The following is a 144,179-nucleotide window of genomic DNA, read 5'->3' as shown; positions in this document are numbered from 1 at the left end:
GCCTCTCATGCCCAATTCTGGCATGCATTTACCCCACAGGCTCAATACTGGTATGCATAGCCCCCTCTGACCCAATCCTTGTATTCACGGCCTACTCAGACAAAATCATGGCATGCATGGCCCCCGTAGATCATATCCTGGAATGTATGGCCTCCTCAGACCCAATCCTGGCACTCATGGCCCCCTCAGATCAAATCCTGGCATGCATGGCCCCCTCAGACCTAATCCTTGCATGCATGACTCCTGCAGAACCAATACTGGAATGCACTTCCCCCTCAGACCCAATTCTGGCATGCATTGCCCCCTCAGACCCAATTCAGGCATGCATGGCCCCCTCAGATCCAATCTTGGTATGCATGGCTCCCTCAGACCCAATCCTGGCATGCATGGCCCCTTCAGTATCAATCCTGGTATGCATCACCGTCTCACACCCATTTCTGGCATGCATGGCCCCCTCAGATAAAATCTGGTAAGCACGCACCTCCTAGGCACAATCCTGGTATGCTTGGCCTCCTCAGATCCAATCCTGGTATGCATGGGCCTCTCAGGCCCAATTCTGGCATGCATGGCCCACACAGACTCAATACTGCTATGCATGGACCCCTCAGACCCAATCCTGGTATTCACGGCCTTCTCATACAAAATCCTGGCATACATGGCCCCCTCCGATCAATTACTGGCATGCATGGCCCCCTCAGACCTAATCCTTGCATGCAAGACTCCTGCAGATCCAATCCTGGAATGCACTTCCCCCTCAGACCCAATTCTGGTATGCATTGCCCCCTCAGACCAAATTCAGGCATGCATGGCCCCCTCAGATCCAATCTTGGTATGCATGGCTCCCTCAGACCCAATCCTGGCATGCATGGCCCCTTCAGTACCAATCCTGGTATGCATCATCGTCTCACACCCAATTCTGGCATGCATGGCCCGCTCAGATAAAATCTGGTAAGCACGCACCTCCTAGGCACAATCCTGGTATGCTTGGACTCCTCAGATCCAATCCTGGTATGCATGGACCTCTCAGGCCCAATTCTGGCATGCATGGCCCCCACAGACTCAATACTGCTATGCATAGATCCCTCAGACCCAATCCTGGTATTCACGGCCTTCTCATACAAAATCCTGGCATGCATGGCCCCCTCCGATCAAATAGACCCCCACAGAACCAATCCTGGTATGCATTGCCCCTGTAGACCCAATCCTGGAATATACTTCCCCCTCAGACCCAATTCAGGCATGCATGGCCTCTTTAGACCCAATCTTGGCAATCATGGCCCTCTCAGACCCAATCATGGTATGCATGGACCCCTCAGAACCAATCCTGGTAAGCATGCACCATCTAGGCCCAATCCTGGTATGCATGGCCCCTTCAGACCAAATCCTGGTATGCATGGCCCCCTCAGACCCAATCCTGGTATTTACGGCCTCCTCAGACAACATTCTGGCACACATGGCCTCCTCAGATAAAATCCTGGCATGCATGGCCCCCTCAAACCCAATCTTGGCATGCAAGACCCCCGCAGAACCAATCTTGGCATGCATTGCCCCTGTAGTCCCTATCCTGGAATGCACTTCCCCCTCAGACCCAATTATGGCATGTATTGCACCCTCAGACCCAATTCAGGCATGCATGGTCCACTCAGATCCAATCTTGGCATGCATGGCTCCCTCAGGCCCAATCCTGGCATGCATGCCCCCTTCAGTACCAATCCTGGTATGCATCACCGTCTCAGACCCAATTCTGGCTTACATTGCCCCCTCAGACAAAATCTGGGAAGCATGCAACTCCTAGGCCCAATCATGGTATGATTGGCCTCCTCAGATCCAATTCTGTTATGCATGGCCTCCTCAGACTAAATCCTGGTATGCATGGACCCCTCAGAACCAATCCTGGTAAGCATGCATGTCCTAGGCCCAATCCTGGTATGCATGGCCCCTTCAGACCCAATCCTGGCATACATGCCCTCCTCAGACCCAATCCTGGCATTCATGGCCCTCTCAGACCCAATCCTCGTATGCATTGACCTGTCAGAACCAATCCTGGTAAGCATGCACCTCCTAGGACAAATCCTGGTATGCATGGCCCCTTCAGACCCAATCCTGGCATACATGGCCTCCTTTGATCCAAGCCTGATATGCATGGGCCCCTCATGCCCAATTCTGGCATGCATGGACCCCACAGGCTCAATACTGGTATGCATGGCCCCCTCTGACCCAATCCTGGTATTCATGGCCTACTCAGACAAAATCATGGCATGCATGGCCCCAGTAGATCATATCCTGGAATGTATGGCCTCCTCAGACCCAATACTGGCAATCATGGCCCTCTCAGACCCAATCCTGGTATGCATGGACGCCTCAATGCCAATCCTGGTAAGCATGCACTTCCAAGGCCCAATCCTGTTATGCATGGCCCCTTCAGACCCAATCCTGGCATACATGGCCTCCTCAGACCCATTAACTGGTATGCATGGGGCTCTCAGGTGCAATTCTAGCATGCATGGCCCCCACAGACTCAATGCTGGTATGCATGGCCCCTCAGACCCAATCCTGGTATTCACGGCCTTCTCATACAAAATTCTGGCATACATGGCCCCCTCCGATCAAATCTTGGCATGCATGGCTTCCTCAGACCCAATTCAGGTATGCATGGCCCCCTCAGATCCTATCCTGGTATGCATGGCTCCCTCAGTTCCAATCATGGCATGCATGGCCCCTTCAGTACCAATCCTGGTATGCATGACCGCCTCAGACCCATTTCTGGCATGCATAACCCCCTCAGACAAAATCATGGCATGCATGGCTGCCTTCGACCCAATTCTGGCATGTATGGCCTCCTCAGACCCAATCCTGGCAATCATGGCCCTCTCAGACCCAATCCTGGTATGCATGGACCCCTCAGAACCAATCCTGGTAAGCATGCACCTCCTAGGCCCAATCCTTGTATGCATGGCCCCTTCAAACCCAGTCCTGGCATACATGGCCTCCTAAGATCCGTTACTGTTATGTATGGGGCTCTCAAGCCCAATTTGGCATGCATGACCCCCACAAACTCAATACTGTCATGCATGGCCTCCTCAGACCCAATCCTGGTATTCACGGCCTTCTCCGACAAAATCCTGGCATACATGGCCCCCTCCGATCAAATCCTGGCATGCATGGACCCCTCAGAACCAATCCTGGTAAGCATACACCTCTTAGGCCCAATCCTGGTTTGCATGGCCCCTTCAGACCCAATCCTGGCATACATGGCCTCCTCAGATCCAATCCTGGTATGCATGGGGCTCTCAGGCCCAATTCTGCAATGCATGGCACCCACAGACTCAATACTGGTATGCATGGCCCCCTCTGACCCAATCCTGGTATTCACGGCCTTCTCAGACAAAATCGTGCCATACATGGCCCACTCCAATCAAATCCTGGCATGCATGGTCCCCTCAGACCCAATTCAGGTATGAATGCCCCCCTCAAATCAAATCCTGGCATGCATGGCCCCCTCAGACCTAATCCTTGCATGCAAGACCCCCACAGAACCAATACTGGCATGCATTGCCCCTGTATACCCAATCCAGGAAAGCACTTCCCCCTCAGACCCAATTCAGGCATGCATTGCCCCCTTAGACCCAATTCAGGCATGTATGGCCTCTTCACACCCAATCCTGGCAATTATGGCCCTCTCTGACCCAATTCTGGTATGCATGGACCCCTCAGAACCAATTCTACTAAGTATGCACCTCCTAGGCCCAAAAAAATTTTTTTTTCAACTTTTTTTTCAATTTCCCCCCTGTGGGATATATATTTTACCCACACTTTTGGAACCCTCCTGGGATGCCCTCTTACATAGTATTCCCTCATTTAGCGGATGTTTTCACAAAAGGTGAAATTTTCAAAAGGTCAGAAATTTGGCAAAAAACTACTAAGTGTCAAGGACTCATCGGACGAATCGCTCTGGAACTGAAATCGGATGCGCTCACTGACATTTCCCCCTCTCTGGAAGTCTGACACACGCAGAAAATTTTCTAAGTCCAAAAAATTTTTTTTTTCAACTTTTTTTCAATTCCCCCCCCCCTTATACCCACACATTTGGAACCCTCCTGGGATGCCCTCTAACATAGTATTTCCTCATTTAGAGGATATTTTCACAAAAAGGTGAAATTTTCAAAAAGTCAGAAATTTGGCAAAAAACGACTAAGTGTCAAGGACTCATGGGGCAAATTGCTCTGGAACTGAAATCGGATGCGCGCGCTGACATGTTCCCCTGCATGGAAGTCTGACACAAGTCAAATATTTTCCCCAAAAAAATTTTTTCAACTTTTTTTTAATTTCCCCCCTGTGGGATGTATATTTTACCCACACATTTGGAACCTTCCTGGGATGCCCTCTAACATAACCGGATTTACCCAAAGTTTATTGATCCCATTCCAGACAAATATCAGAAAATTGACAAAAACGACTAAGTATGAAGGACTCATCGGGCAAATCGCTCTGGAACTGAAATCGGATGCGCGCACTGACATGCTCCCCTCTCTGGAAGTCTGACACAAGTTGGAAAATTTTCTAAGTCCACAAAAAAAATTTTTTCCAACTTTTTTTCAATTTTCCCCTCGTGGGATATATATTTTATCCACACTTTTGGAGCCCTCCTGGGATGCCCTCTAACATATTAGAACCTCATTTAGCGGAGGTTTTCACAACAAACTTAAATTTTCAAAAAAGTGAAAAATTTGGCAAAAACGACTAAGTATCAAGGACTCATCGGAGGAATCGCTCTGGAACTGAAATCGGAGGCGCGCACTGACATGCTTCCCTCTCTGGAAGTCTGACACAAGTTGAAAAATTTTCTAAGTCCCAAAAAATTTTTTTTTTCAACTTTTTTTCAATTTTCCCCCTGTGGGATATATATTTTACCCACACTTTTGGAGCCCTCCTGGGATGCCCTCTAACATAGTATAACCTCATTTTGTGGAAGTTTTCACAAAATTTTGAAATTTTCAAAAAAGTCAGAAATTCTGCAAAAATGACTAAGTATCAAGGACTCATCGCGCGAATCGCTCTGGAACTGAAATCGGATGCGCGCACTGACATGCTCCCCTCTCTGGAAGTCTGACACAAGTTGAAAAATTTTCTAAGTCCCCAAAAAATTTTTTTTTTCAACTTTTTTTCAATTTTCCCCCTGTGGGATATATATTTTACCCACACTTTTGGAGCCCTCCTGGGATGCCCTCTAACATATTAGAACCTCATTTAGCGGAGGTTTTCACAACAAACTTAAATTTTCAAAAAAGTGAAAAATTTGGCAAAAACGACTAAGTATCAAGGACTCATCGGAGGAATCGCTCTGGAACTGAAATCGGAGGCGCACACTGACATGCTCCCCTCTCTGGAAGTCTGACACAAGTTGAAAAATTTTCTAAGTCCCAAAAAATTTTTTTTTTCAACTTTTTTTCAATTTTCCCCATGTGGGATATATATTTTACCCACACATTTGGAGCCCTCCTGGGATGCCCTCTAACATATTACAACCTCATTTAGCGGAGGTTTCCACAACAAACTTAAATTTCCAAAAAAGTGAAAAATTTGGCAAAAACGACTAAGTATCAAGGACTCATCGGAGGAATCGCTCTGGAACTGAAATCGGAGGCGCGCGCTGACATGCTCCCCTCTCTGGAAGTCTGACACAAGTTGAAAAATTTTCTAAGTCCCAAAAAATTTTTTTTTTCAACTTTTTTTCAATTTTCCCCATGTGGGATATATATTTTACCCACACATTTGGAGCCCTCCTGGGATGCCCTCTAACATATTAGAACCTCATTTAGCGGAGGTTTTCACAACAAACTTAAATTTTCAAAAAAGTGAAAAATTTGGCAAAAACGACTAAGTATCAAGGACTCATCGGAGGAATCGCTCTGGAACTGAAATCGGAGGCGCGCACTGACATGCTCCCCTCTCTGGAAGTCTGACACAAGTTGAAAAATTTTCTAAGTCCCAAAAAATTTTTTTTTTCAACTTTTTTTCAATTTTCCCCCTGTGGGATATATATTTTACCCACACTTTTTGAGCCCTCCTGGGATGCCCACTAACATACTAGAACCTCATTTTGTGGAAGTTTTCACAAAATTGTGAAATTTTCAAAAAGTCAGAAATTTTGGCAAAAACGACTAAGTATCAAGGACTCATCAGTCAAATCGCTCTGGAACTGAAATCGGATGCGCGCACTGACAAGCTCCCCTCTCTGGAAGTCTGACATAAGTTGGAAAATTTTCTAAGTCCCAAAAATTTTTTTTTTCAACTTTTTTTCAATTTTCCCCTCGTGGGATATATATTTTACCCACACATTTGGAACCCTCCTGGGATGCCCTCTAACATATTATTCCCTCATTTAGCGGAGGTTTTCACAACAAACTTAAATTTTCAAAAAAGTCAGAAAATTACACTAATCAATCTGAGGCTAATGAAATATAATGTCCAGCACTGTCAGGGGGGGGGGGGGGGTAATGGGCCATAACCCCTGGAGGTCATTTCGGGCATAAGACACCTTAATGCCCGCACCTCTGATAGTGGAAGTGACCCAGGGTCTAAAAAACGGCAAAGTCCCTTGATTTTGAGTAAATCCGGTTAATTAGCAGAACATGGTACAAATGTTAACCGGATGTACCCAAAGTTTATTCACCCTAATCCCGTTAATTAGCAGAACATGGTACAGATGATAACCGGATTTACCCAAAGTTTATTGACCCCATTCCAGACAAATATCAGAAAATTGGCAAAAACGACTAAGTATGAAGGACTCATCGGGCAAATCGCTCTGGAACTGAAATCGGATGCGCGCACTGACATGCTCCCCTCTCTGGAAGTCTGACACAAGTTGGAAAATTTTCTAAGTCCACAAAAAAAATTTTTTCCAACTTTTTTTCAATTTTCCCCTCGTGGGATATATATTTTACCCACACATTTGGAACCCTCCTGGGATGCCCTCTAACATATTATTCCCTCATTTAGCGGAGATTTTCACAAAAAATTACATTTTCAAAAAAGTCAGAAAATTACACTAATCAATCTGAGGCTAATGAAATATAATGTCCAGCACTGTCAGGGGAGGGGGGTAATGGGCCATAACCCCTGGAGGTCATTTCGGGCATAAGACACCTTAATGCCCGCACCTCTGATAGTGGAAGTGACCCAGGGTCTAAAAAACGGCAAAGTCCCTTGATTTTGAGTAAATCCGGTTAATTAGCAGAACATGGTACAGATGTTAACCGGATGTACCCAAAGTTTATTCACCCTAATCCCGTTAATTAGCAGAACATGGTACAGATGATAACCGGATTTACCCAAAGTTTATTGACCCCATTCCAGACAAATATCAGAAAATTGGCAAAAACGACTAAGTATGAAGGACTCATCGGGCAAATCGCTCTGGAACTGAAATCGGATGCGCGCACTGACATGCTCCCCTCTCTGGAAGTCTGACACAAGTTGGAAAATTTTCTAAGTCCACAAAAAAAATTTTTTCCAACTTTTTTTCAATTTTCCCCTCGTGGGATATATATTTTACCCACACATTTGGAACCCTCCTGGGATGCCCTCTAACATATTATTCCCTCATTTAGCGGAGATTTTCACAAAAAATTACATTTTCAAAAAAGTCAGAAAATTACACTAATCAATCTGAGGCTAATGAAATATAATGTCCAGCACTGTCAGGGGGGTGGGGTAATGGGCCATAACCCCTGGAGGTCATTTCGGGCATAAGACACCTTAATGCCCGCACCTCTGATAGTGGAAGTGACCCAGGGTCTAAAAAACGGCAAAGTCCCTTCATTTTGAGTAAATCCGGTTAATTAGCAGAACATGGTACAGATGTTAACCGGATGTACCCAAAGTTTATTCACCCTAATCCCGTTAATTAGCAGAACATGGTACAGATGATAACCGGATTTACCAAAAATTTATTGACCCCATTCCAGACAAATATCAGAAAATTGGCAAAAACGACTAAGTATGAAGGACTCATCGGGCAAATCGCTCTGGAACTGAAATCGGATGCGCGCACTGACATGCTCCCCTCTCTGGAAGTCTGACACAAGTTGGCAAATTTTCTAAGTCCACAAAAAATTTTTTTTCCAACTTTTTTTCAATTTTCCCCTCGTGGGATATATATTTTACCCACACATTTGGAACCCTCCTGGGATGCCCTCTAACATATTATTCCCTCATTTAGCGGAGATTTTCACAAAAAATTACATTTTCAAAAAAGTCAGAAAATTACACTAGTCAATCTGAGGCTAATGAAATATAATGTCCAGCACTGTCAGGGGAGGGGGGTAATGGGCCATAACCCCTGGAGGTCATTTCGGGCATAAGACACCTTAATGCCCGCACCTCTGATAGTGGAAGTGACCCAGGGTCTAAAAAACGGCAAAGTACCTTGATTTTGAGTAAATCCGGTTAATTAGCAGAACATGGTACAGATGTTAACCGGATGTACCCAAAGTTTATTCACCCTAATCCCGTTAATTAGCAGAACATGGTACAGATGATAACCGGATTTACCCAAAGTTTATTGACCCCATTCCAGACAAATATCAGAAAATTGGCAAAAACGACTAAGTATGAAGGACTCATCGGGCAAATCGCTCTGGAACTGAAATCGGATGCGCGCACTGACATGCTCCCCTCTCTGGAAGTCTGACACAAGTTGGAAAATTTTCTAAGTCAACAAAAAAAATTTTTTCCAACTTTTTTTCAATTTTCCCCTCGTGGGATATATATTTTACCCACACATTTGGAACCCTCCTGGGATGCCCTCTAACATATTATTCCCTCATTTAGCGGAGATTTTCACAAAAAATTACATTTTCAAAAAAGTCAGAAAATTACACTAATCAATCTGAGGCTAATGAAATATAATGTCCAGCACTGTCAGGGGGGGGGGGGTAATGGGCCATAACCCCTGGAGGTCATTTCGGGCATAAGACACCTTAATGCCCGCACCTCTGATAGTGGAAGTGACCCAGGGTCTAAAAAACGGCAAAGTCCCTTGATTTTGAGTAAATCCGGTTAATTAGCAGAACATGGTACAGATGTTAACCGGATGTACCCAAAGTTTATTCACCCTAATCCCGTTAATTAGCAGAACATGGTACAGATGATAACCGGATTTACCCAAAGTTTATTGACCCCATTCCAGACAAATATCAGAAAATTGGCAAAAACGACTAAGTATGAAGGACTCATCGGGCAAATCGCTCTGGAACTGAAATCAGATGAGCGCACTGACATGCTCCCCTCTCTGGAAGTCTGACACAAGTTGGAAAATTTTCTAAGTCCACAAAAAAAATTTTTTCCAACTTTTTTTCAATTTTCCCCTCGTGGGATATATATTTTACCCACACATTTGGAACCCTCCTGGGATGCCCTCTAACATATTATTCCCTCATTTAGCGGAGATTTTCACAAAAAATTACATTTTCAAAAAAGTCAGAAAATTACACTAATCAATCTGAGGCTAATGAAATATAATGTCCAGCACTGTCAGGGGGGTGGGGTAATGGGCCATAACCCCTGGAGGTCATTTCGGGCATAAGACACCTTAATGCCCGCACCTCTGATAGTGGAAGTGACCCAGGGTCTAAAAAACGGCAAAGTCCCTTCATTTTGAGTAAATCCGGTTAATTAGCAGAACATGGTACAGATGTTAACCGGATGTACCCAAAGTTTATTCACCCTAATCCCGTTAATTAGCAGAACATGGTACAGATGATAACCGGATTTACCAAAAATTTATTGACCCCATTCCAGACAAATATCAGAAAATTGGCAAAAACGACTAAGTATGAAGGACTCATCGGGCAAATCGCTCTGGAACTGAAATCGGATGCGCGCACTGACATGCTCCCCTCTCTGGAAGTCTGACACAAGTTGGCAAATTTTCTAAGTCCACAAAAAATTTTTTTTCCAACTTTTTTTCAATTTTCCCCTCGTGGGATATATATTTTACCCACACATTTGGAACCCTCCTGGGATGCCCTCTAACATATTATTCCCTCATTTAGCGGAGATTTTCACAAAAAATTACATTTTCAAAAAAGTCAGAAAATTACACTAGTCAATCTGAGGCTAATGAAATATAATGTCCAGCACTGTCAGGGGAGGGGGGTAATGGGCCATAACCCCTGGAGGTCATTTCGGGCATAAGACACCTTAATGCCCGCACCTCTGATAGTGGAAGTGACCCAGGGTCTAAAAAACGGCAAAGTACCTTGATTTTGAGTAAATCCGGTTAATTAGCAGAACATGGTACAGATGTTAACCGGATGTACCCAAAGTTTATTCACCCTAATCCCGTTAATTAGCAGAACATGGTACAGATGATAACCGGATTTACCCAAAGTTTATTGACCCCATTCCAGACAAATATCAGAAAATTGGCAAAAACGACTAAGTATGAAGGACTCATCGGGCAAATCGCTCTGGAACTGAAATCGGATGCGCGCACTGACATGCTCCCCTCTCTGGAAGTCTGACACAAGTTGGAAAATTTTCTAAGTCCACAAAAAAAATTTTTTCCAACTTTTTTTCAATTTTCCCCTCGTGGGATATATATTTTACCCACACATTTGGAACCCTCCTGGGATGCCCTCTAACATATTATTCCCTCATTTAGCGGAGATTTTCACAAAAAATTACATTTTCAAAAAAGTCAGAAAATTACACTAATCAATCTGAGGCTAATGAAATATAATGTCCAGCACTGTCAGGGGGGTGGGGTAATGGGCCATAACCCCTGGAGGTCATTTCGGGCATAAGAAACCTTAATGCCCGCACCTCTGATAGTGGAAGTGACCCAGGGTCTAAAAAACGGCAAAGTCCCTTGATTTTGAGTAAATCCGGTTAATTAGCAGAACATGGTACAGATGTTAACCGGATGTACCCAAAGTTTATTCACCCTAATCCCGTTAATTAGCAGAACATGGTACAGATGATAACCGGATTTACCCAAAGTTTATTGACCCCATTCCAGACAAATATCAGAAAATTGGCAAAAACGACTAAGTATGAAGGACTCATCGGGCAAATCGCTCTGGAACTGAAATCGGATGCGCGCACTGACATGCTCCCCTCTCTGGAAGTCTGACACAAGTTGGAAAATTTTCTAAGTCCACAAAAAAAATTTTTTCCAACTTTTTTTCAATTTTCCCCTCGTGGGATATATATTTTACCCACACATTTGGAACCCTCCTGGGATGCCCTCTAACATATTATTCCCTCATTTAGCGGAGATTTTCACAAAAAATTACATTTTCAAAAAAGTCAGAAAATTACACTAATCAATCTGAGGCTAATGAAATATAATGTCCAGCACTGTCGGGGGGGGGGGGGGGGTAATGGGCCATAACCCCTGGAGGTAATTTTGGGCATAAGACACCTTAATGCCCGCACCTCTGATAGTGGAAGTGACCCAGGGTCTAAAAAACGGCAAAGTCCCTTAATTTTGAGTAAATCTGGTTAATTAGCAGAACATGGTACAGATGGTAACCGGATGTACCCAAAGTTTATTCACCCTAATCCCGTTAATTAGCAGAACATGGTACAGATGATAACCGGATTTACCCAAAGTTTATTGACCCCATTCCAGACAAATATCAGAAAATTGGCAAAAACAACTAAGTATGAAGGACTCATCGGGCAAATCGCTCTGGAACTGAAATCGGATGCGCGCACTGACATGCTCCCCTCTCTGGAAGTCTGACACAAGTTGGAAAATTTTCTAAGTCCACAAAAAAAAATTTTTCCAACTTTTTTTCAATTTTCCCCTCGTGGGATATATATTTTACCCACACATTTGGAACCCTCCTGGGATGCCCTCTAACATATTATTCCCTCATTTAGCGGAGATTTTCACAAAAAATTACATTTTCAAAAAAGTCAGAAAATTACACTAATCAATCTGAGGCTAATGAAATATAATGTCCAGCACTGTCAGGGGGGGGGGGGTAATGGGCCATATCCCCTGGAGGTCATTTCGGGCATAAGACACCTTAATCCCCGCACCTCTGATAGTGGAAGTGACCCAGGGTCTAAAAAACGGCAAAGTCCCTTGATTTTGAGTAAATCCGGTTAATTAGCAGAACATGGTACAGATGTTAACCGGATGTACCCAAAGTTTATTCACCCTAATCCCGTTAATTAGCAGAACATGGTACAGATGATAACCGGATTTACCCAAAGTTTATTGACCCCATTCCAGACAAATATCAGAAAATTGGCAAAAACGACAAAGTATGAAGGACTCATCGGGCAAATCGCTCTGGAACTGAAATCAGATGCGCGCACTGACATGCTCCCCTCTCTGGAAGTCTGACACAAGTTGGAAAATTTTGTAAGTCCACAAAAAAATTTTTTTCCAACTTTTTTTCAATTTTCCCCTCGTGGGATATATATTTTACCCACACATTTGGAACCCTCCTGGGATGCCCTCTAACATATTATTCCCTCATTTAGCGGAGATTTTCACAAAAAAATAAATTTTCAAAAAAGTCAGAAAATTACACTAATCAATCTGAGGTTAATGAAATATAATGTCCAGCACTGTCAGGGGGGGGGGTAATGGGCCATAACCCCTGGAGGTCATTTCGGGCATCAGACACCTGACTGCCCGAACCTCTGATAGTGGAAGTGACCCAAGCTCTAAAATCAGCAAAGTCCCTTCATTTTGAGTAAATCCGGTTATTTAGCAGCACATGGTGCACATGTTAACTGGATATACCCTCATTATAAATTTCCATTGACCGTGCTCCACCTGGTGACGGAAATTTGTTAGTGCATGCACAACCCTAATCCAGTAAAGTAGTAGCATATAGTGCAGTCTTAACCGGATTTAACCTCATTACAAATTTCCATTGACCGTGCTCCACCTGGTGACGGAAATTTGTTAGTGCATGCCATTGGTTAAAATATAGCATATAGTTTACTCTTTAACCGGATTTACCCCCTGTTACAAATTGACAGTGTTAGAGCTCCTCACGGGGTGCTGCTCCTCGGTACAAGATGCCTCTCACTCAGGATATGAATCCCTGGAAAGCTGATGGTCCAGTCTACAGAACATATATCTCGGATTGTTCATCGGACCCACGGTTCCGGAAAAATCCAGGTGAAAGTGAGATAGGGAAATGCCATTGATTCCTACCATTGACTTAACATGGTGGTGGGGGTGCCCTCTTCCCCGATCCACCAGAAACCGCAGGAGGGATCAATGATAAAGCTGCTTCGTGAATATTGAAGCCAAGAGGATTATCTAAATACATCTCTGTCCGTTTGCAGTCTGCTCCCTTAGCTGCTGAGATCTGCCCCCCAAAGTCGGAGGAGCATTTTTAGATGCAGATCTTTAGTGTGAGACTTTGATAGAATGTGCCAAATACGGCACTCACTTTCACAGACTCACACTTAGCATTAACCAGGTAGGGTGGTCGCTTCTTGGGGCGCTGCTCCTCAGGGAAATGGCATACATACACATGTGAGGAGTCCCTTAAAAGGGGAGAGCGTATGCTACAAAGTGTTTATCTCTGATTTTCTATTGGACCTTCAGAACAGGAGCAAACAGTACCAATTTTAGACATGCCTTGTACTGGAACCACTCTTGCTATGAACAAGTGCCACCACTCATTGTGTAGTTCTACTTTAGCTCTGTAAACACTGCAAGTTTGGGCCATCTTGGACCTTCACAAGTCGAGATGTCAGCACTGGAAAGTGGGTAACCTCATTTAGCAGACATGGGCCGCCTGGTCAGAGGGGGATCACGGCTCTCGGGGTGCTGCTCCTTGGTACAAGATGCCTCTCACTCAGAATATGAATCCCTGGAAAGCTGACGGTCCAGTCTACAAAACGTATATCTCGGATTGTTTATCGGACCCACGGTTCCGGAAAAATCCAGGTGAAAGTGAGATAGGGAAATGCCATTGATTCCTACCATTGACTTAACATGGTGCTGGGGGTGCCCTCTTCCCCGATCCACCAGAAACCGCAGGAGGGATCAAAGAAAAAGCTGCTTAGTGAATATTGAAGCCAAGAGGATTATCTAAATACATCTCTGTCCGTTTGCAGTCTGCTCCCTTAGCTGCTGAGATCTGCCCCCCAAAGTCGGAGGAGCATTTTCAGATGCAGATCTTTAGTGTGAGACTTTGATAGAATGTGCCAAATACGGCACTCACTATCACAGACTCACACTTAGCATTTACCAGGTAGGGGTGGCTCGCTTCTTGGGGCGCTGCTCCTCAGGGAAATGGCATACATACACATGTGAGGAGTCCCTTGAAAGGGGAGAGCGAGTGCTACAAAGTGTTTATCTCTGATTTTCTATTGGACCTTCAGAACCGGAGCAAACAGTACCAATTTTAGACATGTCTTGTACTGGAACCACTCTTGCTATGAACAAGTGCCACCACTCATTGTGTAGTTCTACTTTAGCTCTGTAAACACTTCAAGTTTGGGCCATCGTGGACCTTCACAATTCGAGATGTCAGCACTGGAAAATGGGTAACCTCATTTAGCAGACATGGGCCGCCTGGTCAGAGGGGGATCACGGCTCTTGGGGTGCTGCTTCTTGGTACAAGATGCCTCTCACTCAGGATATAAATCACTGGAAAGCTGACGGTCCAGTCTACAGAACGTATATCTTGGATTGTTCATCGGACCCACGGTTCCGGAAAAATCCAGGTGAAAGTGAGATAGGGAAATGCCATTGATTCTTACCATTGACTTAACATGGTGCTAGGGGTGCCCTCTTCCCCGAGCCCCCAGAAACCGTAGGAGGGATCAAAGAAAAAGCTGCTTAGTGAATATTGAAGTCAAGAGGATTATCTAAATACATCTCTGTCCGTTTGCAGCCTGCTCCCTTTGCTGCTGAGATCTGCCCCCCAAAGTCGGAGGAGCATTTTCAGATGCAGATCTTTAGTGTGAGACTTTGATAGAATGTGCCAAATACGGCACTCACTATCACAGACTCACACTTAGCATTTACCAGGTAGGGGTGGCTCGCTTCTTGGGGTGCTGCTCCTCAGGGAAATGGCATACATACACATGTGAGGAGTCCCTTGAAAGGGGAGAGCGAGTGCTACAAAGTGTTTATCTCTGATTTTCTATTGGACCTTCAGAACCGAAGCAAACAGTACCAATTTTAGACATGTCTTGTACTGGAACCACTTTTGATATGAACAAGTGCCACCACTCATTGTGTAGTTCTACTTTAGCTCTGTAAACACTGCAAGTTGGGGCCATCTTGGACCTTCACAAGTCGAGATGTCAGCACTGGAAATTGGGTAACCTCATTTAGTAGACATGGGCAGCCTGATCAGAGGAGGATCACGGCTCTCGGGGTGCTGCTCCTCAATACAAGATGCCTCTCACTTAGCATATGAATCCCTGGAAAGCTGATGGTCCAGTCTACAGAACGTATATCTCGGATTGTTTATCGGACCCACGGTACAGGAAAAATCCAGGTGAAAGTGAGATAGGGAAATGCCATTGATTCCTACCATTGACTTAACATGGTGCTGGGGGTGCCCTCTTCCCCGATCCACCAGAAACCGCAGGAGGGATCAATGAAAAAGCTGCTTAGTGAATATTGAAGCCAAGAGGATTATCTAAATACATCTCTGTCCGTTTGCAGTCTGCTCCCTTTGCTGCTGAGATCTGCCCCCCAAAGTCGGAGGAGCATTTTCAGATGCAGATCTTTAGTGTGAGACTTTGATAGAATGTGCCAATACGGCACTCACTATCACAGACTCACACTTAGCATTTACCAGGTAGGAGTGGCTCGCTTCTTGGGGCGCTGCTCCTCAGGGAAATGGCATACATACACATGTGAGGAGTCCCTTAAAAGGGGAGAGCGTATGCTACAAAGTGTTTATCTCTGATTTTCTATTGGACCTTCAGAACCGGAGCAAACAGTACCAATTTTAGACATGCATTTTACTGGAACCACTCTTGCTATGAACAAGTGCCATCACTCATTGTGTAGTTCTACTTGAGCTCTGTAAGCACTGCAAGTTTGGGCCATCTTGGACATTCACAAGTCGAGATGTCAGCACTGGAAAGTGGGTAACCTCATTTAGCAGACATGGGCCGCCTGGTCAGAGGGGGATCACGGCTCTCGGGGTGCTGCTCCTCGGTACAAGATGCCTCTCATATAGGATGTGAATCCCTGGAAAGCTGACGGTCCAGTCTACAAAACGTATATCTCGGATTGTTTAACGGACCCACGGTTCCGGAAAAATCCAGGTGAAAGTGAGATAGGGAAATGCCATTGATTCCTACCATTGACTTAACATGGTGCTGGGGGTGCCCTCTTCCAATTTTTTCCAACTTTTTTTCAATTTTCCCCTCGTGGGATATATATTTTACCCACACATTTGGAACCCTCCTGGGATGCCCTCTAACATATTATTCCCTCATTTAGCGGAGATTTTCACAAAAAATTACATTTTCAAAAAAGTCAGAAAATTACACTAATCAATCTGAGGCTAATGAAATATAATGTCCAGCACTGTCAGGGGGGGGGGTAATGGGCCATAACCCCTGGAGGTCATTTCGGGCATAAGACACCTTAATGCCCGCACCTCTGATAGTGGAAGTGACCCAGGGTCTAAAAAACGGCAAAGTCCCTTGATTTTGAGTAAATCCGGTTAATTAGCAGAACATGGTACAGATGTTAACCGGATGTACCCAAAGTTTATTCACCCTAATCCCGTTAATTAGCAGAACATGGTACAGATGATAACCGGATTTACCCAAAGTTTATTGACCCCATTCCAGACAAATATCAGAAAATTGGCAAAAACGACTAAGTATGAAGGACTCATCGGGCAAATCGCTCTGGAACTGAAATCGGATGCGCGCACTGACATGCTCCCCTCTCTGGAAGTCTGACACAAGTTGGAAAATTTTCTAAGTCCACAAAAAAAATTTTTTCCAACTTTTTTTCAATTTTCCCTCGTGGGATATATATTTTACCCACACATTTGGAACCCTCCTGGGATGCCCTCTAACATATTATTCCCTCATTTAGCGGAGATTTTCACAAAAAATTACATTTTCAAAAAAGTCAGAAAATTACACTAATCAATCTGAGGCTAATGAAATATAATGTCCAGCACTGTCAGGGGGGTGGGGTAATGGGCCATAACCCCTGGAGGTCATTTCGGGCATAAGACACCTTAATGCCCGCACCTCTGATAGTGGAAGTGACCCAGGGTCTAAAAAACGGCAAAGTCCCTTCATTTTGAGTAAATCCGGTTAATTAGCAGAACATGGTACAGATGTTAACCGGATGTACCCAAAGTTTATTCACCCTAATCCCGTTAATTAGCAGAACATGGTACAGATGATAACCGGATTTACCAAAAATTTATTGACCCCATTCCAGACAAATATCAGAAAATTGGCAAAAACGACTAAGTATGAAGGACTCATCGGGCAAATCGCTCTGGAACTGAAATCGGATGCGCGCACTGACATGCGCCCCTCTCTGGAAGTCTGACACAAGTTGGAAAATTTTCTAAGTCCACAAAAAATTCCTTTCACTGCTTAGGCCAACAGTGCACGGGAGACCCAGTTGCTATAAATGGAAAAAAAGGTTTAGTTAACGCCCTCTGACCTCCATGTCATTTCCAAGGGGCATTGGAGTGGCTCGAAATTTTTGGTAGGCATTGCACTCACTGTATGCCCTATAACTGTGTAGCCGAACTGCTCCTTTTGTTACAGAAACATATCCTACAAGACATATTTGGTTGACTGGCCTGATATTGATGTCCCTGTTCCTCCTGCTCTTTCTCCTTTGCCACTATCTCATCCATCATTTATCACCTGAAGCTTTGTTTTAACGGGAGTCATAGAATTTGGATAGTAGCAGGAAAACATCCAGCAATCCTCGGAGGAGGTAGGATATGCGCCAAAACGCTGACCACCTCAGGCCTAGCCGCTACTACATACATGCGCTTGCATTACAACAAAACAAAGCAGATGCTAACTTCTATCATCCTCATCATGCTCCTCACCTTGGCACTCTCAACTCCCCTGATGGAGAAGCCAGGGCCCACCGGAGGAGTCTGATAGTCCGGTGGGCTCGGCCAATGCTGCCCTAAAGCAGGCCAGGCTAAGAAAAGTGTGGGAAAGGTTACCGGGACAAATAGGGGTGGCTGGGGACCGAGTATGGACACCCGGCCACCCCCTGGAGGCTGGGGAGCAAGCGGGGACACCCGGCCACCAGGCGGCTGGGGACTGAGTATGGATACCAGGCCGCCGACACAGCCATGGCGTGGTGGCCAGATTCCGCCTCCACATGCCTAAAAGGCCCAATTTAAAGTGTAATCAAGCAAGCAGTATGGTATTGCAGCCTGGGGGTGGGTGGGTGGCAGGCTGCATACTTGCGCTTGCATTGCAAGGAATTGGAGAGGTACAATTGAACACTGCCCTGGGACAAGGACTTGAATGGGGATAGTTGCAAGTCTGCAACGACAGGTGCAAGGTGGGAGGCATCTTCGCATGTACCATGAACAGGGGTTTGGCATGCACACACTACAGTGGAATAGGCTCTCCTTCCCACTATATGCACTGGGGAGGGCACAGGTAATGTTTTGGTATACGCGCTTAATCTTATGTATAAGGCACACCAGGACAATATGGGCGGCTGGGGACTGAGTATGGATAACTCGCTGCCGAAGCAGCCATGAGGTAGTGGCCAGCTTCGGCCTCCTCCAAACTAAAAGGCCCCATTTCAAGTGCAAGCTAGCAGTATGGAATTGCAGTCTGGGGGTGTGTGGGTGGCAGGCTGCAAACTTACACTTGCATTAAAAGAAAACATAGCAGATGCTAACTTCTGTCATCATCATCATGCTCCTCACCTTGGCACTCTCAACTCCACCGATGGAGAAGTCAGGGCCCACCGGAGGAGTCTGGTTCTCTGGTGGGCTCGTCCAATGCTACCTAAAGCATGCCGAGCTAAGAAAAGTGTGTGGGGGGATGTTCCAAGGAGAAATAGCGGTGGCTGGGGACTGTTTATGGACACCCGGCTGCCCCCAGGCCGCTGGGGACCGTGTGTGGACACCCGGCCGCGGGGCGGCTGGGGACCGAGTATGGACACCCGGCCGCCGGGCGGCTGGGGACTGAGTATGGATTCCAGGCCGCCAACACAGCCATGACATGGTGGCCAGATTCCGCCTCCACATGCCTAAAAGGCCCAATTTCATGTTCAAGCAAGCAAGCAGTATGGTATTACATCCTGGGGGTGGGTGGTTGGCAGGCTGCATACTTGAGCTTGTATTGCAAGGAATGGGGGAGGTACAATTAAACACTGCCGTGGGACTAGAACTTGCATGGGGATAGTTGCAAGTCTGCATCTTCTGATGCGGTAAGGATCACTTATGATGGGCACACTTTTAGACAGTGACCTGGGAGTCAGAGATGCTTCCAGGGGTCTTCCCCATGCTGTTCCCTTGTCTTTGCAGCACTTTATGCATGTGTCACACAGCACATGGCCAGATAAGGTTGTAAAATGTTAAAATGACATTTCACGGTGAATGCATTTGTCATAGTTGAAAGCAATACAAAAGTGCAAAAACACATAAAAAATGCTACTTGTGAACATAGCCGAAGGTGTGGAGGAGTATTTTTGTTTTTGGTCATTTATTTTAAATTACACACAAGTCTTTTCCCTGGAAATGATGTTCCTTAACATATTTCACAGGAAAAAAGTTTCACTTTAGTTTTTGAGCGTTTTATTGTGAGCCTGTAAAAGTGGCTTAATACCTCTGACCACGTTGTTGACAGCAGTGACCTGGGGGTCAGAAATGCTTCCTGGGGCGATCCCCATGCTGTCCCCATGTCATTTGAGCACTGTCATTATCGTTTTGGGCACTTGTTAGGCTTTTAAAAGACTGCCGGGGGTGGAACCGCAAAAATGCTCGAGTCTCCCATAGACTAACATTGGGATCGTTGCTCGGGTCGAGCAACCGAGTATCACGGCGAGCTCGGCCAGAGCTTTGAGCACCCGAGCATTTTAGTGCTCTCTCAACACTATTAAGGGCTCATCGGACGAAACGCTCTGGAACTGAAATCGGACGCGCTCATTGACATTTCTCCCTCTTTGGAAGTCTGACACAAGCTGGAAAATTTTCTAAGTTCAAAACATATTTTTTTTCAACTTTTTTTCAATTTCCCCCCGTGGGATATATAATTTACCCACACATTTGGAACCCTCCTGGGATGCCCTCTAACATAGTATTCCCTCATTTAGCGGATATTTTCAAAAAAGTCAGAATAATGGCAAAAAAACGACTAAGCATCAAGGACTCATTGGACGAATCACTCTGGAACTGCAATCGGATGCGCTCACTGACATTTCCCCCTCTCTGGAAGGCTGACACAAGCTGGAAAATTTTCTAAGTTCAAAAAAAAAATTTTTTTTCAACTTTTTTTCATTTTCCCCCTGTGGGATATATAAATTACCCAGACATTTCGAACCCACATGGGATGCCCTCAGACATAGTATTCTCTCATTTAGCGGATATTTTCGGAAAAAAGTGAAATTTTCAAGAAAGTTAGAAAATTGCCTAAAAACAACTAAATATCAAGGACTCATCGGACGAATCGCTCTGGAACTGAAATCGGACGCGCTCACTGACATTTCCCCATCTCTGGAAGTGTGACACAAGCTGGAAAATTTTCTAAGTTCAAAAAAAAATTTTTTTCAACTTTTTTTCAATTTCCCCCCCGTGGGATATATATTTTACCCACACATTTGGAATACTCCTGGGATGCCCTCTAACATAGTATTCCCTCATTAAGCAGATATTTCCACAAAAAAGTGAAATTTTCAAAAAAATCAGATAATTTACAAAAAACGACTAGGTATTAAGGATTCATCGGACGAAACGCTCTGAAACTGAAATCGGACGCGCTCACTTACATTTCCCCCTCTCTGGAAGTCTGACACAAGCTGGAAAATTTGCTAAGTTCAAAAAATATTTTTTTTTCAACTTTTTTTCAATTTCCCCCCGAGAGATTTATATTTTACCCACACATTTAGAACGCTCCTTGGATGCCATCTAACATAGTATTCCCTCATTTAGCGGATATTTAAAAAAAAAAGTGAAATTTTCATAAAAGTCAGAAAATTGGCAAAAAACGACTAAGTTTCAAGGACTCATCGGACTAATCACTCTGGAACTGAAATCGGATGCGCTCACTGACATTTCCCCCTTTCTGGAAGTCTGACACAAGCTGTAAAATTTTCTAAGTTGAAAAAATAAAATTTTTCAACTTTTTTTCAATTTACCCCGCGTGGGATATATATTTTACCCACACATTTCGAACCCTCCTGGGATGACCACAAACATAGTATTCCCTCATTTAGTGGATATTTTCTCAAAAAAGTGAAATTTTCAAAAAAGTCAGAAAATTGGAAAAAAACAACTAAGTGTCAAGGACTCATCGGACGAATCACTCTGGAACTGAAATCGGACACGCTCACTGACATTTCCCCCTCTTTGGAAGTCTGACACAAGCTGGAAAATTTTCTAAGTTCGAAAAAAAAAAAATTTTCAACTTTTTTTCAATTTCTCCCCTTGGGATATATATTTTACCCACACATTTGGAACTCTCCTGGGATTCCCTCTAACATAGCATTCCCTCATTTAGTGGATCTTTTCACAAAAAAGTGAAATTTTCAAAAAAGTCAGATAATTGGCAAAAAAACGACTAAGTATCAAGGACTCATCGGACGAAACGCTCTGGAACTGAAATCGGACGCGCTCACTGACAATTCCCCCTCTCTGGAAGTCTGACACAAGCTGGAAAATTTGCTAAGTTCAAAAAATAATTTTTTTACAACTTTTTTTCAATTCCCCCCCATGGGATATATATTTTCCCCATACATTTAGAACCCTCCTGGGATACAATCTAACATAGTATTCCCTCATGTAGTGGACATTAGCACAAAAAAGTGGACTCTCTCTGGAGGTGGCCGAGCTCCGTCAGTACGTGAGTAACTGTCCTGGAGCACATTTCTTGGAGCCTAAGGTATGTTTGCCGGATTTATTTTTTGGTGAACACCGAGAATTTTTTTCATTTAAAAATGCTTGCTTATTGTATTTTCGTTTGAGACCCAAGTCCTCTGGGGATGAATCCCAGCGCATAGGGTTCATAATGTCACTTTTGCGCAAAGAGCCTCAGGAGTGGGCCTTTTCTTTGCAACCTAGTGATACATGCTTCAGATCAGTGGATAGTTTTTTTTCTGCTTTGGGACTGTTGTATGATGATCCTGACCGTGTCGCATCAGCTGAGACTGAGTTGAGGCGTTTGAGACAGGGATCAGGTAATGTGGAAAAATATTGTACTCATTTCCGTCGTTGGTCTACTCAAACAGGGTGGAACGATTCTGCTCTGAAAAGTCTATTTCTTGCTGGGCTCAATGAAAGGGTTAAAGACCTGCTAATTGCTTATCCTACACCTGAAGATTTGCAACAGGCTATGTAATTAGCTATACGGGTGGATAGGAGACTGCGTGCAAGGGTTAATGAGAGCAAATCCTCTGCTATGTCAGTTTCTGGTTATGAGAATGTGTGTACTAACAGTGGTGAACCGATGGAGATTGGATCGGTGGCACCTCGCTCTCAAGAAAAAGACCGTAGATTTTCTGAAGGCTTGTGTTTCTATTGCGGAAAATCTGGTCATTTGATTAAAGGCTGTGAACTTCGTATGAAGAAAGAAAAAAAAATGGTCAGTCACGCCCGTATTGCCTGTTTAAATTCCAAGGGTGTATTTTTAGCTGCTTCCACGATTGCTCAGGAAAAATTAATGGAATTTCGGGTGTTTGTTGATTGTGGGTCTACTCTGAATGTAATTGATGGGGGATTCTTGGAAAGACTCAATTTAAAACCCGAACCTTTATTATCCCCCATTGCTGTGGTTTCTGTGGATGGTTCCCCTTTGAAGAATATTACTCTCAAGGTCTGTGAATTTCCTCTCACTATTAATGGTGTTCACCATGAGAAATTGGATTTGGTAGTTTTAAATAACTTGCCTTCTCCAGTAATATTGGGATTGCCTTGGTTAAAATTTCACAATCCTGTACTGGATTGGTCTACCAGTGAAATTAAATCCTGGAGCCATAAATGTTATGACAAGTGTTGTAACGGGCGCATTGCAGCTGTGGATAGGGGGGAATTGCCTGTTCCTATTCAGGATTTTTGGAGAGTTTTTTCTGAGAAGGAATCGCAGGTTTTGCCTCCCCATAGAGACTATGATTGTTCTATTGAATTTGTCCCTGGAGCGACTCTTCCTAAAAGTCGTTTATTTAACCTTACTATTCCTGAGAGGAAGGCTTTGGAGGAATACATACAGACAAGTTTGGCCGCCGGTAACATTAGGCCCTCTAAGTCTCCTGTGGCGGTTGGATTTTTTTTTGTAAAAAAAAAGGACGGCGGTTTACGTCCCTGTCTGGATTTTCGTGAGATTAACAAAATTACTGTACGCAATCCTTACCCACTGCCATTGATTCCTGATCTGTTTAACCAGTTAATGGGGGCCAAGTGGTTCTCTAAAATTGACCTTAAGGGGGCATACAATCTGTTGCGCATGAAGGAGGGTGACGAATGGAAGACTGCTTTTAACACTCCTGTGGGTCATTTTGAGAATCTGGTTATGCCCTTTGGTCTTACTAATGCTCCTGCATTTTTTCAGAATCTTATTAATGACATCCTTAGACCTTTGATCGGCAAAAATGTGGTTGTGTATTTGGATGACATTTTGATTTATTCGCCGGATCTGGAGTCTCATTGGCGGAGCGTACGTGAGGTATTACAGTTATTAATGGACAATTCGCTTTTTGCTAAGCTGGAGAAATGTGAGTTCGCTGTACAGAGAATTAGTTTTTTGGGCTACATTATCTCCAGCGAAGGTTTTGAGATGGACCCGGTTAAAGTTCAAGCTGTACAGGAATGGCCTAGGCCTATTGGTTTGAAATCGATACAGAGGTTTTTAGGTTTCGTCAATTATTACAGAAAATTCATAAAAAATTTTTCTAGTATTGTCAAACCTCTGACCGATCTCACCAGGAAAGGTGCTGATGCGGTTCAGTGGTCTTCTGAGGCCATTGAAGCTTTTGTGTATCTCAAGGAGAGGTTCACCTCTGCTCCCATCCTTATGCAGCCTGATGTGACTAAGCCGTTTTTGGCTGAGGTTGATGCTTCCTCTGTGGGGGTTGGCGCAGTATTGTCTCAGGATAACGGGGATGGATTACATCCCTGTGCCTTTTTTTCAAAAAATTTTTTCGGAGACTGAACTGAATTACGATATTGGTAATCGGGAATTATTGGCTATTAAACTCGCATTTGAACACTGGCGCCACTTCTTGGAAGGTGCGGAATTTCCCGTTCAGGTTCTTACGGATCATAAAAATCTGATATATCTTGATGCTGCCAAGCGCCTGAATGCCCGTCAGGCTAGGTGGGCACTGTTTTTTTCGCGGTTTAATTTCTCCGTTACTTACATCCCTGGTACTAAGAATGTTAAGGCGGATGCCTTGTCTCGCAGTTTTTCTCCCATAGTCGGTGTTGAGAAAGAGGAGAACATTTTACAAGAAGGTGTTGTGATAGCTGCTTTGGACTCCGTTTTGGAAGATGAGATTCTTAAAGCACAGGAGAATGCCCCATCTAACACTCCTCATGGGAGGTTGTTTGTGCCTGGGACCTTTAGGAGAGATTTGTTTGTTAAGTGTCACGAATCTCGGTTGGCAGGTCATCCCGGAATCTCTGAGACCAAGAGACTGGTGGGTCGCAGTTTTTGGTGGCCTGGATGGCAGAAGGAAGTCATTAAGTGGGTGCGTCAATGTACTATATGTGCTAGATCTAAGTCCTCACATACTCCTGCTGGGGGGTTGCTTTGTCCTTTGGAGGTTCCCAGTGCTCCTTGGACACATTTGGCTATGGACTTTATAACTGACCTTCCCCCCTCTGAGGGTTTTACTGTCATCTGGGTGGTCGTGGACCGTTTTAGCAAGATGTGTCACTTGGTTCCCTTCGTCAAACTGCCCTGCGCTAAAACTCTCGCTAAGGCCTTTGTCAAGGAAATTGTCAGACTTCATGGCGTTCCTACTGACATTGTTTCTGATAGGGGACCTCAGTTCGTGGCTCGTTTTTGGCGTGCCTTTTGTGACAGGTTGGGAGTTCATTTGTCGTTCTCGTCCGGATATCATCCTGAATCTAATGGCCAGACAGAAAGGAAAAACCAGGATGTTGAGCAGTTCTTGCGTTGTTTTGTGGCAGACAATCAAGAGGGGTGGTCTGAGTTTCTGCCACTTGCTGAATTTGCTCTGAACAATCATACATCTTCTTCTGCTGGTTGTTCGCCTTTTTTTTGTTGTTCTGGGAGACATCCGTCGTTTGGGTCGTTCTCCAAGTTAGGATCTGCCGTGCCTGAGGAGGAGAATTTTTCCGGTGATTTGGAGAGAGTTTGGACGGATGTGCGTGGTAATCTTCAGGAGGCCAACAGAAAATCTAAAGACTACTTTGATAGGAAATGACAGGAGGTTTTGTTCGCTGTTGGAGACATGGTTTGGTTGTCCTCTAGGAATCTGCGGTTGAGGATTCCTTCTAAGAAATTGGGTCCCAAGTTTGTAGGGCCCTTTAAGGTGCTTCAGGTTGTCAACCAATCTGCTGTTAGGTTGGAGGTTCCTACCTCCTGGAGAATTAATCCGGTATTTCATGTCTCTCTGTTGAAAAAAGCTGTTGTATCGGATTGTGACGCCTCTGCCTCTGTTCCTCCGGTGGTGGAGGACGGGGAATATGAAATTTCTCACATCCTTAACTCTAGACGGTATAGAGGTAGTTTGCAGTATCTTCTGGCCTGGAAAGGTTTCGGACCCGAGGATAACTCTTGGGTGAGGTCGGATGATGTTTCCGCGTCCAGACTTATCAGAGCGTTTCACAGGAGATTTCCTGATAAGCCTGGTCCTAGGGGATCCGGAGGATCCTCTTAGAAGGGGGGGTACTGTTAGAACCTTGCTCTTAGGTTTTTTCCTTTGCTGGTCACATGACCTTGTTGGCCTATTTAATCCTGCTCCGCCCTTCTGGCTTTGCTGGACTTCATTGTATAACTACTTTCTAGCTAGCCTGTGCTCTGTATCTAACTCTGTTAGTTTGCTTGGTCTACGGACCTCTATGTTCTATATATTTTGTTTGTTCGTCTGTCTGCTACTATTTCTGTTAGGAGGTGTCCCATTTTCCTCCTAGTCCTTAGTACTTGTACGGATTCCTTCCCCACATCTATAGGTCTCCGTACAGACTATCTAAGGACTTTAGCAGGTCTGATCGCAGGATCAGGTCCCCTGTTACATCGTAGGGATTAAGCTGAGTTCTATCGTAGGGACAGATCTCCTCTCTTTCCTTAGCTCTGGTAGCAGAACATAACATCTGGAAGTCTGACACAAGCGGGAAAATTTGCTAAGTTCAAAAAATATTTTTTTTTCAACTTTTTTCAATTTAGCCCGCGTGGGATATATATTTTACCCACACATTTCGAACCCTCCTGGGATGACAACAAACATAGTATTCCCTCATTTAGTGGATATTTTCTCAAAAAAGTTAAATTTTCAAAAAAGTCAGAAAATTGGCAAAAAAACGACTAAGTGTCAAGGACTCATCGGACGAATCACTCTGGAACTGAAATCGGACATGCTCACTGACATTTCCCTCTTTCTGGAAGTCTGACACAAGCTGTAAAATTTTCTAAGTTGAAAAAATAAAATTTTTCAACTTTTTTTCAATTTACCCCGCGTGGGATATATATTTTACCCACACATTTCGAACCCTACTGGGATGACCACAAACATAGTATTCCCTCATTTAGTGGATATTTTCTCAAAAAAGTGAAATTTTCAAAAAAGTCAGAAAATTGGCAAAAAACAACTAAGTGTCAAGGACTCATCGGACGAATCACTCTGGAACTGAAATCGGACACGCTCACTGACATTTCCCCCTCTTTGGAAGTCTGACACAAGCTGGAAAATTTTCTAAGTTCGAAAAAAAAATATTTTTCAACTTTTTTTCAATTTCTCCCCTTGGGATATATATTTTACCCACACATTTGGAACCCTCCTGGGATTCCCTCTAACATAGCATTCCCTCATTTAGTGGATCTTTTCACAAAAAAGTGAAATTTTCAAAAAAGTCAGATAATTGGCAAAAAAACGACTAAGTATCAAGGACTCATTGGATTAAACGCTCTGGAACTGAAATCGGACGCGCTCACTGACAATTCCCCCTCTCTGGAAGTCTGACACAAGCTGGAAAATTTGCTAAGTTCAAAAAATAATTTTTTTACAACTTTTTTTCAATTCCCCTCCATGGGATATATATTTTCCCCACACATTTAGAACCCTCCTGGGAGACCATCTAACATAGTATTCCCTCATTTAGTGGACATTAGCACAAAAAAGTGAAATTTTCAAAAAAGTCAGAAAATTGGCAAAAAAAACGACTAAGTATCAAGGACTAATCGGACGAATCGCTCTGGAACTGCAATCGGATGCGCTCACTGACAATTCCCCCTCTTTGGAAGTCTGACACAAGCTGGAAAATTTTCTAAGTTCGAATAAAAAATTTTTTCAACTTTTTTTCAATTTCCCCCCCGTGGGATATATATTTTAACCACACATTTGGAACCCTCCAGGGATGCCATCCAACATAGTATTCCCTCATTTAGTGGACATTTTCACAAAAAAGTGAAATTTTCAAAAAAGTCAGAAAATTGGAAAAAAAACGACTAAGTATCAATGACTCACCGGACGAATCACTCTGGAACTGCAATCGGATGCGCTCACTGACATTTCCCCCTCTCTGGAAGTCTGACACAAGCTGGAAAAATTTATAAGTTCGAAAAAAAAAAAATTTTCAACTTTTTTTAATTTCCCCCCCGTTGGATATATATTTTACCCACACATTTGGAACCCTCCTGGGATGCCCACTAACATAGTATTCCCTCATTTAGCGGATATTTTCACCAAAAAGTGAAATTTTCAAAAAAGTCAGATAATTGGCAAAAAACGACTAAGTATTAAGGGCTCATCGGACGAAACGTTCTGGAACTGAAATCGGACACGATCACTGACATTTCCTCCTCTCTGGAAGTCTGACACAAGCCGGAAAATTTTCTAAGTTAGTATAATTTTTTATTCTACTTTTTTTCCAATTTCCCCCCATGGGATATATATTTTACCCAAACATTTGGAACCCTCCTGGGATTCGCTCTAACATAGTATTCCCTCATTTAGTTGATATTTTCACAAAAAAGTGAAACTTTCAAAAAAGTCAGATAATTGGCAAAAAAACGACTAAGTATCAAGGACTCATCGGACGAAACGCTCTGGAACTGAAATCGGACGCGCTCACTGACATTTCTCCCTCTCTGGAAGTCTGACACAAGCGGGAAAATTTGCTAAGTTCAAAAAATATTTTTTTTTCAACTTTTTTCAATTTACCCCGCGTGGTATATATATTTTACCCACACATTTCGAAACCTCCTGGGATGACAACAAACATAGTATTCCCTCATTTAGTGGATATTTTCTCAAAAAAGTTAAATTTTCAAAAAAGTCAGAAAATTGGCAAAAAAACTAAAATAAGTGTCAAGGACTCATCGGACGAATCACTCTGGAACTGCAATCGGACACGCTCACTGACATTTCCCCCTCTCTGGAAGTCTGACACAAGCTGGAAAATTTTCTAAGTTCGAAAAAGAAAACTTTTTCAACTTTTTTTCAATTTCTCCCCTTGGGATATATATTTTGCCCACACATTTGGAACCCTCCTGGGATTCCCTCTAACATAGTTTTCCCTCATTTAGTGGATCTTTTCACAAAAAAGTGAAATTTTCAAAAAAGTCAGAAAATTGGCAAAAAATGACTTAGTATCAAGCACTCATCAGACAAATCGCTCTGGAACTGAAATCGGACGCGCTCACTGACATTTCCCTCTTTCTGGAAGTCTGACACAAGCTGTAAAATTTTCTAAGTTGAAAAAATAAAATTTTTCAACTTTTTTTTCAATTTACCCCACGTGGGATATATATTTTACCCACACATTTCGAACCCTCCTGAGATGACCACAAACATAGTATTCTCTCATTTAGCGGATATTTTCACAAAAAATTGAAATTTTCAAAAAAGTCAGAAAATTGGCAAAAAACAACTAAGTGTCAAGGACTCATCGGACGAATCACTCTGGAACTGAAATCAGATGCGCTCACTGACATTTAACCCTCTCTGGAAGTCTGACCCAAGCTGGAAAATTTTCTAAGTTCAAATAATTTTTTTTTCAACTTTTTTCAATTTCCCCCCTGTGGGATATATATTTTACCCACACATTTGGAATACTCTTGGGATGCCCTCTAAGATAGTATTCCCTCATTAAGCGGATATTTTCACAAAAAAGTGAAATTTTCAAAAAAGTCTGAAAATTGGCAAAAAAACAACTAAGTATCAAGGACTCATCGGACAAATCGCTCTGGAACTGCAATCGGACGCGCTCACTGACATTTCCCGCTCTCTGGAAGTCTGACACAAGCTGGAAAATTTTCTAAGTTCAAAAAAAATTTGTTTTCAACTTTTTTTCAATTTCCCCCCGTGGGATATATATTTTACCCACACATTTGGAACCCTCCTGGGATTCCCTCTAACATAGTATTCCCTCATTTAGCGGATATTTTCACAAAAAAGTGAACTTTTCAAAAAAGTCTGAAAATTGCCCATAAACAACTAAGTATCAAGGACTTATCAGACGAATCGCTCTGGAACTGAAATCGGAGGCGCTCACTGACATTTACCCCTTTCTGGAAGTCTGACACAAGCTGCAAAATTTTCTAAGTTGAAAAAAAAATTTTTTTCAGCTTTTTTTCAATTTACCCCCCGTGGGATATATATTTTAACCACACATTTGGAACCATACTGGGATGCCCACAAACATAGTATTCCCTCATTTAGCGGATATTTTCACAAAAAAGTCAAATTTTCAAAAAAGTCAGAAAATTGGCAAACAAAACGACTAAGTATCAAGGACTCATCGGACAAATCGCTCTGGAACTGCAATCGGACACGCTCACTGACATTTCCCGCTCTCTGGAAGCCTGACACAAGCTGGAAAATTTTATAAGTTCAAATAATTTTTTTTTTCAACTTTTTTTCAATTTCCCCCCGTGGGATATATATTTTACCCACACATTTGGAAGCCTCCTGGGATACCCTCTAATATAGTATTCCCTCATTTAGCGGTTTATTCACAAAAAAGTGAAATTTTCAAAAAAGTCAGAAAATTGTCAAAAAACAACTAAGTGTCAAGGACTCATCGGACGAATCACTCTGGAACTGAAATCGGACGCGCTCTCTGACATTTCTCCCTTTCTGGAAGTCTGACAAAAGCTGTAAAATTTTCTAAGTTGAAAAAAAAATTTTTTTCAACTTTTTTTCAATTTACCCCCGTGGGATATATATTTTACCCACACATTTGGAACCCTCCTGGGATTCCCTCTAACATAGTATTCCCTCATTAAGCGGATATTTTCACAAAAAAGTGAAATTTTCAAAAAAGTCAGAAAATTGGCAAAAAACAACTAAGTGTCAAGGACTCATCGGACGAATCACTCTGGAACTGAAATCGGACACGCTCACTGACATTTACCCCTCTCTGGAAGTCTGACACAAGCTGGAAAATTTTCTAAGTTCAAATAATTTTTTTTTTCAACTTTTTTTCAATTTCCCCCCTGTGGGATATATATTTTACCCACACATTTGGAATACTCTTGGGATGCCCTCTAACATAGTATTCCCTCATTAAGCGGATATTTTCACAAAAAAGTGAAATGTTCAAAAAAGTCAGAAAATTGGCAAAAAACGCGTAAGTATCAAGGACTCATTGGACGAATCGCTCTGGAACTGAAATCAGATGCGCTCATTGACATTTCCCACTCTCTGGAAGTCTGACACAAGCTGGAAAATTTTCTAAGTTCAAATAATTTTTTTTTTCAACTTTTTTTCAATTTCCCCTCGTGGGATATATATTTTACCAAACATTTGGAATACTCCTGGGATGTCCTGTAACATAGTATTCCCTCATTAAGTGGCTATTTTCACAAAAAAGTGAAATTTTCAAAAAAGTCAGATAATTGGCAAAAAACCGACTAAGTATTAAGGACTCATCGGACGAAACGCTCTCGAACCGAAATCGGACGCGCTCACTGACTTCTCCCCGTCTATGGAACTCTGACAGAAGCTGGAAAATTTTCTAAGTTCAAAAAAAAATTTTTTTTTAACTTTTTATCCAATTTCCCCCCCGTGGGATATATATTTTACCGACACATTTGGAAGCCTCCTGCGATACCCTCTAATATAGTATTCCCTCATTTAGCGGATATTTTCACAAAAAAGTGAAATTTTCAAAAAAGTCAGAAAATTGGCAAAAAACAACTAAGTGTCAAGGACTCATCGGACGAATCACTCTGGAACTGAAATCGGATACGCTCACTGACATTTCCCCCTCTCTGGAAGTCTGAGACATGCAGGAAAATTGTCTAAGTTCAAATATTTTTTTTTTCTACTTTTTTTCAATTTACCCCGTGGGATATATATTTTACCAAACATTTGGAATACTCCTGGGATGCCATCTAACATAGTATTCCCTCATTTAGCGGATATTTTCACAAAAAAGTGAAATTTTCAAAAAAGTCTGAAAATTGGCTAAAAACAACTAAGTGTCAAGGACTCATTGGACGAATCGCTCTGGAACTGAAATCGGACGCGCTCACTGACATTTCCCCCTTTCTGGAAGTCTGACACAAGCTGTAAAATTTTCTAAGTTCAAAAAAATTTTTTTTTAAACTTTTTTTCAATTTCCCCCTGTGGGATATATATTTTACCCACACATTTGGAACCCTCCTGGGATTCCCTCTAACATAGTATTCCCTCATTTAGCGGATATTTTCACAAAAAAGTGAAATTTTCAAAAAAGTCAGAAAATTGGCAAAAAACGCGTAAGTATCAAGGACTCATTGGACGAATCGCTCTGGAACTGAAATCAGATGCGCTCATTGACATTTCCCACTCTCTGGAAGTCTGACACAAGCTGGAAAATTTTCTAAGTTCAAATAATTTTTTTTTTCAACTTTTTTTCAATTTCCCCTCGTGGGATATATATTTTACCAAACATTTGGAATACTCCTGGGATGTCCTGTAACATAGTATTCCCTCATTAAGTGGCTATTTTCACAAAAAAGTGAAATTTTCAAAAAAGTCAGATAATTGGCAAAAAACCGACTAAGTATTAAGGACTCATCGGACGAAACGCTCTCGAACCGAAATCGGACGCGCTCACTGACTTCTCCCCGTCTATGGAACTCTGACAGAAGCTGGAAAATTTTCTAAGTTCAAAAAAAAATTTTTTTTTAACTTTTTATCCAATTTCCCCCCGTGGGATATATATTTTACCGACACATTTGGAAGCCTCCTGCGATACCCTCTAATATAGTATTCCCTCATTTAGCGGATATTTTCACAAAAAAGTGAAATTTTCAAAAAAGTCAGAAAATTGGCAAAAAACAACTAAGTGTCAAGGACTCATCGGACGAATCACTCTGGAACTGAAATCGGATGCGCTCACTGACATTTCCCCCTCTCTGGAAGTCTGAGACATGCAGGAAAATTGTCTAAGTTCAAATATTTTTTTTTCTACTTTTTTTCAATTTACCCCGTGGGATATATATTTTACCAAACATTTGGATTACTCCTGGGATGCCATCTAACATAGTATTCCCTCATTTAGCGGATATTTTCACAAAAAAGTGAAATTTTCAAAAAAGTCTGAAAATTGGCTAAAAACAACTAAGTGTCAAGGACTCATTGGACGAATCGCTCTGGAACTGAAATCGGACGCGCTCACTGACATTTCCCCCTTTCTGGAAGTCTGACACAAGCTGTAAAATTTTCTAAGTTCAAAAAAATTTTTTTTTAAACTTTTTTTCAATTTCCCCCTGTGGGATATATATTTTACCCACACATTTGGAACCCTCCTGGGATTCCCTCTAACATAGTATTCCCTCATTTAGCGGATATTTTCACAAAAAAGTGAAATTTTCAAAAAAGTCAGAAAATTGGCAAAAAACGCGTAAGTATCAAGGACTCATTGGACGAATCGCTCTGGAACTGAAATCAGATGCGTTCATTGACATTTCCCACTCTCTGGAAGTCTGACACAAGCTGGAAAATTTTCTAAGTTCAAATAATTTTTTTTTTCAACTTTTTTTCAATTTCCCCTCGTGGGATATATATTTTACCAAACATTTGGAATACTCCTGGGATGTCCTGTAACATAGTATTCCCTCATTAAGTGGCTATTTTCACAAAAAAGTGAAATTTTCAAAAAAGTCAGATAATTGGCAAAAAACCGACTAAGTATTAAGGACTCATCGGACGAAACGCTCTCGAACCGAAATCGGACGCGCTCACTGACTTCTCCCCGTCTATGGAACTCTGACAGAAGCTGGAAAATTTTCTAAGTTCAAAAAAAAATTTTTTTTTAACTTTTTATCCAATTTCCCCCCGTGGGATATATATTTTACCGACACATTTGGAAGCCTCCTGCGATACCCTCTAATATAGTATTCCCTCATTTAGCGGATATTTTCACAAAAAAGTGAAATTTTCAAAAAAGTCAGAAAATTGGCAAAAAACAACTAAGTGTCAAGGACTCATCGGACGAATCACTCTGGAACTGAAATCGGATGCGCTCACTGACATTTCCCCCTCTCTGGAAGTCTGAGACATGCAGGAAAATTGTCTAAGTTCAAATATTTTTTTTTTCTACTTTTTTTCAATTTACCCCGTGGGATATATATTTTACCAAACATTTGGATTACTCCTGGGATGCCATCTAACATAGTATTCCCTCATTTAGCGGATATTTTCACAAAAAAGTGAAATTTTCAAAAAAGTCTGAAAATTGGCTAAAAACAACTAAGTGTCAAGGACTCATTGGACGAATCGCTCTGGAACTGAAATCGGACGCGCTCACTGACATTTCCCCCTTTCTGGAAGTCTGACACAAGCTGTAAAATTTTCTAAGTTCAAAAAAATTTTTTTTTAAACTTTTTTTCAATTTCCCCCTGTGGGATATATATTTTACCCACACATTTGGAACCCTCCTGGGATTCCCTCTAACATAGTATTCCCTCATTTAGCGGATATTTTCACAAAAAAGTGAAATTTTCAAAAAAGTCAGAAAATTGGCAAAAAACGCGTAAGTATCAAGGACTCATTGGACGAATCGCTCTGGAACTGAAATCAGATGCGCTCATTGACATTTCCCACTCTCTGGAAGTCTGACACAAGCTGGAAAATTTTCTAAGTTCAAATAATTTTTTTTTCAACTTTTTTTCAATTTCCCCTCGTGGGATATATATTTTACCAAACATTTGGAATACTCCTGGGATGTCCTGTAACATAGTATTCCCTCATTAAGTGGCTATTTTCACAAAAAAGTGAAATTTTCAAAAAAGTCAGATAATTGGCAAAAAACTGACTAAGTATTAAGGACTCACCGGACGAAACGCTCTCGAACCGAAATCGGACGCGCTCACTGACTTCTCCCCGTCTATGGAACTCTGACAGAAGCTGGAAAATTTTCTAAGTTCAAAAAAAAATTTTTTTTTAACTTTTTATCCAATTTCCCCCCGTGGGATATATATTTTACCGACACATTTGGAAGCCTCCTGCGATACCCTCTAATATAGTATTCCCTCATTTAGCGGATATTTTCACAAAAAAGTGAAATTTTCAGAAAATTGGCAAAAAACAACTAAGTGTCAAGGACTCATCAAACGAATCGCTCTGGAACTGAAATCGGTCACGCTCACTGACATTTCCCGCTCTCTGGAAGTCTGACACAAGCTGGAAAATTTTCCAAGTTCAAAAAAAAATGTTTTTCAACTTTTTTTCAATTTCCCCCCGTGTGATATATATTTTACCCACACATTTGGAACCCTCCTGGGATGCCCTCTAACATAGTATTCCCTCATTTAGCGGATATTTTCTCAAAAAAGTGAAATTTTCAGAAAAGTCAGAAAATTGGCAAAAAACAACTAAGTGTCAAGGACTCATCGGACGAATCACTCTGGAACTGCAATCGGACACGCTCACTGACATTTACCCCTCTCTGGAAGTCTGACACATGCCGGAAAATTGTCTAAGTTCAAATAATTTTTTTTTCTACTTTTTTTCAATATCCCCCCGTGGGATATATATTTTACCAAACATTTGGAATACTCCTGGGATGCCATCTAACAAAGTATTCCCTCATTTAGCGGATATTTTCACAAAAAAGTGAAATTTTCAAAAAAGTCAGAAAATTGGCTAAAAACAACTAAGTGTCAAGGACTCATCGGACGAATCGCTCTGGAACTGAAATCGGACGCGCTCACTGACATTTCCCCCTTTCTGGAAGTCTGACACAAGCTGTAAAATTTTCTAAGTTGAGAAAAAAAAATTTTTCAACTTTTTTTCAATTTACCCCCTGTGGGATATATATTTTACCCACACATTTGGAACCCTCCTGGGATTCCCTCTAACATAGTATTCCCTCATTTAGCGGATATTTTCACAAAAAAGTGAAATTTTCTAAAAAGTCAGAAAATTGCCAAAAAACAACTAAGTATCAAGGACTCATTGGACGAATCGCTCTGGAACTGAAATCGGATGCGCTCATTGACATTTCCCACTCTCTGGAAGTCTGACACAAGCTGGAAAATTTTCTAAGTTCAAATCATTTTTTTTTTCAACTTTTTTTCAATTTCCCCCCTGTGGGATATATATTTTATCCAAACATTTGGAATACTCCTGGGATGCCCTCTAACATAGTATTCCCTCATTTAGCGGATATTTTCACAAAAAAGTGAAATTTTCAAAAAAGTCAGATAATTGGCAAAAATTGACTAAGTATCAAGGACTCATCGGACAAAACGCTCTGGAACCGAAATCGGACGCGCTCACTGACTTTTCCCCGTCTAAGGAAGTCTAACAGAAGCTGGAAAATTTTGTAAGTTCAAAAAAAAAATTTTTTTTTTACTTTTTATCCAATTTCCTCGCGTGGGATATATATTTTACCCACACATTTGGAAGCCTCCTGCGATACCCTCTAATATAGTATTCCCTCATTTAGCAGATATTTTCACAAAAAAGTGAAATTTTCAAAAAAGTCAGAAAATTGGCAAAAAACAACTAAGTCTCAAGGACTCATCGGACGAATCGCTCTGGAACTGAAATCAGATGCGCTCATTCACATTTCCCCCTCTCTGGAAGTGTGACACAAGCTGGAAAATTTTCCAAGTTCAAAAAAAAATGTTTTTCAAATTTTTTTCAATTTCCCCCTGGGGGATATTTATTTTATCCACACATTTGGAATACTCCTGGGATGCCATCTAACATGGTATTCCCTCATTTAGCGGATATTTTCACAAAAAAGTGAAATTTTCAAAAAAGTCACAAAATTGGCAAAAATTGACTAAGTATCATGGACTCATTAGACGAATCGCTCTGGAACTGAAATCGGACACTCTCACTGACATTTCCCGCTCTCTGGAAGTCTGACACAAGCAGGAAAATTTTCTAAGTTCAAAAAAAAATTTTTTTCAACTTTTTATCCAATTTCCCCCCGTGGGATATATATTTTACCCACACATTTGGAAGCCTCCTGCGATACCCTCTAAAATAGTATTCCCTCATTTAGCGGATATTTTCACAAAAAAGTGAAATTTTCAAAAAAGTCAGAAAATTGGCAAAAAACAACTAAGTGTCAAGGGCTCATCGGACGAATCACTCTGGAACGGAAATCGGACATGCTCACTGACATTTACCCCTCTCTGGAAGTCTGACACAAGCTGGAAAATTTCCAAGTTCAAATATTTTTTTTTTTCAACTTTTTTTCAATTTCCCCCCCGTGGGATATATATTTTACCCACACATTTGGAACCCTCCTGGGATTCCCTTTAACATAGTATTCCCTCATTTAGCGGATATTTTCACAAAAAAGTGAAATTTTCAAAAAAGTCAGAAAATTGGCAATAAACAACTAAGTATCAAGGACTCATCAGACAAATCGCTCTGGAACTGAAATCGGACGCGCTCACTGACATGCTCCCCTCTCTGGAAGTCTGACACAAGCTGTAAAATTTTCTAAGTTGAGAAAAAAAAATTTTTCAACTTTTCTTCAATTTACCCCGGTGGGATATATATTTTACCCAAACATTTCGAACCCTCCTGGGATGCCCACAAACATAGTATTCCCTCATTTAGTGGATATTTTCTCAAAAAAGTGAAATTTTCAAAAAAGTCAGAAAATTGGCAAAAAACAACTAAGTGTCAAGGGCTCATCGGACGAATCACTCTGGAACGGAAATCGGACATGCTCACTGACATTTACCCCTCTCTGGAAGCCTGACACAAGCTGGAAAATTTTCGAAGTTCAAATAATTTTTTTTTCAACATTTTTTCAATTCCCCCCCTGTGGGATATTTATTTTATCCACACATTTGGAATATTCCTGGGATCCTCCACACATTTGGAACCCTCCTGGTATTCCCTCTAACATAGTATTCCCTCATTTAGCAGATATTTTCAAAAAAAAAGTGAAATTTTCAAAAAAGTCAGAAAATTGGCAAAAAACGACTAAATATCAAGGACTCATCAGACGAATCGCTCTGGAACTAAAATCGGACACGCTCACTGACATTCCCCCCTCTTTGGAAGTCTGACACAAGCTGGAAAATTTTCTAAGTTCATAAAAAAAAATGTTTTCAACTTTTTTGCAATTTCCCCCCGTGGGATATATATTTTACCCACACATTTGGAACCCTCCTGGGATGCCCACTAACATAGTATTCCCTCATTTAGCGGATATTTTCACAAAAAAGTGAAATTTTCAAAAAAGTCAGAAAATTGGCAAATAACGACTAAGTATTAAGGACTCATCGGACGAATCATTCTGGAAGTCAAATCGGACGCGCTCACTGACATTTCCCCTTATCGGGAAGTCTTGCACAAGCTGGAAAATTTTCTAAGTTCAAAAAAAATTTTTTTGAAACTTTTTTTCAATTTCTCCCGTGGGATATATATTTTACCCACACATTTGGAACCCTCCTGGGATGCCCTCTAACATAGTATTCCCTCATTTAGCAGATATTTTCACAAAAAAGTGAAATTTTCAAAAAAGACAGAAAATTAGCAAAAAACTACTAAGTATCAAGGACTCCTCGGACGAATCGCTCTGGAACTAAAATCGGACGCGCTCACTGACATTTCCCCCCCCCCCCCTCTGGCAGTCTGACACAAGCTGAAAAATTTTCTGTGTCCAAAAATTTTTTTTTTCAACTTTTTTTCAATTTCCCCCCGTGAGATATATATTTTACCCACACATTTGGAACCCTCCTGGGATGCCCTCTAACATAGCATTCCCTCATTTAGCGGATATTTTCACAAAAAGTGAAATTTTCAAAAAAGTCAGAAAATTGGCAAAAAACAACTAAGTACCAAGGACTCAATAGACGAATCGCTCTGGAACTGAAATCTGACACTCTCACTGACATTTCCCCCTCTATGGAAGTCTGACACAAGCCAGAAAATTTTCTAAGTCCAAAAAAAATAATTTTTTCAACTTTTTCTCAATTCACCCCCGTGGGATATATATTTACCAACACATTTGGAACCCTCCTGGGATGCCCTCTAACATAGCATTCCCTCATTTAGCGGATATTTTCACAAAAAAGTGAAATTTTCAAAAAAGACAGAAAATTAGCAAAAAACGTCTAAGTATCAAGGACTATTCGGACGAATCGCTCTGGAACTGAAATTGGACGCGCTTACTGACATTTCCCCCTCTCTGGAAGTCTGACACAAGCTGGAAAATTTTCCAAGTTCAAAAAAAAAATGTTTTCAACTTTTTTTCAATTTACCCCCGTGGGATGTATATTTACCCACACATTTGCAACCCTCCTGGGATGTCCTCTAACATAGTATTCCCTCATTTAGCAGATATTTTCAAAAAAAAAGTGAAATTTTCAAAAAAGTCAGAAAATTGGCAAAAAACGACTAAGTATCAAGGACTCATCAGACGAATCGCTCTGGAACTAAAATCGGACGCGCTCACTGACATTTCCCCCTCTCTGGAAGTCTGACACAAGCTGGAAAATTTTCTTTGTCCAAAAATTTTTTTTTTCAACTTTTTTTCAATTTCCCCCCGTGGGATATATATTTTACCCACACATTTGAAACCCTCCTGGGATGTCCTCTAACATAGTATTCCCTCATTTTGCGGATATTTTAAAAAAAAGTGAAATTTTCAAAAAAGTCAGAAAATTGGCAAAAAACAACTAAGTATCAAGGACTCAATGGACGAATCACTCTGGAACTGAAATCGGACAAGCTCACTGACATTTCCCCCTCTATGGAAGTCTGATACAAGCCAGAAAATTTTCTAAGTCCAAAAAAAATATTTTTTTCAACTTTTTTTCAATTCCCCCCCGTGGGATATATATTTACCCACACATTTGGAACCCTCCTGGGATGCCCTCTAACATAGTATTCCCTCATTTAGCGGATATTTTAAAAAAAAGTGAAATTTTCAAAAAAGTCAGAAAATTGGCAAAAAACAACTAAGTACCAAGGACTAGTGTTGAGCGATACCTTCCGATATCAGGAAATATCGTATCGGATTGGATCGGACCGATACTCAAAAAGTATCGGATATCGCCGATTCCGATACCGGAAACCAATGCAAGTCAATGGGACACTAATATCGGAATGAAAATAAACCCTTTCTTTCCTTGTAGGTTAATTCTACATGAAGTAAAACAACTAAGAATAATGTAGAATGTATTATGCGAAAAGCCGGCAATTCATCAGCGCATACACCGGTCCCGACAATTTACAACAGAAAGAATAGAGCTTCACACATAGATTAGATAGATAGAAACATGTCAGTCACATATATATGAAGTACAGTGACAGTGTTGCTTACTGTACTTGTCATTTAGTGTAAAGGATTTATTAAAAAAAATAATAGTGTTTTCATGCACCGTCTCTTTAAAAAAGCCGGCCGGCAATTCAGCAGCGGTACCCGACAATTTATAACAGACAGAATAGAGCTACACACATAGATTAGATAGATAGAAACATGTCAGTCACATATATATGAAGTACAGTGACAGTGTTGGTTACTGTACTTGTCATTTAGTGTAAAGGATTTATTTAAAAAAATATTAGTGTTTTCATGCACCGTCTCTTTAAAAAAGCCGGCCGGCAATTCAGCATCTGTACCCGACAATTTAGAATAGAAGGAATAGAGAATCATACATAGATTAGATAGATAGAAACATGTCAGTCACATATATATGAAGTACAGTGACAGTGTTGATTACTGTACTTGTCATTTAGTGTAAAGGATTTATTTAAAAAAATAATAGTGTTTTCATGCACCGTCTCTTTAAGAAAGCCGGCCGGCAATTCAGCAGCGGTACCCGACAATTTAGAATAGAAGGAATAGAGAATCATACATAGATTAGATAGATAGAAACATGTCAGTCACATATAACAGACAGACATTTATAACAGACAGAATAGAGCTTCACACATAGATTAGATAGATAGAAACATGTCAGTCACATATATATGAAGTACAGTGACAGTGTTGGTTACTGTACTTGTCATTTAGTGTTAAAATAAAGGATTTATTTAAAAAAAATTGGCGTGGGGTTCCCCTTAATTTTAGTCTCTAGCGGAGGTTAAGCAGACAGCTGGGGCAGATGTTTGAAGCCTGGGAAGGGGTTAATACCCACGGAGCTTCCCAGGCTACTAATATCAGCCCCCAGCTGAATACCTAGCCTTTACTAGCTATTAAAATGGGGGACCCCCCCAAAAAAAAAATGACGTGGGGTCCCCCCTAATTTAATAGCTAGCAAAGGCTAGGCAGACAGCTGGGGGCTGATATTAATAGCCCAGGAAGGGTGCCATGAATATTGGCCCCCTCCCAGGCTAGAAACACCAGCCGTCAGCCGCCCCAGAAATGGCGCGTCCATAGGATGCGCCAATTCTGGCACTTAGCCTCGCTCTTCCACGCTGCCCTGGTGCAGTGGCAGGGGGTAATAGGGCTGGGGTTGATGTCAGCTTATAATGCCAGCTGACATCAAGCCCAGGTTAGTAATGGAGAGGCATCTATAAGACACCCCCATTACTAACCCCATAGTGAAAGTTAAAAAAAAAACACAACACCCAGAATAAAGTCCTTTAATTGAAATAAACACGCAATTCTTTATTGTTCTAAATTAAACCATACTTACCGTCACGCCCATTCCAGCTGAAGCCAACGATCTCCTGCAATAAAAGTAAAATAATAAAGCAACCTCATCCTTACCTTTCCATGGTTCCCAGGACAGCTCCAGCTCTGCTACATCGAGATGACAGGCTGGACCGCAGCAGAACGCTGCCATCCAGCCTGTCATCCCGCGGACACTGAGAAGCGCAGGCATGCTTCCGCTCCTCAGCGTCTCTCTGTGACGGCATCCAGATGAGCCGACAATGAACTCGGCTCACCTCATGCACGTCACTGACAGCGTGGGAGAATTCTCCTGCACTCACCGCTTCAGCGTGAGAATTTTCCCACGCTGTCAGTGACGTGCATGAGGTGAGGTCATGTCCAATGAACTCAGCTCACCTCATGCACGTCACTGACAGCGTGGGAGAATTCTCACGCTGAAGCGCTGAGTGCAGGAGAATTCTCCCACGCTGTCAGTGACGTGCATGAGGTGAGCCGAGTTCATTGTCGGCTCATCTGGATGCCGTCACAGAGAGACGCTGAGGAGCGGAAGCATGCCTGCGCTTCTCAGTGTCCGTGGGATGACAGGCTGGATGGAAGCGTTCTGCTGCGGTCCAGCCTGTCATCTCGATGTAGCAGAGCTGGAGCCATCGTGGGAACCATGGAAAGGTAAGGATGAGGTTGCTTTATTATTTTACTTTTATTGCAGGAGATCGTTGGCTTCAGCTGGAATGGGCGTGACGGTAGGTATGGTTTAATTTAGAACAATAAAGAATTGTGTCTTTATTTCAATTAAAGGACTTTATTCTGGGTGTTGTGTTTTTTTTAAATACTTTACTAGAAATTCATGGTGGTCATGTCTAATATTGGCGTGACCCCATGAATTTCGGGCTTAGGGCCAGCTGATAATGCCAAGCTGGCCTTAACCCCTTTATTACCCAGTGAGCCACCGCACCAGGGCCCTGGATGAGTTGGGTACAGCGCCAGAAGATGGCGGTTCTATGAACGCGCCATTTTCCGGGGCGGCTGCGGACTGCAATTTGCAGCGGGTGGGGCCCAGAAAGCTTGGGCCTCCCTGCGCTGCGGATTCCAGCCCCCAGCTGCCTAGTTGTACCTGGCTGGACACAAAAATAGGGCGAAGCCCCACGTATTTTTTTTTAAAATTATTTCATGAAATTCATGAAATAATTAAAAAAAAAAGGGCTTCCATATATTGTTGTGTCCGGCCAGGTACAAATAGGCAGCTGGTGGTTGGGGGCAGCCCGTTCCTGCCTGCTGTACCTGGCTGGACACAAATATAGGGCGAAGCCCCACATCAATTTTTTTTTAATTATTTCATGAATTTCCTGAAATAATTAAAAAAAAATTGATGTGGGGCTTCGCATTATATTTGTGTCCAGCCAGGTACAGCAGGCAGGAACGGGCTGCCCCCAACCACCAGATGCCTATTTGTACCTGGCCGGACACAACAATATAGGGAAGCCCTTTTTTTATTTATTATTTCATGAATTTCATGAAATAATTAAAAAAAAAAAAATACGTGGGGCTTCTCCCTATTTTTGTGTCCAGCCAGGTACAACTAGGCAGCTGGGGGATGGAATCTGCAGTGCAGGGAGACCCAAGCTTTCTGGGCCCCCCCCCGCTGCAAATTGCAGTCCGCAGCCAACCCGGAAAATGGCGCGTTCATAGAAGCTGGATGCTGTACCTGGCTGGCATACAAAAATATGGCAAAGCCCACGTCAAAATTTTTGGGAAAAATTAATTAAAAAATAAATAATAATTTAGGGACTGCATCTTTATTAACTCCTCAAATGTCATTTAGTGTTAAAATAAAGGATTTATTTAAAAAAAAAATTGGCGTGGGATCCCCCATAATTTTAGTCTCTAGCGGAGGTTAAGCAGACGGCTGGGGCAGATGTTTGAAGCCTGGGAAGTGGGTAATACCCACGGAGCTTCCCAGACTACTAATATCAGCCCCCAGCTGAATACCTAGCCTTTACTAGCTATTAAAATGGGGGACCCCCCCAAAAAATGACGTGGGGTCCTCCCTATTTTAATAGCTAGCAAAGGCTAGGCAGACAGCTGGGGGCTGATTTTAATAGCCCAGGAAGGGTGCCATGAATATTGGCCCCCTCCCAGGCTAGATACACCAGCCATCAGCCGCCCCAGAAATGGCGCATCCATAGGATGCGCCAACTCTGGCACTTAGCCTCGCTCTTCCACGCTGCCCTGGTGCGGTGGCAGGGGGTAATAGGGCTGGGGTTCATGTCAGCGCCAGCTGCCATGAAGCCCAGGTTAGTAATGATGGGCATCTATAAGACACCCCCATTACTAACCTAAAAAGTGTTAAAAAGAAAAAACACACTACACCCAGAAAAAATAATTTATTTGAAATAAAACACACAATTTCATTTAATTCTTAGTTTACTAAAAAAAAAAAAATAGTTACCTGTCCACGTTCCTGCGCTGATCTCCCATGCACAGCTGTCACATCTGGAGATGGTGACAGCTGTGCATGGCTGCTGTAAGCTCACACTGCCGGGAACACGTCCGCTCCCGGCAGCGGGAGCCACTGACTGAGGTCACCGGAGTGCATTTAGTCAGCGCAGCTCCGGAGACCCCCTTTACGGCACTGCTGTACCGTGGGAATTTCTCACGATACAGCGGGGCCGTAAAGCAGCTAACCGGAGCAGCGCTGCCTGAACTCCGGTGAACCCGCTTATGCAATGATGGGGCTGCTTTACGGCCCCATCATTCTAGCGGCGGCGGCGGTTCAGAGCGGTCACATTCTATGTGGCTGCTCTGAACTGGAGATCATCGTGGGACACTCGTGGACTACTACGGAGGGGTAAGGATAAGGTTGTGGTTTATTATTTTATATTTTATTACAGGAGATCGATGGCTTCGGGGAATTAGGTGTCTAGGTGAGTATAGGTGTAGTTTTTTATTTTTTACTTTATTTTAGGTGGCGATCTGCGGGGACAGGTAATGTATGAACTAATTTATTGCAGGCAACCACTGGCCACCAATGACATGTATTTAACATTTATTGGGGACACAGTAGGGCAATTTATATAGCAGGATCAGGCTGATGGGAACTACTGCTCCCATCGAGCTGATCCTGCTGGCACGAGTGGACGGGGGACAGACATAGGCCAATGGGAGTAGTAGTGTCACATCGGCCTATGTCTGCCTGCACGCACACACCCGCACACATCGCACAGACACCGCGCAAAACCGCAGACATCGCACACACCCGCAGACATCGCACAGACACCGCACACACCCGCAGACATCGCACAGACACCCCACACACCCGCACACATCGCACAGACACCGCACACACCCGCACACATCGCACAGACATCGCGCACACCCGCACACATCGCACAGACACCCACACACCAATCATGACGGGTCTGGGAGGTGAGGCTGACCTGTGCGACCGTGGGAAAGTTCATGTGAGTTCATGCAGTCAAGCATGAACTCACATGAACCCTCCGAGGGCACCGCGGCTACTTCAAATGAACAGCTGATCGGCATCAGCTGATACCTCAGCTGTTCATTTGAAATAACCGGCGGGAAAGCGCAGCACAGAACGGGAAAGCCGGCGGTGAAGTCTTTTCACTGCCGGCTTCCCCGCCTGGGTCCTTCGCTCCCCGCTCCTTGGTGCTGCACTCCCCGCCCGGTCCTAACTTACGATCGGGATGGTAGGTGGCGAGGGGAGCGGAGGATCGGGGTGGGAGGCTGCGGGGAAGCAGTATGGGGCTGTGTGATTGTTTAAAAGCCGGCGGCTTTTTACCGCCCGCCGGCTTTTAAACAATCAGGAGAATTCTCCCACGCTGGGATGGCATTCTGATGACAGGCTGGATCGCAGCTGAGCGCTGCCACCCTGCTTGTCATCGTTCAGAGACACTGCAGAGCGCAGGCATTATGGGAACTTCCGATTCCGGTATTCGATATTGTAAAAGTATCGGAATTAAGTATCGGAATTCCGATACCGCGAATATCGGCCGATACCCGATATTTCAGTATCGGAATGCTCAACACTACCAAGGACTCAATGGACGGATCGCTCTGGAACTGAAATCGGACACGCTCACTGACATTTCCCCCTCTCTGGAAGTCTGACACAAGCTGGAAAATTTTCTAAGCTCCAAAATAAAATTTTTTTCAACTTTTTTTCCAATTTCCCCCCGTGGGATATATATTTTACCCACACATTTGGAACCTTCCTGGGATGCCCTCTAACATAGTATTCCCTCATTTAGCAGATATTTTCACAAAAAAGTGAAATTTTCAAAAAAGTCAGAAAATTGGCAAAAAACAACTAAGTATCAAGGACTCATTGGACGAATAGCTCTGGAACTGAAATCAGATGAGCTCACTGACATTTCCCGCTCTCTTGAAGTCTGACACAAGGTGGAAAATTTTCTAAGTTAAAAAAAAAAAATTTTAAACTTTTTTTCAATTTCTCCCCGTGGGATATATATTTTACCCACACATTTGGAACCTACGTGGGATTCTCTCTAACATAGTATTCCCTCATTTAGCGGATATTTTCACAATAAAGTGAAATTTTCAAAAAAGTCAGAAAATTGGCAAAAAACATCTAAGTATCAAGGACTCATCGGACGAATCGTTCTGGAAGTGAAATCGGACGCGCTCACTGACAGTTACCCCTCTCTGGAAGTCTGACACAAGCTGGAAAATTTTCTAAGTTCAAATAATTTTTTTTTCTACTTTTTTTCAATTTCCCCCCTGTGGGATATATATTTTACCCACACATTTGGAATACTCCTGGGATGCCCTGTATCATAGTATTCCCTCATTTAGCGGATATTTTCACAAAAAAGTGAAATTTTCAAAAAAGTCAGATAATTGGCAAAAACCAACAAGTATTAAGGACTCATCTGACGAAACGCTCTGGAACTGAAATCGGACGCGCTCACTGACATTTCCCCGTCTCTGGAAGTCTGACACAAGCTGGAAAATTTTTTAAGTTCAAAAAAAAATTTTTTTCAACTTTTTTTCAATTTCCCCCTGTGGGATATATATTTTACCCACACATTTGCAACCCTCCTGGGATGCGCTCTAACATAGTATTGCCTCATTTAGCAGATATTTTAAAAAAAAAAGTGAAATTTTCAAAAAAGTCAGAAAATTGGCAAAAAACTACTAAGTATCAAGGACTCATCAGACGATTCGCTCTGGAACTAAAATCGGACGCGCTCACTGACATTTCCCCCTCTCTGGAAGTCTGACACAAGCTGAAAAATTTTCTTTGTACAAAAATTTTTTTTTTCAACTTTTTTTCAATTTCCCCCCGTGGGATATATATTTTACCCACACATTTGGAACCCTCCTGGGATGCCCTCTAACATAGTATTCCCTCATTTAGCGGATATTTTCACAAAAAGTGAAATTTTCAAAAAAGTCAGAAAATTGGCAAAAAACAACTAAGTACCAAGGACTCAATGGACGAATCGCTCTGGAACTGAAATCGGACACGCTCACTGACATTTCCCCCTCTATGGAAGTCTGACACAAGCCCGAAAATTTTCTAAGTCCAAAAAAAATAATTTTTCAACTTTTTTTCAATTCCACCCCGTGGGATATATATTTACCCACACATTTGGAACCCTCCTGGGATGCCCTCTAACATAGTATTCCCTCATTTAGCGGATATTTTCACAAAAAAGTTAAATTTTTTAAAAAAGACAGAAAATTGGCAAATAACGACTAAGTATTAAGGACTCATCGGACGAATCATTCTGGAAGTCAAATCGGACGCGCTCAATGACATTTCCCCCTCTCTAGAAGTCTGACACAAGCTGGAAAATTTTCTAAGTTCAAATAATTTTTTTTTCTACTTTTTTCAATTTCCCCCCTGTGGGATATATATTTTACCCACACATTTGGAATACTCCTGGGATGCCCTGTAACATAGCATTCCCTCATTTAGCGGATATTTTCACAAAAAAGTGAAATTTTCCAAAAAGTCAGATAATTGGCAAAAACCGACAAGTATTAAGGACTCATCTGACTAAACGCTCTGGAACCGAAATCGGACGCGCTCACTGACATTTCCCCGTCTCTGGAAGTCTGACACAAGCTGGAAAATTTTGTAAGTTCAAAAAAAAATTTTTTTCAACTTTTTTTCAATTCCCCCCCCCAGTGGGATATATATTTTACCCACACATTTGGAACCCTCCTGGGATGCGCTCTAACATAGTATTCCCTCATTTAGCAGATATTTAAAAAAAAAAGTGAAATTTTCAAAAAAGTCAGAAAATTGGCAAAAAACGACTAAGTATCAAGGACTCATCAGACGAATTGCTCTGGAACTAAAATCGGACGCGCTCACTGACATTCCCCGCTCTTTGGAAGTCTGACACAAGCTGGAAAATTTTCTAGTCCAAAAATGTTTTGTTTCAACTTTTTTTCAATTTCCCCCCAATGGGATATATATTTTACCCACACATTTGGAACCCTCCTGGGATGCCCTCTAAAATAGTATTCCCTCATTTAGCGGATATTTAAAAAAAAAAAGTGAAATTTTCAAAAAAGTCAGAAAATTGGCAAAAAACGACTAAGTATCAAGGACTCATCGGACGAACCGCTCTGGAACTAAAATCGGATGCGCTCACTGACATTTCCCCATCTCTGGAAGTCTGACACAAGCTGGAAAATTTTCTAAGTCCAAAAATTTTTTTTTTCAACTTTTTTTCAATTTCCCCCCCGTGGGATATGTGTTTTACCCACATATTTCAAACCCTCCCAGGATGCCCTCTGACATAGTATTCCCTCATTTAGCGGATATTTTCACAAAAAAGTGAAATTTTCAAAAAAGTCAGAAAATTGGCAAAAAACGACTAAGTATCAAGGACTCATCGGACGAATCGCTCTGGAACTAAAATCGGACGCGCTCACTGACATTTCCCCCTCTCTGGAAGTCTGACACAAGCTGGAAAATTTTCTTTCTCCAAAAATTTTTTTTTTCAACTTTTTTTCAATTTCCCACCCGTGGGATATATATTTTACCCACACATTTCAAATCCTCCCAGGATGCCTTCTAACATAGTATTCCCTCATTTAGCGGATATTTTAACAAAAAAGTGAAATTTTCAAAGAAGTCAGAAAATTGGCAAAAACGATTAAGTATCAAGAACTCATCGGACAAATCGCTTGGAACTGAAATCGGACGCGCTCACTGACATTTCCCCCTCTCTGGAAGTCTGACACAAGCTGGAAAATTTTCTAAGTTCAAAAAAAAATTTCTTTTAAACTTTTTTTCAATTTCCCCCTTTGGGATATATATTTTACCCACACAGTTGGAACCCTCCTGGGATGCCCTCTAACATAGTATTCCCTCATTTAGCGGATATTTTCACAAAAAAGTGAAATTTTAAAAAAAGTCAGAAAATTGGCTAAACACAATTAAGTTTCAAGGAGTCATCGGACGAATCGCTCTGGAACTGAAATCGGACATGCTCACTGACATTTCGCCCTCTCTGGAAGTCTGACAAAAGCCAGAAAATTTTCTAAGTCCAAAAAAAATTTTTTTTTTAAACTTTTTTTCAATTTCTCACCCGTGGGATATATATTTAACCCAACACATTTCAAACCCTCCGGGGATGCCCTCTAACATAGTATTCCCTCATTTAGCGGATATTTTCACGAAAAAGTGAAATTTTCAAAAAAGTCAGAACATTGGCAAAAAAAAACTAAGTATCAAGGACTCATCAGACGAATCGCTCTGGAACTGAAATCGGATGCGCTCACTGACATTTTCCACTCTCTGGAAGTCTGACACAAGCCAGAAAATTTTCTAAGTACAAAAAAAATTATTTTTTTAAACTTTTTTTTTAATTTCCCACCCGTGGGATATATATTTTACCCACACATTTCAAACCCTCCCGGGATGCCCCAGTGTTCAAATGCGAGTTTAATAGCCAGCAATTCCCGATTACCAGTATCGTAATTAAGTTCAGTCTCAGAAAAAAAATTTTAAAAAAAGGCACAGGGATGTACTCCATCCTTGTTTTCCTGAGACAACACCGCACCGACCCCCACAGAAGAAGCATCAACCTCAACCAAAAACGGCTTAGTCACATCAGGCTGCATAAGGATGGGAGCAGAGGTGAACCTCTCCTTTGGAAGCACAAAAGCTTCAGTGGCCTCAGAAGTCCACTGAACCGCATTAGCACCTTTCCTGGTGAGATCGGTCAGTGGTTTGACAATAATAGAAACATTTTTTATGAACTTTCTGTAATAATTGGTGAAATCCAAAAACCTCTGTATCGATTTCAAACCAATAGGCCTAGGCCATTCCTGCACAGCTTGAACTTTAACCGGATCCATCTCAAAACCTTCACTGGAGATAATGTAACCCAAAAAACGAATTCTCTGTACAGCGAACTCAAATTTCTCCAGCTTAGCAAAAAGCAAATTGTCCATTAATAACTGTAAAACCTCACGTACGCTCCGCCAAGGAGACTCCAGATCCGGCGAATAAATCAAAATGTCATCCAAATACACAACCACATTTTTGCCGATCAAAGGTCTAAGGATGTCATTAATAAGATTATGAAAAAATGCTGGTGCATTGGTAAGACCAAAAGGCATAACTAGGTTCTCAAAATGACCCACAGGAGTGTTAAAAGCAGTCTTCCATTCATCACCCTCCTTCATGTGCAACAAATTGTATGCCCCCCGGAGATCAATTTTAGAGAACCACTTGGCCCCCACTAACTGTTTAAACAAATCCGGAATCAATGGCAGTGGGTAAGGATTGCGTACAGTAATTTTATTAATCTCACGAAAGTCCAGACAAGGACGTAAACCGCCGTCCTTTTTTTTAAGAAAAAAAAATCCAACAGCCACAGTAGACTTGGAAGGCCTAATGTGACCGTCGGCCAAGCTTGTCTGTATGCATTCCTCCAAAGCCTTTCTCTCAGGAATAGTAAGATTAAATAAACGACTTTTAGGAAGAGTCGCTCCAGGGACAAATTCAATGGTACAGTCATAGTCTCTATGGGGAGGCAAAATTTGCGATTCTTTCTCAGAAAAAACTTTCCAAAAATCCTGAATAGGTACAGGTAATTCCCCTTTATCCACAGCAACAATGCATCCGTTACAACACTTGTCATAACTATTAGGGCTCCAGGACTTAATTTCATTGGTAGACCAATCCAGTACAGGATTGTGCAATTTTAACCAGAGTAACCCCAACACTACTGAAGAAGGCAAATTATTTAATACTACCAAATCGAAATTCTCTTCGTGAATACCATTAATAATGAGGGGAAATTCACAGACTTTGTGAGTAACACCCCCGTGGGATATATATTCTACCAACACACATTTGGAACTCTCCTGGGGTAACCTCACACAAATTATTCCCTCATTTAGTGGATATTTTCACAAAAAAGTGAAATTTTCAAAAATCCAAAATATTGGCTGAAAACGACTAAATATCAAGGACTCATTGGGCGAATCGCTCTGGAACTGAAATCGGAACGCTCACTGACATTTCCCCTATCTGAAAGTCTGATAAACGCCAGAAAAATGACTAAGTCCAAAAAAAAAATTTGTTAAACTTTATTCAATTTTACCCCCGTGGGATTTAAATTCTACCCACACACATTTGGAACTCTGCTGGGGTACCCTCACACATATTATTCCCTCATTTAGTGGATATTTTCACAAAAAAGTGAAATTTTCAAAAATCCAAATTATTGGCTGAAAACGACTAAATATCAAGGACTCATTGGGCGAATCGCTCTGGAACTGAAATCGGAACGCTCACTCACATTTCCCCTATCTGAAAGTCTGATTAACGCTGGAAAAATGACTAAGTCCAGAAAAAAAATGTTTCAACTTTTTTCAAATTTACCCCCGTGGGATATATATTCTATCCACACACATTTGGAACTCTCCTGGGGTATCCTCACACATATTATTCCCTCATTTAGTGGATATTTTCACAAAAAAGTGAAATTTTCAAAAATCCAGAAAAGTGGCTGAAGTTGACTAAATATTATGGAATCATTGGGCGAATCGCTCTGGAACTGAATTCGGAACACTCACTGACATTTCCCCTATCTGAAAGTCTGATAAACGCCGGAAAAATGACTAAGTCCAAAAAAATTTTTTTTTCAACTTTTTTCAATTTTACCCCCATGGGATATATATTCTACCCACACATATCTGGAACTCTCTTGGGGTACCCTCACACATATTATTCCCTCATTTAGTGGATATTTTCACAAAAAAGTGAAATTTTAAAAAATCCAGAAAATTGGCTGAAAACGAATAAATATCAAGGACTCATTGGGCGAATCGCTCTGGAACTGAAATCGGAACGCTCACTAACATTTCCCCTATCTGAAAGTCTGATTAACGCCGGAAAAATGACTAAGTCCAAAAAAAAAATGTTTTCAACTTTTTTCAATTTTACCCACATGGGATATATATTCTACCCACACAGATCTGGACCTCTCCTGGGGTACCCTCACACATATTATTCCCTCATTTAGCGGATATTTTCACAAAAAACTGAAATTTTCAAAAATCCAGAAAATTGGCTGAAAACGACTAAATATCAAGGACTCATTGGGCGAATCGCTCTGGAACTGAAATAGGAACGCTCACTGACATTTCCCCTATCTGAATATCTGATAAACGCCGGAAAAATGACTAAGTCCAAAAAAAAATTTTTTTCAACTTTTTTCAATTTTATCCCCGTGGGATATATATTCTACCCACACACATTTGGAACTCTCCTGGCGTACCCTCACACATATTATTCCCTCATTTAGTGGATATTTTCACGAAAAACGAAAATTTTCAAAAATCCAGAAAATTGTCTGAAAACGACTAAATATCAAGGACTCATTGGGCGAATCACTCTGGAACTGAAATCGGAACGCTCACTGATATTACCCCTATCTGAATATCTGATAAATGCCGGAAAAATGACTAAGTCCAAAAAAAAAATTTGTTCAACTTTATTCAATTTTATCCCCGTGGGATATATATTCTACCCACACACATTTGGAACTCTCCTGGGGTACCCTCACACATATTATTCCCCCATTTAGTTGATATTTTCACAAAAAAGTGAAATTTTCCAAAATCCAGATAATTGGCTGAAATTGATTAAATATCAAGGACTCATTGGGCGAATCGCTCTGGAACTGAATTCGGAACGCTCACTGACATTTCCCCTATCTGAAAGTCTGATAAACGCCGGAAAAATGACTAAGTCCAAAAAAATTTTTTTTTAAACTTTTTTCAATTTTACCCCCGTGGGATATATATTCTTCCCACACACATTTGGAACTCTGCTGGGGTACCCTCACACACATTATTCCCTCATTTAGTGGATATTTTCATGAAAAACTGAAATTTTCAAAAATCCAGAAAATTGTCTGAAAACGACTAAATATCAAGGACTCATTGGGCGAATCACTCTGGAACAGAAATCGGAACGCTCACTCACATTTCCCCTATCTGAAAGTCTGATTAACGCCGGAAAAATGACTAAGTCCAAAAAAAAAATGTTTTCAACTTTTTTCAATTTTACCCCCATGGGATATATATTCTACCTACACACATTTGGAACTCTCCTCGGGTACCCTCACACATATTATTCACTCATTTAGTGGATATTTTCACAAAAAAGTGAAATTTTCAAAAATCCAAAATATTGGCTGAAAACGACTAAATATCAAGGACTCATTGGGCGAATCGCTCTGGAACGGAAATCGGAACGCTCACTGATATTTCTCCTGCCTGAAAGTCTGATAAACGCCATAAAAATGACTAAGTCCAAAAAAAAACTTATTCAACTTTTTTAAATTTTACCCCCGTGGGATATATATTCTACCCACACACATATGGAACTCTCCTGGGGTACCCTCACACATATTATTCCCTCATTTAGTGGATATTTTCACAAAAAAGTGAAATTTTCAAAAATCCAGAGAATTGGCTGAAAACGAATAAATATCAAGGACTCATTGGGCAAATCGCTCTGGAACTGAAATCGGAACTCTCACTGATATTTCCCCTATCTGAAAGTCTGATAAACGCCGTAAAAATGACTAAGTCCAAAAAAAAAACTTTTTTCAACTTTTTTCATTTTTACCCCGTGGGATATATATTCTACCCACACACATTTGGAACTCTCCTGGCGTACCCTCACACATATTATTCCCTCATTTAGTGGATGTTTTCACAAAAAAAGTGAAATTTTCAAAAATCCAAAATATTGGCTGAAAACGACTAAATATCAAGGACTCAATGGGCGAATGGCTCTGGAACTGAAATCGGAACGGTCACTGATATTTCTCCTATCTGAAAGTCTGATAAACGCCGGAAAAATGACTAATTCCAAAAAAAAAATGTATTCAACTTTTTTCAATTGTACCCCCGTGGGATATATATTTTACCCACACACATTTGGAGCTCTCCTGGGGTACCCTCACACATATTATTTCCTCATTTAGTGGATATTTTCACAAAAAAGTGAAATTTTCAAAAATCCAGAAAATTGGCTGAAAACGAATAAATACCAAGGTCTCATTGGGCGAATCGCTCTGGAACTGAAATCGGAACGCTCACTGACATTTCCCCTATCTGAAAGTCTGATTAACGCCGGAAAAATGACCAAGTCCAAAAAAAAATTTTTTTCAACTTTTTTCAATTTTACCCCCGTGGGATACATATTCTACCCACACACATTTGGAACTCTCCTGGGGTACTCTCACACATATTATTCCCTCATTTAGTGGATATTTTCACAAAAAAGTGAAATTTTCCAAAATCCAGAAAAGTGGCTGAAATTGACTAAATATCAAGGACTCATTGGGCGAATCGCTCTGGAACTGAATTCGGAACGCTCACTGACATTTCCCCTATCTGAAAGTCTGATAAACGCCGGAAAAATGACTAAGTCCAAAAAAATATTTTTTTCAACTTTTTTCAATTTTACCCCCGTGGGATATATATTCTACCCACACACATTTGGAACTCTCCTGGGGTACCATCACACATATTATTCCCTCATTTAGTGGATATTTTCCCAAAAAAGTAAAATTTTCAAAAATCCAAAATATTGGCTGAAAACGACTAAATATCAAAGACTCATTGGGCGAATCGCTCTGCAACTGAAATGGGAACGCTCACTGATATTTCCCCTATCTGAATATCTGATAAATGCCGTAAAAATGATTAAGTCCAAAAAAAAATTTTTTTAAACTTTTTTCAATTTTACCCCGTGGGATATATATTCTACCCACACACATTTGAAACTCTCCTGGGGTACCCTCACACATATTATTCCCTCATTTAGTGGATATTTTCAAGAAAAACTGAAATTTTTAAAAATCCAGAAAATTGGCTGAAAACGACTAAATATCAAGGACTCATTGGGCGAATCACTCTGGAACTGAAATCGGAATGCTTACTGACATTTGCTCTATCTGAAAGTCTGATAAACGCCGGAAAAATGACTAAGTCCAAAAAAAAAATTTGTTCAACTTTTTTCAATTTTACCCCCGTGGGATATATATTCTACCCACACAGATCTAGAACTCTCCTGGGGTAACCTCACACATATTATTCCCTCATTTAGCGGATATTTTCACAAAAAACTGAAATTTTCAAAAATCCAGAAAATTGGCTGAAAACGACTAAATATCAAGGACTCATTGGACGTATCGCTCTGGAACTGAAATAGGAACGCTCACTGACATTTGCCCTATCTGAAAGTCTGATAAATGCCGGAAAAATGACTAAGTCCAAAAAAAAAATGTTTGCAACTTTTTTCAATTTTACCCCCGTGGGATATATATTCTACCCTCACACATTTGGAACTCTCCTGGGGTACCCTCACACATATTATTCCCTCATTTAGTGGATATTTTCACAAAAAAGTGAAATTTTCAAAAATCCAGAGAATTGGCTGAAAACGAATAAATATCAAGGACTCATTGGGCGAATCGCTCTGGAACTGAAATCGGAACGCTCACTGATATTTCTCCTATCTGAAAGTCTGATAAACGCCGGAAAAATGACTAATTCCAAATAAAAAATTTTTTCAACTTTTTTCAATTGTACCCCTGTGGGATATATATTCTGCCCACACACATTTGGAGCTCTCCTGGGGTACCCTCACATATATTATTCCCTCATTTAGGGATATTTTCACAAAAAAGTGAAATTTTCAAAACTCCAGAAAATTGGCTGAAAACGACTAAATATGAAGGACTCATTGGGCGAATCGCTCTGGAACTGAAATCGGAATGCTCACTGACATTTCCCCTATCTGAAAGTCTGATAAATGCCAGAAAAATGACTAAGTCCAAAAAAAATAATTTGTTCAACTTTTTTAAATTTTACCTCGTGGGATATATATTCTACCCACAAACATTTGGAACTCTCCTGGGGTACCCTCACACATATTATTCCCTCATTTAGTGGATATTTTCAAGAAAAACTGAAATTTTCAAAAATCCAGAAAATTGGCTGAAAACGACTAAATATCAAAGACTCATTGGACGAATAGCTCTGGAACTGAAATCGGAACGCTCACTGATATTTCTCCTGTCTGAAAGTCGGATAAACGCCGTAAAAATGACTAAGTCCAAAGAAAAAACTTTTTTCAACTTTTTTCAATTTTACCCCGTGGGATATATATTCTACCCACACACATTTGGAGCTCTCCTGGGGTACCCTCACATATATTATTCCCTCATTTAGTGGATATTTTCACAAAAAAGTGAAATTTTCAAAAATCCAGAAAATTGGTTGAAAACGAATAAATATCAAGGACTCATTGGGCGAATTGCTCTGGAACTGAAATCGGAACGCTCACTGACATTTCCCGTTTCTGAAAGTCTGATAAACGCTAGAAAAATGACTAGGTCCAAAAAAAAAATTTTTCAACTTTTTTCAATTTTACCCCGTGGGATATATATTCTACCCACACACATTTGTAACTCTCCTGGGGTACCCTCACAAATTTTATTCACTCATTTAGTGGATATTTTCACAAAAAAGTGAAATTTTCAAAAATCCAGAGAATTGGCTGAAAACGAATAAATACCAAGGTCTCATTGGGCGAATCGCTCAGGAACTGAAATCGGAACGCTCACTGACATTTCCCCTATCTGAAAGTCTGATAAACGCCGGAAAAATGACTAAGTCCAAAAAAAAATTTTTTTCAACTTTTTTCAATTTTACCCCCGTGGGATACATATTCTACCCACACACATTTGGAACTCTCCTGGGGTACTCTCACACATATTATTCCCTCATTTAGTGGATATTTTCACAAAAAAGTGAAATTTTCAAAAATCCAGAGAATTGGCTGAAAACGAATAAATATCAAGGACTCATTGGGCAAATCGCTCTGGAACTGAAATCGGAACTCTCACTGATATTTCCCCTATCTGAAAGTCTGATTAACGCCGGAAAAATGACTAAGTCCAAAAAAAAAATGTTTTCAACTTTTTTCAATTTTACCCCCATGGGATATATATTCTACCCACACAGATCTGGAACTCTCCTGGGGTACCCTCACACATATTATTCCCTCATTTAGTGGATATTTTCACAAAAAAGTGAAATTTTCCAAAATCCAGAAAAGTGGCTGAAATTGACTAAATATCAAGGACTCATTTTGCGAATCGCTCTGGAACTGAATTCGGAACGCTCACTGACATTTCCCCTATCTGAATATCTGATAAATGCCGTAAAAATGATTAAGTCCAAAAAAAAATTTTTTTAAACTTTTTTCAATTTTACCCCGTGGGATATATATTCTACCCACACACATTTGAAACTCTCCTGGGGTACCCTCACACATATTATTCCCTCATTTAGTGGATATTTTCAAGAAAAACTGAAATTTTTAAAAATCCAGAAAATTGGCTGAAAACGACTAAATATCAAGGACTCATTGGGCGAATCGCTCTGGAACTGAAATCGGAATGCTCACTGACATTTGCTCTATCTGAAAGTCTGATAAACGCCGGAAAAATGACTAAGTCCAAAAAAAAAAAATTTGTTCAACTTTTTTCAATTTTACCCCCGTGGGATATATATTCTACCCACACAGATCTAGAACTCTCCTGGGGTAACCTCACACATATTATTCCCTCATTTAGCGGATATTTTCACAAAAAAATGAAATTTTCAAAAATCCAGAGAATTGGCTGAAAACGAATAAATATCAAGGACTCATTGGGCGAATCGCTCTGGAACTGAAATAGGAACGCTCACTGACATTTGCCCTATCTGAAAGTCTGATAAATGCCGGAAAAATGACTAAGTCCAAAAAAAAAATGTTTTCAACTTTTTTCAATTTTACCCCCGTGGGATATATATTCTACCCTCACACATTTGGAACTCTCCTGGGGTACCCTCACACATATTATTCCCTCATTTAGTGGATATTTTCACAAAAAAGTGAAATTTTCAAAAATCCAGAGAATTGGCTGAAAACGAATAAATATCAAGGACTCATTGGGCGAATCGCTCTGGAACTGAAATCGGAATGCTCACTGACATTTCCCCTATCTGAAAGTCTGATAAATGCCAGAAAAATGACTAAGTCCAAAAAAAATAATTTGTTCAACTTTTTTAAATTTTACCTCGTGGGATATATATTCTACCCACAAACATTTGGAGCTCTCCTGGGGTACCCTCACACATATTATTCCCTCATTTAGTGGATATTTTCAAGAAAAACTGAAATTTTCAAAAATCCAGAAAATTGTCTGAAAACGACTAAATATCAAAGACTCATTGGACGAATAGCTCTGGAACTGAAATCGGAACGCTCACTGATATTTCTCCTATCTGAAAGTCTGATAAACGCCGTAAAAATGACTAAGTCCAAAGAAAAAACTTTTTTCAACTTTTTTCAATTTTACCCCGTGGGATATATATTCTACCCACACACATTTGGAGCTCTCCTGAGGTACCCTCACACATATTATTCCCTCATTTAGTGGATATTTTCACAAAAAAGTGAAATTTTCAAAAATCCAGAAAATTGGCTGAAAACGACTAAATATCAAGGACTCATTGGGAGAATCGCTCTGGAACTCAAATCGGAGTGCTCACTGACATTTCCCCTATCTGAAAGTCTGATAAACGCTGGAAAAATGACAGTCTAAAAAAAAATTTTTTCAACTTTTTTCAATTTTCCCCTTGTGGGATATATGTTCTACCCACACACATTTGGAACTCTCCTGGGGTACCCTCACACATATTATTCCCTCATTTAGTGGATATTTTCACAAAAAAGTGAATTTTCAAAAATCCAGAAAATTGGCTGAAAACGACTAAATATCAAGGACTCATTGGGAGAATCGCTCTGGAACTGAAATTGGAGCGCTCACTGACATTTGCCCTATCTGAAAGTCTGATAAACGCCGGAAAAATGACTAAGTCCAAAAAAAATTTTTTTCAACTTTTTTCATTTTTACACCGTGGGATATATATTCTACCCACACACATTTGGAACTCTCCTGGCGTACCCTCACACATATTATTCCCTCATTTAGTGGATATTTTCACAAAAAAAGTGAAATTTTCAAAAATCCAAAATATTGGCTGAAAACGACTAAATATCAAGGACTCATTGGGCGAATCGCTCTGGAATTGAAATCGGAACGCTCACTGATATTTCTCCTATCTGAAAGTCTGATAAACGCCGGAAAAATGACTAATTCCAAAAAAAAAATGTATTCAACTTTTTTCAATTGTACCCCCGTGGGATATATATTTTACCCACACACATTTGGAGCTCTCCTGGGGTACCCTCACATATATTATTCCCTCATTTAGAGATATTTTCAGAAAAAAGTGAAATTTTCAAAAATCCAGAAAATTGGCTGAAAACGACTAAATATAAAGGACTCATTGGGCGAATCGCTCTGGAACTGAATTCGGAACGCTCACTGACATTTCCCCTATCTGAAAGTCTGATAAACGCCGGAAAAATGACTAAGTCCAAAAAAATTTTTTTTTCAACTTTTTTCAATTTTACCCCCGTGGGATATATATTCTACCCACACACATTTAGAACTCTCCTGGGGTACCCTCACACATATTATTCCCTCATTTAGTGGATATTTTCACAAAAAAGTGAAATTTTCAAAAATCCAGAGAATTGGCTGAAAACGAATAAATATCAAGGACTCATTGGGCAAATCGCTCTGGAACTGAAATCGGAACTCTCACTGATATTTCCCCTATCTGAAAGTCTGATTAACGCCGGAAAAATGACTAAGTCCAAAAAAAAAATGTTTTCAACTTTTTTCAATTTTACCCCCATGGGATATATATTCTACCCACACAGATCTGGAACTCTCCTGGGGTACCCTCACACATATTATTCCCTCATTTAGTGGATATTTTCACAAAAAAGTGAAATTTTCCAAAATCCAGAAAAGTGGCTGAAATTGACTAAATATCAAGGACTCATTGGGCGAATCGCTCTGGAACTGAATTCGGAACGCTCACTGACATTTCCCCTATCTGAAAGTCTGATAAACGCCGGAAAAATGACTAAGTCCAAAAAAATATTTTTTTTCAACTATTTTCAATTTTACCCCCGTGGGATATATATTCTACCCACACACATTTGGAACTCTCCTGGGGTACCATCACACATATTATTCCCTCATTTAGTGGATATTTTCCCAAAAAAGTAAAATTTTCAAAAATCCAAAATATTGGCTGAAATTGACTAAATATCAAAGACTCATTGGGCGAATCGCTCTGGAACTGAAATCGGAATGCTCACTGACATTTGCTCTATCTGAAAGTCTGATAAACGCCGGAAAAATGACTAAGTCCAAAAAAAAAATTTGTTCAACTTTTTTCAATTTTACCCCCGTGGGATATATATTCTACCCACACAGATCTAGAACTCTCCTGGGGTACCATCACACATATTATTCCCTCATTTAGTGGATATTTTCACAAAAAAGTGAAATTTTCAAAAATCCAGAGAATTGGCTGAAAATGTATAAATATCAAGGACTCATTGGGCGAATCGCTCTGGAACTGAAATCGGAATGCTCACTGATATTTCTCCTATCTGAAAGTCTGATAAACGCCGGAAAAATGACTAATTCCAAAAAAAAAATTTTTTCAACTTTTTTCAATTGTACCCCTGTGGGATATATATTCTGCCCACACACATTTGGAGCTCTCCTGGGGTACTCTCACATATATTATTCCCTCATTTAGGGATATTTTCACAAAAAAGTGAAATTTTCAAAAATCCAGAAAATTGGCTGAAAACGACTAAATATGAAGGACTCATTGGGCGAATCGCTCTGGAACTGAAATCGAAATGCTCACTGACATTTCCCCTATCTGAAAGTCTGATAAATGCCAGAAAAATGACTAAGTCCAAAAAAAATAATTTGTTCAACTTTTTTAAATTTTACCTCGTGGGATATATATTCTACCCACAAACATTTGGAACTCTCCTGGGGTACCCTCACACATATTATTCCCTCATTTAGTGGATATTTTCAAGAAAAACTGAAATTTTCAAAAATCCAGAAAATTGGCTGAAAACGACTAAATATCAAAGACTCATTGGACGAATAGCTCTGGAACTGAAATCGGAACGCTCACCGATATTTCTCCTGTCTGAAAGTCTGATAAACGCCGTAAAAATGACTAAGTCCAAAGAAAAAACTTTTTTCAACTTTTTTCAATTTTACCCCGTGGGATATATATTCTACCCACACACATTTGGAGCTCTCCTGGGGTACCCTCACATATATTATTCCCTCATTTAGTGGATATTTTCACAAAAAAGTGAAATTTTCAAAAATCCAGAAAATTGGTTGAAAACGAATAAATATCAACGACTCATTGGGCGAATTGCTCTGGAACTGAAATCGGAACGCTCACTGACATTTCCCGTTTCTGAAAGTCTGATAAACGCCAGAAAAATGACTAGGTCCAAAAAAAAAATTTTTCAACTTTTTTCAATTTTACCCCGTGGGATATATATTCTACCCACACACATTTGGAACTCTCCTGGGGTACCCTCACAAATTTTATTCACTCATTTAGTGGATATTTTCACAAAAAAGTGAAATTTTCAAAAATCCAGAGAATTGGCTGAAAACGAATAAATATCAAGGACTCATTGGGCAAATCGCTCTGGAACTGAAATTGGAACGCTCACTGACATTTCCCCTATCTGAAAGTCTGATAAACGCCAGAAAAATGACTAAGTCCAAAAAAAAATTTTTTTCAACTTTTTTCAATTTTATCCCCTTGGGATATATATTCTACCCACACACATTTGGAGCTCTCCTGGGGTACCCTCACACATATTATTTCCTCATTTAGTGGATATTTTCACAAAAAAGTGAAATTTTCAAAAATCCAGAAAATTGGCTGAAAACTAATAAATACCAAGGTCTCATTGGGCGAATCGCTCTGGAACTGAAATCGGAACGCTCACTGACATTTCCCCTATCTGAAAGTCTGATAAACGCCGGAAAAATGACTAAGTCCAAAAAAAAAAATTGTTCAACCTTTTTCAATTTTACCCCCGTGGGATATATATTCTACCCACACACATTTGGATCTCTCCTGGGGTACCCTCACACATATTATTCCCTCATTTAGTGGATATTTTCACAAAAAAGTGAAATTTTCAAAAATCCAGAAAATTGGCTGAAAACGACTAAATATCAAGGACTCATTGGGAGAATCGCTCTGGAACTCAAATCGGAGTGCTCACTGACATTTCCCCTATCTGAAAGTCTGATAAACGCTGGAAAAATGACAGTCTAAAAAAAATTTTTTACAACTTTTTTCAATTTTCCCCTTGTGGGATATATGTTCTACCCACACACATTTGGAACTCTCCTGGGGTACCCTCACACATATTATTCCCTCATTTAGTGGATATTTTCACAAAAAAGTTAATTTTCAAAAATCCAGAAAATTGGCTGAAAACGACTAAATATCAAGGACTCATTGGGAGAATCGCTCTGGAACTGAAATTGGAGCGCTCACTGACATTTGCCCTATCTGAAAGTCTGATAAACGCCGGAAAAATGACTAAGTCCAAAAAAAACTTGTTTTCAACTTTTTTCAATTTTACCCCCGTGGTATATATATTCTACCCACACACATTTGGAACTCTCCTGGGTTACCCTCACACATATTATTCCCTCATTTAGTGGATATTTTCACAAAAAAGTGACATTTTCAAAAATCCAGAAAATTGGCTGAAAACGACTAAATATCAAGGAATCATTGTGCAAATCGCTCTGGAACTGAAATCTGAACGCTCACTGACATTTCCCCTATCTGAAAGTCTGATAAACGCCAGAAAAATGACAGTCCAAAAAAACAATTTTTTTCAACTTTTTTCAATTTTACCCCCTTGGGATATATATTCTACCCACACACACTTGGAACTCTTCTGGGGTACCCTCACACATATTATTCACTCATTTAGTGGATATTTTCACAAAAAAGTGAAATTTTCAAAAATTCTAAATATTGGCTGAAAACGACTAAATATCAAGGACTCATTGGTTGAATCACTCTGGAACTGAAATCGAAACGCTCACTGACATTTCCCCTATCTGAAAGTCTGATAAACGCTGGAAAAATGACTAAGTCCAAAAAAAAAATTTGTTAAACTTTTTTCAATATTACCCCTGTGTGATATATATTCTACCCACACACATTTGGAACGCTCCTGGCGTACCCTCACACTTATTATTCCCTCATTTAGTGGATATTTTCACAAAAAAGTGAAATTTTCAAAAATCTAAAATATTGGCTGAAAACGACTAAATATCAAGGAATCATTGCGCAAAACGCTCTGGAACTGAAATCGGAACGCTCACTGACATTTGCCCTATCTGAAAGTCTGATAAACGCCGGAAAAATGACTATGTCCCCCAAAAAAATTTTTTCAACTTTTTTAAATTTTACGCCCGTGGGATATATGTTCTACCAACACACATTTGGAACTCTCCTGGGGTACCCTCACACATATTATTCCCTCATTTAGTGGATATTTTCACAAAAAAGTGAAATTTTCAAAAATCCAGAAAATTGGTTGAAAATGACTAAATATCAAGGACTCATTGGGCGAATCACTCTGGAACTGAAATCGGAACGCTCACTGACATTTCCCGTTTCAGAAAGTTTGATTAACGCCGGAAAAATGACTAAGTCCAAAAAAAATTGTTTTCAACTTTTTTCAATTTTACCATACCGACGTAGTATATATATTCTACCCACACACATTTGGAACTCTCCTGGGGTACCCTCACACATATTATTCCCTCATTTAGTGGATATTTTCAAGAAAAACTGAAATTTTCAAAAATCCAGAAAATTGACTGTAAACGACTAAATATTAAGGACTCATTGGACAAATCGCTCTGGAACTAAAATCGGAACGCTCACTGACAATTGCCCTATCTGAAAGTCTGATAAACGCTGGAAAAATCACTAAGTCCAAAAAAAAAATTTGTTCAACTTTTTTCAATATTACCCCCGTGCGATATATATTCTACCCACACACATTTGGAACTCTCCTGGGGTACCCTCACACATATTATTCCCTCATTTATTGGATATTTTCAAGAAAAACTGAAATTTTCAAAATCCAGAAAATTGGTTGAAAATGGCTAAATATCAAGGACTCATTGGGCGAATCGCTCTGAAACTGAAATCGGAATGCTTACTGACATTTGCCCTATCTGAAAGTCTGATAAACGTCAGAAAAATGACTAAGTCCAAAAAAAAATTTTTTTCAACTTTTTTCAATTTTACCCCCGTGGTATATATATTCTACCCACACACATTTGGAACTCTCCTGGGGTACCCGCACACATATTATTCCCTCATTTAGTGGATATTTTCACAAAAAAGTGAAATTTTCAAAAATCCAGAAAATTGTCTGAAAACAACTAAATATCAAGGACTCATTGGGAGAATCGCTCTGGAACTGAAATCGGAACGCTCACTGACATTTCCCCTATCTGAAAGTCTGATAAATGCCGGAAAAATGACTAAGTCCAAAAAAAAAATTTGTTCAACTTTTTTCAATTTTACCCCCGTGGTATATATATTCTACCCACACACATTTGGAACTCTCCTGGGTTACCCTCACACATATTATTCCTTCATTTAGTGGATATTTTCACAAAAAAGTGACATTTTCAAAAATCCAGAAAATTGGCTGAAAACGACTAAATATCAAGGACTCATTGTGCAAATCGCTCTGGAACTGAAATCGGAACGCTCACTGACATTTCTCCTATCTGAAAGTCTGATAAACGCCAGAAAAATGACTAAGTCCAAAAAAACAATTTTTTTCAACTTTTTTCAATTTTACCCCCTTGGGATATATATTCTACCCACACACACTTGGAACTCTTCTGGGGTACCCTCACACATATTATTCACTCATTTAGTGGATATTTTCACAAAAAAGTGAAATTTTCAAAAATTCAAAATATTGGCTGAAAACGACTAAATATCAAGGACTCATTGAGTGAATCACTCTGGAACTGAAATCGGAACGCTCACTGACATTTCCCCTATCTGAAAGTCTGATAAACTCTGGAAAAATGACTAAGTCCAAAAAAAAAATTTGTTAAACTTTTTTCAATATTACCCCTGTGTGATATATATTCTACCCACACACATTTGGAACTCTCCTGGGGTACCCTCACACATATTATTCACTCATTTAGTGGATATTTTCACAAAAAAGTGAAATTTTCTAAAATCCAGAAAATTGTCTGAAAACAACTAAATATCAAGGACTCATTGGGCGAATTGCTCTGGAACTGAAATCGGAATGCTCACTGACATTTCCCCTATCTGAAAGTCTGATAAACGCCGGAAAAATGACTAAGTCCAAAAAAAAATGTTTTCAACTTTTTTCAATTTTACCCCCGGCGGTATATATATTCTACCCACACACATTTGGAACTCTCCTGGGGTACCCTCACACATATTATTCCCTCATTTAGTGGATATTTTCACAAAAAAGTGAAATTTTCACAAATCCAGAAAATTGTCTGAAAACGACTAAATATCAAGGAATCATTGGGTGAATCGCTCTGGAACTGAAATTGGAACGCTCACTGACATTTCCCCTATCTGAAAGTCTGATAAACGCCGGAAAAATGACTATGTCCAAAAAAAATTTTTTTTCAACTTTTTTCAATTTTACCCCCGTGGGATATATATTCTACACACACACATTTGGAACTCTCCTGGGGTACCCTCACACATATTATTCCCTCATTTAGTGGATATTTTCACGAAAAACTGAAGTTTTCAAAAATCCAGAAAATTGGCTGAAATTGACTAAATATCATGGACTCATTGGGCGAATCGCTCTGGAACTGAAATCGGAACGCTCACTGACAATTGCCGTATCTGAAAGTCTGATAAAGGCCAGAAAAATGACGAAGTCCAAAAAAAAATATTTTTCAACTTTTTTCAATTGTACCCCTGTGGGATATATATTCTACGCACACACATTTGGAACTCTCCTGGGGTACCCTCACACATATTATTCCCTCATTTAGTGGATATTTTCATAAAAAAAGTGAAAATTTCAAAATTCCAAAATATTGGCTGAAATCGACTAAATATCAAGGACTCATTGGGCGAATTGCTCTGGAACTGAAATCGGAAAGCTCACTTACATTTGCCCTATCTGAAAGTCTGATAAATGCCGAAAAAATGACTAAGTCCAAAAAAAAAAATTTGTTCAACTTTTTTCAATTTTACCCCCGTGGTATATATATTCTACCCACACACATTTGGAACTCTCCTGGGGTACCCTCACAGATATTATTCCCTCATTTAGTGGATATTTTCATAAAAAAAGTGAAAATTTCAAAATTCCAAAATATTGGCTGAAATCGACTAAATATCAAGGACTCATTGGGCGAATCGCTCTGGAACTGAAATTGGAACGCTCACTGACATTTGCCTATCTGAAAGTCTGATAAATAGCCAGAAAAATGACAAAGTCCAAAAAAAAAAATTTGTTCAACTTTTTTCAATTTTACCCCCGTGGTATATGTATTCTACCCACACACATTTGGAACTCTCCTGGGGTACCCTCACACATATTATTCCCTCATTTAGTGGATATTTTCACAAAAAAGTGAAATTTTCAAAAATCCAGAAAATTGTCTGAAAACAACTAAATATCAAGGACTCATTGGGCGAAACGCTCTGGAACTGAAATTGGAACGCTCACTGACATTTCCCCTATATGAAAGTCTGATAAACGCCGGAAAAATGACTAAGTCCCCCCAAAAAAATTTTTCAACTGTTTTCAATTTTAACCCCGTGGGATATATATTCTACCCACACAGATTTGGAACTCTCCTGGGGTACCCTCACACATATTATTCCCTCAATTAGTGCATATTTTCACAAAAAAAGTGAAATTTTCAAAAATCCAGAAAATTGGCTGAAAACGACTAAATATCAAGGACTCATTGGTAGAATCGCTCTGGAACTGAAAACGGAATGCTCACTGACATTTCCCCTATCTGAAAGTCTGATAAACGCTGTAAAAATGACTAAGTCCAAAAAAAATAATTTGTTCAACTTTTTTCAATTTTACCCCATGGGATATATATTCTACCCACACACATTTGGAACTCTCCTGGGGTACCCTCACACATATTATTCCCTCATTTAGTGGATATTTTCACAAAAAAGTAACATTTTCAAAAATCTAAAATATTGGCTGAAAACTACTAACTATCAAGGACTCATTGGGCAAATCGTTCTGGAACTGAAATCGGAATGCTCACTGACATTTCCCCTATCTGAAAGTCTGATAAAGGCCAGAAAAATGACTAAGTCCCCCAAAAAAAATTTTTCAACTTTTTTCAATTTTACCCCCCTGGTATATATATTCTTCCCAAACACATTTGGAACTCTCCTGAGATACCCTCACACATATTATTCCCTCTTTTAGTGGATATTTTCACAAAAAAGTGAAATTTTCAAAAATCCAGAAAATTGTCTGAAAACGACTAAATGTCAAGGAATCATTGGGTGAATCGCTCTGGAACTGAAATTGGAACGCTCACTGACATTTCCCCTATCTGAAAATCTCATAAACGCCTGAAAAATGACTATGTCCAAAAAAAAAATTTGTTAAACTTTTTTCAATATTACCCCCGTGTGATATATATTCTACCCACACACATTTGGAACTCTCCTGGGGTACCCTCACACATATTATTCCCTCATTTAGTGGATATTTTCACAAAAAAGTGAAATTTTCAAAAATCCAGAAAATTGTCTGAAAACAACTAAATATCAAGGACTCATTGGGAGAATCGCTCTGGAACTGAAATCGGAACGCTCACTGACATTTCCCCTATCTGAAAGTCTGATAAACGCCGGAAAAATGACTAAGTCCAAAAAAAAAATTTTTTCAACTTTTTTCAATTTTACCCCCGTGGTATATATATTCTACCCACACACATTTGGAACTCTCCTGGGGTACCCTCACACATATTATTCCCTCATTTAGTGGATATTTTCACAAAAAAGTGAAATTTTCAAAAATCCAGAAAATTGTCTGAAAACGACTAAATATCAAGGAATCATTGGGTGAATCGCTCTGGAGCTGAAATTAGAACGCTCACTGACATTTCCCCTATCTGAAAGTCTCATAAATGCCGGAAAAATGACTAAGTCCAAAAAAAAAATTTGTTAAACTTTTTTCAATATTACCCCCGTGTGATATATATTCTACCCACACACATTTGGAACTCTCCTGGGGTACCCTCACACATATTATTCACTCATTTAGTGGATATTTTCACAAAAAAGTGAAATTTTCAAAAATCTAAAATATTGGCTGAAAACTACTAACTATCAAGGACTCATTGGGCAAAATCGCTCTGGAACTGAAATCGGAACGCTCACTGACATTTCCCCTATCTGAAAGTCTGATAAAGGCCGGAAAAATGTCTAAGTCCAAAAAAAAATATTTTTCAACTTTTTTCAATTGTACCCCTGTGGGATATATATTCTACCCACACACATTTGGAACTCTCCTGGGGTACCCTCACACATATTATTCCCTCATTTAGTGGATATTTTCACAAAAAAGTGAAATTTTCTAAAATCCAGAATATTGTCTGAAAACAACTAAATATAAAGGACTCATTGGGCGAATCGCTCTGGAACTGAAATTGGAATGCTCACTGACATTTGCCATATCTGAAAGTCTGATAAATGCCGGAAAAATGACTAAGTCCAAAAAAAAAATTTTTACAACTTTTTTCAATTTTACCCCCGTGGGATATATATTCTACCCACACAGATTTGGAAATCTCCTGGGGTACCCTCACACATATTATTCCCTCAATTAGTGCATATTTTCACAAAAAAGTGAAATTTTCAAAAATCCAGAAAATTGGCTGAAAACGACTAAATATCAAGGACTCATTGGGCGAATCGCTCTGGAACTGAAATCGGAACGCTCATTGACATTTCCCCTATCTGAAAGTCTGATAAACGCCAGAAAAATGACTAAGTCCAAAAAAAATAATTTGTTCAACTTTTTTCAATTTTTCCCCGTGGAATATATATTCTACCCACACACATTTGGAACTCTCCTGGGGTACCCTCACACATATTATTCCCTCATTTAGTGGATATTTTCACAAAAAAGTGAAATTTTCAAAAATCCAGAAAATTGGCTGAAAATGACTAAATATCAAGGACTCATTGGGCGAATCGCTCTGGAACTGAAATCGGAACGCTCACTGACATTTCCCCTATCTGAAAGTCTGATAAACGCCGGAAAAATGACTAAGTCCCCCAAAAATTTTTTTTCAACTTTTTTCAATTTTAACCCCGTGGAATATATATTCTACCCACACAGATTTGGAACTCTCCTGGGGTACCCTCACACATATTATTCCCTCAATTAGTGCATATTTTCACAAAAAAGTGAAATTTTCAAAAATCCAGAAAATTGGCTGAAAACTACTAAATTTCAAGGACTCATTGGGAGAATCGCTCTGGAACTGAAATTGGAATGCTCACTGACATTTCCCCTATCTGAAAGTCTGATAAACGCTGTAAAAATGACTAAGTCCAAAAAAAAATTTTTTTCAACTTTTTTCAATTTTACCCCCGTGGGATATATATTCTACCCACACACATTTGGAACTCTCCTGGGGTACCCTCACACATATTATTCCCTCATTTAGTGGATATTTTCACTAAAAAGTAACATTTTCAAAACTCTAAAATATTGGCTGAAAACTACTAACTATCAAGGACTCATTGGGTAAATCGCTCTGGAACTGAAATTGGAACGCTCACTGACATTTCCCCTATCTGAAAGTCTGATAAAGGCCAGAAAAATGACTAAGTCCAAAAAAAAATATTTTTCAACTTTTTTCAATTGTACCCCTGTGGGATATATATTCTACCCACACACATTTGTAACTCTCCTGGGGTACCCTCACACATATTACTCCCTCAATTAGTGCATATTTTCACAAAAAAGTGAAATTTTCAAAAATCCAGAAAATTGGCTGAAAACGACTAAATATCAAGGACTCATTGGGCGAATCGCTCTGGAACTGAAATCGGAAAGCTCACTGACTTTTGCCCTATCTGAAAGTCTGATAAATGCCGGAAAAATGACTAAGTCCAAAAAAAAAAATTTGTTCAACTTTTTTCAATTTTACCCCCGTGGTATATATTTTCTACCCACACACATTTGGAACTCTCCTGCGGTACCCTCACACATATTATTCCCTCATTTAGTGGATATTTTCACAAAAAAGTGAAATTTTCAAAAATCCAGAAAATTGTCTGAAAACGACTAAATATCAAAGACTCATTGGGCGAAACACTCTGGAACTGAAACTGGAACGCTCACTAACATTTTCCCTATATGTAAGTCTGATAAGCGCCGGAAAAATGACTAAGTCCCCCCCAAAAATTTTTTCAACTTTTTTCAATTTTAACCCCGTGGGATATATATTCTACCCACACAGATTTGGAACTCTCCTGGGGTACCCTCACACATATTATTCCCTCAATTAGTGCATATTTTCACAAAACAGTGAAATTTTCAAAAATCCAGAAAATTGGCTGAAAAGAACTAAATATCATGGACTCATTGGGCGAATCGCTCTGGAACTGAAATCGGAAAGGTCACTGACATTTGCCTTATCTGAAAGTCTGATAAATGCCGGAAAAATGACTAAGTCCAAAAAAAAAAATTTGTTCAACTTTTTTCAATTTTACCCCCGTGGTATATATATTCTACCCACACACATTTGGAACTCTCCTGGGGTACCCTCACACATATTATTCCCTCATTTAGTGGATATTTTCACAAAAAAGTGAAATTTTCAAAAATCCAGAAAATTGGCTGAAAACGACTAAATATCAAGGACTCATTGGGCGAATCGCTCTGGTACTGAAATCGGAACGCTCACTCACATTTCCCCTATCTGAAAGTCTGATAAACTCCGGAAAAATGACTAAGTCCAAAAAAAAATTGTTTTCAATTTTTTTCAATTTTACCCCCGTGGGATATATATTCTACCCACACAGATTTGGAACTCTCCTGGGGTACCCTCACACATATTATTCCCTCATTTTGTGGATATTTTCACAAAAAAGTGAAATTTTCAAAAATCCAGAAAATTGGCTGAAAACGACTAAATATCAAGGACTCATTGGGCGAATCGCTCTGGAACTGAAATCGGAAAGCTCACTGACATGTGCCTTATCTGAAAGTCTGATAAATGCCGGAAAAATGACTAAGTCCAAAAAAAAAAATTTGTTCAACTTTTTTCAATTTTACCCCCGTGGTATATATATTCTACCCACACACATTTGGAACTCTCCTGAGGTACCCTCACACATATTATTCCCTCATTTAGTGGATATTTTCACAAAAAAGTGAAATTTTCAAAAATCCAGAAAATTGGCTGAAAATGACTAAGTATCAAAGACTCATTGGGCGAAACGCTCTGGAACTGAAATTGGAAGGCTGACTGACATTTGCCCTATCTGAAAGACTGATAAATGCCAGAAAAATGACTAAGTCCAAAAAAAAAAATTTTTTCAACTTTTTTCAATTTTACCCCCGTGGGATATATATTCTACCCACACAGATTTGGAACTCTCCTGGGGTACCCTCACACATATTATTCCGTCATTTAGTGGATATTTTCACAAAAAAGTGAAATTTTCAAAAATCCACATAATTGGCTGAAAACGACTAAATATCAAGGGCTCATTGGGCGAATCGCTCTGGAACTGAAATCGGAACGCTCACTGACATTTCCCCTATCTGAAAATCTGATAAACGCCGGAAAAATGACTAATTCCAAAATAAAATTTTTTCAACTTTTTTCAATTTTACCTCGTGGGATACATATTCTTCCCAAACACATTTGCAACTCTCCTGGGGTACCCTCACACATATTATTCCCTCAATTAGTGCATATTTTCACAAAAAAGTAAAATTTTCAAAAATCCAGAAAATTGGCTGAAAACGACTAAATATCAAGGACTCATTGGGCGAATCGCTCTGGAACTGAAATCGGAATGCTCACTGACATTTCCCCTTTCTGAAAGTATGATAAGCGCCGGAAAAATGACTAAGTTTAAAAAAAAAAAAAATTTTTCAACCTTTTTCAATTGTACCCCCGTGGGATATATATTCTTCCCACACACATTTGGAACTCTCCTGGGGTACCCTCACACATATTATTCCCTCATTTAGTGGATATTTTCACAAAAAAGTGAAATTTTCAAATATCCAGAAAATTGGCTGAAAACGACTAAATATCAAGGACTCATTGGGCGAATCGCTCTGGAAATGAAATCGGAACGCTCACTGACATTTCCCCTATCTGAAAGTGTGATAAACGCCAGAAAAATGACTAAGTCAAAAAAAAATATTTTTTCAACTTTTTTCAATTTTACCCCCGTGGGATAAATATTCTACCCACACACAATTGGAACTCTCCTGGGGTACCCTCACACATATTATTCCCTCATTTAGTGGATATTTTCACAAAAAAGTGAAATTTTCAAAAATCCAAAATATTGGCTGAAAATGGCTAAATATCAAGGATTCATTGGGCGAATCGCTCTGGAATTGAAATCGGAACGCTCACTGACATTTGTCCTTTCTGAAAGTCTGATAAACGCCGGAAAAATGACTAAGTCAAAAAAAATTTTTTTTCAACTTTTTTCAATTTTACCCCCGTGGGAAATATATTCCACCCACACACATTTGGAACTCTCCTGGGGTACCCTCACACATATTATTCTCTCATTTAGTGGATATTTTCACAAAAAAGTGAAATTTTCAAAATTCCAAAATATTGGCTGAAAACGACTAAATATCAAGGACTCATTGGGCGAATCGCTCTGGAACTGAAATCGGAACGCTCACTGACATTTCCCCTATCTGAAAGTCTGATAAACGCCGGAAAAATTACTAAGTCCAAAAAAAAATGTGTTCAACTTTTTTCAATTTTACCCCCGTGGGATATATATTTTACCCCCACACATTTGGAACTCTCCCGGGGTACCCTCACACATATTATTCCCTCATTTAGTGGATATTTTCACAAAAAAGTGAAATTTTGAAAAATCCAAAATATTGGCTGAAAACGACTAAATATCAAGGACTCATTGGACGAATAGCTCTGGAACTGAAATCGGAATGCTCACTGACATTTGCCCTATCTGAAAGTCTGATAAACGCCGGAAAAATGACTAAGTCCAAAAAAAAGTTTTTTTCAACTTTTTTCAATTTTACCCCCATGGGATATATATTCTACCCACACACATTTGGAACTCTCCTGGGGTACCCTCACACATACTATTCCCTCATTTAGTGGATATTTTCACAAAAAAGTGAAATTTTCAAAAATCCAAAATATTGGCTGAAAACGACTAAATATCAAGGACTCATTGGACGAATCGCTCTGGAACTGAAATCGGAACGCTCACTGACATTTGCCCTATCTGAAAGTCTGATAAACGCCGGAAAAATGACTAAGTCCAAAAAAAAAAAATTGTTCAATTTTTTTCAATTTTACCCCCGTGGGATATATATTCTACCCACACACATTTGGAACTCTCCTGGGGTACCCTCACACATATTATTCCCTCATTTAGTGGATATTTTCACAAAAAAGTGAAATTTTCAAAATTCCAAAATATTGGCTGAAAACGACTAAATATCAAGGACTCATTGGGCAAATCGCTCTGGAACTGAAATCAGAACGCTCACTGACATTTTCCCTATCTGAAAGTCTGATAAACGCCGGAAAAATGACTAAGTTCAAAAAAAAAATGTGTTCATTTTTTTTCCATTTTACCCCTGTGGGATATATATTCTGCCCACACACATTTGGAACTCTCCTGGGGTACCCTCACACATATTATTCCCTTATTTAGTGGATCTTTTCACAAAAAAAGTGAAATTTTCAAAATTCCAAAATATTGGCTGAAAACGACTAAATATCAAGGACTCATTGGGCGAATCGCTCTGGAATTGAAATCGGAACGCTCACTGACATTTCCCCTATCTGAAAGTCTGATAAACGCTGGAAAAATGACTAAGTCAAAAAAAAATATTTTTTCAACTTTTTTCAATTTTACCCCCGTGGGATATATATTCTACCCACACACATTTGGAACTCTCCTGGTTTACCCTCACACATATTATTCCCTCATTTAGTGGATATTTTCACATAAAAGTGAAATTTTCAAAAATCCATAAAATTGGCTGAAAAAGAGTAAATATCAAAGACTCATAGGGCAAATTGCTCTGGAACTGAAATTGGAACGCTCACTGACATTTCCCCTATCTGAAAGTCTGATAAACGCCGGAAAAATGACTAAGTTCAAAAAAAAAATTTGTTCAACTTTTTTCAATTTTACCCCTGTGGGATATATATTCTACCCACACACATTTGGAACTCTCCTGGGGTACCCTCACACATATTATTCCCTCATTTAGTGGATATTTTCACAAAAAAGTGAAATTTTCAAAATTCCAAAATATTGGCTGAAAACGACTAAATATCAAGGACTGATTGGGCGAACCGCTCTGGAATTGAAATCGGAATGCTCACTGACATTTCCCCTATCTGAAAGTCTGATAAACGCTGGAAAAATGACTAAGTCAAAAAAAAATATTTTTTCAACTTTTTTCAATTTTACCCCCGTGGGATATATATTCTACCCACACACATTTGGAACTCTCCTGGTTTACCCTCACACATATTATTCCCTCATTTAGTGGATATTTTCACATAAAAGTGAAATTTTCAAAAATCCATAAAATTGGCTGAAAAAGAGTAAATATCAAAGACTCATAGGGCAAATTGCTCTGGAACTGAAATTGGAACGCTCACTGACATTTCCCCTATCTGAAAGTCTGATAAACGCCGGAAAAATCACTAAGTTCAAAAAAAAAATTTGTTCAACTTTTTTCAATTTTACCCCTGTGGGATATATATTCTACCCACACACATTTGGAACTCTCCTGGGGTACCCTCACACATATTATTCCCTCATTTAGTGGATATTTTCACAAAAAAGTGAAATTTTCAAAATTCCAAAATATTGGCTGAAAACGACTAAATATCAAGGACTCATTGGGCGAATCGCTCTGGAATTGAAATCGGAACGCTCACTGACATTTCCCCTATCTGAAAGTCTGATAAACGCTGGAAAAATGACTAAGTCAAAAAAAAATATTTTTTCAACTTTTTTCAATTTTACCCCCGTGGGATATATATTCTACCCACACACATTTGGAACTCTCCTGGTTTACCCTCACACATATTATTCCCTCATTTAGTGGATATTTTCGCAAAAAAGTGAAATTTTGAAAAATCCAAAATATTGGCTGAAAACGACTAAATTACAAGGACTCATTGGGCGAATCGCTCTGGAACTGAAATCGGAATGCTCACTGACATTTGCCCTATCTGAAAGTCTGATAAACGCCGTAAAAATGACTAAATCCCCCAAAAAAAATTTTTCAACTTTTTTCAATTTTACCCCCGTGGGATATATATTCTACCCACACACATTTGGAACTCTCCTGGGGTACCCTCACACATATTATTCCCTCATTTAGTGGATATTTTCACAAAAAAGTGAAATTTTCAAAAATCCAGAAAATTGGCTGAAAACAACTAAATATCAAGGACTCATTGGTCGAATCGCTCTGGAACTGAAATCGGAACGCTCACTGACATTTGACCTATCTGAAAGTCTGATAAACGCCGTAAAAATGACTAAGTCCCCAAAAAAAAATTTTTCAACTTTTTTTAATTTTACCCCCGTGGGATATATATTCTACCCACACACATTTGGAACTCTCCTGGGGTAACCTTACACATAATATTCCCTCATTTAGTGGATATTTTCTCAAAAAAGTGACATTTTCAAAAATCCAGAAAATTGGCTGAAAACAACTAAATATCAAGGACTCTGGTCGAATCGCTCTGGAACTGAAATCGGAATGCTCACTGACATTTGACCTATCTGAAAGTCTGATAAACGCCGTAAAAATGACTAAGTCCCCCAAAAAAAATTTTTCAACTTTTTTTAATTTTACCCCCGTGGGATATATATTCTACCCACACACATTTGGAACTCTCCTGGGGTAACCTTACACATATTATTCCCTCATTTAGTGGATATTTTCTCAAAAAAGTGACATTTTTAAAAATCCAGAAAATTGGCTGAAAACAACTAAATATCAAGGACTCATTGGTCGAATCGCTCTGGAACTGAAATCGGAATGCTCACTGACATTTGACCTATCTGAAAGTCTGATAAACGCCGTAAAAATGACTAAGTCCCCAAAAAAAAATTTTTCAACTTTTTTTAATTTTACCCCCGTGGGATTTATATTCTACCCACACACATTTGGAACTCTCCTGGGGTAACCTTACACATATTATTCCCTCATTTAGTGGATATTTTCTCAAAAAAGTGACATTTTCAAAAATCCAGAAAATTGGCTGAAAACGACTAAATATCAAGGACTCATTGGGCGAATCGCTCTGGAACTGAAATCGGAACGCTCACTGACATTTGACCTATCTGAAAGTCTGATAAACGCCGTAAAAATGACTAAGTCCCCCAAAAAAAATTTTTCAACTTTTTTTAATTTTACCCCCGTGGGATATATATTCTACCCACACACATTTGGAACTCTCCTGGGGTACCCTCACACATATTATTCCCTCATTTAGTGGATATTTTCACAAAAAAGTGACATTTTCAAAAATCCAGAAAATTGGCTGAAAACGACTAAATATCAAGGACTCATTGGGCGAATCGCTCTGGAACTGAAATCGGAACGCTCACTGACATTTGACCTATCTCAAAGTCTGATGAACGCCGTAAAAATGACTAAATCCCCAAAAAAAAAATTTTCAACTTTTTTCAATTTTACCCCCGTGGGATATATATTCTACCCACACACATTTGGAACTCTCCTGGGGTACCCTCACACATATTATTCCCTCATTTAGTGGATATTTTCACAAAAAAGTGAAATTTTCAAAAATCCAGAAAATTGGCTGAAAACAACTAAATATCAAGGAATCATTGGTCGAATCGCTCTGGAACTGAAATCGGAACGCTCACTGACATTTGACCTATCTGAAAGTCTGATAAACGCCGTAAAAATGACTAAGTCCCAAAAAAAAATTTTTCAACTTTTTTTAATTTTACCCCCGTGGGATTTATATTCTACCCACACACATTTGGAACTCTCCTGGGGTAACCTTACACATATTATTCCCTCATTTAGTGGATATTTTCTCAAAAAAGTGACATTTTCAAAAATCCAGAAAATTGGCTGAAAACGACTAAATATCAAGGACTCCTTGGGCGAATCGCTCTGGAACTGAAATCGGAACGCTCACTGACATTTGACCTATCTGAAAGTCTGATAAACGCCGTAAAAATGACTAAGTCCCCAAAAAAAAATTTTTCAACTTTTTTTTAATTTTACCCCCGTGGGATTTATATTCTACCCACACACATTTGGAACTCTCCTGGGGTAACCTTACACATATTATTCCCTCATTTAGTGGATATTTTCTCAAAAAAGTGACATTTTCAAAAATCCAGAAAATTGGCTGAAAACGACTAAATATCAAGGACTCATTGGGCGAATCGCTCTGGAACTGAAATCGGAACGCTCACTGACATTTGACCTATCTGAAAGTCTGATGAACGCCGTAAAAATGACTAAATCCCCAAAAAAAAAATTTTCAACTTTTTTCAATTTTACCCCCGTGGGATATATATTCTACCCACACACATTTGGAACTCTCCTGGGGTACCCTCACACATATTATTCCCTCATTTAGTGGATATTTTCACAAAAAAGTGAAATTTTCAAAAATCCAGAAAATTGGCTGAAAACAACTAAATATCAAGGACTCATTGGTCGAATCGCTCTGGAACTGAAATCGGAACGCTCACTGACATTTGACCTATCTGAAAGTCTGATAAACGCCGTAAAAATGACTAAGTCCCCAAAAAAAAATTTTTCAACTTTTTTTAATTTTACCCCCGTGGGATTTATATTCTACCCACACACATTTGGAACTCTCCTGGGGTAACCTTACACATATTATTCCCTCATTTAGTGGATATTTTCTCAAAAAAGTGACATTTTCAAAAATCCAGAAAATTGGCTGAAAACGACTAAATATCAAGGACTCATTGGGCGAATCGCTCTGGAACTGAAATCGGAACGCTCACTGACATTTGACCTATCTGAAAGTCTGATAAACGCCGTAAAAATGACTAAGTCCCCAAAAAAAAATTTTTCAACTTTTTTTAATTTTACCCCCGTGGGATATATATTCTACCCACACACATTTGGAACTCTCCTGGGGTACCCTCACACATATTATTCCCTCATTTAGTGGATATTTTCACAAAAAAGTGAAATTTTCAAAAATCCAGAAAATTGGCTGAAAACGACTAAATATCAAGGACTCATTGGGCGAATCGCTCTGGAACTGAAATCGGAACGCTCACTGACATTTGACCTATCTGAAAGTCTGATAAACGCTGTAAAAATGACTAAGTCCCCAAAAAAAAATTTTTCAACTTTTTTCAATTTTACCCCCGTGGGATATATATTCTACCCACACACATTTGGAACTCTCCTGGGGTACCATCACACATATTATTCCCTCATTTAGTGGATATTTTCACAAAATAGTGACATTTTCAAAAATCCAGAAAATTGGCTGAAAACGATGAAATATCAAGGAATCATTGGGCGAATCGCTCTGGAACTGAAATCGGAACGCTTACTGACATTTGACCTATCTGAAAGTCTGATAAACGCTGGAAAAATGACTAAGTCGAAAAAAAAATATTTTTAAACTTTTTTCAATTTTACCCCCGTGGGATATATATTCTACCCACACACATTTGGAACTCTCCTGGGGTGCCCTCACACATATTATTCCTTCATTTAGTGGATATTTTCACAAAAAAGTGAAATATTCAAAAATCCAAAATATTGGCTGAAAACGACTAAATATCAAGGACTCATCGGGCGAATCGCTCTGGAACTGAAATCGGAACGCTCACTGACATTTGACCTATCTGAAAGTCTGATAAACGCTGGAAAAATGACTAAGTCGAAAAAAAAATATTTTTAAACTTTTTTCAATTTTACCCCCGTGGGATATATATTCTACCCACACACATTTGGAACTCTCCTGGGGTGCCCTCACACATATTATTCCTTCATTTAGTGGATATTTTCACAAAAAAGTGAAATATTCAAAAATCCAAAATATTGGCTGAAAACGACTAAATATCAAGGACTCATCGGGCGAATCGCTCTGGAACTGAAATCGGAACGCTCACTGACATTTGACCTATCTGAAAGTCTGATAAACGCTGGAAAAATGACTAAGTCGAAAAAAAAATATTTTTAAACTTTTTTCAATTTTACCCCCGTGGGATATATATTCTACCCACACACATTTGGAACTCTCCTGGGGTACCCTCACACATATTATTCCCTCATTTAGTGGATATTTTCACAAAAAAGTGACATTTTCAAAAATCCTAAATATTGGCTGAAAACGACTAAATATCAAGGACTCATTGGGCGAATCGCTCTGGAACTGAAATCGGAACGCTCACTGACATTTGACCTATCTGAAAGTCTGATAAACGCCGTAAAAATGACTATATCCCCCAAAAAAAATTTTTCAACTTTTTTCAATTTTACCCCCGTGGGATATATATTCTACCACACACATTTGGAACTCTCCTGGGGTACCCTCACACATATTAGTCCCTCATTTAGTGGATATTTTCACAAAAAAGTGACATTTTCAAAAATCCAGAAAATTGGCTGAAAACGACTAAATATCAAGGACTCATTGGGCGAATCGCTCTGGAACTGAAATCGGAACGCTCACTGACATTTGCCCTATCTGAAAGTCTGATAAACGCTGGAAAAATGACTAAGTCGAAAAAAATAATATTTTTAAACTTTTTTCAATTTTACCCCCGTGGGATATATATTCTACCCACACACATTTGGAACTCTCCTGGGGTACCCTCACACATATTATTCCCTCATTTAGTGGATATTTTCACAAAAAAGTGACATTTTCAAAAATCCTAAATATTGGCTGAAAACGACTAAATATCAAGGACTCATTGGGCGAATCGCTCTGGAACTGAAATCGGAATGCTCACTGACATTTGACCTATCTGAAAGTCTGATAAACGCCGGAAGAATGACTAAGTCCAAAAAAAAATTTTTTTCAACTTTTTTCAATTTTACCCCCGTGGGATATATATTCTACCCACACACATTTGGAACTCTCCTGGGGTACCCTCACACATATTATTCCCTCATTTAGTGGATATTTTCACAAAAAAGTGACATTTTCAAAAATCCAAAATATTGGCTGAAAACGACTAAATATCAAGGACTCATTGGGCGAATCGCTCTGGATCTGAAATCGTAACGCTCACTGACATTTCCCCTATCTGAAAGTCTGATAAACGCTGGAAAAATGACTAAGTCGAAAAAAAAATATTTTTAAACTTTTTTCAATTTTACCCCTGTGGGATATATATTCTACCCACACACATTTGGAACTCTCCTGGGGTACCCTCACACATATTATTCCCTCATTTAGTGGATATTTTCACAAAAAAGTGAAATTTTCAAAAATTCTAAATATTGGCTGAAAACAACTAAATATCAAGGACTCATTGGGCGAATCGCTCTGGAACTGAAATCAAAACGCTCACTGACATTTGCCCTATCTGAAAGCCTGATAAAAGCCGGAAAAATGACTAAGTCCAAAAAGAATTTTTTTTCAAGTTTTTTCAATTTTACCCCCGTGGGATATATATTCTACCCACACACATTTGTAACTCTCCTGGGGTACCCTCACACATATTATTCCCTCATTTAGTGGATATTTTCACAAAAAAGTGACATTTTCAAAAATCCAAAATATTGGCTGAAAACGACTAAATATCAAGGACTCATTGGGCGAATCGCTCTGGAACTGAAATCGGAACGCTCACTGACATTTGCCCTATCTGAAAGTCTGATAAACGCTGGAAAAATGACTAAGTCGAAAAAAAAATATTTTTAAACTTTTTTCAATTTTACCCCCGTGGGATATATATTCTACCCACACACATTTGGAACTCTCCTGGGGTGCCCTCACACATATTATTCCTTCATTTAGTGGATATTTTCACAAAAAAGTGAAATATTCAAAAATCCAAAATATTGGCTGAAAACGACTAAATATCAAGGACTCATCGGGCGAATCGCTCTGGAACTGAAATCGGAACGCTCACTGACATTTGACCTATCTGAAAGTCTGATAAACGCTGGAAAAATGACTAAGTCGAAAAAAAAATATTTTTAAACTTTTTTCAATTTTACCCCCGTGGGATATATATTCTACCCACACACATTTGGAACTCTCCTGGGGTACCCTCACACATATTATTCCCTCATTTAGTGGATATTTTCACAAAAAAGTGACATTTTCAAAAATCCTAAATATTGGCTGAAAACGACTAAATATCAAGGACTCATTGGGCGAATCGCTCTGGAACTGAAATCGGAATGCTCACTGACATTTGACCTATCTGAAAGTCTGATAAACGCCGGAAGAATGACTAAGTCCAAAAAAAAAAATTTTTCAACTTTTTTCAATTTTACCCCCGTGGGATATATATTCTACCCACACACATTTGGAACTCTCCTGAGGTACCCTCACACATATTATTCCCTCATTTAGTGGATGTTTTCACAAAAAAGTGAAATTTTCAAAAATCCAAAATATTGGCTGAAAACGACTAAATATCAAGGACTCATTGGGCGAATCGCTCTGGAACTGAAATCGGAATGCTCACTGACATTTGACCTATCTGAAAGTCTGATAAACGCCGGAAAAATGACTAAGTCCAAAAAAAAAATTTTTTCAACTTTTTTAAATTTTACTCCCGTGGGATATATATTCTACCCACACACATTTGGAACTCTCCTGGGGTACCCTCACACATATTATTCCCTCATTTAGTGGATATTTTCACAAAAAAGTGACATTTTCAAAAATCCAAAATATTGGCTGAAAACGACTAAATATCAAGGACTCATTGGGCGAATCGCTCTGGATCTGAAATCGTAACGCTCACTGACATTTCCCCTATCTGAAAGTCTGATAAACGCTGGAAAAATGACTAAGTCCATAAAAAAAATGTTTTCAACTTTTTTCAATTTTACCCCCGTGGGATATATATTCTACCCACACACATTTGGAACTCTCCTGGGGTACCCTCACACATATTATTCCCTCATTTAGTGGATATTTTCACAAAAAAGTGACATTTTCAAAAATCCAGAAAATTGGCTGAAAACGACTAAATATCAAGGACTCATTGGGCGAATCGCTCTGGAACTGAAATCGGAACGCTCACTGACATTTGCCCTATCTGAAAGTCTGATAAACGCTGGAAAAATGACTAAGTCGAAAAAAAAATATTTTTAAACATTTTTCAATTTTACCCCCGTGGGATATATATTCTACCCACACACATTTGGAACTCTCCTGGGGTACCCTCACACATATTATTCCCTCATTTAGTGGATGTTTTCACAAAAAAGTGAAATTTTCAAAAATTCTAAATATTGGCTGAAAACAACTAAATATCAAGGACTCATTGGGCGAATCGCTCTGGAACTGAAATCAAAACGCTCACTGACATTTGCCCTATCTGAAAGCCTGATAAACGCCGGAAAAATGACTAAGTCCAAAAAGAATTTTTTTTCAAGTTTTTTCAATTTTACCCCCGTGGGATATATATTCTAGCCACACACATTTGTAACTCTCCTGGGGTACCCTCACACATATTATTCCCTCATTTAGTGGATATTTTCACAAAAAAGTGACATTTTCAAAAATCCAAAATATTGGCTGAAAACGACTAAATATCAAGGACTCATTGGGCGAATCGCTCTGGAACTGAAATCGGAATGCTCACTGACATTTGACCTATCTGAAAGTCTGATAAACGCCGGAAGAATGACTAAGTCCAAAAAAAAAATTTTTTCAACTTTTTTCAATTTTACCCCCGTGGGATATATATTCTACCCACACACATTTGGAACTCTCCTGGGGTACCCTCACACATATTATTCCCTCATTTAGTGGATATTTTCACAAAAAAGTGAAATTTTCAAAAATCCAAAATATTGGCTGAAAACGACGAAATATCAAGGACTCATTGGGCGAATTGTTCTGAAATTGAAATCGGAACGCTCACTGACATTTTCCCTATCTAAAAAGTCTGATAAACGCCGGAATAATGACTAAGTCCAAAAAAAAATGTTTTCAACTTTTTTCAATTTTACCCTCCGTGGGATATATATTCTAACCTCACACATATTATTCCCTCATTTAGTGGATATTTTCACAAAAAAGTGAAATTTTCAAAAATCCAGAAAATTGGCTGAAAACGACTAAATATCAAGAACTCATTGGGCGAATCGCTCTGGAACTGAAATCGGAACGCTCACTGACATTTCCCCTATCTGAAAGTCTGATAAACGCCGGAAAAATTACGAAGTCCCAAAAATAATTTTTTTCAACTTTTTTCAATTTTACCCCCGTGGGATATATATTCTACCCACACACATTTGGAACTCTCCTGGGGTACCCTCACACATATTATTCCCTCATTTAGTGGATATTTTCACAAAAAAGTGACATTTTCAAAAATCCAGAAAATTGGCTGAAAACGACTAAATATCAAGGACTCATTGGGCGAATCGCTCTGGAACTGAAATCGGAACGCTCACTGACATTTGCCCTATCTGAAAGTCTGATAAACGCTGGAAAAATGACTAAGTCGAAAAAAAAATATTTTTAAACTTTTTTCAATTTTACCCCCGTGGGATATATATTCTACCCACACACATTTGGAACTCTCCTGGGGTACCCTCACACATATTATTCCCTCATTTAGTGGATGTTTTCACAAAAAAGTGAAATTTTCAAAAATTCTAAATATTGGCTGAAAACAACTAAATATCAAGGACTCATTGGGCGAATCGCTCTGGAACTGAAATCAAAACGCTCACTGACATTTGCCCTATCTGAAAGCCTGATAAACGCCGGAAAAATGACTAAGTCCAAAAAGAATTTTTTTTCAAGTTTTTTCAATTTTACCCCCGTGGGATATATATTCTAGCCACACACATTTGTAACTCTCCTGGGGTACCCTCACACATATTATTCCCTCATTTAGTGGATATTTTCACAAAAAAGTGACATTTTCAAAAATCCAAAATATTGGCTGAAAACGACTAAATATCAAGGACTCATTGGGCGAATCGCTCTGGAACTGAAATCGGAATGCTCACTGACATTTGACCTATCTGAAAGTCTGATAAACGCCGGAAGAATGACTAAGTCCAAAAAAAAAATGTTTTCAACTTTTTTCAATTTTACCCCCGTGGGATATATATTCTACCCACACACATTTGGAACTCTCCTGGGGTACCCTCACACATATTATTCCCTCATTTAGTGGATATTTTCACATAAAAGTGACATTTTCAAAAATCCAAAATATTGGCTGAAAACGACTAAATATCAAGGACTCATTGGGCGAATCGCTGTGGATCTGAAATCGTAACGCTCACTGACATTTCCCCTATCTTAAAGTCTGATAAACGCCGGAAAAATGACTAAGTCCATAAAAAAAATGTTTTCAACTTTTTTCAATTTTACCCCCGTGGGATATATATTCTACCCACACACATTTGGAACTCTCCAGGGGTACCCTCACACATATTATTCCCTCATTTAGTGGATATTTTCACAAAAAAGTGACATTTTCAAAAATCCAGAAAATTGGCTGAAAACGACTAAATATCAAGGACTCATTGGGCGAATCGCTCTGGAACTGAAATCGGAACGCTCACTGACATTTGCCCTATCTGAAAGTCTGATAAACGCTGGAAAAATGACTAAGTCGAAAAAAAAATATTTTTAAACTTTTTTCAATTTTACCACCGTGGGATATATATTCTACCCACACACATTTGTAATTCTCCTGGGGTACCCTCACACATATTATTCCCTTATTTAGTGGATATTTTCACAAAAAAGTGAAATTTTCAAAAATCCAAAATATTGGCTGAAAACGACTAAATATCAAGGACTCATTGGGCGAATCGCTCTGGAACTGAAATCGGAATGCTCACTGACTTTTGCCCTATCTGAAAGTCTGATAAACGCTGGAAAAATTACAAAGTCAAAAAAAAATGTTTCAACTCTTTTCAATATATCCCCGTGGGATATATATTCTACCCACACACATTTGGAACTCTCCTGGGGTACCCTCACACATATTATTCCCTCATTTAGTGGATATTTTCACAAAAAAGTGAAATTTTCAAAAATCCAGAAAATTGGCTGAAAACGATGAAATATCAAGGAATCATTGGGCGAATCGCTCTGGAACTGAAATCGGAACGCTCACTAACTTTTCACCTATCTGAAAGTCTGATAAACGCTGCAAAAATTACTAAGTCCAAAAAAAATTTTTTTTCAACTTTTTTCAATTTTACCCCCGTGGGATATATATTCTACCCACACACATTTGGAACTCTCCTGGGGTACCCTCACACATATTATTCCCTCATTTAGTGGATATTTTCACAAAAAAGTGACATTTTCAAAAATCCTAAATATTGGCTGAAAACGACTAAATATCAAGGACTCATTGGGCGAATCTCTCTGGATCTGAAATCGTAACGCTCACTGACATTTCCCCTATCTAAAAGTCTGATAAACGCCGGAAAAATGACTAAGTCCAAAAAAAAAATGTTTTCAACTTTTTTCAATTTTACCCCCGTGGGATATATATTCTACCCACACACATTTGTAACTCTCCTGGGGTACCCTCACACATATTATTCCCTCATTTAGTGGATATTTTCACAAAAAAGTGACATTTTCAAAAATCCAAAATATTGGCTGAAAACGACTAAATATCAAGGACTCATTGGGCGAATCGCTCTGGAACTGAAATCGGAATGCTCACTGACTTTTGCCCTATCTGAAAGTCTGATAAACGCTGGAAAAATTACTAAGTCCAAAAAAAATATTTTTTCAACTTTTTTCAATTTTACCCCCGTGGGATATATATTCTACCCACACACATTTGGAACTCTCCTGGGGTACCCTCACACATATTATTTCCACATTTAGTGGATATTTTCACAAAAAAGTGAAATTTTCAAAAATCCAGAAAATTGGCTGAAAACGACTAAATATCAAGGACCCATTGGGCGAATCGCTCTGGAACTGAAATCGGAACGCTCATTGACATTTCCCCTATCTGAAAGTCTGACAAACGCCGGAAACATGACTAAGTCCAAAAAGAATTTTTTTTCAAGTTTTTTCAATTTTACCCCCGTGGGATATATATTCTACCCACACACATTTGTAACTCTCCTGGGGTACCCTCACACATATTATTCCCTCATTTAGTGGATATTTTCACAAAAAAGTGACATTTTCAAAAATCCAAAATATTGGCTGAAAACGACTAAATATCAAGGACTCATTGGGCGAATTGTTCTGGAATGGAAATCGGAACGCTCACTGACATTTTCCCTATCTAAAAAGTCTGATAAACGCCGGAAAAATGACTAAGTCCAAAAAAAAATGTTTTCAACTTTTTTCAATTTTACCCCCGTGGGATATATATTCTAACCTCACACATATTATTCCCTCATTTAGTGGATATTTTCACAAAAAAGTGAAATTTTCAAAAATCTAGAAAATTGGCTGAAAACGACTAAATATCAAGAACTCATTGGGCGAATCGCTCTGGAACTGAAATCGGAACGCTCACTGACATTTCCCCTATCTGAAAGTCTGATAAACGCCGGAAAAATTACTAAGTCCCAAAAATAATTTTTTTCAACTTTTTTCAATTTTACCCCCGTGGGATATATATTCTACCCACACACATTTGGAACTCTCCTGGGGTACCCTCACACATATTATTCCCTCATTTAGTGGATGTTTTCACAAAAAAGTGAAATTTTCAAAAATCCTAAATATTGGCTGAAAACAACTAAATATCAAGGACTCATTGGGCGAATCGCTCTGGAACTGAAATCAGAACGCTCACTGACATTTGCCCTATCTGAAAGCCTGATAAACGCCGGAAAAATGACTAAGTCCATAAATAAAATGTTTTCAACTTTTTTCAATTTTACCCCCGTGGGAGATATATTCTACCCACACACATTTGGAACTCTCCTGGGGTACCCTCACACATATTATTCCCTCATTTAGTGGATATTTTCACAAAAAAGTGAAATTTTCAAAAATCCAAAATATTGGCTGAAAACGACTAAATATCAAGGACTCATTGGGCGAATCGCTCTGGAACTGAAATTGGAAAGCTCACTGACATTTCCCCTATCTGAAAGTCTGATAAACGCCGGAAAAAATGACTGAGTCCAAAAAAAAATGTTTTTCAACTTTTTTCAATTTTACCCCCGTGGGATATATATTCTACCCACACACATTTGGAACTCTCCTGGGGTACCCTCACACATATTATTCCCTCATTTAGTGGATATTTTCACAAAAAATTGAAATTTTCAAAAATCCAGAAAATTGGCTGAAAACAACTAAATAACAAGAACTCATTGGGCGAATCGCTCTGGAACTGAAATCGGAACGCTCACAGACACTTCCCCTATCTGAAAGTCTGATAAACGCCGGAAAAATGACTAAGTCCAAAATAAAAATGTTTTCAACTTTTTTCAATTTTAACCCCGTGGGATATATATTCTACCCACACACATTTGGAACTCTCCTGGTGTACCCTCACACATATTATTCCCTCATTTAGTGGATCTTTTCACAAAAAAGTGAAATTTTCAAAAATCCAGAAAATTGGCTGAAAGCGACTAAATATAAAGGACTCATTGGGCAAATCGCTCTGGAACTGAAATCGGAACGATCACTGATATTTCCCCTATCTGAAAGTCTGATAAACGCCGGAAAAATGACTAAGTGCAGAAAAAAAATTGTTTAAACTTTTTTCAATTTTACCCCTGTGGGATATATATTCTACCCACACACATTTGGAACTCTCCTGGGGTACCATCACACATATTATTCCCTCATTTAGTGGATATTTTCACAAAAAAGTGAAATTTTCAAAAATCCAGAAAATTGGCTGAAAGCAACTAAATATCATGGACTCATTGGTCGAATCGCTCTGGAACTGAAATCGGAATGCTCACTGACATTTCCCCTATCTGAAAGTCTGATAAATGCCAAAAAAATGACTAAGTCAAAAAAAATTTTTTTTCATCTTTTTTCAATTTTACCCTTGTGTGATATATATTCTACCCACACACATTTGGAACTCTCCTGGGGTACCCTCACACATATTATTCCCTCATTTAGTGGATATTTTCACAAAAAAGTGAAATTTTCAAAAATCCAAAATATTGGCTGAAAACCACTAAATATCAAGGACTCATTGGGCGAATCGCTCTGGAACTGAAATTGGAAAGCTCACTGACATTTCCCCTATCTGAAAGTCTGATAAACGCCGGAAAAAATGACTGAGTCCAAAAAAAAATATTTTTCAACTTTTTTCAATTTTACCCCCGTGGGATATATATTCTACCCACACACATTTGGAACTCTCCTGGGGTACCCTCACACATATTATTCCCTCATTTAGTGGATATTTTCACAAAAAATTGAAATTTTCAAAAATCCAGAAAATTGGCTGAAAACAACTAAATAACAAGAACTCATTGGGCGAATCGCTCTGGAACTGAAATCGGAACGCTCACAGACACTTCCCCTATCTGAAAGTCTGATAAACGCCGGAAAAATGACTAAGTCCAAAATAAAAATGTTTTCAACTTTTTTCAATTTTACCCCCGTGGGATATATATTCTACCCTCACACATTTTTTTCCCTCATTTAGTGGATATTTTCACAAAAAAGTGAAATTTTCAAAAATCCAAAATATTGGCTGAAAACGACTAAATATCAAGGACTCATTGGGCGAATCGCTCTGTATCTGAAATCGTAATGCTCACTGACATTTCCCCTATCTGAAAGTCTGATAAACGCCGGAAAAATGACTAAGTCCAGAAAAATTTTTTTTTAAACTTTTTTCAATTTTACCCCTGTGGGATATATATTCTACCCTCACACATATTATTCCCTCATTTAGTGGATATTTTCACAAAAAAGTGAAATTTTCAAAAATCCAGAAAATTGGCTGAAAACGACTAAATATCAAGGACTCATTGGGCGAATCGCTCTGTATCTGAAATCGTAATGCTCACTGACATTTCCCCTATCTGAAAGTCTGATAAACGCCGGAAAAATGACTAAGTCCAAAAAAAAATGATTTCAACTTTTTTCAATTTTACCCCCGTGGGATATATATTCTACCCACACACATTTGGAACTCTCCTGGGGTACGCTCACACATATTATTCCCTCATTTAGTGGATATTTTCACAAAAAAGTGAAATTTTCAAAAATCCAAAATATTGGCTGAAAACGACTAAATATCAAGGACTCATTGGGCGAATCACTCTGGGACTGAAATCGGAACGCTCACTGACATTTCCCCTATCTGAAAGTTTGATAAACGCCAGAAAAATGACTAACTCCAAAAAAAAAAATTTTTTTCAACTTTTTTCAATCTTACCCCCGTGGGTATATATTCTACCCACACACATTTGAAACTCTCCTGGGGTACCCTCACACATATTATTCCCTCATATAGTGGATATTTTCACAAAAAAGTGAAATTTTCAAAAATCCAAAATATTAGCTGAAAACGACTAAATATCAAGGACTCATTGGGCGAATCGCTCTGGAACTGAAATCAGAACGCTCACTGACATTTCCCCTATCTGAAAGTCTGATAAACGCTGGAAAAATGACTAAGTCCAAAAAAAAATGTTTTTTCAACTTTTTTCAATTTTACCCCCGTGGGATATATATTCTATTCCCTCATTTAGTGGATATTTTCACAAAAAAGTGAAATTTTCAAAAATCCAGAAAATTGACTGAAAACGACTAAATATCAAGGACTCATTGGGTGAATCGCTCTGGAACTGAAATCGGAACGCTCACTGACATTTCCCCTATCTGAAAGTCTGAAAAACGCCGGAAAAAATGACTAAGTCCAAAAAAAAATATTTTTCAACTTTTTTCAATTTTACCCCGTTGGATATATATTCTACCAACACACATTTGGAACTCTCCTGGGGTACCCTCACACATATTATTCCCTCATTTAGTGGATATTTTCACAAAAAAGTGAAATTTTCAAAAATCCAGAAAATTGGCTGAAAACAACTAAATAACAAGAACTCATTGGGCGAATCGCTCTGGAACTGAAATCGGAACGCTCACAGCCATTTCCCCTATCTGAAAGTCTGATAAACGCCGGAAAAATGACTAAGTCCAAAAAAAAAATGTTTTCAACTTTTTTCAATTTTAACCCCGTGGGATATATATTCTACCCTCACACATATTATTCCCTCATTTAGTGGATATTTTCACAAAAAAGTGAAATTTTCAAAAATCCAAAATATTGGCTGAAAACGACTAAATATCAAGGACTCATTGGGCGAACCGCTCTGGAACTGAAATTGGAAAGCTCACTGACATTTCCCCTATCTGAAAGTCTGATAAACGCCGGAAAAATGACTAAGTTCATAAAAAAATGTTTTCAACTTTTTTCAATTTTACCCCCGTGGGATATATATTATACCCACACACATTTGGAACTCTCCTGGGGTACCCTCACACATATTATTTCCTCAATTAGTGGATATTTTCACAAAAAAGTGAAATTTTCAAAAATCCAGAAAATTGGCTGAAAACGATTAAATATCAAGGACTCATTGGGCGAATCGCTCTGGATCTGAAATCGTAACGCTCACTGACATTTCCCCTATCTGAAAGTCTGATAAACGCCGGAAAAAATGTTTGAGTCCAAAAAAAAATATTTTTCAACTTTTTTCAATTTTACCCCCGTGGGATATATATTCTACCCACACACATTTGGAACTCTCCTGGGGTACCCTCACACATATTATTCCCTCATTTAGTGGGTATTTTCACAAAAAATTGAAATTTTCAAAAATCCAGAAAATTGGCTGAAAACAACTAAATAACAAGAACTCATTGGGCGAATCGCTCTGGAACTGAAATCGGAACGCTCACAGACACTTCCCTATCTGAAAGTCTGATAAACGCCGGAAAAATGACTAAGTCCATAAAAAAAATGTTTTCAACTTTTTTCAATTTTACCCCCGTGGGATATATATTCTACCCTCACACATATTATTCCCTCATTTAGTGGATATTTTCACAAAAAAGAGAAATTTTCAAAAATCCAGAAAATTGGCTGAAAGCGACTAAATATAAAGGACTCATTGGGCAAATCGCTCTGGAACTGAAATCGGAACGATCACTGATATTTCCCCTATCTGAAAGACTGATAAACGCCGGAAAAATGACTAAGTCCAGAAAAAAAATTGTTTAAACTTTTTTCAATTTTACCCCTGTGGGATATATATTCTACCCACACACATTTGGAACTCTCCTGGGGTACCCTCACACATATTATTCCCTCATTTAGTGGATATTTTCACAAAAAAGTGAAATTTTCAAAAATCCAGAAAATTGGCTGAAAGCAACTAAATATCAAGGACTCATTGGGCGAATCGCTCTGGAACTGAAATCGGAATGCTCACTGACATTTCCCCTATCTGAAAGTCTGTTAAACGCAGAAAAAATGACTAAGTCCAAAAAAAAATGTTTTTTCAACTTTTTTCAATTTTACCCCCGTGGGATATATATTCTACCCTCACACATATTATTCCCTCATTTAGTGGATATTTTCACAAAAAAGTGAAATTTTCAAAAATCCAAAATATTGGCTGAAAACGACTAAATATCAAGGACTCATTGGGCGAACCGCTCTGGAACTGAAATTGGAAAGCTCACTGACATTTCCCCTATCTGAAAGTCTGATAAACGCCGGAAAAATGACTAAGTTCATAAAAAAATGTTTTCAACTTTTTTCAATTTTACCCCCGTGGGATATATATTATACCCACACACATTTGGAACTCTCCTGGGGTACCCTCACACATATTATTTCCTCAATTAGTGGATATTTTCACAAAAAAGTGAAATTTTCAAAAATCCAGAAAATTGGCTGAAAACGATTAAATATCAAGGACTCATTGGGCGAATCGCTCTGGATCTGAAATCGTAACGCTCACTGACATTTCCCCTATCTTAAAGTCTGATAAACGCCGGAAAAAATGTTTGAGTCCAAAAAAAAATATTTTTCAACTTTTTTCAATTTTACCCCCGTGGGATATATATTCTACCCACACACATTTGGAACTCTCCTGGGGTACCCTCACACATATTATTCCCTCATTTAGTGGGTATTTTCACAAAAAATTGAAATTTTCAAAAATCCAGAAAATTGGCTGAAAACAACTAAATAACAAGAACTCATTGGGCGAATCGCTCTGGAACTGAAATCGGAACGCTCACAGACACTTCCCTATCTGAAAGTCTGATAAACGCCGGAAAAATGACTAAGTCCATAAAAAAAATGTTTTCAACTTTTTTCAATTTTACCCCCGTGGGATATATATTCTACCCTCACACATATTATTCCCTCATTTAGTGGATATTTTCACAAAAAAGAGAAATTTTCAAAAATCCAGAAAATTGGCTGAAAGCGACTAAATATAAAGGACTCATTGGGCAAATCGCTCTGGAACTGAAATCGGAACGATCACTGATATTTCCCCTATCTGAAAGACTGATAAACGCCGGAAAAATGACTAAGTCCAGAAAAAAAATTGTTTAAACTTTTTTCAATTTTACCCCTGTGGGATATATATTCTACCCACACACATTTGGAACTCTCCTGGGGTACCCTCACACATATTATTCCCTCATTTAGTGGATATTTTCACAAAAAAGTGAAATTTTCAAAAATCCAGAAAATTGGCTGAAAGCAACTAAATATCAAGGACTCATTGGGCGAATCGCTCTGGAACTGAAATCGGAATGCTCACTGAAATTTCCCCTATCTGAAAGTCTGTTAAACGCAGAAAAAATGACTAAGTCCAAAAAAAAATGTTTTTTCAACTTTTTTCAATTTTACCCCCGTGGGATATATATTCTACCCTCACACATATTATTCCCTCATTTAGTGGATATTTTCACAAAAAAGAGAAATTTTCAAAAATCCAGAAAATTGGCTGAAAGCGACTAAATATAAAGGACTCATTGGGCAAATCGCTCTGGAACTGAAATCGGAACGATCACTTATATTTCCCCTATCTGAAAGACTGATAAACGCCGGAAAAATGACTAAGTCCAGAAAAAAAATTGTTTAAACTTTTTTCAATTTTACCCCTGTGGGATATATATTCTACCCACACACATTTGGAACTCTCCTGGGGTACCCTCACACATATTATTCCCTCATTTAGTGGATATTTTCACAAAAAAGTGAAATTTTCAAAAATCCAGAAAATTGGCTGAAAGCAATTAAATATCAAGGACTCATTGGGCGAATCGCTCTGGAACTGAAATCGGAATGCTCACTGACATTTCCCCTATCTGAAAGTCTGTTAAACGCAGAAAAAATGACTAAGTCCAAAAAAAAATGTTTTTTCAACTTTTTTCAATTTTACCCCCGTGGGATATATATTCTACCCTCACACACATTATTCCCCCATTTAGTGGATATTTTCACAAAAAAAGTGAAATTTTGAAAAATCCAAAATATTGTTTGAAAACGACTAAATATCAAGGACTCATTCGGCGAATTGCTCTGGGACTGAAATCAGAACGCTCACTGACATTTTCCCTATCTGAAAGTCTGACAAACGCCAGAAAAATGACTAAGTCCATAAAAAAAATGTTTTCAACTTTTTTCAATTTTACCCCCGTGGGATATATATTCTACCCACACACATTTGGAACTCTCCTGGGGTACCCTCACACATATTATTTCCTCAATTAGTGGATATTTTCACAAAAAAGTGAAATTTTCAAAAATCCAGAACTTGGCTGAAAACGACTAAATATCAAGGACTCATTGGGCGAATCGTTCTGGAATTGAAATTGGAACTCTCACTGACATTTCCCTTATCTGAAAGTCTGATAAACGCAGGAAAAATTACTAAGTCCCAAAAATAATTCTTTTCAACTTTTTTCAATTTTACCCCGTGGGATATATATTCTACCCACACACATTTGGAACTCTCCTGGGGTGACCTCACACATATTATTCCCTCATTTAGTGGATATTTTCACAAAAAAGTGAAATTTTCAAAAATCCAAAATATTGGTTGAAAACGACTAAATATCAAGGAATCATTGGGCGAATCGCTCTGGATCTGAAATCGTAACGCTCACTGACATTTCCCCTATCTGAAAGTCTGATAAACGCCGGAGAAATGACTAAGTCCATAAAAAAAATGTTTTCAACTTTTTTCAATTTTACCCCCGTGGGATATACATTCTACCCACACACATTTGGAACTCTCCTCGGGTACCCTCACACATATTATTTCCTCAATTAGTGGATATTTTCACAAAAAAGTGAAATTTTCAAAAATCCAGAACTTGGCTGAAAACGACTAAATATCAAGGACTCATTGGGCGAATCGTTCTGGAATTGAAATCGGAACGCTCACTGACATTTCCCCTATCTGAAAGTCTGATAAACGCAGGAAAAATTACTAAGTCCCAAAAATAATTTTTTTCAACTTTTTTCAATTTTACCCCGTGGGATATATATTCTACCCACACACATTTGGAACTCTCCTGGGGTACCCTCACACATATTATTTCCTCAATTAGTGGATATTTTCACAAAAAAGTGAAATTTTCAAAAATCCAGAAAATTGGCTGAAAGCAACTAAATATCAAGGACTCATTGGGCGAATCGCTCTGGAACTGAAATCGGAATGCTCACTGACATTTCCCCTATCTGAAAGTCTGTTAAACGCAGAAAAAATGACTAAGTCCAAAAAAAAATGTTTTCAACTTTTTTCAATTTTACCCCCGTGGGATATATATTCTACCCTCACACATATTATTCCCTCATTTAGTGGATATTTTCACAAAAAAGTGAAATTTTCAAAAATCCAAAATATTGGTTGAAAACGACTAAATATCAAGGACTCATTCGGAGCATTGCTCTGTTACTGAAATCAGAACGCTCCCTGACATTTTCCCTATCTGAAAGTCTGACAAACGCCAGAAAAATGACTAAGTCCAAAAAAAAAATGTTTTCAACTTTTTTCAATTTTACCCCCGTGGGATATATATTCTACCCACACACATTTGGAACTCTCCTGGGGTACCCTCACACATATTATTCCCTCATTTAGTGGATATTTTCACAAAAAAGTGAAATTTTCAAAAATCCAGAAAATTGGCTGAAAACGACTAAATATCAAGGACTCAGTGGGCAAATCGCTCTGGATCTGAAATCGTAACGCTCACTGACATTTCCCCTATCTGAAAGTCTGATAAACGCAGGAAAAATTACTAAGTCCCAAAAATAATTTTTTTCAACTTTTTTCAATTTTACCCCGTGGGATATATATTCTACCCACACACATTTGGAACTCTCCTGGGGTACCCTCACACATATTATTTCCTCAATTAGTGGATATTTTCACAAAAAAGTTAAATTTTCAAAAATCCAAAATATTGGTTGAAAACGACTAAATATCAAGGACTCATTCGGCGAATCGCTCTGGGGCTGAAATCAGAACGCTCACTGACATTTTCCCTATCTGAAAGTCTGACAAACGCCAGAAAAATGACTAAGTCCATAAAAAAATGTTTTCAACTTTTTTCAATCTTACCCCCGTGGGATATATATTCTACCCACACACATTTGGAACTCTCCTGGGTTACCCTCACACATATTATTTCCTCAATTAGTGGATATATTCACAAAAAAGTGACATGTTCCAAAATCCAGAAAATTGGCTGAAAACGACTAAATATCAAGGACTCATTGGGCGAATCATTCTGGAATTGAAATCGGAACGCTCACTGACATTGTCCCTATCTGAAAGTCTGATAAACGCCGGAAAAATGACTAAGTCCAAATAAAAATCTTTTCAACTTTTTTCAATTTTACCCCCGTGGGATATATATTCTACCCTCACACATATTATTCCCTCATTTAGTGGATATTTTCACAAAAAAGTGAAATTTTCAAAAATCCAGAAAATTGGCTGAAAGCAACTAAATATCAAGGACTCATTGGGCGAATCGCTCTGGAACTGAAATCGGAATGCTCACTGACATTTCCCCTATCTGAAAGTCTGTTAAACGCAGAAAAAATGACTAAGTCCAAAAAAAAATGTTTTCAACTTTTTTCAATTTTACCCCCGTGGGATATATATTCTACCCTCACACATATTATTCCCTCATTTAGTGGATATTTTCACAAAAAAGTGAAATTTTCAAAAATCCAAAATATTGGTTGAAAACGACTAAATATCAAGGACTCATTCGGAGCATTGCTCTGTTACTGAAATCAGAACGCTCCCTGACATTTTCCCTATCTGAAAGTCTGACAAACGCCAGAAAAATGACTAAGTCCAAAAAAAAAATGTTTTCAACTTTTTTCAATTTTACCCCCGTGGGATATATATTCTACCCACACACATTTGGAACTCTCCTGGGGTACCCGCACACATATTATTCCCTCATTTAGTGGATATTTTCACAAAAAAGTGAAATTTTCAAAAATCCAGAAAATTGGCTGAAAACGACTAAATATCAAGGACTCAGTGGGCAAATCGCTCTGGATCTGAAATCGTAACGCTCACTGACATTTCCCCTATCTGAAAGTCTGATAAACGCAGGAAAAATTACTAAGTCCCAAAAATAATTTTTTTCAACTTTTTTCAATTTTACCCCGTGGGATATATATTCTACCCACACACATTTGGAACTCTCCTGGGGTGCCCTCACACATATTATTCCCTCATTTAGTGGATATTTTCACAAAAAAGTGACATTTTCAAAAATCCAAAATATTGGCTGAAAACGACTAAATATCAAGAACTCATTGGGCGAATCGCTCTGGATCTGAAATCGTAACGCTCACTGACATTTCCCCTATCTGAAAGTCTGATAAACGCCGGAAAAATGACTAAGTCCATAATAAAAATGTTTTCAACTTTTTTCAATTTTACCCCCGTGGGATATATATTCTACCCACACACATTTGGAACTCTCCTGGGGTACCCTCACACATATTATTTCCTTAATTAGTGGATATTTTCACAAAAAAGTGAAATTTTCAAAAATCCAGAACTTGGCTGAAAACGACTAAATATCAAGGACTCATTGGGCGAATCGTTCTGGAATTGAAATTGGAACTCTCACAGACATTTTCCCTATCTGAAAGTCTGACAAACGCCAGAAAAATGACTAAGTCCAAAAAAAAAATGTTTTCAACTTTTTTCAATTTTACCCCCGTGGGATATATATTCTACCCACACACATTTGGAACTCTCCTGGGGTACCCTCACACATATTATTCCCTCATTTAGTGGATATTTTCACAAAAAAGTGAAATTTTCAAAAATCCAGAAAATTGGCTGAAAACGACTAAATATCAAGGACTCATTGAGCGAATCGCTCTGGATCTGAAATCGTAACGCTCACTGACATTTCCCCTATCTGAAAGTCTGATAAACGCCGGAAAAACGACTAAGTCCATATAAAAAATGTTTTCAACTTTTTTCAATTTTACCCCCGTGGGATATATATTCTTCCCACACACATTTGGAACTCTCCTGGGGTACCCTCACACATATTATTTCCTCAATTAGTGGATATTTTCACAAAAAAGTGAAATTTTCAAAAATCCAGATCTTGGCTGAAAACGACTAAATATCAATGACTCATTGGGCGAATCGTTCTGGAATTTAAATCGGAACGCTCACTGACATTTCCCCTATCTGAAAGTCTGATAAACGCAGGAAAAATTACTAAGTCCCAAAAATAATTTTTTTCAACTTTTTTCAATTTTACCCCGTGGGATATATATTCTACCCTCACACATATTATTCCCTCATTTAGTGGATATTTTCACAAAAAAGTGAAATTTTCAAAAATCCAGAAAATTGGCTGAAAGCGACTAAATATAAAGGACTCCTTGGGCAAATCGCTCTGGAACTGAAATCGGAACGATCACTGATATTTCCCCTATCTGAAAGTCTGATAAACGCCGGAAAAATGACTAAGTCCAGAAAAAAAATTGTTTAAACTTTTTTCAATTTTACCCCGTGGGATATATATTCTACCAACACACATTTGGAACTCTCCTGGGGTACCCTCACACATATTATTCCCTCATTTAGTGGATATTTTCACAAAAAAGTGAAATTTTCAAAAATCCAGAAAATTGGCTGAAAACAACTAAATAACAAGAACACATTGGGCGAATCGCTCTGGAACTGAAATCGGAACGCTCACAGACATTTCCCCTATCTGAAAGTCTGATAAACGCCGGAAAAATGACTAAGTCCAAAAAAAAAATGTTTTCAACTTTTTTCAATTTTACCCCCGTGGGATATATATTCTACCCACACACATTTGGAACTCTCCTGGGGTACCCTCACACATATTATTCCCTCATTTAGTGGATATTTTCACAAAAAAGTGAAATTTTGAAAAATCCAGAAAATTGGCTGAAAACGACTAAATATCAAGGACTCATTGGGCGAATCGTTCTGGAATTGAAATCGGAACGCTCACTGACATTTCCCCTATCTGAAAGTATGATAAAAGCCGGAAAAATGACTAAGTCCAAAAAAAAATGTTTTCAACTTTTTTCAATTTTACCCCCGTGGAATACATATTCTACCCTCACACATATTATTCCCTCATTTAGTGGATATTTTCACAAAATTGAAATTTTCAAAAATCCAGAAAATTGGCTGAAAACGACTAAATATCAAGAACTCATTGGGCGAATCGCTCTGGAACTGAAATCGGAACGCTCACTGACATTTCCCCTATCTGAAAGTCTGATAAACGCCGGAAAAATTACTAAGTCCCAAAAATAATGTTTTTCAACTTTTTTCAATTTTACCCCCGTGGGATATATATTCTACCCACACACATTTGGAACTCTCCCGGGTTGCCCTCACACATATTATTCCCTCATTTAGAGGATATTTTCACAAAAAAGTGAAATTTTCAAAAATCCAAAATATTGGTTGAAAACGACTAAATATCAAGGACTCATTCGGCGAATCGCTCTGGGACTGAAATCAGAACGCTCACTGACATTTTCCCTATCTGAAAGTCTGACAAACGCCAGAAAAATGACTAAGTCCAAAAAAAAAATGTTTTCAACTTTTTTCAATTTTACCACCGTGGGATATATATTCTACCCACACACATTTGGAACTCTCCTGGGGTACCCTCACACATATTATTCCCTCATTTAGTGGATATTTTCACAAAAAAGTGACATTTTCAAAAATCCAGAAAATTGGCTGAAAACGACTAAATATCAAGGAATCATTGGGCGATTCGCTCTGGAATTGAATTCGGAATGCTCACTGACATTTCCCCTATCTGAAAGTCTGATAAACGCCAGAAAAATGACTAAGTCCCAAAAAAAAATTTTTTCAACTTTTTTCAATTTTACCCCCGTTGGATATATATTCTACCCACACACATTTGGAACTCTCCTGGGGTACCCTCACACATATTATTCCCTCATTTAGTGGATATTTTCACAAAAAAGTGAAATTTTCAAAAATTCAGAAAATTGGCTGAAAACGACTAAATATCAAGGACTCATTGAGCGAATCGCTCTGGATCTGAAATCGTAACGCTCACTGACATTTCCCCTATCTGAAAGTCTGATAAACGCTGGAAAAATGACTAAGTCCATAAAAAAAATGTTTTCAACTTTTTTCAACTTTACCCCCGTGGGATATATATTCTACCCTCACACATATTATTCTCTCATTTAGTGGATATTTTCACAAAAAAGTGAAATTTTCAAAAATCCAAAATATTGGCTGAAAACGACTAAATATCAAAGACTCATTGGGCGAATCGCTCTGGAACTGAAATTGGAATGCTCACTGACATTTCCCCTATCTGAAAGTCTGATAAACGCCAGAAAAATGACTAAGTCCAAAAAAAAATTTTTTTGCAACTTTTTTCAATTTTACCCCCGTGGGATATATATTCTACCCACACACATTTGGAACTCTCCTGGGGTACCCTCACACATATTATTCCCTCATTTAGTGGATATTTTCACAAAAAAGTGAAATTTTCAAAAATCCAAAATATTAGCTGAAAATGACTAAATAGCAAGGACTCATTAGGTGAATCGCTCTGGAACTGAAATCGGAACGCTCACTGACATTTCCCCTATCTGAAAGTCTGATAAACGCCGGAAAAATGACTAAGTCCAAAAAAAAATGTTTTTTCAACTTTTTTCAATTTTACCCCCGTGGGATATATATTCTACCCTCACACATATTATTCCCTCATTTAGTGGATATTTTCACAAAAAAGTGAAATTTTCAAAAATCCAGAAAATTGGCTGAAGACGACTAAATATCAAGGAATCATTGGGCGAATCGCTCTGGAATTGAAATCGGAATGCTCACTGACATTTCCCCTATCTGAAAGTCTGATAAACGCCGGAAAAATGACTAAGTCCAAAAAAAAAATTTTTTCAACTTTTTTCAATTTTACCCCCGTGGGATATATATTCTACCCTCACACATATTATTGCCTCATTTAGTGGATATTTTCACAAAAAAGTGAAATTTTCAAAAATCCAGAAAATTGGCTGAAAACGACTAAATATCAAGGACTCATTGGGCAAATCGCTCTGGATCTGAAATCGTAACGCTCACTGACATTTCCCCTATCTGAAAGTCTGATAAATGCCGGAAAAATGACTAAGTCCATAAAAAAAATGTTTTCAACTTCTTTCAATTTACCCCCGTGGGATATATATTCTACCCACACACATTTGGAACTCTCCTGGGGTACCCTCACACATATTAATCCCTCATTTAGTGGATATTTTCACAAAAAAGTGAAATTTTCAAAAATCCAGAAAATTGGCTGAAGACGACTAAATATCAAGGAATCATTGGGCGAATCGCTCTGGAAATGAAATCGGAACGCTCACTGACATTTCCCCTATCTGAAAGTCTGATGAACGCCGGAAAAATGACTAAGTCCAAAAAAAAATTTTTTTCAACTTTTTTCAATTTTACCCCCATGGGATATATATTCTACCCACACACATTTGGAACTCTCCTGGGGTACCCTCACACATATTATTCCCTCATTTAGTGGATATTTTCACAAAAAAGTGAAATTTTCAAAAATCCAAAATATTTGCTGAAAACGATTAAATATCAAAGACACATTGGGCGAATCGCTCTGGAACTGAAATTGGAAAGCTCACTGACATTTCCCCTATCTGAAAGTCTGATAAACGCTGGAAAAATGACTAAGTCCATAAAAAAAATGTTTTCAACTTTTTTCAACTTTACCCCCGTGGGATATATATTCTACCCTCACACATATTATTCTCTCATTTAGTGGATATTTTCACAAAAAAGTGAAATTTTCAAAAATCCAAAATATTGGCTGAAAACGACTAAATATCAAAGACTCATTGGGCGAATCGCTCTGGAACTGAAATTGGAATGCTCACTGACATTTCCCCTATCTGAAAGTCTGATAAACGCCAGAAAAATGACTAAGTCCAAAAAAAAATTTTTTTGCAACTTTTTTCAATTTTACCCCCGTGGGATATATATTCTACCCACACACATTTGGAACTCTCCTGGGGTACCCTCACACATATTATTCCCTCATTTAGTGGATATTTTCACAAAAAAGTGAAATTTTCAAAAATCCAAAATATTAGCTGAAAATGACTAAATATCAAGGACTCATTGGGTGAATCGCTCTGGAACTGAAATCGGAACGCTCACTGACATTTCCCCTATCTGAAAGTCTGATAAACGCCGGAAAAATGACTAAGTCCAAAAAAAAAATTTTTTCAACTTTTTTCAATTTTACCCCCGTGGGATATATATTCTACCCTCACACATATTATTGCCTCATTTAGTGGATATTTTCACAAAAAAGTGAAATTTTCAAAAATCCAGAAAATTGGCTGAAAACGACTAAATATCAAGGACTCATTGGGCAAATCGCTCTGGATCTGAAATCGTAACGCTCACTGACATTTCCCCTATATGAAAGTCTGATAAATGCCGGAAAAATGACTAAGTCCATAAAAAAAATGTTTTCAACTTTTTTCAATTTTACCCCCATGGGATATATATTCTACCCACACACATTTGGAACTCTCCTGGGGTACCCTCACACATATAATTCCCTCATTTAGTGGATATTTTCACAAAAAAGTGAAATTTTCAAAAATCCAAAATATTGGCTGAAAACGATTAAATATCAAAGACTCATTGGGCGAATCGCTCTGGAACTGAAATTGGAAAGCTCACTGACATTTCCCCTATCTGAAAGTCTGATAAACGCCGGAAAAATGACTAAGTCCAAAAAAAAAATTTTTTAAACTTTTTTCAATTTTACCCCCGTGAGATATATATTCTACCCACACACATTTGGAACTCTCCTGGGTTACCCTCACACATATTATTCTCTCATTTAGTGGATATTTTCACAAAAAAGTGAAATTTTCAAAAATCCAAAATATTAGCTGAAAACGACTAAATATCAAGGACTTATTGGGCGAATCTCTCTGGAACTGAAATCGGAACGCTCACTCACATTTCCCCTATCTGAAAATCTGATAAACGCTGGAAAAAATGACTAAGTCCAAAAAAAAATGTTTTCAACTTTTTTCAATTTTACCCCCGTGGGATATATATTCTACCCACACACATTTGGAACTCTCCTGGGGTACCCTCACACATATTATTCCCTCATTTAGTGGATACTTTCACAAAAAAGTGAAATTTTCAAAAATCCAAAATATTGGCTGAAAACGACTAAATATCAAAGACTCATTGGGCGAATCGCTCTGGAACTGAAATTGGAACGCTCACTGACATTTCCCCTATCTGAAAGTCTGATAAACGGCGGAAAAATGACCAAGTCCAAAAAAAAATGTTTTCAACTTTTTTCAATTTTACCCCCGTGGGATATATATTCTACCCACACACATTTGGAACTCTCCTGGGGTACCCTCACACATATTATTCCCTCATTTAGTGGATATTTTCACAAAAAAGTGAAATTTTCAAAAATCCAGAAAATTGGCTGAAAGCCACTAAATATCAAGGACTCATTGGGCGAATCGCTCTGGAACTGAAATCGGAACGCTCATTGACATTTCCCCTATCTGAAAGTCTGATAAACGCCGGAAAAATGACTAAGTCCAAAAAAAAAATTTTTTAAACTTTTTTCAATTTTACCCCCGTGGGATATATATTCTACCCACACACATTTGGAAATCTCCTGGGGTACCCTCACACATATTATTCTCTCATTTAGTGGATATTTTCACAAAAAAGTGAAATTTTCAAAAATCCAAAACATTGGCTGAAAACGACTAAATATCAAGGACTCATTGGTCGAATCGCTCTGGAACTGAAATTGGAAAGCTCGCTGACATTTCCCCTATCTGAAAGTCTGATAAACGCCGGAAAAATGACTAAGTAAAAAAAAAAATATTTTCAACTTTTTTCAATTTTACACCCGTGGGATATATATTCTACCCACACACATTTGGAACTCTCCTGGGGTACCTTCACACATATTATTCTCTCATTTAGTGGATATTTTCACAAAAAAGTGACATTTTCAAAAATCCAAAATATTGGCTGAAAACGACTAAATATCAAGGACTCATTGGGCGAATCGCTCTGGATCTGAAATCGTAAAGCTCACTGACATTTCCCCTATCTGAAAGTCTGATAAACGCCAGAAAAATGACTAAGTCCAAAAAAAAATGTTTTCAACTTTTTTCAATTTTACCCCCGTGGGATATATATTTTACCCTCACACATATTATTCCCTCATTTAGTGGATATTTTCACAAAAAAAGTGACATTTTCAAAAATCCAGAAAATTGGCTGAAAGCGACTAAATATCAAGGACTCATTGGGCAAATCGCTCTGGAACTGAAATCGGAATGCTCACTGACATTTCCCCTATCTGAAAGTCTGATAAACGTCAGAAAAATGACTAAGTCCATAAAAAAAATGTTTTCAACTTTTTTCAATTTTACCCCCGTGGGATATATATTCTACCCACACACATTTGGAACTCTCCTGGGGTACCCTCACACATATTATTCCCTCATTTAGTGGATATTTTCACAAAAAAGTGAAATTTTCAAAAATCCAGAAAATTGGCTGAAAACAACTAAATATCAAGGACTTATTGGGCGAATCGCTCTGGAACTGAAATCGGAATGCTCATTGACATTTCCCCTATCTGAAAGTCTGATAAACGCCGGAAAAATGACTAAGTAAAAAAAAAAAATTTTTTTTACTTTTTTCAATTTTACCCCCGTGGGATATATATTCTACCCACACACATTTGGAACTCTCCTGGGGTGCCCTCACACATATTATTTCCACATTTAGTGGATATTTTCACATAAAAGTGAAATTTTCAAAAATCCAGAAAATTGGCTGAAAACGACTAAATATCAAGGACTCATTGGGCAAATCGCTCTGGATCTGAAATCGTAACGCTCACTGACATTTCCCCTATCTGAAAGTCTGATAAATGCCGGAAAAATGACTAAGTCCATAAAAAAAATGTTTTCAACTTCTTTCAATTTACCCCCGTGGGATATATATTCTACCCACACACATTTGGAACTCTCCTGGGGTACCCTCACACATATTATTCCCTCATTTAGTGGATATTTTCACAAAAAAGTGAAATTTTCAAAAATCCAGAAAATTGGCTGAAGACGACTAAATATCAAGGAATCATTGGGCGAATCGCTCTGGAATTGAAATCGGAACGCTCACTGACATTTCCCCTATCTGAAAGTCTGATAAACGCCGGAAAAATGACTAAGTCCCAAAAAAATGTTTTTTCAACTTTTTTCAATTTTACCCCCGTGGGATATATATTCTACCCTCACACATATTATTCCCTCATTTAGTGGATATTTTCACAAAAAAGAGAAATTTTCAAAAATCCAGAAAATTGGCTGAAGACACCTAAATATAAAGGAATCATTGGGCGAATCGCTCTGGAATTGAAATCGGAACGCTCACTGACATTTCCCCTATCTGAAAGTCTGATAAACTCCGGAAAAATGACTAAGTCCAAAAAAAAAAATTTTTTCAACTTTTTTCAATTTTACCCCCGTGGGATATATATTCTACCCTCACACATATTATTGCCTCATTTAGTGGATATTTTCACAAAAAAGTGAAATTTTCAAAAATCGAGAAAATTGGCTGAAAACGACTAAATATCAAGGACTCATTGGGCAAATCGCTCTGGATCTGAAACCGTAACGCTCACTGACATTTCCCCTATCTGAAAGTCTGATAAATGCCGGAAAAATGACTAAGTCCAAAAAAAAATTTTTTTCAACTTTTTTCAATTTTACCCCCATGGGATATATATTCTACCCACACACATTTGGAACTCTCCTGGGGTACCCTCACACATATTATTCCCTCATTTAGTGGATATTTTCACAAAAAAGTGAAATTTTCAAAAATCCAAAATATTAGCTGAAAACGACTAAATATCAAGGACTCATTGGGCGAATCTCTCTGGAACTGAAATCGGAACGCTCACTGACATTTCCCCTATCTGAAAATCTGATAAGCGCTGGAAAAAATGACTAAGTCCAAAAAAAAATGTTTTCAACTTTTTTCAATTTTACCCCCGTGGGATATATATTCTACCCACACACATTTGGAACTCTCCTGGGGTACCCTCACACATATTATTCCCTCATTTAGTGGATACTTTCACAAAAAAGTGAAATTTTCAAAAATCCAAAATATTGGCTGAAAACGACTAAATATCAAAGACTCATTGGGCGAATCGCTCTGGAACTGAAATTGGAACGGTCACTGACATTTCCCCTATCTGAAAGTCTGATAAACGGCGGAAAAATGACCAAGTCCAAAAAAAAATGTTTTCAACTTTTTTCAATTTTACCCCCGTGGGATATATATTCTACCCACACACATTTGGAACTCTCCTGGGGTACTTTCACACATATTATTCTCTCATTTAGTGGATATTTTCACAAAAAAGTGACATTTTCAAAAATCCAAAATATTGGCTGAAAACGACTAAATATCAAGGACTCATTGGGCGAATCGCTCTGGATCTGAAATCGTAACGCTCACTGACATTTCCCCTATCTGAAAGTTTGATAAACGCCAGAAAAATGACTAAGTCCAAAAAAAAATGTTTTCAACTTTTTTCAATTTTACCCCCGTGGGATATATATTCTACCCTCACACATATCATTCCCTCATTAAGTGGATATTTTCACAAAAAAGTGAAATTTTCAAAAATCCAAAATATTAGCTGAAAATGACTAAATATCAAGGACTCATTGGGTGAATCGCTCTGGAACTGAAATCGGAACGCTCACTGACATTTCCCCTATCTGAAAATCTGATAAACGCTGGAAAAAATGACTAAGTCCAAAAAAAAATGTTTTCAACTTTTTTCAATTTTACCCCCGTGGGATATATATTCTACCCACACACATTTGGAACTCTCCTGGGGTACCCTCACACATATTATTCCCTCATTTAGTGGATACTTTCACAAAAAAGTGAAATTTTCAAAAATCCAAAATATTGGCTGAAAACGACTAAATATCAAAGACTCATTGGGCGAATCGCTCTGGAACTGAAATTGGAACGCTCACTGACATTTCCCCTATCTGAAAGTCTGATAAACGCGGAAAAATGACCAAGTCCAAAAAAAAATGTTTTCAACTTTTTTCAATTTTACCCCCGTGGGATATATATTCTACCCACACACATTTGGAACTCTCCTGGGGTACCTTCACACATATTATTCTCTCATTTAGTGGATATTTTCACAAAAAAGTGACATTTTCAAAAATCCAAAATATTGGCTGAAAACGACTAAATATCAAGGACTCATTGGGCGAATCGCTCTGGATCTGAAATCGTAACGCTCACTGACATTTCCCCTATCTGAAAGTTTGATAAACGCCAGAAAAATGACTAAGTCCAAAAAAAAATGTTTTCAACTTTTTTCAATTTTACCCCCGTGGGATATATATTTTACCCTCACACATATTATTCCCTCATTTAGTGGATATTTTCACAAAAAAAGTGACATTTTCAAAAATCCAGAAAATTGGCTGAAAGCGACTAAATATCAAGGACTCATTGGGCAAATCGCTCTGGAACTGAAATCGGAATGCTCACTGACATTTCCCCTATCTGAAAGTCTGATAAACGCCAGAAAAATGACTAAGTCCATAAAAAAAATGTTTTCAACTTTTTTCAATTTTACCCCCGTGGGATATATATTCTACCCACACACATTTGGAACTCTCCTGGGGTACCCTCACACATATTATTTCCTCAATTAGTGGATATTTTCACAAAAAAGTGAAATTTTCCAAAATCCAGAAAATTGGCTGAAAACGACTAAATATCAAGGACTCATTGGGCGAATCGTTCTGGAATTGAAATCGGAACGCTCACTGACATTTCCCCTATCTGAAAGTCTGATAAACGCCGGAAAAATGACTAAGTCCAAAAAAAAATGTTTTCAACTTTTTTCAATTTTACCCCCGTGGGATATATATTCTACCCTGACACATATTATTCCCTCATTTAGTGGATATTTTCACAAAAAAGTGAAATTTTCAAAAATCCAAAATATTGGCTGAAAACGACTAAATATCAAAGACTCATTGGGCGAATCGCTCTGGAACTGAAATTGGAATGCTCACTGACATTTCCCCTATCTGAAAGTCTGATAAACGCCGGAAAAATGACTAAGTCCAAAAAAAAATGTTTTCAACTTTTTTCAATTTTACCCCCGTGGGATATATATTCTACCCTCACACATATCATTCCCTCATTTAGTGGATATTTTCACAAAAAAGTGAAATTTTCAAAAATCCAAAATATTAGCTGAAAATGACTAAATATCAAGGACTCATTGGGTGAATCGCTCTGGAACTGAAATCGGAACGCTCACTGACATTTCCCCTATCTGAAAGTCTGATAAACGCCGGAAAAATGACTAAGTAAAAAAAAAAATATTTTCAACTTTTTTCAATTTTACACCCGTGGGATATATATTCTACCCACACACATTTGGAACTCTCCTGGGGTACCTTCACACATATTATTCTCTCATTTAGTGGATATTTTCACAAAAAAGTGACATTTTCAAAAATCCAAAATATTGGCTGAAAACGACTAAATATCAAGGACTCATTGGGCGAATCGCTCTGGATCTGAAATCGTAAAGCTCACTGACATTTCCCCTATCTGAAAGTCTGATAAACGCCAGAAAAATGACTAAGTCCAAAAAAAAATGTTTTCAACTTTTTTCAATTTTACCCCCGTGGGATATATATTTTACCCTCACACATATTATTCCCTCATTTAGTGGATATTTTCACAAAAAAAGTGACATTTTCAAAAATCCAGAAAATTGGCTGAAAGCGACTAAATATCAAGGACTCATTGGGCAAATCGCTCTGGAACTGAAATCGGAATGCTCACTGACATTTCCCCTATCTGAAAGTCTGATAAACGTCAGAAAAATGACTAAGTCCATAAAAAAAATGTTTTCAACTTTTTTCAATTTTACCCCCGTGGGATATATATTCTACCCACACACATTTGGAACTCTCCTGGGGTACCCTCACACATATTATTCCCTCATTTAGTGGATATTTTCACAAAAAAGTGAAATTTTCAAAAATCCAGAAAATTGGCTGAAAACAACTAAATATCAAGGACTTATTGGGCGAATCGCTCTGGAACTGAAATCGGAATGCTCATTGACATTTCCCCTATCTGAAAGTCTGATAAACGCCGGAAAAATGACTAAGTAAAAAAAAAAAATTTTTTTTACTTTTTTCAATTTTACCCCCGTGGGATATATATTCTACCCACACACATTTGGAACTCTCCTGGGGTGCCCTCACACATATTATTTCCACATTTAGTGGATATTTTCACATAAAAGTGAAATTTTCAAAAATCCAGAAAATTGGCTGAAAACGACTAAATATCAAGGACTCATTGGGCAAATCGCTCTGGATCTGAAATCGTAACGCTCACTGACATTTCCCCTATCTGAAAGTCTGATAAATGCCGGAAAAATGACTAAGTCCATAAAAAAAATGTTTTCAACTTCTTTCAATTTACCCCCGTGGGATATATATTCTACCCACACACATTTGGAACTCTCCTGGGGTACCCTCACACATATTATTCCCTCATTTAGTGGATATTTTCACAAAAAAGTGAAATTTTCAAAAATCCAGAAAATTGGCTGAAGACGACTAAATATCAAGGAATCATTGGGCGAATCGCTCTGGAATTGAAATCGGAACGCTCACTGACATTTCCCCTATCTGAAAGTCTGATAAACGCCGGAAAAATGACTAAGTCCCAAAAAAATGTTTTTTCAACTTTTTTCAATTTTACCCCCGTGGGATATATATTCTACCCTCACACATATTATTCCCTCATTTAGTGGATATTTTCACAAAAAAGAGAAATTTTCAAAAATCCAGAAAATTGGCTGAAGACACCTAAATATAAAGGAATCATTGGGCGAATCGCTCTGGAATTGAAATCGGAACGCTCACTGACATTTCCCCTATCTGAAAGTCTGATAAACGCCGGAAAAATGACTAAGTCCAAAAAAAAAAATTTTTTCAACTTTTTTCAATTTTACCCCCGTGGGATATATATTCTACCCTCACACATATTATTGCCTCATTTAGTGGATATTTTCACAAAAAAGTGAAATTTTCAAAAATCGAGAAAATTGGCTGAAAACGACTAAATATCAAGGACTCATTGGGCAAATCGCTCTGGATCTGAAACCGTAACGCTCACTGACATTTCCCCTATCTGAAAGTCTGATAAATGCCGGAAAAATGACTAAGTCCAAAAAAAAATTTTTTTCAACTTTTTTCAATTTTACCCCCATGGGATATATATTCTACCCACACACATTTGGAACTCTCCTGGGGTACCCTCACACATATTATTCCCTCATTTAGTGGATATTTTCACAAAAAAGTGAAATTTTCAAAAATCCAAAATATTAGCTGAAAACGACTAAATATCAAGGACTCATTGGGCGAATCTCTCTGGAACTGAAATCGGAACGCTCACTGACATTTCCCCTATCTGAAAATCTGATAAACGCTGGAAAAAATGACTAAGTCCAAAAAAAAATGTTTTCAACTTTTTTCAATTTTACCCCCGTGGGATATATATTCTACCCACACACATTTGGAACTCTCCTGGGGTACCCTCACACATATTATTCCCTCATTTAGTGGATACTTTCACAAAAAAGTGAAATTTTCAAAAATCCAAAATATTGGCTGAAAACGACTAAATATCAAAGACTCATTGGGCGAATCGCTCTGGAACTGAAATTGGAACGGTCACTGACATTTCCCCTATCTGAAAGTCTGATAAACGGCGGAAAAATGACCAAGTCCAAAAAAAAATGTTTTCAACTTTTTTCAATTTTACCCCCGTGGGATATATATTCTACCCACACACATTTGGAACTCTCCTGGGGTACTTTCACACATATTATTCTCTCATTTAGTGGATATTTTCACAAAAAAGTGACATTTTCAAAAATCCAAAATATTGGCTGAAAACGACTAAATATCAAGGACTCATTGGGCGAATCGCTCTGGATCTGAAATCGTAACGCTCACTGACATTTCCCCTATCTGAAAGTTTGATAAACGCCAGAAAAATGACTAAGTCCAAAAAAAAATGTTTTCAACTTTTTTCAATTTTACCCCCGTGGGATATATATTCTACCCTCACACATATCATTCCCTCATTAAGTGGATATTTTCACAAAAAAGTGAAATTTTCAAAAATCCAAAATATTAGCTGAAAATGACTAAATATCAAGGACTCATTGGGTGAATCGCTCTGGAACTGAAATCGGAACGCTCACTGACATTTCCCCTATCTGAAAATCTGATAAACGCTGGAAAAAATGACTAAGTCCAAAAAAAAATGTTTTCAACTTTTTTCAATTTTACCCCCGTGGGATATATATTCTACCCACACACATTTGGAACTCTCCTGGGGTACCCTCACACATATTATTCCCTCATTTAGTGGATACTTTCACAAAAAAGTGAAATTTTCAAAAATCCAAAATATTGGCTGAAAACGACTAAATATCAAAGACTCATTGGGCGAATCGCTCTGGAACTGAAATTGGAACGCTCACTGACATTTCCCCTATCTGAAAGTCTGATAAACGCGGAAAAATGACCAAGTCCAAAAAAAAATGTTTTCAACTTTTTTCAATTTTACCCCCGTGGGATATATATTCTACCCACACACATTTGGAACTCTCCTGGGGTACCTTCACACATATTATTCTCTCATTTAGTGGATATTTTCACAAAAAAGTGACATTTTCAAAAATCCAAAATATTGGCTGAAAACGACTAAATATCAAGGACTCATTGGGCGAATCGCTCTGGATCTGAAATCGTAACGCTCACTGACATTTCCCCTATCTGAAAGTTTGATAAACGCCAGAAAAATGACTAAGTCCAAAAAAAAATGTTTTCAACTTTTTTCAATTTTACCCCCGTGGGATATATATTTTACCCTCACACATATTATTCCCTCATTTAGTGGATATTTTCACAAAAAAAGTGACATTTTCAAAAATCCAGAAAATTGGCTGAAAGCGACTAAATATCAAGGACTCATTGGGCAAATCGCTCTGGAACTGAAATCGGAATGCTCACTGACATTTCCCCTATCTGAAAGTCTGATAAACGCCAGAAAAATGACTAAGTCCATAAAAAAAATGTTTTCAACTTTTTTCAATTTTACCCCCGTGGGATATATATTCTACCCACACACATTTGGAACTCTCCTGGGGTACCCTCACACATATTATTTCCTCAATTAGTGGATATTTTCACAAAAAAGTGAAATTTTCCAAAATCCAGAAAATTGGCTGAAAACGACTAAATATCAAGGACTCATTGGGCGAATCGTTCTGGAATTGAAATCGGAACGCTCACTGACATTTCCCCTATCTGAAAGTCTGATAAACGCCGGAAAAATGACTAAGTCCAAAAAAAAATGTTTTCAACTTTTTTCAATTTTACCCCCGTGGGATATATATTCTACCCTGACACATATTATTCCCTCATTTAGTGGATATTTTCACAAAAAAGTGAAATTTTCAAAAATCCAAAATATTGGCTGAAAACGACTAAATATCAAAGACTCATTGGGCGAATCGCTCTGGAACTGAAATTGGAATGCTCACTGACATTTCCCCTATCTGAAAGTCTGATAAACGCCGGAAAAATGACTAAGTCCAAAAAAAAATGTTTTCAACTTTTTTCAATTTTACCCCCGTGGGATATATATTCTACCCTCACACATATCATTCCCTCATTTAGTGGATATTTTCACAAAAAAGTGAAATTTTCAAAAATCCAAAATATTAGCTGAAAATGACTAAATATCAAGGACTCATTGGGTGAATCGCTCTGGAACTGAAATCGGAACGCTCACTGACATTTCCCCTATCTGAAAGTCTGATAAACGCCGGAAAAATGACTAAGTAAAAAAAAAAATATTTTCAACTTTTTTCAATTTTACACCCGTGGGATATATATTCTACCCACACACATTTGGAACTCTCCTGGGGTACCTTCACACATATTATTCTCTCATTTAGTGGATATTTTCACAAAAAAGTGACATTTTCAAAAATCCAAAATATTGGCTGAAAACGACTAAATATCAAGGACTCATTGGGCGAATCGCTCTGGATCTGAAATCGTAAAGCTCACTGACATTTCCCCTATCTGAAAGTCTGATAAACGCCAGAAAAATGACTAAGTCCAAAAAAAAATGTTTTCAACTTTTTTCAATTTTACCCCCGTGGGATATATATTTTACCCTCACACATATTATTCCCTCATTTAGTGGATATTTTCACAAAAAAAGTGACATTTTCAAAAATCCAGAAAATTGGCTGAAAGCGACTAAATATCAAGGACTCATTGGGCAAATCGCTCTGGAACTGAAATCGGAATGCTCACTGACATTTCCCCTATCTGAAAGTCTGATAAACGTCAGAAAAATGACTAAGTCCATAAAAAAAATGTTTTCAACTTTTTTCAATTTTACCCCCGTGGGATATATATTCTACCCACACACATTTGGAACTCTCCTGGGGTACCCTCACACATATTATTCCCTCATTTAGTGGATATTTTCACAAAAAAGTGAAATTTTCAAAAATCCAGAAAATTGGCTGAAAACAACTAAATATCAAGGACTTATTGGGCGAATCGCTCTGGAACTGAAATCGGAATGCTCATTGACATTTCCCCTATCTGAAAGTCTGATAAACGCCGGAAAAATGACTAAGTAAAAAAAAAAAATTTTTTTTACTTTTTTCAATTTTACCCCCGTGGGATATATATTCTACCCACACACATTTGGAACTCTCCTGGGGTGCCCTCACACATATTATTTCCACATTTAGTGGATATTTTCACATAAAAGTGAAATTTTCAAAAATCCAGAAAATTGGCTGAAAACGACTAAATATCAAGGACTCATTGGGCGAATCGCTCTGGATCTGAAATCGTAACGCTCACTGACATTTCCCCTATCTGAAAGTCTGATAAATGCCGGAAAAATGACTAAGTCCATAAAAAAAATGTTTTCAACTTCTTTCAATTTACCCCCGTGGGATATATATTCTACCCACACACATTTGGAACTCTCCTGGGGTACCCTCACACATATTATTCCCTCATTTAGTGGATATTTTCACAAAAAAGTGAAATTTTCAAAAATCCAGAAAATTGGCTGAAGACGACTAAATATCAAGGAATCATTGGGCGAATCGCTCTGGAATTGAAATCGGAACGCTCACTGACATTTCCCCTATCTGAAAGTCTGATAAACGCCGGAAAAATGACTAAGTCCCAAAAAAATGTTTTTTCAACTTTTTTCAATTTTACCCCCGTGGGATATATATTCTACCCTCACACATATTATTCCCTCATTTAGTGGATATTTTCACAAAAAAGAGAAATTTTCAAAAATCCAGAAAATTGGCTGAAGACACCTAAATATAAAGGAATCATTGGGCGAATCGCTCTGGAATTGAAATCGGAACGCTCACTGACATTTCCCCTATCTGAAAGTCTGATAAACGCCGGAAAAATGACTAAGTCCAAAAAAAAAAATTTTTTCAACTTTTTTCAATTTTACCCCCGTGGGATATATATTCTACCCTCACACATATTATTGCCTCATTTAGTGGATATTTTCACAAAAAAGTGAAATTTTCAAAAATCGAGAAAATTGGCTGAAAACGACTAAATATCAAGGACTCATTGGGCAAATCGCTCTGGATCTGAAACCGTAACGCTCACTGACATTTCCCCTATCTGAAAGTCTGATAAATGCCGGAAAAATGACTAAGTCCAAAAAAAAATTTTTTTCAACTTTTTTCAATTTTACCCCCATGGGATATATATTCTACCCACACACATTTGGAACTCTCCTGGGGTACCCTCACACATATTATTCCCTCATTTAGTGGATATTTTCACAAAAAAGTGAAATTTTCAAAAATCCAAAATATTAGCTGAAAACGACTAAATATCAAGGACTCATTGGGCGAATCTCTCTGGAACTGAAATCGGAACGCTCACTGACATTTCCCCTATCTGAAAATCTGATAAACGCTGGAAAAAATGACTAAGTCCAAAAAAAAATGTTTTCAACTTTTTTCAATTTTACCCCCGTGGGATATATATTCTACCCACACACATTTGGAACTCTCCTGGGGTACCCTCACACATATTATTCCCTCATTTAGTGGATACTTTCACAAAAAAGTGAAATTTTCAAAAATCCAAAATATTGGCTGAAAACGACTAAATATCAAAGACTCATTGGGCGAATCGCTCTGGAACTGAAATTGGAACGGTCACTGACATTTCCCCTATCTGAAAGTCTGATAAACGGCGGAAAAATGACCAAGTCCAAAAAAAAATGTTTTCAACTTTTTTCAATTTTACCCCCGTGGGATATATATTCTACCCACACACATTTGGAACTCTCCTGGGGTACTTTCACACATATTATTCTCTCATTTAGTGGATATTTTCACAAAAAAGTGACATTTTCAAAAATCCAAAATATTGGCTGAAAACGACTAAATATCAAGGACTCATTGGGCGAATCGCTCTGGATCTGAAATCGTAACGCTCACTGACATTTCCCCTATCTGAAAGTTTGATAAACGCCAGAAAAATGACTAAGTCCAAAAAAAAATGTTTTCAACTTTTTTCAATTTTACCCCCGTGGGATATATATTCTACCCTCACACATATCATTCCCTCATTAAGTGGATATTTTCACAAAAAAGTGAAATTTTCAAAAATCCAAAATATTAGCTGAAAATGACTAAATATCAAGGACTCATTGGGTGAATCGCTCTGGAACTGAAATCGGAACGCTCACTGACATTTCCCCTATCTGAAAATCTGATAAACGCTGGAAAAAATGACTAAGTCCAAAAAAAAATGTTTTCAACTTTTTTCAATTTTACCCCCGTGGGATATATATTCTACCCACACACATTTGGAACTCTCCTGGGGTACCCTCACACATATTATTCCCTCATTTAGTGGATACTTTCACAAAAAAGTGAAATTTTCAAAAATCCAAAATATTGGCTGAAAACGACTAAATATCAAAGACTCATTGGGCGAATCGCTCTGGAACTGAAATTGGAACGCTCACTGACATTTCCCCTATCTGAAAGTCTGATAAACGCGGAAAAATGACCAAGTCCAAAAAAAAATGTTTTCAACTTTTTTCAATTTTACCCCCGTGGGATATATATTCTACCCACACACATTTGGAACTCTCCTGGGGTACCTTCACACATATTATTCTCTCATTTAGTGGATATTTTCACAAAAAAGTGACATTTTCAAAAATCCAAAATATTGGCTGAAAACGACTAAATATCAAGGACTCATTGGGCGAATCGCTCTGGATCTGAAATCGTAACGCTCACTGACATTTCCCCTATCTGAAAGTTTGATAAACGCCAGAAAAATGACTAAGTCCAAAAAAAAATGTTTTCAACTTTTTTCAATTTTACCCCCGTGGGATATATATTTTACCCTCACACATATTATTCCCTCATTTAGTGGATATTTTCACAAAAAAAGTGACATTTTCAAAAATCCAGAAAATTGGCTGAAAGCGACTAAATATCAAGGACTCATTGGGCAAATCGCTCTGGAACTGAAATCGGAATGCTCACTGACATTTCCCCTATCTGAAAGTCTGATAAACGCCAGAAAAATGACTAAGTCCATAAAAAAAATGTTTTCAACTTTTTTCAATTTTACCCCCGTGGGATATATATTCTACCCACACACATTTGGAACTCTCCTGGGGTACCCTCACACATATTATTTCCTCAATTAGTGGATATTTTCACAAAAAAGTGAAATTTTCCAAAATCCAGAAAATTGGCTGAAAACGACTAAATATCAAGGACTCATTGGGCGAATCGTTCTGGAATTGAAATCGGAACGCTCACTGACATTTCCCCTATCTGAAAGTCTGATAAACGCCGGAAAAATGACTAAGTCCAAAAAAAAATGTTTTCAACTTTTTTCAATTTTACCCCCGTGGGATATATATTCTACCCTGACACATATTATTCCCTCATTTAGTGGATATTTTCACAAAAAAGTGAAATTTTCAAAAATCCAAAATATTGGCTGAAAACGATTAAATATCAAAGACTCATTGGGCGAATCGCTCTGGAACTGAAATTGGAATGCTCACTGACATTTCCCCTATCTGAAAGTCTGATAAACGCCGGAAAAATGACTAAGTCCAAAAAAAAATGTTTTCAACTTTTTTCAATTTTACCCCCGTGGGATATATATTCTACCCTCACACATATCATTCCCTCATTTAGTGGATATTTTCACAAAAAAGTGAAATTTTCAAAAATCCAAAATATTAGCTGAAAATGACTAAATATCAAGGACTCATTGGGTGAATCGCTCTGGAACTGAAATCGGAACGCTCACTGACATTTCCCCTATCTGAAAGTCTGATAAACGCCGGAAAAATGACTAAGTCCAAAAAAAAATGTTTTTTCAACTTTTTTCAATTTTACCCCCGTGGGATATATATTCTACCCTCACACATATTATTCCCTCATTTAGTGGATATTTTCACAAAAAAGTGAAATTTTCAAAAATCCAGAAAATTGGCTGAAAACGACTAAATATCAAGGACTCATTGGGCAAATCGCTCTGGATCTGAAATCGTAACGCTCACTGACATTTCCCCTATCTGAAAGTCTGATAAATGCCGGAAAAATGACTAAGTCCATAAAAAAAATGTTTTCAACTTCTTTCAATTTACCCCCGTGGGATATATATTCTACCCACACACATTTGGAACTCTCCTGGGGTACCCTCCTCACACATATTATTCCCTCATTTAGTGGATATTTTCACAAAAAAGTGAAATTTTCAAAAATCCAAAATATTAGCTGAAAATGACTAAATATCAAGGACTCATTGGGTGAATCGCTCTGGAACTGAAATCGGAACGCTCACTGACATTTCCCCTATCTGAAAGTCTGATAAACGCCGGAAAAATGACTAAGTCCAAAAAAAAATGTTTTATCAACTTTTTTCAATTTTACCCCCGTGGGATATATATTCTACCCTCACACATATTATTCCCTCATTTAGTGGATATTTTCACAAAAAAGTGAAATTTTCAAAAATCCAGAAAATTGGCTGAAGACGACTAAATATCATGGAATCATTGGGCGAATCGCTCTGGAACTGAAATCGGAACGCTCACTGACATTTCCCCTATCTGAAAGTCTGATAAACGCCGGAAAAATGACTAAGTCCCAAAAAAAATTTTTTTAAACTTTTTTCAATTTTACCCCCGTGGGATATATATTCTACCCTCACACATATTATTTCCTCATTTAGTGGATATTTTTACAAAAAAGTGAAATTTTCAAAAATCCAAAATATTGGCTGAAAACGACTAAATATCAAGGACTCATTGGGCGAATCGCTCTGGGACTGAAATCGGAACGCTCACTGACATTTCCCCTATCTGAAAGTCTGATAAACGGCAGAAAAATGACTAAGTCCAAAAAAAAATTTTTTTCAACTTTTTTCAATTTTACCCCCGTGGGATATATATTCTACACACACACATTTGGAACTCTCCTGGGGTACCCTCACACATATTATTCCCTCATTTAGTGGATATTTTCACAAAAAAGTGAAATTTTCAAAAATCCAGAAAATTGGCTGAAATCAACTAAATATCAAGGACTTATTGGGCGAATCGCTCTGGAACTGAAATCGGAATGCTCATTGACATTTCCCCTATCTGAAAGTCTGATAAACGCCGGAAAAATGACTAAGTCAAAAAAAAAAATTTTTTAAACTTTTTTCAATTTTACCCCCGTGGGATATATATTCTACCCACACACATTTGGAACTCTCCTGGGGTACCCTCAAACATATTATTCCCTCATTTAGTGGATATTTTCACAAAAAAGTGAAATTTTCAAAAATCCAAAATATTAGCTGAAAATGACTAAATATCAAGGACTCATTGGGTGAATCGCTCTGGAACTGAAATCGGAACGCTCACTGACATTTCCCCTATCTGAAAGTCTGATAAATGCCGGAAAAATGACTAAGTCCAAAAAAAAATGTTTTTTCAACTTTTTTCAATTTTACCCCCGTGGGATATATATTCTACCCTCACACATATTATTCCCTCATTTAGTGGATATTTTCACAAAAAAGTGAAATTTTCAAAAATCCAGAAAATTGGCTGAAAACGACTAAATATCAAGGACTCATTGGGTAAATCGCTCTGGATCTGAAATCGTAACGCTCACTGACATTTCCCCTATCTGAAAGTCTGATAAATGCCGGAAAAATGACTAAGTCCATAAAAAAAATGTTTTCAACTTCTTTCAATTTACCCCCGTGGGATATATATTCTACCCACACACATTTGGAACTCTCCTGGGGTACCCTCCTCACACATATTATTCCCTCATTTAGTGGATATTTTCACAAAAAAGTGAAATTTTCAAAAATCCAAAATATTAGCTGAAAACGACTAAATATCAAGGACTCATTGGGCGAATCGCTCTGGAAGTGAAATCGGAACGCTCACTGACATTTCCCCTATCTGAAATTCTGATAAACGCCGGAAAAATGACTAAGTCCAAAAAAAATTTTTTTCTACTTTTTTCAATTTTACCCCCGTGGGATATATATTCTACCCACACACATTTGGAACTCTCCTGGGGTACCCTCACACATATTATTCCCTCATTTAGTGGATATTTTCACAAAAAAGTGAAATTTTCAAAAATCCAAAATATTAGCTGAAAACGACTAAATATCAAGGACTCATTGGGCGAATCGCTCTGGAACTGAAATCGGAACGCTCACTGACATTTCCCCTATCTGAAAGTCTGATAAACGCCGGAAAAATGACTAAGTCCAAAGAAAATTTTTTTTAAACTTTTTTCAATTTTACCCCCGTGGGATATATATTCTACCCTCACACATATTATTTCCTCATTTAGTGGATATTTTCACAAAAAAGTGAAATTTTCAAAAATCCAAAATATTGGCTGAAAACGACTAAATATCAAGGACTCATTGGGCGAATCGCTCTGGGACTGAAATCGGAACGCTCACTGAGATTTCCCCTATCTGAAAGTCTGATAAACGCCAGAAAAATGACTAAGTCCAAAAAAAAATTTTTTTCAACTTTTTTCAATTTTACCCCCGTGGGATGTATATTCTACCCACACACATTTGGAACTCTCCTGGGGTACCCTCACACATATTATTCCCTCATTTAGTGGATATTTTCACAAAAAAGTGAAATTTTCAAAAATCCAAAATATTGGCTGAAAACGACTAAATATCAAGGACTCATTGGGCGAATCGCTCTGGGACTGAAATCGGAACGCTCACTGATATTTCCCCTATCTGAAAGTCTGATAAACGCCAGAAAAATGACTAAGTCCAAAAAAAAATTTTTTTAAACTTTTTTCAATTTTACCCCCGTGGGATATATATTCTACCCACACACATTTGGAACTCTCCTGGGGTACCCTCACACATATTATTCCCTCATTTAGTGGATATTTTCACAAAAAAGTGAAATTTTCAAAAATCCAAAATATTAGCTGAAAATGACTAAATATCAAGGACTCATTGGGTGAATCGCTCTGGAACTGAAATCGGAACGCTTACTGACATTTCCTCTATCTGAAAGTCCGATAAACGCCGGAAAAATGACTAAGTTCAAAAAAAAATGTTTTTTCAACTTTTTTCAATTTTACCCCCGTGGGATATATATTCTACCCTCACACATTTTATTCCCTCATTTAGTGGATATTTTCACAAAAAAGTGAAATTTTCAAAAATCCAGAAAATTGGCTGAAAACGACTAAATATCAAGGACTCATTGGGCAAATCGCTCTGGATCTGAAATCGTAACGCTCACTGACATTTCCCCTATCTGAAAGTCTGATAAATGCCGGAAAAATGACTAAGTCCATAAAAAAAATGTTTTCAACTTCTTTCAATTTACCCCCGTGGGATATATATTCTACCCACACACATTTGGAACTCTCCTGGGGTACCCTCACACATATTATACCCTCATTTAGTGGATATTTTCACAAAAAAGTGAAATTTTCAAAAATCCAAAATATTAGCTGAAAATGACTAAATATCAAGGACTCATTGGGTGAATCGCTCTGGAACTGAAATCGGAACGCTCACTGACATTTCCCCTATCTGAAAGTCTGATAAACGCCGGAAAAATGACTAAGTCCAAAAAAAAATGTTTTTTCAACTTTTTTCAATTTTACCCCCGGGGGATATATATTCTACCCTCACACATATTATTCCCTCATTTAGTGGATATTTTCACAAAAAAGTGAAATTTTCAAAAATCCAGAAAATTGGCTGAAAACGACTAAATATCAAGGACTCATTGGGCAAATCGCTCTGGATCTGAAATCGTAACGCTCACTGACATTTCCCCTATCTGAAAGTCTGATAAATGCCGGAAAAATGACTAAGTCCATAAAAAAAATGTTTTCAACTTCTTTCAATTTACCCCCGTGGGATATGTATTCTACCCACACACATTTGGAACTCTCCTGGGGTACCCTCACACATATTATTCCCTCATTTAGTGGATATTTTCACAAAAAAGTGAAATTTTCAAAAATCCAAAATATTAGCTGAAAACGACTAAATATCAAGGACTCATTGGGCGAATCGCTCTGGAACTGAAATCGGAACGCTCACTGACATTTCCCCTATCTGAAAGTCTGATAAACGCCGGAAAAATGACTAAGTCCAAAAAAAATTTTTTTTGAACTTTTTTCAATTTTACCCCCGTGGGATATATATTCTACCCTCACACATATTATTTCCTCATTTAGTGGATATTTTCACAAAAAAGTGAAATTTTCAAAAATCCAAAATATTGGCTGAAAACGACTAAATATCAAGGACTCATTGGGCGAATCGCTCTGGGACTGAAATCGGAACGCTCACTGACATTTCCCCTATCTGAAAGTCTGATAAATGCCAGAAAAATGACTAAGTCCAAAAAAAAATTTTTTTCAACTTTTTTCAATTTTACCCCCGTGGGATATGTATTCTACCCACACACATTTGGAACTCTCCTGGGGTACCCTCACACATATTATTCCCTCATTTAGTGGATATTTTCACAAAAAAGTGAAATTTTCAAAAATCCAAAATATTAGCTGAAAATGACTAAATATCAAGGACTCATTGGGCGAATCGCTCTGGAACTGAAATCGGAACGCTCACTGACATTTCCCCTATCTGAAAGTCTGATAAACGCCGGAAAAATGACTAAGTCCAAAAAAAATTTTTTTTAAACTTTTTTCAATTTTACCCCCGTGGGATATATATTCTACCCTCACACATATTATTTCCTCATTTAGTGGATATTTTCACAAAAAAGTGAAATTTTCAAAAATCCAGAAAATTGGCTGAAGACGACTAAATATCAAGGAATCATTGGGCGAATCGCTCTGGAATTGAAATCGGAACGCTCACTGACATTTCCCCTATCTGAAAGTCTGATAAACGCCGGAAAAATGACTAAGTCCAAAAAAAAAAATTTTTTCAACTTTTTTCAATTTTACCCCCGTGGGATATATATTCTACCCTCACACATATTATTCCCTCATTTAGTGGATATTTTCACAAAAAAGTGAAATTTTCAAAAATCCAGAAAATTGGCTGAAGACGACTAAATATCAAGGAATCATTGGGCGAATCGCTCTGGAATTGAAATCGGAACGCTCACTGACATTTCCCCTATCTGAAAGTCTGATAAACGCCGGAAAAATGACTAAGTCCAAAAAAAAAATTTTTTCAACTTTTTTCAATTTTACCCCCGTGGGATATATATTCTACCCTCACACATATTATTGCCTCATTTAGTGGATATTTTCACAAAAAAAGTGAAATTTTCAAAAATCCAAAATATTGGCTGAAAACGACTAAATATCAAGGACTCATTGGGCGAATCGCTCTGGGACTGAAATCGGAACGCTCACTGATATTTCCCCTATCTGAAAATCTGATAAACGCCAGAAAAATGACTAAGTCCAAAAAAAATTTTTTTTAAACTTTTTTCAATTTTACCCCCGTGGGATATATATTCTACCCACACACATTTGGAACTCTCCTGGGGTACCCTCACACATATTATTCCCTCATTTAGTGGATATTTTCACAAAAAAGTGAAATTTTCAAAAATCCAAAATATTAGCTGAAAATGACTAAATATCAAGGACTTATTGGGTGAATCGCTCTGGAACTGAAATCGGAACGCTCACTGACATTTCCCCTATCTGAAAGTCTGATAAACGCCGGAAAAATGACTAAGTCCAAAAAAAAATGTTTTTTCAACTTTTTTCAATTTTACCCCCGTGGGATATATATTCTACCCTCACACATATTATTGCCTCATTTAGTGGATATTTTCACAAAAAAAGTGAAATTTTCAAAAATCCAAAATATTGGCTGAAAACGACTAAATATCAAGGACTCATTGGGCGAATCGCTCTGGGACTGAAATCGGAACGCTCACTGACATTTCCCCTATCTGAAAGTCTGATAAACGGCAGAAAAATGACTAAGTCCAAAAAAAAATTTTTTTCAACTTTTTTCAATTTTACCCCCGTGGGATATATATTCTACCCACACACATTTGGAACTCTCCTGGGGTACCCTAAAACATATTATTCCCTCATTTAGTGGATATTTTCACAAAAAAAGTGAAATTTTCAAAAATCCAAAATATTAGCTGAAAATGACTAAATATCAAGGACTCATTGGGTGAATCGCTCTGGAACTGAAATCGGAACGCTCACTGACATTTCCCCTATCTGAAAGTCTGATAAACGCCGGAAAAATGACTAAGTCCAAAAAAAAATGTTTTTTCAACTTTTTTCAATTTTACCCCCGTGGGATATATGTTCTACCCTCACACATATTATTCCCTCATTTAGTGGATATTTTCACAAAAAAGTGAAATTTTCAAAAATCCAGAAAATTGGCTGAAAACGACTAAATATCAAGGACTCATTGGGCAAATCGCTCTGGATCTGAAATCGTAACGCTCACTGACATTTCCCCTATCTGAAAGTCTGATAAATGCCGGAAAAATGACTAAGTCCATAAAAAAAATGTTTTCAACTTCTTTCAATTTACCCCCGTGGGATATATATTCTACCCACACACATTTGGAACTCTCCTGGGGTACCCTCCTCACACATATTATTCCCTCATTTAGTGGATATTTTCACAAAAAAGTGAAATTTTCAAAAATCCAAAATATTAGCTGAAAATGACTAAATATCAAGGACTCATTGGGTGAATCGCTCTGGAACTGAAATCGGAACGCTCACTGACATTTCCCCTATCTGAAAGTCTGATAAACGCCAGAAAAATGACTAAGTCCAAAAAAAAATGTTTTTTCAAATTTTTTCAATTTTACCCCCGTGGGATATATATTCTACCCTCACACATATTATTCCCTCATTTAGTGGATATTTTCACAAAAAAGTGAAATTTTCAAAAATCCAGAAAATTGGCTGAAGACGACTAAATATCAAGGAATCATTGGGCGAATCGCTCTGGAATTGAAATCGGAACGCTCACTGACATTTCCCCTATCTGAAAGTCTGATAAACGCCGGAAAAATGACTAAGTCCAGAAAAAAAATTTTTTCAACTTTTTTCAATTTTACCCCCGTGGGATATATATTCTACCCTCACACATATTATTGCCTCATTTAGTGGATATTTTCACAAAAAAAGTGAAATTTTCAAAAATCCAAAATATTGGCTGAAAACGACTAAATATCAAGGACTCATTGGGCGAATCGCTCTGGGACTGAAATCGGAACGCTCACTGACATTTGCCCTGTCTGAAAGTGTGATAAGCGCCGGAGAAATGACTAAATCTAAAAAAAAATTTTTTTCAACTTTTTTCAATTTTACAACCGTGGGATATATATTCTACCCACACACATTTGGAACTCTCCTGGGGTACCCTCACACATATTATTCCCTCATTTAGTGGATATTTTCACAAAAAAGTGAAATTTTCAAAAATCCAAAATATTGGCTGAAAACGACTAAATATCAAGGACTCATTGGGCTAATCGCTCTGGAACTGAAATCGGAACGCTCACTGACATTTCCCCTATCTGAAAGTCTGATAAACGCCGGAAAAATGACTAAGTCCAAAAAAAAAATTTTTTCAACTTTTTTCAATTTTACCCCCGTGGGATATATATTCTACCCTCACACATATTATTGCCTCATTTAGTGGATATTTTCACAAAAAAAGTGAAATTTTCAAAAATCCAAAATATTGGCTGAAAACGACTAAATATCAAGGACTCATTGGGCGAATCGCTCTGGGACTGAAATCGGAACGCTCACTGATATTTCCCCTATCTGAAAATCTGATAAACGCCAGAAAAATGACTAAGTCCAAAAAAAATTTTTTTTAAACTTTTTTCAATTTTACCCCCGTGGGATATATATTCTACCCACACACATTTGGAACTCTCCTGGGGTACCCTCACACATATTATTCCCTCATTTAGTGGATATTTTCACAAAAAAGTGAAATTTTCAAAAATCCAAAATATTAGCTGAAAATGACTAAATATCAAGGACTTATTGGGTGAATCGCTCTGGAACTGAAATCGGAACGCTCACTGACATTTCCCCTATCTGAAAGTCTGATAAACGCCGGAAAAATGACTAAGTCCAAAAAAAAATGTTTTTTCAACTTTTTTCAATTTTACCCCCGTGGGATATATATTCTACCCTCACACATATTATTGCCTCATTTAGTGGATATTTTCACAAAAAAAGTGAAATTTTCAAAAATCCAAAATATTGGCTGAAAACGACTAAATATCAAGGACTCATTGGGCGAATCGCTCTGGGACTGAAATCGGAACGCTCACTGACATTTCCCCTATCTGAAAGTCTGATAAACGGCAGAAAAATGACTAAGTCCAAAAAAAAATTTTTTTCAACTTTTTTCAATTTTACCCCCGTGGGATATATATTCTACCCACACACATTTGGAACTCTCCTGGGGTACCCTCAAACATATTATTCCCTCATTTAGTGGATATTTTCACAAAAAAAGTGAAATTTTCAAAAATCCAAAATATTAGCTGAAAATGACTAAATATCAAGGACTCATTGGGTGAATCGCTCTGGAACTGAAATCGGAACGCTCACTGACATTTCCCCTATCTGAAAGTCTGATAAACGCCGGAAAAATGACTAAGTCCAAAAAAAAATGTTTTTTCAACTTTTTTCAATTTTACCCCCGTGGGATATATGTTCTACCCTCACACATATTATTCCCTCATTTAGTGGATATTTTCACAAAAAAGTGAAATTTTCAAAAATCCAGAAAATTGGCTGAAAACGACTAAATATCAAGGACTCATTGGGCAAATCGCTCTGGATCTGAAATCGTAACGCTCACTGACATTTCCCCTATCTGAAAGTCTGATAAATGCCGGAAAAATGACTAAGTCCATAAAAAAAATGTTTTCAACTTCTTTCAATTTACCCCCGTGGGATATATATTCTACCCACACACATTTGGAACTCTCCTGGGGTACCCTCCTCACACATATTATTCCCTCATTTAGTGGATATTTTCACAAAAAAGTGAAATTTTCAAAAATCCAAAATATTAGCTGAAAATGACTAAATATCAAGGACTCATTGGGTGAATCGCTCTGGAACTGAAATCGGAACGCTCACTGACATTTCCCCTATCTGAAAGTCTGATAAACGCCAGAAAAATGACTAAGTCCAAAAAAAAATGTTTTTTCAAATTTTTTCAATTTTACCCCCGTGGGATATATATTCTACCCTCACACATATTATTCCCTCATTTAGTGGATATTTTCACAAAAAAGTGAAATTTTCAAAAATCCAGAAAATTGGCTGAAGACGACTAAATATCAAGGAATCATTGGGCGAATCGCTCTGGAATTGAAATCGGAACGCTCACTGACATTTCCCCTATCTGAAAGTCTGATAAACGCCGGAAAAATGACTAAGTCCAGAAAAAAAATTTTTTCAACTTTTTTCAATTTTACCCCCGTGGGATATATATTCTACCCTCACACATATTATTGCCTCATTTAGTGGATATTTTCACAAAAAAAGTGAAATTTTCAAAAATCCAAAATATTGGCTGAAAACGACTAAATATCAAGGACTCATTGGGCGAATCGCTCTGGGACTGAAATCGGAACGCTCACTGACATTTCCCCTATCTGAAAGTCTGATAAACGCCGGAAAAATGACTAAGTCCAAAAAAAATTTTTTTCAACTTTTTTCAATTTTACCCCCGTGGGATATGTATTCTACCCACACACATTTGGAACTCTCCTGGGGTACCCTCACACATATTATTCCCTCATTTAGTGGATATTTTCACAAAAAAGTGAAATTTTCAAAAATCCAAAATATTAGCTGAAAACGACTAAATATCAAGGACTCATTGGGCGAAACGCTCTGGAACTGAAATCTGAACGCTCACTGACATTTCCCCTATCTGAAAGTCTGATAAACGCCGGAAAAATGACTAAGTCCAAAAAAAATTTTTTTCTACTTTTTTCAATTTTACCCCCGTGGGATATATATTCTACCCACACACATTTGGAACTCTCCTGGGGTACCCTCACACATATTATTCCCTCATTTAGTGGATATTTTCACAAAAAAGTGAAATTTTCAAAAATCCAAAATATTAGCTGAAAACGACTAAATATCAAGGACTCAGTGGGCGAATCGCTCTGGAACTGAAATCGGAACGCTCACTGACATTTCCCCTATCTGAAAGTCTGATAAACGCCGGAAAAATGACTAAGTCCAATAAAAAAATTTTTTAAACTTTTTTCAATTTTACCCCCGTGGGATATATATTCTACCCTCACACATATTATTTCCTCATTTAGTGGATATTTTCACAAAAAAGTGAAATTTTCAAAAATCCAAAATATTGGCTGAAAACGACTAAATATCAAGGACTCATTGGGCGAATCGCTCTGGGACTGAAATCGGAACGCTCACTGACATTTCCCCTATCTGAAAGTCTGATAAACGGCAGAAAAATGACTAAGTCCAAAAAAAAATTTTTTTCAACTTTTTTCAATTTTACCCCCGTGGGATATATATTCTACCCACACACATTTGGAACTCTCCTGGGGTACCCTCACACATATTATTCCCTCATTTAGTGGATATTTTCACAAAAAAGTGAAATTTTCAAAAATCCAAAATATTAGCTGAAAATGACTAAATATCAAGGACTCATTGGGTGAATCGCTCTGGAACTGAAATCGGAACGCTCACTGACATTTCCCCTATCTGAAAGTCTGATAAACGCCGGAAAAATGACTAAGTCCAAAAAAAAATGTTTTTTCAAATTTTTTCAATTTTACCCCCGTGGGATATATATTCTACCCTCACACATATTATTCCCTCATTTAGTGGATATTTTCACAAAAAAGTGAAATTTTCAAAAATCCAGAAAATTGGCTGAAGACGACTAAATATCAAGGAATCATTGGGCGAATCGCTCTGGAATTGAAATCGGAACGCTCACTGACATTTCCCCTATCTGAAAGTCTGATAAACGCCGGAAAAATGACTAAGTCCAAAAAAAAAATTTTTTCAACTTTTTTCAATTTTACCCCCGTGGGATATATATTCTACCCTCACACATATTATTGCCTCATTTAGTGGATATTTTCACAAAAAAAGTGAAATTTTCAAAAATCCAAAATATTGGCTGAAAACGACTAAATATCAAGGACTCATTGGGCGAATCGCTCTGGGACTGAAATCGGAACGCTCACTGATATTTCCCCTATCTGAAAATCTGATAAACGCCAGAAAAATGACTAAGTCCAAAAAAAATTTTTTTTAAACATTTTTCAATTTTACCCCCGTGGGATATATATTCTACCCACACACATTTGGAACTCTCCTGGGGTACCCTCACACATATTATTCCCTCATTTAGTGGATATTTTCACAAAAAAGTGAAATTTTCAAAAATCCAAAATATTAGCTGAAAACGACTAAATATCAAGGACTCATTGGGCGAAACGCTCTGGAACTGAAATCTGAACGCTCACTGACATTTCCCCTATCTGAAAGTCTGATAAACGCCGGAAAAATGACTAAGTCCAAAAAAAAATTTTTTCTACTTTTTTCAATTTTACCCCCGTGGGATATATATTCTACCCACACACATTTGGAACTCTCCTGGGGTACCCTCACACATATTATTCCCTCATTTAGTGGATATTTTCACAAAAAAGTGAAATTTTCAAAAATCCAAAATATTAGCTGAAAACGACTAAATATCAAGGACTCATTGGGCGAATCGCTCTGGAACTGAAATCGGAACGCTCACTGACATTTCCCCTATCTGAAAGTCTGATAAACGCCGGAAAAATGACTAAGTCCAATAAAAAATTTTTTTAAACTTTTTTCAATTTTACCCCCGTGGGATATATATTCTACCCTCACACATATTATTTCCTCATTTAGTGGATATTTTCACAAAAAAGTGAAATTTTCAAAAATCCAAAATATTGGCTGAAAACGACTAAATATCAAGGACTCATTGGGCGAATCGCTCTGGGACTGAAATCGGAACGCTCACTGACATTTCCCCTATCTGAAAGTCTGATAAACGGCAGAAAAATGACTAAGTCCAAAAAAAAATTTTTTTCAACTTTTTTCAATTTTACCCCCGTGGGATATATATTCTACCCACACACATTTGGAACTCTCCTGGGGTACCCTCACACATATTATTCCCTCATTTAGTGGATATTTTCACAAAAAAGTGAAATTTTCAAAAATCCAAAATATTAGCTGAAAATGACTAAATATCAAGGACTCATTGGGTGAATCGCTCTGGAACTGAAATCGGAACGCTCACTGACATTTCCCCTATCTGAAAGTCTGATAAACGCCGGAAAAATGACTAAGTCCAAAAAAAAATGTTTTTTCAAATTTTTTCAATTTTACCCCCGTGGGATATATATTCTACCCTCACACATATTATTCCCTCATTTAGTGGATATTTTCACAAAAAAGTGAAATTTTCAAAAATCCAGAAAATTGGCTGAAGACGACTAAATATCAAGGAATCATTGGGCGAATCGCTCTGGAATTGAAATCGGAACGCTCACTGACATTTCCCCTATCTGAAAGTCTGATAAACGCCGGAAAAATGACTAAGTCCAAAAAAAAAATTTTTTCAACTTTTTTCAATTTTACCCCCGTGGGATATATATTCTACCCTCACACATATTATTGCCTCATTTAGTGGATATTTTCACAAAAAAAGTGAAATTTTCAAAAATCCAAAATATTGGCTGAAAACGACTAAATATCAAGGACTCATTGGGCGAATCGCTCTGGGACTGAAATCGGAACGCTCACTGATATTTCCCCTATCTGGAAATCTGATAAACGCCAGAAAAATGACTAAGTCCAAAAAAAATTTTTTTTAAACATTTTTCAATTTTACCCCCGTGGGATATATATTCTACCCACACACATTTGGAACTCTCCTGGGGTACCCTCACACATATTATTCCCTCATTTAGTGGATATTTTCACAAAAAAGTGAAATTTTCAAAAATCCAAAATATTAGCTGAAAATGACTAAATATCAAGGACTTATTGGGTGAATCGCTCTGGAACTGAAATCGGAACGCTCACTGACATTTCCCCTATCTGAAAGTCTGATAAACGCCGGAAAAATGACTAAGTCCAAAAAAAAATGTTTTTTCAACTTTTTTCAATTTTACCCCCGTGGGATATATATTCTACCCTCACACATATTATTGCCTCATTTAGTGGATATTTTCACAAAAAAAGTGAAATTTTCAAAAATCCAAAATATTGGCTGAAAACGACTAAATATCAAGGACTCATTGGGCGAATCGCTCTGGGACTGAAATCGGAACGCTCACTGACATTTCCCCTATCTGAAAGTCTGATAAACGGCAGAAAAATGACTAAGTCCAAAAAAAAATTTTTTTCAACTTTTTTCAATTTTACCCCCGTGGGATATATATTCTACGCACACACATTTGGAACTCTCCTGGGGTACCCTCACACGTATTATTCCCTCATTTAGTGGATATTTTCACAAAAAAGTGAAATTTTCAAAAATCCAGAAAATTGGCTGAAAACAACTAAATATCAAGGACTTATTGGGCGAATCGCTCTGGAACTGAAATCGGAATGCTCATTGACATTTCTCCTATCTGAAAGTCTGATAAACGCCAGAAAAATGACTAAGTCAAAAAAAAAAATTTTTTAAACTTTTTTCAATTTTACCCCCGTGGGATATATATTCTACCCACACACATTTGGAACTCTCCTGGGGTACCCTCAAACATATTATTCCCTCATTTAGTGGATATTTTCACAAAAAAAGTGAAATTTTCAAAAATCCAAAATATTAGCTGAAAATGACTAAATATCAAGGACTCATTGGGTGAATCGCTCTGGAACTGAAATCGGAACGCTCACTGACATTTCCCCTATCTGAAAGTCTGATAAACGCCGGAAAAATGACTAAGTCCAAAAAAAAATGTTTTTTCAACTTTTTTCAATTTTACCCCCGTGGGATATATATTCTACCCTCACACATATTATTCCCTCATTTAGTGGATATTATCACAAAAAAGTGAAATTTTCAAAAATCCAGAAAATTGGCTGAAAACGACTAAATATCAAGGACTCATTGGGCAAATCGCTCTGGATCTGAAATCGTAACGCTCACTGACATTTCCCCTATCTGAAAGTCTGATAAATGCCGGAAAAATGACTAAGTCCATAAAAAAAATGTTTTCAACTTCTTTCAATTTACCCCCGTGGGATATATATTCTACCCACACACATTTGGAACTCTCCTGGGGTACCCTCCTCACACATATTATTCCCTCATTTAGTGGATATTTTCACAAAAAAGTGAAATTTTCAAAAATCCAAAATATTAGCTGAAAATGACTAAATATCAAGGACTCATTGGGTGAATCGCTCTGGAACTGAAATCGGAACGCTCACTGACATTTCCCCTATCTGAAAGACTGATAAACGCCGGAAAAATGACTAAGTCCAAAAAAAAATGTTTTTTCAACTTTTTTCAATTTTACCCCCGTGGGATATATATTCTACCCTCACACATATTATTCCCTCATTTAGTGGATATTTTCACAAAAAAGTGAAATTTTCAAAAATCCAGAAAATTGGCTGAAGACGACTAAATATCAAGGAATCATTGGGCGAATCGCTCTGGAACTGAAATCGGAACGCTCACTGACATTTCCCCTATCTGAAAGTCTGAAAAACGCCGGAAAAATGACTAAGTCCAAAAAAAATTTTTTTTAAACTTTTTTCAATTTTACCGCCGTGGGATATATATTCTACCCTCACACATATTATTTCCTCATTTAGTGGATATTTTTACAAAAAAGGGAAATTTTCAAAAATCCAAAATATTGGCTGAAAACGACTAAATATCAAGGACTCATTGGGCGAATCGCTCTGGGACTGAAATCGGAATGCTCACTGACATTTCCCCTATCTGAAAGTCTGATAAACGGCAGAAAAATGACTAAGTCCAAAAAAAAATTTTTTTCAACTTTTTTCAATTTTACCCCCGTGGGATATATATTCTACACACACACATTTGGAACTCTCCTGGGGTACCCTCACACATATTATTCCCTCATTTAGTGGATATTTTCACAAAAAAGTGAAATTTTCAAAAATCCAGAAAATTGGCTGAAAACAACTAAATATCAAGGACTTATTGGGCGAATCGCTCTGGAACTGAAATCGGAATGCTCATTGACATTTCCCCTATCTGAAAGTCTGATAAACGCCGGAAAAATGACTAAGTCAAAAAAAAAAATTTTTTAAACTTTTTTCAATTTTACCCCCGTGGGATATATATTCTACCCACACACATTTGGAACTCTCCTGGGGTACCCTCAAACATATTATTCCCTCATTTAGTGGATATTTTCACAAAAAAGTGAAATTTTCAAAAATCCAAAATATTAGCTGAAAATGACTAAATATCAAGGACTCATTGGGTGAATCGCTCTGGAACTGAAATCGGAACGCTCACTGACATTTCCCCTATCTGAAAGTCTGATAAACGCCGGAAAAATGACTAAGTCCAAAAAAAAATGTTTTTTCAACTTTTTTCAATTTTACCCCCGTGGGATATATATTCTACCCTCACAACATATTATTCCCTCATTTAGTGGATATTTTCACAAAAAAGTGAAATTTTCAAAAATCCAGAAAATTGGCTGAAAACGACTAAATATCAAGGACTCATTGGGCAAATCGCTCTGGATCTGAAATCGTAACGCTCACTGACATTTCCCCTATCTGAAAGTCTGATAAATGCCGGAAAAATGACTAAGTCCATAAAAAAAATGTTTTCAACTTCTTTCAATTTACCCCCGTGGGATATATATTCTACCCACACACATTTGGAACTCTCCTGGGGTACCCTCCTCACACATATTATTCCCTCATTTAGTGGATATTTTCACAAAAAAGTGAAATTTTCAAAAATCCAAAATATTAGCTGAAAATGACTAAATATCAAGGACTCATTGGGTGAATCGCTCTGGAACTGAAATCGGAACGCTCACTGACATTTCCCCTATCTGAAAGACTGATAAACGCCGGAAAAATGACTAAGTCCAAAAAAAAATGTTTTTTCAACTTTTTTCAATTTTACCCCCGTGGGATATATATTCTACCCTCACACATATTATTCCCTCATTTAGTGGATATTTTCACAAAAAAGTGAAATTTTCAAAAATCCAGAAAATTGGCTGAAGACGACTAAATATCAAGGAATCATTGGGCGAATCGCTCTGGAATTGAAATCGGAACGCTCACTGACATTTCCCCTATCTGAAAGTCTGATAAACGCCGGAAAAATGACTAAGTCCAAAAAAAAAATTTTTTCAACTTTTTTCAATTTTACCCCCGTGGGATATATATTCTACCCTCACACATATTATTGCCTCATTTAGTGGATATTTTCACAAAAAAAGTGAAATTTTCAAAAATCCAAAATATTGGCTGAAAACGACTAAATATCAAGGACTCATTGGGCGAATCGCTCTGGGACTGAAATCGGAACGCTCACTGATATTTCCCCTATCTGAAAATCTGATAAACGCCAGAAAAATGACTAAGTCCAAAAAAAATTTTTTTTAAACATTTTTCAATTTTACCCCCGTGGGATATATATTCTACCCACACACATTTGGAACTCTCCTGGGGTACCCTCACACATATTATTCCCTCATTTAGTGGATATTTTCACAAAAAAGTGAAATTTTCAAAAATCCAAAATATTAGCTGAAAATGACTAAATATCAAGGACTTATTGGGTGAATCGCTCTGGAACTGAAATCGGAACGCTCACTGACATTTCCCCTATCTGAAAGTCTGATAAACGCCGGAAAAATGACTAAGTCCAAAAAAAAATGTTTTTTCAACTTTTTTCAATTTTACCCCCGTGGGATATATATTCTACCCTCACACATATTATTGCCTCATTTAGTGGATATTTTCACAAAAAAAGTGAAATTTTCAAAAATCCAAAATATTGGCTGAAAACGACTAAATATCAAGGACTCATTGGGCGAATCGCTCTGGGACTGAAATCGGAACGCTCACTGACATTTCCCCTATCTGAAAGTCTGATAAACGGCAGAAAAATGACTAAGTAAAAAAAAAAATTTTTTTCAACTTTTTTCAATTTTACCCCCGTGGGATATATATTCTACCCACACACATTTGGAACTCTCCTGGGGTACCCTCACACGTATTATTCCCTCATTTAGTGGATATTTTCACAAAAAAGTGAAATTTTCAAAAATCCAGAAAATTGGCTGAAAACAACTAAATATCAAGGACTTATTGGGCGAATCGCTCTGGAACTGAAATCGGAATGCTCATTGACATTTCTCCTATCTGAAAGTCTGATAAACGCCAGAAAAATGACTAAGTCAAAAAAAAAAATTTTTTAAACTTTTTTCAATTTTACCCCCGTGGGATATATATTCTACCCACACACATTTGGAACTCTCCTGGGGTACCCTCAAACATATTATTCCCTCATTTAGTGGATATTTTCACAAAAAAAGTGAAATTTTCAAAAATCCAAAATATTAGCTGAAAATGACTAAATATCAAGGACTCATTGGGTGAATCGCTCTGGAACTGAAATCGGAACGCTCACTGACATTTCCCCTATCTGAAAGTCTGATAAACGCCGGAAAAATGACTAAGTCCAAAAAAAAATGTTTTTTCAACTTTTTTCAATTTTACCCCCGTGGGATATATATTCTACCCTCACACATATTATTCCCTCATTTAGTGGATATTATCACAAAAAAGTGAAATTTTCAAAAATCCAGAAAATTGGCTGAAAACGACTAAATATCAAGGACTCATTGGGCAAATCGCTCTGGATCTGAAATCGTAACGCTCACTGACATTTCCCCTATCTGAAAGTCTGATAAATGCCGGAAAAATGACTAAGTCCATAAAAAAAATGTTTTCAACTTCTTTCAATTTACCCCCGTGGGATATATATTCTACCCACACACATTTGGAACTCTCCTGGGGTACCCTCCTCACACATATTATTCCCTCATTTAGTGGATATTTTCACAAAAAAGTGAAATTTTCAAAAATCCAAAATATTAGCTGAAAATGACTAAATATCAAGGACTCATTGGGTGAATCGCTCTGGAACTGAAATCGGAACGCTCACTGACATTTCCCCTATCTGAAAGACTGATAAACGCCGGAAAAATGACTAAGTCCAAAAAAAAATGTTTTTTCAACTTTTTTCAATTTTACCCCCGTGGGATATATATTCTACCCTCACACATATTATTCCCTCATTTAGTGGATATTTTCACAAAAAAGTGAAATTTTCAAAAATCCAGAAAATTGGCTGAAGACGACTAAATATCAAGGAATCATTGGGCGAATCGCTCTGGAACTGAAATCGGAACGCTCACTGACATTTCCCCTATCTGAAAGTCTGATAAACGCCGGAAAAATGACTAAGTCGAAAAAAAATTTTTTTTAAACTTTTTTCAATTTTACCGCCGTGGGATATATATTCTACCCTCACACATATTATTTCCTCATTTAGTGGATATTTTTACAAAAAAGGGAAATTTTCAAAAATCCAAAATATTGGCTGAAAACGACTAAATATCAAGGACTCATTGGGCGAATCGCTCTGGGACTGAAATCGGAATGCTCACTGACATTTCCCCTATCTGAAAGTCTGATAAACGGCAGAAAAATGACTAAGTCCAAAAAAAAATTTTTTTCAACTTTTTTCAATTTTACCCCCGTGGGATATATATTCTACACACACACATTTGGAACTCTCCTGGGGTACCCTCACACATATTATTCCCTCATTTAGTGGATATTTTCACAAAAAAGTGAAATTTTCAAAAATCCAGAAAATTGGCTGAAAACAACTAAATATCAAGGACTTATTGGGCGAATCGCTCTGGAACTGAAATCGGAATGCTCATTGACATTTCCCCTATCTGAAAGTCTGATAAACGCCGGAAAAATGACTAAGTCAAAAAAAAAAATTTTTTAAACTTTTTTCAATTTTACCCCCGTGGGATATATATTCTACCCACACACATTTGGAACTCTCCTGGGGTACCCTCAAACATATTATTCCCTCATTTAGTGGATATTTTCACAAAAAAGTGAAATTTTCAAAAATCCAAAATATTAGCTGAAAATGACTAAATATCAAGGACTCATTGGGTGAATCGCTCTGGAACTGAAATCGGAACGCTCACTGACATTTCCCCTATCTGAAAGTCTGATAAACGCCGGAAAAATGACTAAGTCCAAAAAAAAATGTTTTTTCAACTTTTTTCAATTTTACCCCCGTGGGATATATATTCTACCCTCACAACATATTATTCCCTCATTTAGTGGATATTTTCACAAAAAAGTGAAATTTTCAAAAATCCAGAAAATTGGCTGAAAACGACTAAATATCAAGGACTCATTGGGCAAATCGCTCTGGATCTGAAATCGTAACGCTCACTGACATTTCCCCTATCTGAAAGTCTGATAAATGCCGGAAAAATGACTAAGTCCATAAAAAAAATGTTTTCAACTTCTTTCAATTTACCCCCGTGGGATATATATTCTACCCACACACATTTGGAACTCTCCTGGGGTACCCTCCTCACACATATTATTCCCTCATTTAGTGGATATTTTCACAAAAAAGTGAAATTTTCAAAAATCCAAAATATTAGCTGAAAATGACTAAATATCAAGGACTCATTGGGTGAATCGCTCTGGAACTGAAATCGGAACGCTCACTGACATTTCCCCTATCTGAAAGTCTGATAAACGCCGGAAAAATGACTAAGTCCAAAAAAAAATGTTTTTTCAACTTTTTTCAATTTTACCCCCGTGGGATATATATTCTACCCTCACACATATTTTTCCCTCATTTAGTGGATATTTTCACAAAAAAGTGAAATTTTCAAAAATCCAGAAAATTGGCTGAAGACGACTAAATATCAAGGAATCATTGGGCGAATCGCTCTGGAATTGAATTCGCAACGCTCACTGACATTTCCCCTATCTGAAAGTCTGATAAACGCCAGAAAAATGACTAAGTCCAAAAAAAAAATTTTTTCAACTTTTTTCAATTTTACCCCCGTGGGATATGTATTCTACCCACACACATTTGAAACTCTCCTGGGGTACCCTCACACATATTATTCCCTCATTTAGTGGATATTTTCACAAAAAAGTGAAATTTTCAAAAATCCAAAATATTAGCTGAAAACGACTAAATATCAAGGACTCATTGGGCGAATCGCTCTGGAAGTGAAATCGGAACGCTCACTGACATTTCCCCTATCTGAAATTCTGATAAACGCCGGAAAAATGACTAAGTCCAAAAAAAATTTTTTTCTACTTTTTTCAATTTTACCCCCGTGGGATATATATTCTACCCACACACATTTGGAACTCTCCTGGGGTACCCTCACACATATTATTCCCTCATTTAGTGGATATTTTCACAAAAAAGTGAAATTTTCAAAAATCCAGAAAATTGGCTGAAAACGACTAAATATCAAGGACTCATTGGGCAAATCGCTCTGGATCTGAAATCGTAACGCTCACTGACATTTCCCCTATCTGAAAGTCTGATAAATGCCGGAAAAATGACTAAGTCCATAAAAAAAATGTTTTCAACTTCTTTCAATTTACCCCCGTGGGATATATATTCTACCCACACACATTTGGAACTCTCCTGGGGTACCCTCACACATATTATTCCCTCATTTAGTGGATATTTTCACAAAAAAGTGAAATTTTCAAAAATCCAGAAAATTGGCTGAAGACGACTAAATATCAAGGAATCATTGGGCGAATCGCTCTGGAATTGAAATCGGAACGCTCACTGACATTTCCCCTATCTGAAAGTCTGATAAACGCCGGAAAAATGACTAAGTCCAAAAAAAAAATTTTTTCAACTTTTTTCAATTTTACCCCCGTGGGATATATATTCTACCCTCACACATATTATGGCCTCATTTAGTGGATATTTTCACAAAAAAAGTGAAATTTTCAAAAATCCAAAATATTGGCTGAAAACGACTAAATATCAAGGACTCATTGGGCGAATCGCTCTGGGACTGAAATCGGAACGCTCACTGACATTTCCCCTATCTGAAAGTCTGATAAATGCCAGAAAAATGACTAAGTCCAAAAAAAAATTTTTTTCAACTTTTTTCAATTTTACCCCCGTGGGATATGTATTCTACCCACACACATTTGGAACTCTCCTGGGGTACCCTCACACATATTATTCCCTCATTTAGTGGATATTTTCACAAAAAAGTGAAATTTTCAAAAATCCAAAATATTAGCTGAAAACGACTAAATATCAAGGACTCACTGGGCGAATCGCTCTGGAAGTGAAATCGGAACACTCACTGACATTTCCCCTATCTGAAATTCTGATAAACGCCGGAAAAATGACTAAGTCCAAAAAAAATTTTTTTCTACTTTTTTCAATTTTACCCCCGTGGGAAATATATTCTACCCACACACATTTGGAACTCTCCTGGGGTACCCTCACACATATTATTCCCTCATTTAGTGGATATTTTCACAAAAAAGTGAAATTTTCAAAAATCCAAAATATTAGCTGAAAACGACTAAATATCAAGGACTCATTGGGCGAATCGCTCTGGAACTGAAATCGGAACGCTCACTGACATTTCCCCTATCTGAAAGTCTGATAAACGCCGGAAAAATGACTAAGTCCAAAGAAAATTTTTTTTAAACTTTTTTCAATTTTACCCCCGTGGGATATATATTCTACCCTCACACATATTATTTCCTCATTTAGTGGATATTTTCACAAAAAAGTGAAATTTTCAAAAATCCAAAATATTGGCTGAAAACGACTAAATATCAAGGACTCATTGGGCGAATCGCTCTGGGACTGAAATCGGAACGCTCACTGACATTTCCCCTATCTGAAAGTCTGATAAACGCCAGAAAAATGACTAAGTCCAAAAAAAAATTTTTTTCAACTTTTTTCAATTTTACCCCCGTGGGATATATATTCTACCCACACACATTTGGAACTCTCCTGGGGTACCCTCACACATATTATTCCCTCATTTAGTGGATATTTTCACAAAAAAGTGAAATTTTCAAAAATCCAAAATATTGGCTGAAAACGACTAAATATCAAGGACTCATTGGGCGAATCGCTCTGGGACTGAAATCGGAACGCTCACTGATATTTCCCCTATCTGAAAGTCTGATAAATGCCGGAAAAATGACTAAGTCCATAAAAAAAATGTTTTCAACTTCTTTCAATTTACCCCCGTGGGATATATATTCTACCCACACACATTTGGAACTCTCCTGGGGTACCCTCACACATATTATTCCCTCATTTAGTGGATATTTTCACAAAAAAGTGAAATTTTCAAAAATCCAGAAAATTGGCTGAAGACGACTAAATATCAAGGAATCATTGGGCGAATCGCTCTGGAATTGAAATCGGAACGCTCACTGACATTTCCCCTATCTGAAAGTCTGATAAACGCCGGAAAAATGACTAAGTCCAAAAAAAAAATTTTTTCAACTTTTTTCAATTTTACCCCCGTGGGATATATATTCTACCCTCACACATATTATTGCCTCATTTAGTGGATATTTTCACAAAAAAAGTGAAATTTTCAAAAATCCAAAATATTGGCTGAAAACGACTAAATATCAAGGACTCATTGGGCGAATCGCTCTGGGACTGAAATCGGAACGCTCACTGACATTTCCCCTATCTGAAAGTCTGATAAATGCCAGAAAAATGACTAAGTCCAAAAAAAAATTTTTTTCAACTTTTTTCAATTTTACCCCCGTGGGATATGTATTCTACCCACACACATTTGGAACTCTCCTGGGGTACCCTCACACATATTATTCCCTCATTTAGTGGATATTTTCACAAAAAAGTGAAATTTTCAAAAATCCAAAATATTAGCTGAAAACGACTAAATATCAAGGACTCATTGGGCGAATCGCTCTGGAAGTGAAATCGGAACACTCACTGACATTTCCCCTATCTGAAATTCTGATAAACGCCGGAAAAATGACTAAGTCCAAAAAAAATTTTTTTCTACTTTTTTCAATTTTACCCCCGTGGGAAATATATTCTACCCACACACATTTGGAACTCTCCTGGGGTACCCTCACACATATTATTCCCTCATTTAGTGGATATTTTCACAAAAAAGTGAAATTTTCAAAAATCCAAAATATTAGCTGAAAACGACTAAATATCAAGGACTCATTGGGCGAATCGCTCTGGAACTGAAATCGGAACGCTCACTGACATTTCCCCTATCTGAAAGTCTGATAAACGCCGGAAAAATGACTAAGTCCAAAGAAAATTTTTTTTAAACTTTTTTCAATTTTACCCCCGTGGGATATATATTCTACCCTCACACATATTATTTCCTCATTTAGTGGATATTTTCACAAAAAAGTGAAATTTTCAAAAATCCAAAATATTGGCTGAAAACGACTAAATATCAAGGACTCATTGGGCGAATCGCTCTGGGACTGAAATCGGAACGCTCACTGACATTTCCCCTATCTGAAAGTCTGATAAACGCCAGAAAAATGACTAAGTCCAAAAAAAAATTTTTTTCAACTTTTTTCAATTTTACCCCCGTGGGATATATATTCTACCCACACACATTTGGAACTCTCCTGGGGTACCCTCACACATATTATTCCCTCATTTAGTGGATATTTTCACAAAAAAGTGAAATTTTCAAAAATCCAAAATATTGGCTGAAAACGACTAAATATCAAGGACTCATTGGGCGAATCGCTCTGGGACTGAAATCGGAACGCTCACTGATATTTCCCCTATCTGAAAGTCTGATAAACGCCAGAAAAATGACTAAGTCCAAAAAAAAATTTTTTAAACTTTTTTCAATTTTACCCCCGTGGGATATATATTCTACCCACACACATTTGGAACTCTCCTGGGGTACCCTCACACATATTATTCCCTCATTTAGTGGATATTTCAACAAAAAAGTGAAATTTTCAAAAATCCAAAATATTAGCTGAAAATGACTAAATATCAAGGACTCATTGGGTGAATCGCTCTGGAACTGAAATCGGAACGCTCACTGACATTTCCCCTATCTGAAAGTCTGATAAACGCCGGAAAAATGACTAAGTCCAAAAAAAAATGTTTTTTCAACTTTTTTCAATTTTACCCCCGTGGGATATATTTTCTACCCTCACAACATATTATTCCCTCATTTAGTGGATATTTTCACAAAAAAGTGAAATTTTCAAAAATCCAGAAAATTGGCTGAAAACGACTAAATATCAAGGACTCATTGGGCAAATCGCTCTGGATCTGAAATCGTAACGCTCACTGACATTTCCCCTATCTGAAAGTCTGATAAATGCCGGAAAAATGACTAAGTCCATAAAAAAAATGTTTTCAACTTCTTTCAATTTACCCCCGTGGGATATATATTCTACCCACACACATTTGGAACTCTCCTGGGGTACCCTCCTCACACATATTATTCCCTCATTTAGTGGATATTTTCACAAAAAAGTGAAATTTTCAAAAATCCAAAATATTAGCTGAAAATGACTAAATATCAAGGACTCATTGGGTGAATCGCTCTGGAACTGAAATCGGAACGCTCACTGACATTTCCCCTATCTGAAAGTCTGATAAACGCCGGAAAAATGACTAAGTCCAAAAAAAAATGTTTTTTCAACTTTTTTCAATTTTACCCCCGTGGGATATATATTCTACCCTCACACATATTTTTCCCTCATTTAGTGGATATTTTCACAAAAAAGTGAAATTTTCAAAAATCCAGAAAATTGGCTGAAGACGACTAAATATCAAGGAATCATTGGGCGAATCGCTCTGGAATTGAATTCGCAACGCTCACTGACATTTCCCCTATCTGTAAGTCTGATAAACGCCAGAAAAATGACAAAGTCCAAAAAAAAATTTTTTTCAACTTTTTTCAATTTTACCCCCGTGGGATATGTATTCTACCCACACACATTTGAAACTCTCCTGGGGTACCCTCACACATATTATTCCCTCATTTAGTGGATATTTTCACAAAAAAGTGAAATTTTCAAAAATCCAAAATATTAGCTGAAAACGACTAAATATCAAGGACTCATTGGGCGAATCGCTCTGGAAGTGAAATCGGAACGCTCACTGACATTTCCCCTATCTGAAATTCTGATAAACGCCGGAAAAATGACTAAGTCCAAAAAAAATTTTTTTCTACTTTTTTCAATTTTACCCCCGTGGGATATATATTCTACCCACACACATTTGGAACTCTCCTGGGGTACCCTCACACATATTATTCCCTCATTTAGTGGATATTTTCACAAAAAAGTGAAATTTTCAAAAATCCAGAAAATTGGCTGAAAACGACTAAATATCAAGGACTCATTGGGCAAATCGCTCTGGATCTGAAATCGTAACGCTCACTGACATTTCCCCTATCTGAAAGTCTGATAAATGCCGGAAAAATGACTAAGTCCATAAAAAAAATGTTTTCAACTTCTTTCAATTTACCCCCGTGGGATATATATTCTACCCACACACATTTGGAACTCTCCTGGGGTACCCTCACACATATTATTCCCTCATTTAGTAGATATTTTCACAAAAAAGTGAAATTTTCAAAAATCCAGAAAATTGGCTGAAGACGACTAAATATCAAGGAATCATTGGGCGAATCGCTCTGGAATTGAAATCGGAACGCTCACTGACATTTCCCCTATCTGAAAGTCTGATAAACGCCGGAAAAATGACTAAGTCCAAAAAAAAATTTTTTCAACTTTTTTCAATTTTACCCCCGTGGGATATATATTCTACCCTCACACATATTATTGCCTCATTTAGTGGATATTTTCACAAAAAAAGTGAAATTTTCAAAAATCCAAAATATTGGCTGAAAACGACTAAATATCAAGGACTCATTGGGCGAATCGCTCTGGGACTGAAATCGGAACGCTCACTGATATTTCCCCTATCTGAAAGTCTGATAAACGCCAGAAAAATGACTAAGTCCAAAAAAAAATTTTTTAAACTTTTTTCAATTTTACCCCCGTGGGATATATATTCTACCCACACACATTTGGAACTCTCCTGGGGTACCCTCACACATATTATTCCCTCATTTAGTGGATATTTCAACAAAAAAGTGAAATTTTCAAAAATCCAAAATATTAGCTGAAAATGACTAAATATCAAGGACTCATTGGGTGAATCGCTCTAGAACTGAAATCGGAACGCTCACTGACATTTCCTCTATCT

Source organism: Phyllobates terribilis, unplaced genomic scaffold (assembly GCF_046119375.1).
Source record: "Phyllobates terribilis strain yellow unplaced genomic scaffold, ASM4611937v1 Scaffold_8__6_contigs__length_399053987, whole genome shotgun sequence".
NCBI lineage: Eukaryota > Metazoa > Chordata > Amphibia > Anura > Dendrobatidae > Phyllobates > Phyllobates terribilis.
Note: the sequence above shows the minus strand (reverse complement) of the source record.